General features: G+C 41.4%; 4 protein-coding genes and 1 pseudogene across 4 annotated transcripts in view; 4 read left to right on the top strand and 1 right to left on the bottom strand.

The window, feature by feature from the left end:
- Positions 1 to 18437: 18437 nt before the first annotated feature.
- Positions 18438 to 30711, bottom strand: LOC145401706 (ataxin-3-like; the record flags this gene model as incomplete). Its single annotated transcript, XM_080273887.1, has 8 exons — positions 30688 to 30711; positions 24761 to 24925; positions 23282 to 23418; positions 22447 to 22601; positions 21502 to 21608; positions 19540 to 19560; positions 18838 to 19063; positions 18438 to 18517 (listed from the first exon to the last, which is right to left on the bottom strand). Coding segments are annotated over exons 1-8 (915 nt in total), but the record flags the coding sequence as incomplete, so codon positions are not given.
- A 3302-nt stretch (positions 30712 to 34013) lies between these two features.
- Positions 34014 to 34133, top strand: LOC145401866 (5S ribosomal RNA; annotated as a pseudogene).
- A 277-nt stretch (positions 34134 to 34410) lies between these two features.
- LOC145401705 (uncharacterized) lies at positions 34411 to 44975 on the top strand. The gene is made up of 6 exons (XM_080273886.1): positions 34411 to 34560; positions 37439 to 37645; positions 38991 to 39191; positions 39797 to 39936; positions 42878 to 43118; positions 43506 to 44975. The coding sequence occupies exons 1-6, from the start codon at positions 34411 to 34413 to the stop codon at positions 44973 to 44975; spliced, it is 2409 nt and encodes an 802-aa protein (XP_080130012.1).
- A 10400-nt stretch (positions 44976 to 55375) lies between these two features.
- Positions 55376 to 99622, top strand: LOC145401703 (uncharacterized). The gene is made up of 14 exons (XM_080273885.1): positions 55376 to 55478; positions 61589 to 61942; positions 64179 to 65805; positions 65959 to 68802; positions 68941 to 69971; positions 70182 to 70869; positions 71083 to 71271; positions 75052 to 75303; positions 77391 to 77618; positions 79625 to 79800; positions 84125 to 84311; positions 89271 to 89430; positions 96101 to 96328; positions 99576 to 99622. Exons 2-14 carry the CDS (start codon positions 61638 to 61640, stop codon positions 99620 to 99622), a joined length of 7962 nt encoding a protein of 2653 aa, XP_080130011.1. The 5' UTR covers positions 55376 to 55478; positions 61589 to 61637.
- Positions 99623 to 111366: 11744 nt separating this feature from the next.
- Positions 111367 to 120950, top strand: part of asrij (OCIA domain-containing protein asrij) — a 13225-nt gene continuing 3641 nt past the window's right edge. Inside the window, exons 1-5 of the mRNA XM_080273945.1 lie at positions 111367 to 111488; positions 115841 to 115964; positions 116587 to 116770; positions 118473 to 118621; positions 119978 to 120115. Of these exons, the coding sequence (XP_080130071.1) occupies positions 111420 to 111488; positions 115841 to 115964; positions 116587 to 116770; positions 118473 to 118621; positions 119978 to 120115 (664 nt within the window). The 5' untranslated portion in view covers positions 111367 to 111419. The remainder of the gene's footprint in view (positions 111489 to 115840; positions 115965 to 116586; positions 116771 to 118472; positions 118622 to 119977; positions 120116 to 120950) is intronic.

The following is a 120950-nucleotide window of genomic DNA, read 5'->3' as shown; positions in this document are numbered from 1 at the left end:
AAAATAGAGACTTGGGGGAAATTTGGGGATCCCCCCCCCCCTCCAGCATTAACCCTTAAAGTCCTATGATCATCTATCAATGTGTTTGGGTCTTGGTACTGCAGTCCTATCATCAGTGATTGTACACAAGCTACCAAAAACTGGCGTCAGGTATCCCTGCCTCTTTGATGACGTATATGAAGCCTAGCCAGTGGAAAGTACAATACTGTACTGTACAGTATTTGTTAAGAAGTCAGACAAATACAGGCATACTCCAGTTTAATGATGTAATTGGTCAGGTAAAACCCCATCATTAGGCGGGGTATCTTATATACTGGGGTACTTTTAACATGTGAAGTAATGAGTGTTTACCAGCCTTGGGTTTCCCCCCAAATCAAGTCCAAAACCCACCCAAATGAGCCCCAAAACAAGTTTAAAGCCAATCTAAATGACCTAACAGCTGTAAAAGAAGCTAACCTAAGCCTAGCACCTGTAAATAACTCACTAAAACCAACAAATAAAATCTGAAAATTGTCAAATATAAATCTGGAAAAAAATCAGTCTCAGTAAACTGTACCCCAAAATGACAGTGTTCACCCCACCTATGGCTAAAACACATTAATCTATCTAAAAACAGTTTATAAATCAACCTAAAGACACAATTTTTGTCTAAAATATCATCAAAATCGGTAAAGAAATAAAAACATTGTTAAACTGGGGTTTGGCTGTCTTTAGGTGGGGTGTGGTGGTATTTCTATCCCCATTGTTAAGCTGTGGTATCGCATCTAGGGGTATCATATATCGAGGTATTACTGTAATATACAGAATAATGTATGCTGTATTTCAAAATAATGTTTGTACAGTAATGCCCCCCTACCTCTGGTGTATCAGTCGCCCCTCACCAAGAAATTATGGACATGAGCAAGGCTTCTTTATGTGTGTATTTATTATAATTATGAAGTGTGTATAAAATAGTACAGTGCATATAATCTTTATTAATAACGTACTGCATAACTTAAATCCGTCTTATACTCAGGTCGGTATGGCAAGAGTTGCACAGTTGTATATTATATTGTAAATAAATATACTAGACAAGCTTTCATATTGTTCACAGGAAAATGAATGTTTCCAGTAGTTTAGTTTTGTTATTTGTAGTCACTGTACAGCTGTTGTAATGTGTATAAAAGTCCATACAGCCTGCCATTGCATTATCATGGGGTTAGGAGGCCATCTAGAACCTTAGTGATTTATTTTGCTTCTTGCATAGGAATATTCTGTCATGGATTAATTACAGCATTTTAATCTAGACAAAGATTTATGAATTTACAAACAGGATAGTACCTCTTACCAGTTTATTTCTGCCTATGGTACACTGATATTTGTATTGTATTGTATCATTTACAAAAGCTTGCATGCATGACCAAGGTCAATGCATGCAAATGTGTTGGAGCCTTTATAAATAATATGATTAGAAATAAACTGGTAAGAGGTGCTAGAGAGCCTCCTAGACTATGGAGTATAGTATGTAGAACGTTGGCAAGTGTGGTATTGTATTCTTCTTGGCTGAGTTGGTTATGTTGGGGACTGCCATCCCAAGGGGCTGGAGTTTTATTCTCCCATCCATTTGTGATTCATTTGTCAGGGTTTTATATGTTCCTTGACACAGGAGGTCCCCAATGCACACAAGGATTCCGTTTGTGAAGAGAGAATGGAAATAAAAACAACAGGTAAGGGTGTTATGAAAAAAGAATGCAAACTGAAATAAAAAAAAAACAGCAGATAAGAAGGATGTGAATGGGGTTGGTAGAAGTTAAAGGAAGGGCAGCCTGATAACAGAGGTGAGGGTGACGTGAAGGCAATTTGGTCATGACTAACCTCCTCCAGGATTAAGAAATCTGGCTATAGGTAAAGAAATATACTCAGTAGAACACCATGTGTATGTAAAACCACTGTGCATTACCTGTACTCTTCATAGTTTGGTTGCATTACTGATTTCCATCCCATTGGGTTTAAGTTTAACCCCCCCACCCTTCTCACATCATGAATAACTTGCCACAGTTTAAGCATGTTCTTTACAAGGACTCAATCCCCAAGAGGTGAATGAATGTTTATCAAGCCATGTATTGTAATGCCATAAAGGGAAGTGGGCTAGTCATCTGCACTTAACTCCTTCAGTTTGATGATACATTTATCTTATTCTTTCCTGAACTCCATATGATTTTTTTCAGCTTGGGAAAGATGTGTTATATCGAACAGCTTAATGAAGACTGTAGCTAACTCTTTCAAAAAGTTTCTTGTAACCCTCTAAAAAAAAAACTGCAGGAATAAGACAAAAATTACATCACCTGACTGAAGATGTTAATTGTACTGTAATTATGGCAGCCAAGTGTCAGGCCTGTACACCACGACAGAGGTAATATGGTAGTGACACTGGTAACTTTGAATGTCACATAGGTAACTAAAAGCAAGGGAGTGGGGTGGACCGTGAATCCTCTTACCTTCAATACAATATCCAGTAAGTGTTATATCACACCATCCCCTAATGTATCACATATTCTTATGGCTCCTAATATAGTATACTGTAATATGTTGCATTACTGTATACTGTACTGTACTAACAGTTCTTGTTATAATTAAGGGTTCAGTTTTAAAAACATCAAAAAGTTTTACTTATTGCTGTTAACATGGGTAAACTGGCAATCAAATTCTTGGGTGCTATAGTAGTACTTTTAATTTGCTAAGAAGTTACATCATCCAGTCTAGTAATGTCTGTCAGGAACATAGAAGCCCAGGGATGGGCAATTTATTCCAGACATTTAAAACGAGAGTAACCAGCTGCTGACTCCTGAACTGGAGTATGAGTACATGAACAAGTAGCCCCAACCAGCCCTTGAAAGTAGATAGCATAACAAGGATGTCAAAAAGCACTACCACAAATACTAACAAGGACTGCCTGTACAGCACCTGTTGTGTGTATACTGTAATGGAAGTGTTATTGAATAAAGGAAAAGTATCTTGTATAATCTGTCAAGGTGTGGTTTTTATGTTGCAGGATCAATGTTTTACAGAAACCTCACAGTAAGTTTCAGAGTACACGATAGAGTTAATGATGTTGGGTGGTAAAGACTACAACAGAAGACGGCCAACTGTTCCACTGCATCAGTTTCACACTTAAGGCATCTCATTCTGTGATGCATCATATCAGAGAAACTATCTGTGAGTAGGGAAACATATGAAGCCTCTGTTAGCCTAAAAAATATTAGCATCATAATAACAAAAGTCCCATCCACACGAGCGAGCAGTGCCTGACGGGCAAACACTGCTACCACATCACGTTCCACACAACGCTGTACTTTAAGTTTTGTGTCCTGCGACGGTTCTTGCTGTAATCCATGTTGTCGTACTGCACTCAGTTCTGCCAAGCACCTATTCTGTCCACTGCCCGACTTCGACTGCCCAACCACTGCCTGGTCTGCCGTTAAAGCAGGTGTGCCTCGTAGTGCCCACAGCCCACCGGGAACTGTTCGATCTGGTAACACTGCTAAAGAAGCGAGGGATATACGCTCAGCGGCCAGGGCACTGCTGCTCGTGTGGACGGGGCATAAGATGTAAGAGGTGAAATATTGGGCAAGCTTTTGCCCTTACCTGTATCAGACCACCATGCACCTGTGTGAAAGAAATAAAACACATGAAACATTTATCTTCTTTAATTCATATATAACATAAAGCCAGAAATATTGTACAAACAGAATGGGGGATAAAAATAAAAGTCTGAAATTTGGATGTGGGAAAAACATTGTTTTGATAAAATATGAGTGCTATACTGGGTATTTTCAAAGGCTGTACTCTATCAGCTTAGGACATTCCCAAGCACCTCTGTTTGTTTCTGCTAATGCTACAGTAATGTTTTGTAGGTTAATTGTATAAAGACACAGATAACAGACAAGGAAATACTGTACTGTATTAACCCCAGCTATTCCCTAATAACCTGTTTCTGCATGTGGCTTGCTAAATACAGGTATTCTGTTGTAGGTAAACAATCATACAAGCAGTGTTAAAAATAGATAAAGCAGTGATATTAATTTCTTCAGTGGAGAAACATCTTTGTTTTGCTTGTGGCAGACATTTGCATTCAGTTAAAGACCTTACAAAGATGGGTCAGTGGAGTCCATATCCAATTTCTTCACTACCACACATCCCTCCTAAATTGAATAAAATAGTCTGGAAGTAAAATATATCATCATACAAAGGAATTCACCTTTATTTTATTTTTTTTACCCCTAGCTACCTTCAGATGATTCTGTTCAACTTAGTAGAGACTGAATACTAAGCCCTTCAGTACATGAAATATATCACCTGGAGGTGACAAGAATAACTTGTCATCAGGGTGAATGAGTTATGGTGTAATATGCAAAGTAAATTGCTGAAGAGGAGGAACATCTTGTGAGCTTGGAAGGCTTTCTAACCTCTTTCTTACCAGTTTGTTTTTGCATGTAGTATGTTAGTATTTTCTTGTATACTTAGCCAATTTATGTTAGTACTGAAATAATACTAATAGCAGACAGGATAAAGGTTTGGTATCATATGCAAAAATATTGCTAAGGAAGAGGTGATAGAAAGCCTACCAAGCTGATGAGAATATGGGCTGGGGTTTAGTCTCCTAAAGACAGTCACATAAGTGATCTTTTTGGCAGAGCATCCCAGACAACTTGATCATTGGCAGCTTCCTCTGGAATTGCTAATTCATCTGGGGTAGGGGGGTTTCAAGAATACTCCCCCAGTATCCCTGCTTGTCGTACGAGGCGACTAAAAGGGTTGGCGAAGGGTTAGTGCCCCTCCCCGGAAAACAGCTAACTAAAAAAAACGAACAAGAAGCCTCGGACAAGGACTGACCAAAAGATGACAACCAAGGACCAGACAATGGACATGGTACGAATCGCACCATGGAATGTAAGGGGTGCGAATGATGAGGTGAAAGAGAGAGAGATTGTCCAGGTGCTTGATGGTGCGAAAGTCGATGTATGCAGAATAACTGAAACTAAATGGAGAGGAGAGAGTGTGAGAGAATGGAAGTATGGATGAGGTATATGTGCAGGAATAGGTGAGAATGAGAGGGCAAAGGAAGGAGTATGTATAGTTGTGAGTAAATGATGGAAGAAGAACATAAGAGAGTATGGATCAGTTGGGTCAAGGATTGTGTGGGTAAGATTGAAAGTTGGAATACAAATGTGGGCGATTGTGTGCGTGTATGTGCCAACGCAAGATCGTGCAAACAGAGTGAGAGAAGAGTTCTGGACAAATGTGGAAGTGTGCATGGAAAAGTTTGGAAGGAATTAGAGAGTGTATTTGATCGGTGATATGAATGTTAAAGTAGGGAATGTGAAGGTGGTTGGAATAGTTGGTGAGTGGGGTGTGCCTGCTGAGATAGATGAGAATGGCTGTGCGTTAGTGGACATTTGTGCCGGGAGGGGGTTGGTGATAACCAATACCCTCTTCAGGCACAAAATGATCCACAGCTATACATGGCGAGTGATGAGAAGGGTGGTGGTGAACTGAATGAAAGGAAGGCAGTAATTGATTATGTGTGTATGGATGAAAGGATGCGAAGATGTGTAATGGATGCAAGAGCTTATAGAGGTTGGGGGAGTGGACTTTCTGACCACTACTTGGTGGTGGCCAGAATCAAGATCCAAGTAAGATGGAGAAATAGAAGAAGGGAAGGATGGGAGGAAGTAGTAGTTGCAAGGAGAATGGAAAGGTTACAAGAGGATGAGAAAAAAGCAGAATATAAGAGAGAAGTGGAGGAACGATTGGGTAAATATGAATTGGAGCAGATGGGGGACGTGGAAGGTGTGTGCAGGATATTCACAGAAGAAATATGCGCAGCATGTGATATGGTGTGTGGGGTGAAGAGAAGACGGAGGGGGGGTGCAAGGAACAGTGTGGTGGAATGAAGAGGTGAGACAGGCTGTGGCATAAATGAAGAAAGCATACAATGAATGGATGAGAAATAGGGGCGTGGAAGAAGTTGAGAGGCGGAAGATAGAGTTATATGTAAAGGAAGAGAGAGGTGAAAAGATTAGTAAGAGAAAGTAAGAAGAGAGTGGACGAGGAATTTGGAAGGAATTTGAGTGTAAAATGGAGGGACTGTAAGAAAATGTTTTGGAAGGAGGTGAAGAGAGTAAGACAGGGTGGAAGTGAAGTTAGCAGGGGAGTGAAAGATAAAAATAGTAGATTACTAGTGGAGAAGGGAGAAGAAGTGAGCAGATGGAGAGAACACTTTAAGGAATTGTTGAACACAGAGGATGGAAGTAATGCGAGTATAAGTGGCTGGGAGAAGGAGGGAGGTGAGAAGACAGGATGAAATCAGTAGGATAGAAGTTGTGGAAGCAATGAAGAAAGTCAAATTGGGGAAAGCCTCAGGAATTGATGGAGTGTGTGGTGAAATGCTGAAGCATGAGGGAGAGATAGTAGTAGAGTGGATGTGGAAGATGTGCAGATTGGCCTGGGAGGAAGGTAGAGTCCTGGAGAACTGGAAGTCAGGTATAACTGTTCCCTTGTACAAAGGAAAAGGGGAAAAAGAAGTGTGTGGTAATCATAGGGGCATTTGGTTCTTAGTGTAATAGGAAAACAGGATGATAGGATACTTATTGACAGAGTTAGAGAAATAACAGAAGAATTAGTTGGAGAAGAACAGGGAGGCTTTAGGAAGGGAAGAGGTTGTGTAGATCAGATATTCATTCTTAGATTGTTAGTGGAAAAGTTTCTAGAGAAGGGAAAGAAGTTGTATGCAGCTTTCATGGATTTGGAGAAAACATATGACAGGGTGGATAGACAAGGATTGTGGAAAGTATTAAGTATATATGGAGTAGATGGGAAGTTGTTGAATGCTGTGAAGAGCACGTATGATGGTGCTAAGGCTGCAGTGCGTGTGGATGGTGAACTGAGTGAATTTTTCTCTTTGAAGGTTGGGTTGAAACAGGAATGTGTCATGTCTCCATGGTTGTTCAATCTGTACATGGATCAGGTCATAAAAGAGGTACAAGTAAGGCAGTGGATGTTGGAGTGGCCCTGGTGAGAGAGGGTAGTGTTTGGAGACTCCCTGTACTGTTGTTTGCAGATGATACTGTGTTGTTGAGTGAAGATGAAGGGGAGCTGCAAGGCTTGGTGGATGAGTTTGGGAGAGTGTGTAAGAAACAGAATCTAAAGGTGAATGGAGGGAAGAGTAAAGTGATGGTCTTTGAGGGAGGTAAAGTCAGTCAATGTACAGTGAGGTTGGATGGTGAGGAATCGGAAAATGTGAGTACGTTTCAGTACTTGGGTAGTGTGATGAGTAAGGATGGAAGTTTGGAGGGTGAAGTGCTCGAAAGGGTACATCAAGGAAGAAAGGTTGCTGGTTCCTTGGAAGCAGTGATAAGAAACAGGGAAGTGTGCATGGAAGTGAAAATGTTACTACACGACAGTATTGTGATACCATCTCTAACGTATGGATGTGAAGCTTGGACGTTGTTGGAAGGACACAAGTCAAGAGTGAGAGCAGCGGAAATGAGTTATTTAAGAGGAGCCTGTGGAGTCACATGGAGAGACAGGCTGACAAATGAGGATATAAAAAAGCATTGTGGTGTGGATGTGGATGTGATAGGAAGTGTTATGAGGAACACACTGAGGTGGTTTGGCCATGTGGAGAGAATGGAGGGTGAGAGACTGATGAGGAGAGTGTGTGAGTGAGGTGAAGGAGGGGAGAGGGAGGGGGAGACCGAGGATGATATGGAGGGATGGAGTGGAGAAGTATATGAGAGAGGGGTGTGTGAATTGGCAGCAGGGCAGTGAAATGGCGGGGTACAGGGCAATGTGGAGGCGATCTGTTTGTGGCCACCCCATACAGGATTGAGGCGTCTGGCAATAGATAGATAGACTGCAAAGGTCAGTGTTACATCATTGTCACTGTGTGTTGTTTACATGTTGTCTATATAGCAGGGGTCTGATGGGTCCACCTTGCTCTGGTCTGCTAGGACTACCTGTAGAGTTGTCAGCACACACCACCTCATCCCATGTCTGTCTTGCTCTACCTCTCCACTGATGACATGGTTGCTAGAAAAACCACTCGTGTAATATCACCCTTAGCCCAAAGAACACATCTGCAAGTATAATTTGGAACTTCATTATCAGATTTATACTTAGGAAACCCCATAATAACCCTTCAGTATGATGATCTTTTATTTTGTACTACTACCAGATAATTTGATTCAGCTTCTGGGAGAGCTCTTTATAGTGATGAGATTTGTAAGTACAGTACTGTTTTTATACTGTATTTCATTCTTGATACCACTAGTATTTTCATTGCACTTGCAGGAGATACCTCATAGTGAAGGGGCAAGAAATTATCCCCTTTCATCCCTTATTACCCTGAAACCATATTTATTTTCATGCTGCAACCACCAGATGATTGTACTGTGTTGAGAAACTTCATATTCACTGGGCTTAGCAAGTACAATACTGTATCTAGTAAAGGTTACATCTCTTAGGGCACATGTATTATGAATATGCTCTCATTTTTACTATACTCATGTTTTCATTCACATTAAGTTATTTAGGGTAAGACTGGAAACTACCTTTACTACAATAAGAAATTTTTATTATGTGGTGAATCCAGCAAAGGCTGTGACAAGTGGAAACAGCAAGTCCCAAGTTTACTCAACACTTCACCAAGGCAGACAGTTGTCTTCCTGATGAGGCCAACCTTAGCAAAACACTGAGTAAACTTGGTCCCTGCTCTGCACTTCATGTCTATCTTTCCAAAAAAAATTTTATCATCACTCTATTCTACTTCTCTCAGGAAAGGTGCAACTTTACTAACGGGGCTAATGGAAGCTGGATTATGGTAAGGTGTAGATTAGTAAACTACAGGCCAGATTTTCACAGGATAGGCAGGCATCCTAGCACCTCTTCTTTACCAGTTTCTGTATATGGCAGATTTGTCTTCTTTATGTTATTTTTTAAATCTGTGGTATAATCAAAATAACTTACTGTATATACCTTTAAAAAAATTATCCAAATGTAATATGGAAATAACTTGGGAAAAGGTGCTTGAAACCCTACAGACCCATGAAAATATTGCTAGGGTTAAACTCTTACGGCCATTTTCGTAAAAAAGGGCTTCCTAGCATCAGGCCCCTACACCTTGAAAGAATCATATAGGACTGGCTATTATTGTTAACAAAGTAGTCAGTTAGCCAGCAAATCCCATAATGAAAATAAAACATGCATGGTTTCTCTATCTCTCCTGAGTGCTCTTTGTAACATGACAAGCAGGCTAGCCACATCTATCTATATACTGTAACTATTTCATTGAAAGCTTACAGATACCTTTACCTGCTCAGATTTTTTTTTTTTTACCCCTTCAGTATGGCCAGTCTTTTATTAAATTTTTTCTATCATCTACTTTATTTTGCTACCACCAAGTGCTTTTCTCCAGCACACAGCAGACTCTCACAGAGAATGGGTTATAAATAACCACGGTTAATTCTTTCAATGAGATTTTTTTTCCTGTTGTTCTTACAACTGCAAGATGAGTTTGTTCAAATTCATGAAACTTCTTGTAGTGAAGAACATGGTTATTAGCCCACTGTACCACAACCCCTACCCTAGCCCTAATCTTCTACACTACTTTATTTCCTACTTTGTTTTATTCACATTTACATCCAGCGTACCACTTAAGCAACTACTGCTAGAGCACTATCACAGACAACACACACTGTTAAGGCACCAACCTGTTTGTATAAAGTACTCTTAAGCCTGCGGCCCCTAATATGCACCAACATGAGGGATTATTATCTACAATACTTTACATAGCTTATGTTCACAATACACGTACCCCTCATTTAAAGTAGTTCAAGCAGTATATTTTAGTTAGTGGTTTCATTAATAATCCTTTGAAGGACAGAGCCTCATATGTGCTCAAGCTACCACTGGATAATTTCTTTCATATGAAGGCAGTCCCTCTCTCTAAAGCGTCAGACACTTGAATAACCCTTTAGAGGGCTAAGCCTTACTGACATTTTATTCAAAATAATACAGTATCAAATAGTTTTATTCAGCTGATGGTCGCCCTGCTAACAAACATAAAAAACAGCTTGTGATTTACTACCACTTTTTCACCTGACTTATTTCACTCTGTAGGAGCAGACAATTTAATATTAATAGCTTATGACTGCTTGGGAGCCATTGCATGTCACACTTAAAATTGCTTTACATGAACTTATGTTTTATATGCATGCTCCTTGCCTTTTAATGAGGAGTACTTGTATTTTTAACTCTCTTTCTTGTCCTTGTGACTGCTTGCATAAATCACTTGCTAACCAGTGATCAAGTATATTTAAATTTCATATATCAAACTTACATTAATTTCCAGTTATATCAAACATACTCTAAAATATGTCATATAGGCTACACAATACAAGCATTCAATGAAAATCAAGCTTAAATTCCAAATTACGTATATACAAGGTGTCCCTTGCAATGTGCGAAACATCTGAGATTATGCTTGGGCTGATTTGAGTAACAAGCCAATATAATCCTGGGGCCAGTTCTCCAGCAGTACAGAAGCACAATTACTGATGGCTTTATGGGTGAAAATAGTCTCTCTCACCAATAAGGCCATCACTTATTGCAGCTCTGTAATGACTGACACTTGGATCCATGTTGAGACAGGATATTTTACTCAAAAATTTCTCAGGACAACTAATATGAAACATATTCTTCATCCATTTACATAACTAGAAACAATGAAAACTTGTACATAGAAAAGCAAATTACACAGCAGCAACTCATCAAATACCATACATGACTATTGTGACATTCAGTTGCTTCCAAAAGCTCTGTTCCTTCTCCTAACTGTCAGTAACTCATAATATTGGTTTAAGTAAAGTTGTATGCAGTCATAATGATCTGTCTGGTGTAATTAACTGCCTAACTTTATCTATCTACAATATTAGTTAATGTTATGGGTTACCAAAGGCTGCACGGAAGAACAGAACTCTCAAAGGTACCGTAACTATCTTTTTGAGCTTTCTGTAATTAGCCACCTAATGTACTTAATCCCATCTTCCCCTTTGTGTAACTAGCCAAGCCAGGAACTAAATTGTATCTTTCCTTTTGTGTAACATGCTCCACCAGGAACTAAATCTTATCTTTCCGTTTGTGTAACCAGCCAAATATGAACTAAATCCTATCTTTCCGTTTGTGTAACCAGCCAAATATGAACTAAATCCTATCTTTCCTTCTAGGTAACCAGCCACACTATGAACTAAATCCTATCTTTCCTTTTGTGTAACCAGCCAAATATGAACTAAATCCTATCTTTCCTTTTGTGTAACCAACCAAATATGAACTAAATCCTATCTTTCCTTCTAGGTAACCAGCCACACTATGAACTAAATCCTATCTTTCCTTTTGTGTAACTAGCCAAATATGAACTAAATCCTATCTTTCCTTTTGTGTAACCAACCAAATATGAACTAAATCCTATCTTTCCTTTTGTGTAACCAACCAAATATGAACTAAATCCTATCTTATGTGTAACCAACCAAATATGAACTAAATCCTATCTTTACTTATGTGTAACCAGCCAAATATAAACTAAATCCTGTCTTTCTTTTTATGTAACCAACCAAATATAAACTAAATCCTGTCTTTCCTTTTAGGTAACCAGCTACACTATGAACTAAATCCTATCTTTCCTTCTGTGTACCTAGCCCTGCCAGGAACCTACTCCTAGCTTCCTTTAATGTAACTAGCAACACAGTAAACTTAATCCTGTCTACCTTTTTTATAAGTAGATACAGTACATGATGAACTCAACTCTGTTTTCCTTTCATGAAACTATCCACATGATGAACTAAACCCAACCATCATTTAATGTCTCAGGTTTGAACAAATAAATTTTTACTGTGTAGCCAAACATCACACTACATCAAATGAGGATGGATATAATATTGAGAAATCACAGAAGCAATACTATACTGAAAAGTCAGAGGAGTACTGGCTAAATAAGTGACACAAATTGATGTTTGAATATGCCTCAGCTACCTAAGGGAAATTCAAATACTTTAGTTACAACTTTCAGTCATTATGATATCACAGCGTCATGCATCATTCAAACGGAAGAATTGAGTACTCTACATGCAGGCTTTCTAACCCTCCACAATAAGACATGCAGGTAAAACCTCATTTTCTTAGTTCAGCAAACTATAGTTCTCATCAGGAAACTTTAAAATGTATAATAAAAAAATGATTACAGGCAGTGAAAACTAAAAAGTTGATAAGTCTCAAGCAATGACTGGCTGATGTAATGGTATTGTCACAACTAAGAAGTGATGTCAATGCCCTTAGTGCAAAAATAAAGCATGATAGTATAGTGAAAATTGACACTGCTGGTTGCTTTTAAGCATACAAACTTAAAAAATAATTTTATAATTTTATCTCAACCCCTATCTAAAAACAACAATTTTTATATTTTATTTCAGTCCCTATCTAAAAACATTACATATATCCTGGTTAAACACACACAATGGAAATATTGTTACTGGGAAGACAGAACAGTTACGGCCTAACCTGGACCCTCTTGAGGTATGAAGAAGGACCAAATTGGACCCAAACCATATATCTTCCCAATGATCATCTCCATCTGTAGAGACAATTCTTCCATTTATCTGCACTGTTCCCTAGAATTTAACTGCCAAAATTTTGTAATGTCAATCACCGTCACTTTCTTTGCATTCAAATCACATTTCATATGCTACCTATTTATACAAGAAATAAGGGTATTAGGTGGTTAAAACATGAAAATAAACTTATGTCACAATTTAAGTGGCAAATATTAAACAAATGAATCATAAAAATCTCAATACAGAGTACTTATTGATGTGAAAGGTGTTCAATAAATGATTTGAAATTAACGGTGCAACCACTGCTGAGGTACAATGACATAGATTAGTTTATTTATGCTATCACTAGACAGATTTATTCAGTACAGGAGAGACTTCAAAATAAGAGAGGTTAGATACAGCCATCACTGACCCTCTCACTGATGCTGGAGAGGGGAGCCTTCATGTGGTGGCCTGGTTATACAAATGTCCCATAACTCCCTCTACATCCCCCAAAAGAAGGATGGTGGAGTGTGGGAGGACAATTTCAGCCTGCAGTCCACTGGGTTCATAATCCAATGAACCTGGAACCACAATTACTACTACTGCTACTACTACTACTGACCCATTCATTACAAGAGCTCAATCCCATACTGAATAAAACTGACAGACAGCAGGAGAAGCGAAGTAAAATAGTCATCACTGTACTAAAGATGTTAACTACTCACTCACTATTAGTCATTATAAAGCCAATATCCACTGACACACCAAACCAATACAGAGAATCCTTATGAGTCACAGGTATATTTTAAAATCCCTGCACTTATACTTTCTCCTCACAACTGGTATGGTAAACTAAGGGGAAACCGGCAAATCAGTTAAAACAGGGAGTAATGGAACTTTAAAGGGCAATTTCCTTTACTATAATGTGGACTTCAATAATGATGACCTATTTTTTCTTCATTCTTGCTGTCTCAATGATTTTATATATTCATTCTTGCTGTCTCAATGATTTTATATATTCAACTTAGGGGGGGCTTTTCAAATGGGGGAAAGGTTAAGACATCACCATCATTAACCCCTTCAATAATCATGCAAGATTAAAAAAAAAAAAAAAAAAAATCATAGTGAAATTTGGCAGCAAAAATAAGGACACTTATAAGAAGGACTGCTTGTAAATACCAATCTAATATCCCTCCATTTGTAAAGCTTCAACATGGCGAGTTAATATATACACGCAAACCCTTTACATTAACACCGAGCTAGTAGTACAGTAACCCCTTCACCCTGAGGACATCTTTAATTCTTGCAGCCTACAAATGGTTTTATTCAGCTTAGAAGACACACTTTAAGCTGCAGGAATTATGTATAGTCTTTGCTAACCCCTGTGGTGCTGGAGGGACATCTTTAATGGTAACACTGATATAACTAAGCAACTCCTCTGCCTGGTAATGCAATGTTTCCTCAGCTCCCTCCCTATCCCCTAAGTGGATGGTGGACTGCAGAATGAGGGCAATTTCAACTGGCAATCCACTGGGTTCATGCTCCAGATGAGCCTGGGGTTTAAACTACAGCTACTTCAGTTGGTCTGTTTTTGTTCATTCATTCATAAAGGCTTCAACATGCTTGCATGCACTGGCCTTGGTCACCTAATGGTGGCTATCCATGCTGCTTAATTTCTGGCAGCCTCCCAATTATCTCTTATCCCTGAGATCACACTATGACCTTGTCCTGGGTCTTTTTTTATTTGACAAAAATTAATAACTCCTTTCAGCTTAGTTGATGGCCTAGTGTACTTAGACTGAAGGATAAATCTAACTAGTAACCAAGAAGACTTATTCCTACTTCACAACCATGGCCTCTTTAATTTTATGCAATCAACTTACAGTAGTTTTAAAGTTACATGAGTGGCATGGCTCCATCAGTGACAACCAGCTATATTACCATTAACTCCATCACTATCAGAAGCCCCCTACAAACCTGACAAAAATAATTCAAAAGCTGAGAATAAAAGAAATATGCATGTCCTCAGGCTAATCGGGTTACAGCTAATTCACAGGGGCAGTTTAAAGCTTCAATTTTTATTTGAACACAAAGCACTTCTTCCTTTTAGAGAAATTAATGTATATAACATAACTTCAAACAAACGATATACAGCTTCAGCTCTGTAAAATCTTCATACATAAAATACAAATGCTAAAGTTCTAACAGTATGACAAAGAATATAAGCTCACTCAAAATAAAGTTCAGTATTGCCTTCTAGTATGGGTAACACAACCACTTCAATCTGATGATGTACTCCACTTTATGCTGCCTACCTCCAAGTGTTTTTATGATACTTAGAAGAGTTTTATTCTGACAGGAGGTATCAGAACAGCCTTCACTATCATCTCTACAACTTGAGGACTCTTCCTTAGCTAAATAAAATAATCTGACAAGGAGAATGAATTATAAAGTGCTTCATCAGATTGAAAGGGTAAGTAAAATATTATTGTCCGTATCAGTAACTCAGATTCACTTCATAATTATGCATCAATATAAACTCTCAAGCCATCAGAGATAATAATATGGTAATTTACAGCAACATTACATATAAACTGACCTTCATTACATGATATAAAATTAATACACCCAAACATTATGGTACAGTATTAACAGTTACGGTATATATAAACAAATTTCCTCTTCTTAATGACCAAATTACAGTGATGAAAAGCAATCACTGGGGAAACAACCGGAAACTCGTGCAGCCTGAACACATCTTTTTTCTAGTTTGTCATCTCTTTCAATTTAATTAAAACTAAGGATAGACATTTTGAACTGGAGGGTTTAGATACAGCCTTAATCAGTACAAGAGTCATTTCCTAAGTTGAACAAAGCCTGATGTCAGCAAGAATAAGCCCAAGGACATCTCCCAAAATGAAGAGGTTACTGAACAAATGGGTAAAATGGGAATGTGTTACTGGCACCCTTAAAAGTTCACCCTAGTAGTGAACTTTTGCTCAATACAGTAACAATTTTGACTGAAAATATACCAGAAAAACATTATGTCACACTGTTACACACCGTAACTTTGTGGATATTTTCATCATCTGATACTATAATCTATGCTCCACCAAATATGGGGATTTATGCTAAGACATTTACAGCTCAATGGCAAAATAAGACAATACAGTGCTATGGTTCTACACCCTTTCCACAGCACTTTCTTGTGCCCAGGCATTTATGCATTCAAGACACAAATGGCAAATATGTTTCACGTTACAGTGAACAGGATACAGTTGAAATCCATCTTTAGCCACAAACAGAGGGGAAATTGTATATACTGTGCAATACTGTACTTAAGTTGCTTCAATCTTACTTCATAGAAAAAAAAGGCACCAAAAAAAGCTCAAAACACTCAGCAAGAAAGACCTGGTGATCATTAGTGTTTGATTATTATGAGGTAAAAGACGTAAATTATTTGGAATCGTTAACACTTTCTGTACAATGAAGTCTGATTTTATTCTGCTACTTTCAGATTACTTTATTCAGCTCAAGTAAGGGAACTCATACTGAGGGGTTCATGAAGACTGCATCTAATCCATCCATTTCCAAAAGTTTCCCCATGAACTTAATACAAATGTCTGATGATAAACGATAACAAGAAAAACATTAAAAACGTCATCAATCATTAAGAGGAGGAAACCTCAACTGGGCTGTAAGTAATCTAGATAACAAATCACATCCAAACTAATACACTGACAGGCTTTTCCTTAGTGGTAAAGCATGAAAGAGATCACAGGGAGTGCAGAAGTAAACAATGTAAGGCCAATTGTTATTTCACCCTGGGAACAGGAGAAATGAAAGCACATTAAACCATGTGGTCATTGTGATACCGTAGAGTACTAGTAATCCTTTTTATTAGCTTCTACACACTACACACATCTCAAAATAAATAGATCTTGAATCTGGCAATGTTACCTTGTTTTTGGATTTTATTGGTGGGAACAATCTTGTGGGCTCCTGGCCTTTGGTTCCTTCTTCCTTGCATAAAAAAAGAAAAGACTCTCTTTAAATACTGTAAACACACATAATGGCTGATCACTTTAGAATGGAACAGATATACACAGAAGTCTGCAAATACAGTACCCCACAATATCCAATGGCCCAGGATTATGGTAATCATTAACATGCATGAAGATTTATCTACACTTTTGTGCTTTCACCCTTTGCCTGCCTGAGTTCCTCTTGGCTAAACAAGACTTGTTAGGCTGATTAAAATAATATCCTTAGGTGTCACTATAATGACTAAAGGGTGAATCAAGGTAGTTTAGCCCACTGAAAACTAGGATTCCTCTAAACAAAAAAATCTGGTATTAGCCAAATAAACAGAGCCTACCAATGAATCATTCACAGATGTTAAAGAACTAAACATACAACCTTTATTAAAAGACTTGAAAGAGACAGTCATGCAAGTAAAGAGGAGGAATGACTTTAGCAAGGAAAGTCTGAGTATAAAAGAAAAAAAATACGATAATATGGAAGAGTTGTGGAGGAACACGCACACATACACAAAACTCCTTGAATAAGCCAAGAGAGAGAAAAAAACAATAAACTTAAAATGCCCATAAAGCTGAACCAATGAAGCAGTATAAAGAGAAGAGAATCCTTGAGGCGATGATGAGGAAAATACGAGCAATTTGTGGGACAAGGGTGGAAGAGGGTGAGGTCATGGGGTATTTTTGTTGAGGAAGGCAAGTCTCTTCTCCCGCAGCTCCTCTAGACTCGGCTGTTGTCCCTGCTGTTGTGAAGGTTGACTGGGGCCAGCTGGGGGAGAGAGAGTGAGAAAATAGTGTTACATACCCATCCAGCCATCATCCCACCACATATACTGTACTGTTCTGAATACTTTGTGGCTTTGTGGGTATGTGTCACTCTGGGAAGGACAGGTTCTGAAGGAGATTCATGAGAGATACAGTGTAGTTATAGCTTTGGGCTGTGATAGGCGTGTACGTGTATGGTAACGTGGGCTCATGTCTCTTCGGACTGGGGAGTTGTGGGATAAACACAGGTTGGGCTATATATATTGCTCCTTTTCCACATTGCCAGGTGATCTGTGTGTTGCAGGGAGTGTTCAGTCATCACTATCACTGTGTACCCTGCATCATTTATTCATTTCCTGCTCCCATTGCCACACCCACATCAATAGACTGAGCTATTTCACACAATAAATAAGATACCACAAGGCAAGTTTCTACTGAAGTGCTATTAATGAACCACCTTGTACCTCGAGAAGTTAACAGGGGATGTTGTGGGGATGAAAATTTTTTTTAAAAGGTTATGATGGTTGTGCATGTGGGGAGAGAGAGAGAGAGAGAGAGAGAGAGAGTTGAAGGATGCTGATATAATTACATAGTGGAGCAACCTAGTTGTATCAATGTCACTATGTGACAAAATACCACATCAGCACTAAGATCATAGTAAAGGGGAGATATTACAAAAAAAAAAAAAAAAACTGCCAGCAAAATAACTATCACATGTACTTTGAGTGCAGCTAAGATTAAAGGCTGCCTAAACTTTGCTTTAATAAGATGGATAGATGGGAAGGAAAACTATCTGCAAAAATTACTACTTTGTGCATCTTGGGTAAGCCTGACACTAATGACTGTTTAAAGGACATCATAGTAAACAATACAGATTAAAAAATAAAAAATAAAAAAATAAGGTACCTTGAGCTTCTTGTGCAAGGCTGAGCTTAATGGCAGCCTCAAGGTTCTCCTCCTCTGTAGGTGACGTGGGGGGTTGGTTACACCCTGACCCCACCCAGGCCCCACGCTGCTCTGCCCCACGCTGCTCTGCCCCACTTTGCCCCGCCAGCAGGCTCAGACGCAATGCACGCTCCAAATCAGAGTCTGGGGATAAGCAGTATACTGAGCCTTTGTTTTATGCTATCATTTTTTTTTATTATTATTATTATAAGCAATCATTTTGGACACTGTTTTTGTCATTATAGGCAATCTTTCTTTTTTTCAGTCTTTTTGCATCATACAAAATATTTTTTTGACACTCCCTTTATCATTGTAAGCATTTTTCTTTTTTTACATTCTTTTTTGTCATTAAAAGCATTTTTTTTCATTCTTTTTGTCATTAACTCAATATTAATTAACTGAAAACTGTCTATCATGCATTGAAAACATGGTCCTTGGAATGATGACTGAATTGCTGTACTAACCTTCAGTGGCTGGAGAAGGAGATTTATTCTGTAGTGACATTTGTATTGCCGTTTGCAGGTCGTCATAATCCTCTCCCTCTGCATTAACTGAGGCCTGCAGAGACTTACGTATTGCAGTCTGCAGGTCACCGAAGTCCCCTCCCTCTGCCCCTCTTGCTCCTCCCGATGCCCCAGCACGGGCCAGGCTAGCAGACAGGGCGGCTTTGAGTTCCTGGTCCTCTCTATTCTCTTCAGCCATCTGTTGGACACCAGCGGAATTGTTATGGGTTTGTTTACACCTATTTTTTCACAGGGATGTGACTGTCACTGGATGGATTCTAGCTGATGGATAATATACAGTAGATACTGCAAGTGTGGATATTTATGTCCATAAGGTGGAGTCAGTATTCAAATGCCTGTGGGGTCTAGGGGTCTGGATTCCATGGGACTGAACAGTGAGTAAATAAGTGCGGTCCAATTACTGTAACTGGAAAGATTCTCTCTCTCTCTCCCACCTACCTCGCCCCATCTGGAAGTGAGAAAAGAGATCTGGACGGTAAATAATGATGATGATGATCATGATCATGATGATGCTGATGATGATGCTGATGAGGATAACTGTTCACCTGACTTGAATGATACATTGTCATTTCAGGAAATTCAATAAGTTTGTATTGTGAGATAAAAATCAGTCTCCTTGGTTAGTCAATTCAACCCTCCAACCTGACTACACTCGACCATCAACTGAGCTAAAACTGGTTAGGCATCCTTGTTAGATTAGAACAAATGCATTACAGACTGTTTAGTTTGAGGAGGTCTTTTACATAGGAAGCTCTCATTATGTAACTTTTTCTTCTAGTATTTCTTGTTGTTAAAACCACAGCAAATTATCATCATCAACATCCAGACCTCCTTTCCCACCCTAGGGAAGGGTGAGCAGTAGCAATGTCCAGACAGCCCAAGTTTGCCCAGTTCAATGGGCCGAGCTTCCATTCACTCATCTTTCAAGTCCTCAAAATCCTGGCTCCATCAGATATGCCAAAAATATTTCATCACGTTCTGGAACTTCACATACACCTATCTGATAGAGTCAATACAAACGCTGTCACATTAAAGAGGGGTGCCGAATCCCTGGCCGTGCACTGCTCCACACAGTATTCATCCGTCCAGCTCGGCCTCCTGTCAGTCCCTTAGCCTCACCAACTTCCATACCTCTTCCTCACACACTAATCCTCAATATCCATCTACCTTCTCCTTGGCCTACCTTGCCTCCTCCCTCCTTCAAATTTGCTCAGATATACCTTTTTCACCACTCTATTATCATCCATTCTCTCCACATGACCAAACCATCTCAGTACACTCTCTTCGCTTCAGGTGTCCACAGACTTCTGCACTCCACATCTTTCACGAATCACATTATTCCGTATCCTATCCACTCTCTGTATTCCACATACATTCCTTGGCAGTCCCATCTCCACTGCTCTTACTCTTGACTTTTCATTTTCATGCCACACCATAGTCTCACATCCATATGTTAATGTTGGCACTAACATTCTTTCACATAAGCCTTCCGCAGCTGCAACATTCAAGCCTGTTTCTCATCAAGGCCTTCATAGCACCAGCTACTTTTCTTCCTTCTGTCACTCTACTTTCAACTTCTTTTGCACATTTTCCACTCCTTTCTATCCCTGTACCCAGGTATTTGAACGCTTTCACCAATTCCAGTCTCTCTCCATTCACTGTAACATCGCATTGGCAGTAACCATCTCTCTCAATAACCATCACTTTACTCTTTTCTACATTTACTCTCAAGGCACGACGCTCACAGACATCTACAAAACTCTGCACTAGTCTACTAAGCTCTTATCTGGTATTTGCAAGTAATACTGCATCATCAGCATCCATCACAGTAAATCACAGAAATAATGCCAATTAATGTGGAAGGGAAGTGGGGTGGGAGAGATGTGGATGAAAAAGGGGGGGGAAGGGAAAGAAGATGGGTTAGGGAGATACAGGAGAAAAAGGGAGGAAAGCAGAAAGGTGAGGGAAATGCAGGAGGAAAAGGGAGGGAAGAAGGGTGAGGGGGATGTAATAGAAAATGAGTGGGAGAGTGAAAGGAAAAGGAACGAGTGAAATGTAGAAGATGGGGGAGAGAAGAGGGGTGAGAGGGATGTACAAGAAGAGGAGAGAGAGACTGAGGGAAGATGGGTGAGGGATATTTGGGAGGAAAAGAGGCTTAGGTGGATATAGAAGAAAAGGGGAGATGAGGAAGGAAGATGGATGAAGAATATGTTGGAGAAATGGGGGTGGTGAAGGGAAGAGGGGTGGGGAAGATGAAAGGAAGGAAAGGGAAGGGAAGATGGATGAGGCTGATGTAGGAGAAAAGGGAAGGGGTAGGGGTGAGGAAGATTAGAAGAAAAGAAGGGGGGAGGGGTGGGAATAAGGGGAAAAGGGGGGTAAGAAGGACGAGGGAAATGCAGGAGAAAGGGAGGGAGAGAGGGGAGGGAAGAGGCATGAGGAAGATGGAAAAAAGAGGAAAGGAATGGGAAAGAGGTGAAGGAAGAAAGGAGATGGGATGGAAAAGAGGGGAAGGAAGAAAGGGGAGGGAATGGGAAAGAGGGGAAGAAAGCAAGGAGAGGAGATGGGAAAGAGGGGAAGGATGAAAAGAGAGGGAGATGGGATTACCTCTGAAAGCAGCCTGGGTTTGGTGGCCTGTGTGATGGGGCGGGTGCGGAGAGTGTCATCTGCTTCTGATGGAGGTAGGTTTCCGTCCACCACAAAGATTGAGTAGCCTGGAAAAATATCAGAACTAAAGAAAGACCGAGTAGCCTGGAAAAATATTGGAACCACAAAACATCAAGTAGTCTGGAAAAATAATGGAACTACAGAAATTAAGTAACCTGGAAAAATACTGGAACTACAAAAACACTGAGTAATCTGAAAATATACTGGAACTACAGAAACATCAAGTAGCTTGCAAAAATATTGGAACTAGGAAAGCATCAAGTAACCTGGAGAAATATTGGAATTCTGCAACTACAGGAAGATTGAAGAGCCTAGAAAAATACTGGAACTACAGACAACCATCATGATAAGTTGGATTTTGGTTATAAATTCTAAAAGGTCAAAAATTTCTTCCATAAAACTGGAAGCATACTGAACTGTGGGAACTGCCTAATTAAAGTAAGTAACCTGGTAAAATAATGGATATATGGATGGTTCTCAATACTGGTGATGGTCCTTAGAGATGAGTTTAAAATTCAAAATAGCAACACTTTTCCCACATAAATGGTACTGTAAATGTGAAGAAACTGACACATTAGCACAAGTAACCTGACAGTCTACTGGAACTACATACAGTTATTATTAGTCACAGATCAGTTTAGTCCAAAACAGCACAATTTCTTCCACAGCTACACTTGGTACTGTAAGCTGCAGGAAAATTGACAAACAGGCTTTATAGGCAACAGAGTAACTATAATATGAATGTTACCTGTAACTACTTTGTGTATGGAAAAGTGCAAAAGTAACTATGTGTGGGAAGTGGTGATTATGATGATGATGAAACTGGTGATGACAATGATGATGATAACAACAAACACTAAAATGATCCCTCACATCCCCCCTTACCCTCATGCTGGAGCTGTGTGAGGAAGAGTGAGAGGTAGGTGTTTGAGATAAGCTCAGGGCAGGAAAGGAGACTGTTAAGATTGAACCACTGATTTCCCAACTTCCGCACTGTCAACCAGTGGTCCTTGAAGTTACAGATGTATGCCCGCTGACTCCTAAGGGGGGTAGAAGGAAAGGATAATTACTCTTTCTTCTATTTATCTATCTATAATGCATACAGATGCCTTAATCCCAGAAAGAATGTCCACAAACAAACTACCTCCATGTCGCCCTGACCTCCATCATCAGGGTGCTCTCCCTTCAACTCACATAACCTTCATTCACATAACCCTTCACTCTATCCCTCCACCTCATTCTTGGTTTGCCCTTCTCCCCCATTAACTCATTTTTTCTACTTTGTCTTCATTAAGCCTTTCATTTATCCATATTTCCTCCAAATCACTTCACAGACACATCATTACACCTACTTTGCAATATGATACATGCAGAGTAAAGAGATTCCCATAAACTTACTATGCATTACACCTATACTCAAAAGCAACAAATTCCAACATAGTTACACTACTCCACACTTATATGGCAATGATTATGAGGTAATAAAAACATACACAACATTACACTCTATCTATAAGGCAAAGATTCAAACAAACATAAAATATACTACACTATCACACTTATAAAAGACAAAAGTTGCAGACTAACACACTGTAATGTAGGGTTGTGGTGTGCATCTGTGCCAAGAGGTTAGGTTTTGGCAAAGCATACCAAGAAATAATAAAAATATAAATATCTAAAAGGAATACGGCAAAGATACAAAACCCTGCTAAACACTGACGTGGGGTTGTGGCGTGCTTCTTGGGCAAGGGGGCAAGTTGAGGCATAGGGTACGAGGGTGAGGTCCCACACACGAAGTGCTGATGTCAACACCTGAACGCTGAACATACCACTGTCGTCCATGTTCACTGATGGTTGCTGGATGGGGAGATTATTCAGGCATTAGTCATCATCATCTATCATAATCAACTATCACACTGTCATCATCAGCAATGGCAGCTGCATTATACTGTAATCATCACCATCATTACCATCACGACCCTTTTTCTCACATAAACCCTGCAGCCTTCACGGAGGGCATGGCAGCTCAGTGGTAATGTGCCTGACTCGAGACTGAAGAGTCGTGAGATTGCGCGGTGCCCGGGTAAGCTGCCCTGCCGGGAGAGGTAGTGTTCTCCTGTCACCAAGCTGGCTGTAGCAGCCGTGGCTCAGTGGGTTAGAGAGCTCTGACCAAAGCGTTGGAGGTTTGAGTCCACTCAAAGGTCATTGGTAGACATCAGGAAGGGCATCTGATCATAAAGTGCTACACACTTCAAAACCAAAAGTCCTCTACTCAAGGACAATGCCTTAGCCTTTACCAAGAAAGGGGACACAGCATGTTAAAAAAAAATAAATAAATAAAGCAATCTTTGGCAACCACTTCAATTTGACAAGCCATTCCAAAGTTCAATATGACTGTCTGGAGGTAGTAAAAACACACTATAAACTGTTATCACAATGAAAAACAACTCCTTCAGCGCCAAGACACCTTTTCAACTTCCGGTAAATATTACTCCTGTTACCATCAGACACATTTATCTAGCTCAGAAGAAATCCCAAACAGTTAAAAGGTTAGCAATAATCAACTCTGACCCTCTAGTGCAATAACATCTTATTTTCTTCTTGCTATGGCTAGATGATTTTATTCAGCTTAAAATATTCCACACTATGGGGGGGATAGTGACAGTATCCATTGAAAACTTCTGTGTAATACCATTTTCATTCCTCCTACCAACATATGGCTACTTAGAGTGTTGAGACACCCCCCATAATGGAAGGGTTCAAAACAATCTAAATGAACTCCTTCCCCCTCCCTCCTTATCCCCCAAGAGAGGGATGAGCACACTGACATAAACCTGGGGATGCAACTACTACTACTCTGCTGCAATTTTTTTCTTCCAGCAATGTAGACCCCTGAAAGTGATGGGATTAAAAACAACTGAGATAACACCTTTAGTGTGATGGAGTCTTTTCTCATTCCTTAAACCATCAGATGAGTTTATTCTGCTAATGGGGACCCATCACTACAAAAGAGTTAAAAGCAATTTCCATTAACTCCTAGAGTGTGATGTCATGTTTTGTTCTATTTTTGCCACTTCCAGATTACTTTCTTCAGATTAGTCAAGAACTCTTCATTAAACCCTTGAACACAGTGACATTTTTTTATCCTTGCTACAGCCACATAAGTTTATTCAGTTTGGTGGTGATTTGTGTTCTTTACCTCCATAAAGCGACGAAACTCTTCAGTGTGTACACCCTGCTCTGCCATGTGCCGCTGCTCTGCCTGGTCCATCTGTTGTGCTATATCTGCCAGGTCCACTGCACTGAAGTACTGTCCCTGTAGCAGGTTATTGAGGCAGTGCTGTCCACATAACAGCCCATCTTGCTGACAGGGATAACACAGATATTAAATGTGGTTAAAAAAAAAACAACAACAGTAATTTCTTATTATAAGTTTCCTTTATTTAACATTCTTGTTTGTTATGAAGTCCACAGTACGATGTAAAGGTTTAAGACACCCAGAAGGACTCCTAGCCCTACCTATACAGCTGATCTGATAGGTCTCCTTAACTTATAGTAACAGTTGCATAGAAACTGCTGCAGTATTACAGAACACAAACCCAGTTTCTAACAAGAATTATATTTGCAGGAAGACAGTTCACTTCTTTAAAAACTAAGATTAAATCTTTCACCGTGAAGGCATCTTTTATTTTGTTCTTGCTACCTCAAAACAATTTAATTTTGAGGAAGACAGATGCTTATAGTGAAGAGGTTTGAACAATCTTCAAAAACACTTTCACTAAACACTGTCTAAGCTGAATAGAGTAAAATGCTTGGGTGACATGAGCAAATATTTAAAAAGGTGATGAAATCTGGGACTGGTGGTGGTACTATCAAAGCAGAGGGAGCATGGCCATGCACAGTTTGACACAAGAGTGTGGGAAATAACTCCATCTTGTACAGTGTTTGTGACAAGTGGGTGCATATAAGACATGGTGGTATTAGAAGTGGGTTGTGATATGTGCATTTTGTGTGTGTGGTGTGTAAGGGACTGCTTGCAGAAGGAGATGGACAGGAAGGACTGACTTTGCTGGAGTGTCTCTTGAGTGTGTGCAAAGGAGTTTTGTTATCTGGGGGACCTGATATGTGCTAGAGGTGGAGCTGGAGCTAGCTCAGTGGTAAGGGTGAGGAATGGAGGGAAAAAGTTCATAGAATTGTCTCCTGATAATGACAGGAGTCTCCCCCCATGCTAATGGGTCCTTGAATTCAGCATGTGTTAGGAGTGTAATGCTGTATGGTATGGTAATGAGGCCTGAGCAGAAAAGGAGAGGATATCTGTTGGCTCAAACATGCAGAGATGATAATGATCAGATGGCTGTGGGGGTTAGTACTGCAACTGATGAGCTGAGGGAACAGATGGGACTTGAATGTATAAATGTTGTTATTAGAAGGGAGACTGGTGGTTTGGGCATGTGGAGAGGGGGGAGGATGACAATAGGGTGCCAAGGGTGAGAGGTATGAACATTGAGGATAATGCTGTGAGAGACAGACCAAATAAAACATGACAAGGTCACTGAGTGTGACCTCCAGGATAATGGACTGAATAAAGAGGCTGCTAATGATCAAGTGGGATGGATAGCTGCCATTAGGTGACCAAGGATGACGCATGCAGCATGTCGTGAGCCTTTGGTGCCTTTATAAACAAAAAATGAACATAGTACCATTTATAAGTTTAACCCTTTCAATACACATGGCTAAGTTTCAAATATTACATCCATTTTCCTCTCGTGACATGATTTGTTACAGCAGCAGGACAAACAAGGCTATGCCCAGTCAGTCAGACACACACACACACACACACACACACACAAAAGCAAGGCTGCAAAAACCACAATTATGCCATTCTATCTCTCTCACTCTTTGGTACAGTTAGGGAATTAGGTATCTTTCTAATTTTTAGTTAATATAGTACAGAAAAGGTGCATACTTCAAGGTGCAAATCAGTCTAGATTTAGCTTCTTTTCCTTTGGTTTGAAATAATCTTTGGAAAAAATTGGGGAAAAATTTGGTTCTTTTAATCTACCAGGTAATTACCTGTATATTACTACTCCCAAATCTACTTACCAGAATGTCTTTACATGGGTTGGAACTATTCATCTACATCCAAAGAATATATCTATACAGGTATTTATACCTCGTTGTTTGTTTGTTCGTTTGTCCTTCAATTACGCCCAAATCAAGGGCCAGAGAGCCCCAGACCCAATTATATTCTGAATCAGGGTGACCCAGGAATGGTTTTTGAGGGGTCAAAATTCAGATCTGGGTCATTTGAGGTCACCAGCAGAGTGTTTGCCTCTTTGGCCCAGGCAATGTTGGGTATCCCTGCAGCCAAATTTTTGGCACTGAGACTCACTTGACCTCCAGTTCAGACATAGGCTATGTGAGGCTGACCTCTGAGGTCATTTGAGGTCACTGGTAGTACATACTTAAATGACGACCCAGCAGCCCAATTTTTGGCATGGAGACTCACATGACCTCCAGTTCAGACATGGGCTATGTGAGGTTGGCCTCCAGGGTCATTGGAGGTCACTGGTAATACACACTCAAACGACTGGATCCAGCAGCCCAATTTTTAGCATGGAGACTCACATGACCTTCAGTTTTGACACAGGCTATGTGAAGTTGACCTCAAAGGACATTTGAGGTCACCGGTAATGGTAAACAAGTGCACACAAATACTGTGCGCTAGTCTGTGAAAACTGAAATAGAAAGTTCCTGGACCTCTTATAATCCCTCTTTAAAAGCATTAAGAGGTACATGGTCCTTCTGGAGTAGAAAGAATGAACCAGAACAATTAGGATTAGAGTGTTTGTCTTTTTGACCCAGGCAATGCTGGGTACCCCAGCTAGTACCACATATAACTCTAATGTGAAGGTGACCGTCATCCAATCACTTGATGTAGTGCTGCCTATTTCTTCCTTCCCCTTTCTCATTCTATCTCAGTGTCTGACCTCTCTTCCTGGTTTTTCCTTTTCATTCCTGTTACTTTTTATTACTGTTCTTTCCACTTCTGGTGGCTCTACGCTGAGTGAAAAGCCTAATGGTTTCCTATGACCCAGGAAACCATAACTGTATATGTTGAGTGGTAACCATACAACCAAATTATGAGGTGAAATGAAGCTTAGTATGGTGACCCTGTTAACTGCGTGGAGAGATGTAAATGCAGTGTCCATCCAGGAACTAATCCTCCCCACTATTCCCCGTGATTCAGTATGGTGAGGTGCTGCCAACCATAAGGGAACATTGGTTCACTGTGTGGGATGGCTGGGCAGAGGCGGTTGCTTACCTCAGGTAGATGGGTCTGCCTGGCCAGACAGACGGAGGCTGATCAGCAACAACTACAATAGCTCTAAGACGAACATGTACCGGGTATGTGCCACATACAGAAGTATGGAAAGGAAACTTTTTAAGGATATTACTTCAGTAGGGTACATGAAATGACTATGAAAGAGAAAAATTCAGAGTTGATTACTTATCAAAATCTATAGTAAAAAACCAATGTGATTCAAAAATTCTGAATGAAATTAAAATAATAATATCTGCTACTGTTATAGGACTGGAGGAACTATAATTTAATACTGCATCAGTTATAAGGACAAAATAAAATGGTATAAGTATTAGGCTAATTGTACAGTTTTCCATAATGAATGAACTCAACCATGCAAATTATGACATCTATCTTACTGAATTACTATAACATACACTACATTCCATTCAAACATTTGTGGTGAATGCCCAAGTCATTCAGCTGTAATTCAATTACAGTATCCAAGATCTTACCAGCCTATTCTTGGAACTGTCTTACTGAATAACTTAAAGAAAAATAGGTAATCTTTTAAAGAGACTTTTTTTTTTTTTTTACGTGTCCGACTGGGGAAAGGCTTCAGGGCCTATTTCTCGGGGGCAGTGACCTATCCCAAGGCCCAGTAGTCCTCCTACACCTCCACATGTCACCACTTCGGCACTAACACCCACCATCCATATTGAATACATGCTAGGGCTGTCTCATACAGGATTGGTGTATTGGTATTACAGGGGGTATTTTTACGACATGTCGGCGGGTCATCTGGTAGATCAGGAAAGTCTGCTTTTAGGAAATAAAAATCCTTTAACTGTTCCCTGCCCCAGCCAGGATTCGATCCTGGGTCCTTTAGGACCACAGGCCGCCTCTCTACCGATTTGGCCACCGGTACAGTATTTTGCAGCTTTCTTCAGTCTTTTCCCTTACAAAGTCCTTCATGTTATTATTTTTTTCTTTTAAAGAGACATGAGACACATTACAGTAAGGTACAGTATTTTGCAGCTTTCTTCAGTTTCTCCCTTACAAAGTCCTTCATGTTATTATTCTATCTAAATGCATTTTCAAGTTTCAATGTTTCTTATAACTTCCTTTATAAGCAGTGAACAGCATTTAACAAGAGGTCTTGATTACAGTCACAGCACCACCAAAGACAGATGCCACTGCGTGTGTTAAAGACAAAAAAACACCAAGTTAGAATGCCATTTCAGCACTAATCTACCTTCATCAATACTGACTTATTCAAACCTAGCCCAAATTATCCTGACTTAGCCTAACCTCATTTACTCTAGCCTACCCATACCTAACCTAATTTACCCTAATCTAACCTAAATTAGTAATCCTTAAGAGAATAGGACCACCTCCTAAAAAAAAAAAAAAAAAAAAAAAAGCTTTAAACTGATTCATTGACTTTGCAAAGGTATGCAGAAGTGCATTTTCAAGTACCAGTATGAAGAAGATCCATCAATAAACAAGGAAAATACCAATATGATTAAATAAAGGAAAGGTTAGGTTGGGATAAGCTTGGTTAGGTTAGCATAAAATTGGTTTGGTTAGCATAAAACAGGTTAGGTTAGGTTACAATAAATAAGACTGGGTTGTTACAAAAATTCTGGTTAGGTCTGAATAAAGAGGCACTGATTAGGGTAATTTCGTTCAAAGATGGTGTTCTAAGACCGTCTGTCTTCACACACCACAAGATGACATCCGTTTGTAAACAAACACTATATTTTAAAATGCTTTTCACCACTTTTAAAAGAATGTTTTTAAAAACTGAAACTTGACAACGTGATCAAAAATACTTGAAGAATCCCATGAAGGGCTAAGGTAACTTAGCTATGGAAAAAACAAGAGGAAAATTGCAAAATAAGGTGGTCCTATATTTCCTAATGGAATATCCATAAATTTTTGTAACAAATGAGCCAAATTTATCCAACCCTAACCTTATTTAATCTAATTTTCCTAATCTCATCTAAGCCCTTGGCCACCCCGTTTGGGATACATGGTGTCTGGCAATGAATGAATGAATGAATCATCTAACCAAACTCATCCTAACCTAACCTAACCTGCTCATTTTGGCACTGAAGAAAAAATGTGACACCATCATAATGCCTAGTCCCTTTATGTTATACAGCCAACAGTAATGGTATTTTCCTTGTGTACTGACAGATCCTCTTCTTCTTAGTTGAAAAAGCACTTCTGTACTCCAAGATAAAGTCTCTGAATCATTCCAAAGTTAGATAATTTTTTTCTATAGGTATTCAAGAGATAGTCTCTAAATCTTCTTGAAGCATACCCCCAAAAATTACAAAATTTACAGGCTTCAAAATACAGTCTATACAGCAAAGTTTGATATCTATTGGCCCTAAAACTAATTTGAGATTATACTGGATGATACAAATTCAGTCATTTTACAGATATTCTCATTGCTGTTACTTGACTGGTATTGCCAAAAATATCTTCAGGCTCATCTCTAAATTCTGATGTGCAATATACATTGCCCAGTCACAAAATTAATTCCTAACTCAAATTCCACATAGTGTATGGTCAATTATACAAATACCTGCTTATGGCTTATTGTAAACCACGGTATTTGTCCTACAGTATTGCGTCATAGTCCTAATATCGAAAGATCTAGTATAGTAGCTGTCCATATTATGCACACCTCTCCTTTACACAGAAACACAATATCACCCCTTCCATTTTCATCAGCAGACATTATATACCTTTACAGTTTTGTGTGAGAACTGTACTTCAACAGAAAAAGCCACAATAATTCAGTATTCTACCTTTTCGTGGTATACAAGCTCCATTTGCAGCAGAATAAGACGGGTCAGATCAGGTCGTTTCCTTATCGATACTTTTTCAGTCTGTCAGCGTGTTGTCGTTGAGCTTTTTTCCTTATTGATACATAACTGACATTAGCAGCCCTAGTCTTCGCTAATAAGTCATGGAAAGCTATCTTAATATCAGGATTTTTATAATAGTACAAAAACACTGGGTATTATCACTTTTTTCTTGTCATTCATTTATTAGGAATGGGAGTGTATAATTTTCTTGTGTCCCAAAATGTTTATGATTACAACGTCGGGATTAAGCAAGGTGCATGTTGGATGTTCTGCACTATTAACATTTCGGCTAAATTAAGCCAATGCACAAATCAAGCAAAATTATCTTAGGGCAACATTGCTTTCTCTTACATGAAATATAAAATTCAGCGGTAGGGATCTAACACTTATGTTAAAAACAATGACATCATACTAACTTATTACTAAATTAGCCGATATCATCTACGCCGAATACAATAGACGGTTCGGCCAATCACATGCGGTCTTCTGGCAGACATTTTTAAATCGCACTTTAAAATACGTAACGAGGAGGAGAGGTGAAGAGGCTTGAGGAAGACATTTAAAGATGTTCTAATGAGAAACAGAGAAAGGTAATTAGCATACGTATCGTTTTGTTTTATTTAGTGTCTTATTCTTTGTTCAGTGATACTAAAACTGTCTGCTTTGTTGGCATATACCTAGAATCGTTTTCGACTATTTACTTTTGTACGAGATGTTAAAATTGGATTTTCTAGGTCATTGGACTGGAGTACCATAATTCAGTTTTGTTAACTTAAGAGTACTGTGTGCCGTTACTGACAAAACTGTGGTTATTTCATGCAGTAGTACAGCAGCCTCTGGGAGAGAATCTGCACATTCCCTGAGCCCAGTTCCTGAAGTTCACATTGAATGGGGAGGTCAAGAACAGCGCTCTCTGAACTCTTGGGGATCCAACTCAACTCAGATTTTGAAGAAGAGAAGTTCCAGGTATTTTTAGTCTCACCTGTGCCATAGGAGGTGGAGGAGTGTTTGTAGTAGCTTGACTGGGTATGTTAGATTAGATTAGAGCTCCTGTTTTGCAAGTTAGTAACTTTCTTATTTTTAGCATGTCTGTAGCAGTTGCTTACCCTCTACTTTGAATAAAATCATGGATTCTGTTTCTTCAGGCACACAGTTTTTTATGATAAAATTTTGCATTCAGGTTGCACCAATTCCATCTGACATCTTGCATTTGCATGATCGTATGGAATATAATTTTAGTGTCATATGCAACACATTCAATTGTCTGTTGATTTTAGACTACAAAAAGTGAATAAAACAAGCCAGATATAGCTGTAGCCTACCTGTTGTGAAGTATTTAAGGAAACCATCAGGATGCCCTTGACAGCTTGTTGACTGATGATCTTACTTGATGCATCAGTACATCAGACAAACTCAGATGTATGCAGTTGAAAACCATAAATAACCCAGTCAGAGAAATATAGGGAATGTAATAATCTACCGAAATTTAACAACATTCGTAACCTGAGCTGACCCCAACCTAACCTAAGCTGAACTAAGCTAATCTAACTAAACCAACCTCTAATCTAGCTAACCAGTTTAATTTAATATAAGCTCTCCTAACCTAGGCATGCAAATCAGTCAAGTACTTACTTCAAAACTGTGTCAAAAGTAAAATGTGCATTTATAGATTTAAGTAGCAAGCATAGCTCTAAGAGGTAGCCTCAATAGAGTGAATATGCATGTGTTACTTGGGGTTAAATTCTCTTAAGGATTTATCACAGTAAGATCATGCTACCTCACTTGCAAAAATGGGAGAAATGGAATTCCCCCGAGCTAAGCCCTGTATTGAACTATATAGCCCCGCTAGGGTTACAGGAGGGAGCTACCCCTCCCGGCACGGCAGCCCGGGCGAGGCTCGAACTTGCAATCCCCCGATCACAAGTCCAGCGCGCTACCACTGTGCTACCGCGCCCCCCCCTCACTTGCAAAATCTGCTGCAAAGAAATTAGGTGTGCTAAGTCGACCTCACACCTTCCTTACCCAAGCACAGCTGTTGACATTTTACAGGAATTTCGTTCACCTCAGTGCAGAGTACAACTCTCATGCGTGGGGGACTCCCCACATACAGGTCTTCTCAGCAAGGTGGAGTCAAAGGCTTTTAGCCTCATTAACTCACTTCCCCCCAAAGACGTCCTTTAACTTCTGTCTCTTTGCTGCACTGCTGCATCTTTATCTCTTTCCTATCACAAATTCAATGGTCACTGCTCTTCTGAACTCTCTGCTTGCATCCCCCCCTCCATTAGGGCAGGTGCCTAGCACCTGCCTAGCAACAAACTCTCATCCCTTTTCTGTCCAGCTCTCTAATGCTAGAGTTAACCGTTACTCCCAGTCCTTCATGGTTGCAACAGGTCAGCTCTGGGACTGTCTTCCACTGTCTATATTTCCTACTGCCAATGATCTTCAGTCTTTCAAATGCAGTGTGTCGAGGCATCTCGAAATGAAATGATCCTGAATTTCACTTCCTGTTATTTATTTATTTGGAGAGAATAATCTTGTGGGCTCCTGGCCAGTAGTTCCTTCTTCCATGCATTAAATAAAAAAAAAAGTACACCTTTAATTTCAATGATAATGGTTATTATTGTATTTTTGCTACCAGTGGCTGACTTTATATAACATAGGAGAAGCTACTGTGAAGGGAGTATTTACAAGAACATAGTAACATAATGTACGGTAATAGAATAGCTGCAGTAGGTCATTTGATTGACACTAGGTCTCTCCTGTTGCAGGGTATGACTGGCTTATGGTCTGCATTCTCATCATTTTGGAAGGCTTTCTAGCATCTCTTCCTTACCAGTTTTGTTCTTCATATGGCATATTAATATTCTTGTTTAGGATACTTACACCATACAAACTAGGTCAGTATTAAAAAGCCATACATAATTACGCATGAGAGAATATGAATGTTAGAAGCAAGATAAATCACTTAGGACAAGATGCTAGAAAGTCTCTTCACCCCACAGGAGCACAGACCGCTGAAAATAAGTCAAGAATAACCAAGACTATGCTTCATTAGATACTGTATTGTGTAATCAGTGATAACAAAGAAGGAAACTTCACTAACAGTGCTTACCAGTTATATGTAGCTTAACTAATTTCAGTTTGACAACATTATAAATTTTATCCTTGGTACTGCTGCAAGAGTTTTCTCAGTTTAAGGGAGGAATTTTGAATATGTGAGATCAAATACTGTACTTTATTAACTTGTGAGAAATATTCCATAAGCTGAAAACTCCCCATACCACGTTGAGTACACCGCTTCCCGTCCGATCAGCGAAGTTAAGCAACGTTGGGTCTGGTTAGTACTTGGATGGGTGACCGCCTGGGAACACCAGATGCTGTTGGCATCCCTACGTGTCAAGTGGGGTTGGTGGAGGATTAGTGCCCCTCCCTGTAAAACAATTAACTCCAAGCCATTGGCCACCCCGTCTGGGATACATGGCGTCTGGCAATGAATGAATGAATGAAAAATGAAAACTCCATTGGCCCCACTAGAAGACTAGTGCTATTGGTAATTGACAGTAGGCAAGATGAGATGGCCAGATGCTAATGTGGAAGGATGTTGCCATTTTGTTTTTGGTACTTCCATATGATTTTAAGCCACTGTTTTTTCCAGAGAGCACCATGGGCCCCAAACTAGAGGACTTCAAGGTGCTGTCAACAATAGGCAGCGGGTCACATGGGACAGTTCGCAAGGTGCAGCGACGGCAGGATGGACAGGTACTGGTGTGGAAGGAGCTCAACTATGGGGCCATGACTGAAGCAGAGAAAAAGGTATGTGTTGCTGTACCTTCTGTGTACTAGAATAACACCAATGTTTATTTTTAGTGGCCTTGGGCTCATCTGGACAATGACCCAGTGGACTGCATGCTGAAGTTCCCCATCTCTTGCAGTCCACCATCCTCCTTTTGGGAGATAAGGAGGGAGTTAAGGCAGTAGAGTCACTTAGTTATACCAGTGCAACCATGTGATGCCGTCCGTCTCCAGTATTGTTTGTTTATGAAGAGCACATATTAGTGGCAGATTCAGAGAAAGGGATCTAGAAGTCCAGACTTTTTTTCTTTTTTTCTTTTTTTCTTTTTTCCCAAACAACTGGAAGAGAAAACATGTTGCCTTCTGTATTTTCTTCATTTTTTTCAGAGTCACTGACATTTGGTATAATCTGAACTAATAAGCAGAACTTTTGAAAGAAAACGGCACCTCTTTTCCAGTTCCTTTTTTTATGAATATGGCCATGCTAACTTCATCATCTGTGAATGTATGAATACAATTGGACCCCCACTTTTCTGAATGCTGGATCTGTCCTTACAAACAGATTATGTATGAACTGGGAGACATTAAAAGTTTGATTGGTTATACCGGTATTGTAAACACATCATTCATTCATTCATTGCCAGACGCCATGTATCCCAGACAGGGTGGCCAAGGGCTTAGAGTTAATTGTTTTACAGGGAGGGGCACTAATCCTCCACCAACCCCACTTGAAACACACTTGAGCAAAAGCTTGTTAAAGATGTGAAAGTAAGTGATAGAATAAGCAGCCTGGGTGTGATGCACTAAAGATAAGTAGGGACAGGAATAAAGATGTACAGCTTTATGTCATAAGACAAAGTGTGTGAATGCTGGTGAATTACTAATGCTAAGGATGGAGGTTGGGTGCATGAAAGATGAGGTGTAGTGTGCAATCATAGAAAGATAAAAGTGTACCATATGCAAGGGAGATCATATGGTCCAGCCAAGGGTGATGAGATTGATGTAGGACTGTGGCACTGAAACTGTGCTGAATGGGAGATGTGATCATTGTTTGTTTGGAGGGGGGAGGAGATTGTAGAAGCTAGCTCAGTTGTGAGATGCAGTTGATTGGAAGAAGTTTAGGTAGTTGTTGCCCCAGCTGATAATGAAGAAACTCTTATATATGAAAGGGAAGTTTTATGCTCTTTGTGTGTGGGCATAGTCATATAGTATGATGTTGTATGGTTGTGAAATGTGGTTTTAAAAAAGAGGAAGATGTTTGCAGAATTTAGTGTAATGGGATGAGAATGGTGATTTTTTATTTTATTTTATTTATTTTTTTATGCAAGAAAGAAGGAACCAAAGGCCAGGGGCCTGCAAATTGCTCCCTTCAAGAAAAAGTAAAATCAAGATAACAGAGAGCCAAATTCAAGTTCACTCATTTTGAGAAGCCTGGACACACTGCGTTTGAAAGACTGGAGATCATAGGCAGTAGGAAAAACAGACAGAGGGATACAATTCCAGAGTTGACCTGTTGCATACATGAGGGACTGAGAGTAGTGGTTAACTCCTGCGTTACAGAGTCGGACAGAAAAGGGATGAGAGTTCGTTGCTAGACGGGCGCTACGTGCTCACAGTAGTGGTGGAGGGATTCAAGCAGACAGTTCAGAGGAGCAGTGACCATTGAAATAGTGATAGAAAGAGATAAAGATGCAACAGTGCAGCAAAGAGACAGAGGTTGAAGGGAGCCAGTAAGAGGAGGAGAGTTAATGAGACGAAAAGCCTTTGACTCTATCGTGTTGAGAAGAGCTGTGTGTGGGGAGCCTCCCCACCCATGAGGGTTGTACTCAACACAGGGGCAAGTAAAACCCATGTATAAAGTCAACAACTGTGCAGGAGTAAAAAAGGCATGGAGTCAGCTTATCTCTTGGAAGCAGATTTTACAAGGGAGGTAGTACAGTATGTTCTTTCCAAGATAAATCTCGAGAGAATGAAACCCCAAGTACCGGTGTGTGTGGTGCCACACTGAGGGACAGAACAACATGGGCAGATTTAAGTGGGCATCTGGGCATTGCAACTAAAGGAGTGATGTGTGTGGAACCAGAGATAGATTGAGGTAGTTTGGGCATATGGAGAGAATGTGAGAGCAACTGGGTTAAACTCTGTACGGACCTGAATGTGGAAGTAGCAGCCATTAATGTCAGACCAAGGGGTTGGGGACTTGAATGCCGCTAGAAACCATGCAGCTTTGGCAGCCATCTGCTGGTAGTGGTGGTGGAAGGAGGAAGAAAGAAAGAAACTCAGGCCATTCTTTGTTTGGATTGTCAAATAAAAAAGGCATGGGAGATGATAGTTATACCTTTTGATCTTTGTTGATATAGTACATGTACATGTTGAAGAATCAATAATCCAAAAGCTGATTCTGTATATTGCTCAGTAGGCACCATTCATGTATACATTCCTAGGAAACAGTGTTTACTCTTTGCAGTGTAATACCTTAAATCTTTGTTATTAAATGTTTGTGTAGATTTGCACTTTATTTGCAGGTGTTTGTTCTGTTGATGTCTTTTACCAAGTAACTTATTCAGAGTTAGCGTAAGATATTGAAATAAATGTTATGAATTATCCAAGGTGCTCGTGCATATGCTTGTCAAACATTTTGTAACTGAAGTACCTGAAGAACAGTTGTACAATTATGGATTAAGGGATATTTTGTGTAAAGGATATGTCATATTACTGTACATATATATGATTTTAATCTTCATGTTTGTTGATTGTTCTTGCACTTTTATACTTTATCCTTCTTTGTTCATGACTTCTTCCTCACCCCATCTGAAATGGGAAAAAAGGACAGAGTGAAGATGATGATGATGATGATGTAGAGGTGTGACGAAGATGATAATGCTGTCTGTGTGTGCAGGGTCTGGTACTTGAGGTAAACCTTCTGCGTGAGCTGCGACACCCAAACATCGTCAGGTTCCTTCACCATATTGTGGACCGTCGTGCCACCACCCTTTACATCCTCATGGAGTACTGCCCAGGCGGTGACCTCAAGCGTCTCATATCACGCTGCAGACAGACTTCTACCTTCCTGGAAGAGGGGTTTATATGGAGGGTTCTCAAGCAGGTAGGTGCTATTGTGGACATGTACTCCTTCCCACCTTGATATCTCTAACCTGTAAAAATGGGAGTCACACTAATTCCATGCATGTTTTCAATCTGGGTGCTACAGTGCATTCATATTCTGTCAGTATTCATTCTTTCCTCATCCTTCTGCCTGCAGATGACTTTACACTCCCTCGTCTCCCCTTCTTTCCTTCATTCTTCCCTCTTAATTCTGCTTGTGGGTGACTCTATACTAAGTGACAAGCCAGATGGTTTCCCGTACACCAGGAAACCATTCATTACACTGGGTGGCAATCATATAACCAAATTTTGGCGCCTGATGGTTTAGTGGGTAATTACGGCACTCCAAGCGGATTGAGCCAGTGAAGGTTTATATCCAAGGGATGGTTGGGGTTTATTGCTCACATAATGCCACTCAGGGATGAGTGAGGCTGGTCACTGTCATCTTAAATGTTAGGACCAACTTGCCTAGCCCTGGGCTCCTACACTGTTTATGGGGCAACTTAGGATTGGATGATGGATGGATGGATTAAGTAGTGGTGGCGACCTTCATTCATTCACCTGACATAGTGCTGCCTATTTCATCCTTCACCTTTATCATTCATTTTCTGTGTCTGCCCTCCTCTCATCCTATTTCTACCATCTCTCTTGCCACTCTTCATTACTTTTCTTTCCCATCCAGGTGAATGACAAGCATAATGGTTTCATGTAAGCCAGGAAACTGTATAAAATGCTCGGTGGTAACCATATAACCAACACATATGTGTTCCCTGTGGCAGAGGGTTAATGCCCTTCCCCATAAAAGAACTAGCTCAGACAAATGGCCACCCTTTATGGGATTATACCATCTGGCTATAGGTATGTAGATAGATTAAGTTCTGAGATCTTGTGTGACAGTGCCATAGTTACAAGTTAGTGATAGCAGGGTGGGAAGGAATACCTGGCCACAGTTGTACAGTATAGACAATTACAAACATCCATTCATCTCTCTTACCTCTCTCTCATCACTGCATTCATGCACGGTTGAATGAAATGTAGTGGATAGAGGTGCATATCATCGCCGACAAATGGTACAGTGCAGTGTGGGTGTTGGAGTGATAGGAGATAATTTATAAGGTAGGGGTGACAGCATTGGGAAAGAGAGGGGAGGTGGAAAGACTTTTGTAATTAACAGCATTATCACAAGCAAAAGTTCAGACATTCCCATGATAATGATGATGATGATTTTGATGATAATGATGATTGTCCTATGCTCCTCATGGGACAACGTAGAATTGGATGATGAACGAATGAATGATGTGATTTGATGATACTAAAAATTAGCTATGACTTTTTTTCCTTATCAGATTTGTGAGGCACTGAAGGTATGCCATGACCGGGAAAAGCATGGCGGTCGCCTGGTGTTGCACAGGGACATCAAGCCAGCCAATGTGTTCCTGGATGCCAATGGTACTGTTAAGCTTGGAGACTTTGGCCTGGCTCGCACGCTCAGCTCGGAGACCAGCTTTGCAACCACATTTGTTGGAACACCATATTACATGAGTCCAGTAAGAGACAGAATGAAGTGGTCAGGTTGTTAGAGGAGTGATTGTAGTAGCTACCTTTGTGGGTTGATTTTAAGATAAAGAAATATTTTAGTGCAACGTGGATATGAAGAGAAAAATGGAGTTATTAAAGAGACATTAATTGAAGTGTTGGAATGTATTCTGCAGCTGGAGGAAAAGAAAAAATGGTGATAATGAAGCTGAAAGGGTCCCAGTCATCCTGTAGAGATAAAATAAGATAGTTTTTAAGCCTTTAAGGTTGGGGTACATCCCTCGGTTAAACAGAATTGTCCAGCAGTTGTAGCCAGATTAACATTTTAAAAGTGTCCGATTCCATAACTGATTAACCATCTGAGACCCATGTATGAGGTCCAAGGTATTGATACTTAGAGTGAATGTTTAGATAATGGATAGACAGAAGTGAAGAAATAAGTCAGTAAAAATATGGGCGATGAAAATAATCATGAGAGAAAGAGTAGATCAAGGAATGTTGAGCCTTTATGACCACTTTGAGAAGTAGTATGATTTAATGTGCATAAAGGTCATATAATGCAGTATCAATTAGAGTTGGCAGGGTATATGGTACTATATGTAAGCTGTTCCTTCAGGAGGTGATGCAAGGTCGTGACTACAATGAGATGAGTGACATGTGGTCCCTGGGTTGCCTGGTGTATGAACTGTGTGCCCTCCACCCACCATTCCAGGCCAATACACACAAACAACTAGCTGCCAAGATCAGAGAAGCACGGTGGGTGACTCAGTGCAAATGTGCTAACAGGATTATATTTTTGTTGGCTTAGGCGACTTTCTAGCTTCTCTTCTTTACCAGGTTATTGCTTCATATGGCACATTATTATTCCTTCATATGCTATTTGTGTAGTCTGTGTTGGCATCAATACAGCAGAGATGACACAAAAGAGAATATTGAGGTGTTTGAAAAAAATTAATGGGTAAGACGGCCAAGGGAGCCTCCTAAACTGACGAAAATACAAGCCACAATTTAAGGGTCTCTCCACACCGAAGACTTATTCAGACATATTTTAATGCAAATTTGTTCGATCATGGTTGAGATAAGAATTACAAAAACACCCCCTCTGGATCTTGTTTTGAACTGAGAGGCTTTGTGCATGCATTCATGTGTCTGCCTTGTTCACCTGATGACAACTGTCCACACTGCTCAGTCTCTGACAGCATTTGTCTTCAGTCCCTAACCCTGAAGTAATTTTTAGGACCTCTTCCTAAGACTTATGAGTACCTCTTGTTACTCATATCATTGTATTGTGTATAAAGGCTCTAACATGCCGGCTCTGCATGCATGTGATATCTGGCAGCCTTCATGTTCAGTCTCTTATCTCTAAGGTCACACATTATGACTTCATCCTTTTTTTTTTTTTTTTTTCTCCTCACAACCCTATCCTTGGCATTCACATTTCTCATCTTCTGCACCAAATTGTCATCTTCCATCCTCTCAACATGCCCAAACCATCTCAGTCTACCCCTCCTCATCACAATACCAATACATTCCAATCCCATCCTTCTTCTCAGCTCTTTAATTCCTAGCCCCCCCAGGTATCACATTCAAGGGCACACTGCACATCTGTTTAGTCATTGTCATTTCCATACATTTGAACCTATGAATATCCTCTTCCTTTACTGCCTAGGTTCCATTACCATACAGCAATGCACCCCAAATGCATGCTGCATACAAAGATCCCTTAATACGGAGGGAGAGCCTTCTCATTGCTAGCAGGGCCGGATTAACCCTGCTGTGCCTGGTAGGCAATGCAGATGGTTGGCCTGCAACATATAGATCTCTTTTTTTCTGTTATTTCCAGTGAAATTTTGGCATGACCTATAATGGCCTTTTTTGATGGCCTGATGGGTGATGGCCCTTATTTGGATGGCCAAAGCATATATTTATTTTGCTCTGGAAGTCTAGTAGGTGGGGGCGCTCACCATTCACTCACTCGATGTAGTACTGCTGTCGGGTGTCTTACTTTCCTCTCCTCTAGCCTTCTTTCCTCTCATCCTCTTCTGTCTTTTTCTCCTTCATTCTTTCCTTGTCCTTCTGCTGACAGATGACTTTACACTCTCTCTTCTGTCTTTCTTTCCTTCATTCTTTCCTCTTCCTTCTGCCTGTGGGTGACTCTACACTGAGTGACAAGCCAAGTGGTTTCCTCTACACCAGAAAACCATTTACTGCGCTGGGTGGTAACCATATAACCAAATTTTTGGTGCCTGGTGGTTTAGTGGGTAATTCTTGTGCTCCAGTCAGATTGAGCCGGTGAAGGTTTATATCCAAGGGATGGTTGGGGTTGATTGCTCATGTAATGCCACTCAGGGATGAGTGAGGCTGGTCACTCTCATCTTAAATGTCAGGACCAACTGCCTAGCCCCGGGCTCCTACGCTCCTCATGGGGCAATGTAGGATTGGATGATGGATGAATGGATGAAGTCTGGATGGCCTGTGACAGGCTGTGGCCTGGTAGGCAGTTGCCCATTTTGCCTGTACCTGGTAATCCGGCCCTGATTGTTAGAGGCAATAGCTCCCTGAACTTCCAGACACTCCTTACCCTGGCCACAGAACTAGCTCCAGCCCCATCTTCAGCTCAAAGCATGTTCCACAAATAATGAAACTCCTCCACACACTTAAGAGAACCCAGCAAGATCAATCCTTTCATGCTTGGCAATCTGTACATGCTCTCCCTGACACACCAAACACATGAAATCAGCATTATTTCATAGTCTACCACTGATACCACATCTCGTATGCACCCACTTGTCACAGACACTGCACAAGGTGGAGTTACTTCCCATTCCTTTATGGCAAACTGCACATGGCCACAATCCCTCTGCTTTAACAGTACCATCACCAGCCCTAGATATCACTTTTGTTTTATCATCATTGACTCAGATCTTTGTGTCCCTTTCCTTATGTCTATCTATCTATCTATCTATTGCCAGACGCCTCAATCCCGTTTGGGGTGGCCACAAACAAATCGCCTCCAAGTCGCCCTGTCCCCCGCCATTTCACTGCCCTGCTCCCAACTCACACCCCCCTCTCTCATATACCTCTCCACCCCATCCCTCCATCTCATCCTCGGCCTCCCCCTCCCCCTCCCCCCCTCCACCTCACTCACATACACTTTCTTCGTCAGTCTTTCACCCTCCACCCTCTCCACATGGCCAAACCACCTCAGTGTGTTCCTAAATATTTCCTCTGCCTTTCATTCTCTGCAGTCAGCACCAAGTCCTCAGCATACAGCATCTCCCATAGGAGCCCATTTCTGAAGTCACTTTAGAGAGCTTCAAGCACCATGATAAACTTTCGTACTCCTAGATCTTTCACCCAGTTTTCATCCTTCACTCTCCAACTGTCCAAACCACTTCAGTCTTTACCTACACATTACAGCACCAGTGCATAAGTTCCCAGCCAGTGCCGCTGCTCATTTGCGGTGCTCACATTTGCAGATCTGTCTTTAACATCCACCTGACAATCATTATCTCTGTACACTCAAATTATACTCCTCCTCCTCCTTTACTGTCAGTTTCACTGCCATACAGTATTGCACTCCACATATGTTTTATACAAATTTCTTCAAGAATTAAGGGAAAATTAGATATCCTTCCTGTTATTAGCCTATATTGTAACTACATATACCACACTGACTTTTCCCCCTAACCCACAGATACGACAACATCCCTATCCAGTACAGCTTTGAGCTTAAGAAGATGTTAAGTCTCCTTCTTACTTATGAGGACTTCCTGCGCCCCACCGCCCTCATGGTCCTTCACCACTCGGCTGTTGTGGCCAATACTACCAGGCTGGGATTGGCCGAAGAGGAGGAGGGCAAGGATGCACTTTGTCATTCCCTAGACACTGATGTTTTGCTCAGGAGATCTAGGGAAGCCGAAGGTGATAGGGATAATGTTAGAGAGGGAGACAGGGAGAAGGAAAGAAGTAAGGGAGAAAGTGGGGTAGAGAAGGATTGGGGTGGAGAGAGAAGCTGGGAGGATAGAGGTAAGGAAGGGGTTGAAAGAGAGGAGGTGGGCAGAGAGGAAGGCAGGGAGAAGGAAGAAGGTAGAGGAGGAGTTGAAGGAGAGAAGTATTGGGCTAAGGAGAGAGGCAAGGAGGAGGAAAGGGATAAAATAGAAAGTAAGGGAGAGAAGAACAGAGGTAGAGAAGGATACAGGGAGGAGGAAGATGAGGGAGAAAGTGTAGTTAATGAAATAAGAGTGGATGAGTGTAATGACTTTAGGGAGGAAGGATTTGAGAGAGGTGTTACAGAGGGCCTTGAAAGTTATTTGGATAGGCAGGGAGATGGGGAGAGTGAGGAAGATGAAGAAAGAAGCCCAGAAATTGATAGTGAGGGAGGTGATGAGAGCAAATATGAAATGGATAAGATAAGTAATGAAGAAAAGTACATGTGGGAGGGGGAGGTGTTTACTAATACTGATATTGCCAGAGAAAATTGCTACTCTGTCAAAAGTAAAGAATTTACTCTGGAAAGTAAGACCAAAAATGAAGACCTGACTATCAATGTTTCGCCCATGACAGAAACGTATAGAATTTCAGGGAGAGAGGAAAGCAGAGAAACAAATCTGGAAGGTCAGGAGTGTTACATTCCCAGAGCTGAAACCAAAGCCAAACGAGGAACTGCAAATGAACCTCAAGAGAGTGGAACCAGAGGGCATAAGAGTAACAGTAAAAGGCATATGGATGAGAGTGTGGAGAGAATCTGTAGGGCAGTTCGGGTACGGCAGTTGCGTGAGCGGCTTGAGTGTGCATGTGGTGGGATGTCTAGTAGAGAGTGGCGTGAGAGGCTGCTGTCACTGAGAGAGGCTGAGGTAGCAGTACGAGAGCGGGAAGTGACCATGAAGGAGAGAGAGCGGGAGGTGCGAGAGAGGGAGCACCGTGTGGCAGCCATGGAAAGGGAAGCCAAGCAGCACCTGATCCGAGCACAGATTTACCTGAGACAGTCACGGCCACGCCAGAACGCCGCCACATCCCCCCACCGGCCACCCTCGGACCTGGACACCACAGTTAGTGCAGACCCTGGCGATGAAGAAATCAGAACCACTGCACGACCAGACCCTTTGAAGATAAACAACCCCTTTCTGGAAATGCGAGGGATCCCAGCACCACCTGAGAAGCATGTTTCATTCAGAGATAATCCGGGGAGGTTCAAGAGTAACACACTGGATAACCCCAAGAGCCGATGGAAGAGAGGTAACATATTTAGCTTGGTGGATCGCATGACTGAGGGGAAAAAAGACGGGAATGATAAAGCCGGTGATGAAGTGAAAGACAAGGCCTCTACCAAACCAAGCAGTTCTTCAGCAAGTCAGACAAGTGGTACTGACAATGTGAACGTCCTTAACCCCCAGAGCCAGATGAAACTGATCCCACGAGACATTGCCAACCAGTCAAGACTAAGTAGACGAGCAGGTAGTGTAGAAAATGTGTACTGTAGGCAAGACTCTAGTGAAGACAAAAGGACTCAAGGTGAAGTTAAATGCAAAAATGCACCAGACCTCAAACCTAACATGTGCTCTGAACGAACCAGGCCAAGGAGACGGCAAGGTAGCTTAGAGAATTTACGTCGACGTCGAGACTCAACTGAAGACAAGGAGAATCAGGTACAGGGGCAAAGATCAAAAAATGCCCCTGATATCAAGCCAAGTGCTTGGACTCGACAAGCGGGGCAGAAAAGTGGTAGGCAATTTAAGGGTAAGCAAGGTGGGAAATCAAGTGCAAGGGTTCTACAGTTCTATAATGTTGTGTAAGAGGTTGATGTGTTCAGTTTACAGTAGCAAAGCTATCATTACAAGCAATTATTTTAAATTCATTTTGCCATTAAGTCCACATTAATTACAGAATAATTGTTCACTAAAATTCCAATGCTACTTACGAAGTTGATTTGGCAGTTTCCTCCAGTTTACAGTAAACTATAGATGTATGGAAAAAGTTTTGATATTTTGGAACAACGAGGATGACTGCTGTGCATTTTCTCTCACAGTTTACCCAGTGCTCCTTTTCCAGGGCGGTCTGGAAATTCAGTTGAACATATTAAAAGACATAATTTAGTCAGTTAGTATAGATGCACAGAATTTTAATTATTGTATATCAGAGTTGCAGTCTGGTATAGTTTGTAGTAGCTCAGGTATCATATCTGCTGATAAGAATTATCCAAATGTAGTTTACCAGTGAAGTGAAGCCAAGAAGTTTGAAAGTTTGATGAGTGAGTGCATGTGTTGGCCATTTTACTTAGAACTGACAATGGTTTCTACCTTTATGATTTCTGACTCTTGCTTCTTGATCGTACCTTCCCTTTTGTCAGTGGGAAATAGGGTTTGCATGATAATGATGATGATATTTAGGTTTTAAATAATTTTTGTCCTATTGCACAGTTTTATTCATGTTATGACTTTGTCTTACATGTGGCAGCAGCAGTTTTATCTCCCTTATTTTATAGATTTTTGTTGCCTCCTCAGATTAACAGAAATTTCACAGATTCCCCTGGTCAGGCCTTGTCTCAGGGTTTATCATTACTCATTTGTTCTGTGCTTCATTTCGGGATGACTGCAGTATTGCATGTATATTTTTTAGAGGCAAGCTGATACCATAATATTCTTCTTTCCTCTTTTTGGTTAATTTTCATATAAAGCCATTGGAGTCACAACAGCAACTCAACCAAAAGCCAGTTTTGAGGTTCTTTAACAGAGATGAAACTTTGTGCTTTTTAGTTTTAATGCTTGTAACCAAACATATAACTTGATTGTCTTGGTCTTGGATGATACAACATTTATGTTTCAAAATGTGCAATTTATTATACATCCAATCAGCTGCAACCCAAAACCTGGTGTTTCGTTGATTTGCCTTGCTGGCTGAGGTTTCATATACTCTTCAAGAAATGACAGTGTAAGTCAGAAGAATTTTATCTGTAGTGTACTGTACCTTTATTTTTATTGAGAGGGGTTAGGTTGATGATGATGATGATGGTGATGATGTTGGCATAGAATAAAAACAGAGTTATGATGTGTAATCTTTCAAATGGCTGCACGAATTTGCTGTTATAGCTTCAGCACCGTAACTTTTCTTCAGTAGGGAATGTACCCTATATGTCTGTCTATAGCCAAGTGCCCAGTCTGAATATTTCACCACATTTTATATGAATGATATAAAAGACATCATCATAATGAAGGGAATGATAGATAATGTCAGCATAAGTCAAAGCATCTTCTTAGTCCTTTACCAGTATGTCAGGTACTCTGTGAATGTCTGATGTATTTTTTCCCTTCATCTCTGCTTGTGAGGTGGATAGAGTCAAGATTCCCAAGGTCTGTATGATGTGTGAAGGATTATGTGCCATATATCACTGAGAAGTCTGTTGATAATACTCTTACTTTTGTAGTTTCTTTTTCTTGTTTCATCATACTCAGCTCTGTTGATGGGGGCTTTAGGGTGATGATGATGGATGACATAACTACTGTAGAACCAAACTCCAGTCACTATATTAAGGTATATAATTACAGGTGTATAAATACACTGTCTTTTGTATTTTAGCACAGTAAGCGGTCTTTTTGTCGTACAGAATAGTACCAGTCAAAGCATTAGACTATTAATTTAGTTATGAATGATGTTTGTTTTGTTTAAAAGAGATTTGTGTGAAAAGGATGTATCTGAGTGAATTTGAAGATGGGAGAAAGCATGGTAGATGGAGAGGGTGGGTAGACATGGCAAAGTAGCATGATAAAAAGTAAGGTATGGAGGTTAGCAAGGTTAGAGAACTGACAGGGGATCAAATTGATTGGGAGACCTTCGTACAGAGGAGTGTATGATGGGTTTAGAACTCCTGTTTTTACCCGGTGATATGACAGTCATTGGATTGGCTTTAGTAAATTAACTGATGGGTAATGTGAAGCACATAAGCATGGATAGTTATGTATATGAGGTGGAGTCAGGATTTTGGGTGCTTCAATGGTAAGTGAATGAGAGTATGGCCGATTTAAGTAGGTACCGGGTATGTACCTCATAGCTTTCCTTTTCTCAGGATTATTCTTGACTGGATCGCACCCCATCCTTGGGCTGGCGAAAGAAAAAAAGAGAGAGAGAGAGGTTGGGATGATGATGAAGATGAAGGAACGTGTGATTTTTAAAAGGAGTGAATTCAAGATGCTTGGCAGTTTCTGCAGAGGAGAAGGGTTTACTTCTGAGGGGTGCCTGGGTTTGTTGCTCACACATTGCTGCACAGATGCAAGCAGTTAGTCACTGTCTCCTTAAATGCCTGGGCTTAGTGGGCCATGGCTACCTGCACTCGTAATGGAGCAATGATGTGTTGGATGATGGATGAATGGAATAAATACTCAAAAGATCCATGCAGATGAATGTATCTGTGCAGTTTATAAGGCTACACTAATGAGCCATTCTTAACTTTAATTAAATGCACAAGATACAGAGTTTTACATTACTGTATGTCATGTATAGATATACCTCATTTACTAGTTGATTATTCTGAATGTAGTTCATCTTGGAGTCACATTAGCAGTGCTGGATTGTTGCGTGCTATGCAAGTGCTTATCATTTATTCTGAGACTGTACATACATTTTATCTGTACATGTTTTTAATTTTTAGACATATTGGTATACTTTTACAATAATGCGATGCTAACAATAAAAGACATAAAATTTTTAAGGAGACCTGGGAACACATAATCACAGAATAGTTCATCCCACACACTGGAGTAGGAGAATGCATGTCACTTCTGTAGCACTTTCCATTCCAAAATGCTCAATTTCCATTATTACCTTATTACCTGAGTATTTGCCTGTAGCATTCTGTTATCTTTATATCTAGATTGAGATGCCTAATTCCATCAAGGGTGACCACAGACAAATCATCTCCATGTTACCCTGTCCCCTACCATTTCGCTGTCCTTCCCCCAGCTAATGCCCCCCTCTCTTATACACCGCTCCACTCCATCCCTCCTTCTCATCCTCGGTCTCCCCCTCCCTTTCACGATGAAAAATAATGTACAGTATATTCACTGAACAAGAACTTTTGGTGGTTGAGTGATTAGTGTGTCTGTAGTGTCCTGATATGTTGATGTGGATTTGATACCATCTGGAGTAGATAGTACAGTACTATAATAGGTTTTTACATTTTTCCACATTGTTGTACCTTGTTGAAGATCCCTCATTGATGTATACAAACTAACACTACCCTCCAGCAGAATCTGTTCCCACATGTAGGCCACTGTACTGCTTCCTCTTATTCCTATATCTGTGCATAGCACATTTGGTAATTTCTAAATAGAATGGAGTAGAAGGCTTTTCATCATATCACCTTCCTTTCACTCACTCACTGAAGTCTCTGTGTCTTGCTGTAATGTTGCATCTTTGTCTTCCATCACTATCTCAGTAGTCACTGCTTTTATAAACTGTATGCTTGTATCTTTTCCTTTTGGCGAGCATGTAGGGCAAGTCTTGCTACACAATTTAACCTATATTTTGCCCAAGTTTGTAGTACAAAAGATCTCTGAAATTCTCTGTCCTGTATATACACAACTAGTCACTTCTGGAATTATCTACCTCAGTGTATCTTTTCTCTTATTGTCTGGCATCATTTAATTACAATGTGTGCAGGCATTTTGAAATGAACAGATTTCAACTTTGGCTTCTGTTTGTTACTTTTTCTGTGGAAGGGACAATTTCTGCTGGTTCTCAGCCCATTGTTCTCTCTTATTTGTCACAAAGAAATTACTAAGAATGCATCAAGTAGAACCACGTATTGAAGAAGTAGGTATACTGTAAAAGTTGCAGCTATGGTGTAATACATACCATTACAGTCAGGAACAAATGTCTTCTGTTTCTCAATTTGTTCTGGCTAGTATTCCCAAGCTGAGAGAGAGAGAGACTTGGTATGTTTTTCTGTTCATAGATGTTTGTATGATATGATGTATCAGAGAGTAAAGTGCTTAAATATGGTCTGTGTGTGAAATAGATATAGTTGAATAATAGGCAAACTTTTGTCCCTGATTATGCATACTTTCAGTGAACATTCCCCCTGCAGGAAATGTGAGTGTTATTTCTTCTTCAGTGTGTGGGGTTTACCCTTAATTCTGTGTGTTACAAGACATCATGGACTCTATATTTTTACCAACAATTTGTACGTGAATACTGTAATTTTGCACTGAATAAATACAACAATCTTTTTGTTAATATTGTTGCATTACCCTGATCATGCCAGTGACTATCACTTAGGTCAGTGTTACTGGGACCTTTGTATTGAAGGAAAGAGCATTAGCATGCAGACTGATCAAGCATATTTTCTGGTCATCTACATTATGATTGGTGGGGGTGCTCACCATCCACTCACTTGATCTAATGCTGCTCTTGGGTGCCTGCCCTTTCCTCTCTTCCTTCCTTCTTTCCATACTTCCTCTTCTTTCTTTCCTTCATTCTTTCCTCCTCCTCCTGTCTGTGGGTGACTCTACACTGAGTGACAAGCTAAATGGTTTCTTGTACACCAGGAAACCATTTACTATGCTGGTTGGTATCCATATAACCAGATTATGGCACCTGGTGGTTTAGTGGGTATTTAAGATGCTCCAGCTGGATTGAGCCTGTGTAGGTTCTAATCCAAGAGGTGGTTTGGGTTTATTGCTCACATAATGCCACTCAGAGATGAGTGAGGCTGGTCACTCTCATCTTAAATGATAGGACAAAGTTGCCTAGCCCCGGACTCCTATGCTCCTCATGGGGCATCACTGGATTAGATGATGGATGGATGAATCTACATTACTTAGCTAGGAAATTGTCTCATTTGAAAAAAATGCACACATACACACACACCAATTAGACTGTGAATAGCAACATAGTGAGGTGGAAAGGGTCCTGCAACACAAGTGGCCTTCTAATATCACCTGTTATGTAGACAGGTGGATGAGGAATGATGATGGAATTTGAGTGTAAAATGGAGGGAATGTAAGAAATTGCTCTGGAAAGAGGTAAAGAGAGTTAGACAGGGTGATAAAGAAGTTACTCGGGGAGTGAAAGCTAAAAATAGTAGATTGCTAGTGGAGAAGGGAGAAAAAGTGAGCAGATGGAGAGAACACTTTAAGGAATTGTTGAACATAGAAAATGAAAGTAATGCAAGTGTAAGTGGCTGGGGAATGGCTGGGAGAAGGAGGGAGGTGAGAAGAGAAGAAGAAATTAGTAGGATGGAAATTGTAGAAGCAATGAAGAAAGTCAAAATGGGGAAAGCCCCAGGAATTGATGGAGTGTGAGGTGAAATGCTGAAGCATGAGGGAGAGACAGTAGTAGACTAGATGTGAAAGATGTGCAGCTTGACCTTGGAGGAAGGTAGAGGCCTGGAGGATAGAAAGTCAGGTAAAATTATTCCCCCTTACAAAGGAAAACAAAAGAACAAAGGAAAAGAGGAAGAAGTGTGTGGTAATCATTGGGGCACTTTTCCTGTTAGTGTAATAGGGAAAGTATACTGTAGGATACTTACTGACAGAGTTAGGGAAATAACAGACAAATTAGTTGGTGGTTGTGTAGATCAAATATTCATTCTTAGGTCTTCAATGGAAAAGTTTCTAGAGAATGGAAAGTTGTATGCAGCCTTCATGGATTTGGAAAAAGCATATGACAGGGTGGATAGGCAAGGAATGTGGAAAGTAATAAGAATATATGCAGTAAACAGGAAGTTGTCGAATGCCGTGAAGAGTATGTATGAGGGTGCTAAGGCTGCAGTGTATGTGGACAGTGAACTGAGTTAATTTTTCTATTTGAAGGTTGGATTGAAACAGGGATGTGTCATGTCCCCATGGTTGTTTGATCTGTATGTGGATAAGATTATAAAAGAGATACAAGGTAGGGCAGTGGATGTTGAAGTGGCCCTAATGAGAGAGGGCAGTGTTTGGAAACTCCATGTACTGTTGTTTGCAGATGATACTGTGTTATTAAGTAAAGATGAAGGAGAACTGAAAGTTTTGGTGAATGAGTTTGGAAGAGTGTGTAAGAAATGGAATCTGAAGGTGAATGTAGGGAAAAGTAAAGTCATGGTCTTTTAGAAAAATGAAGTCACTGACTGTACAGTGAGGTTGGATGAGGAGGAAATGGAAAATGTGAGTGTTTAAATATTTGAGTAGTGTGATGAGTATGGATGGAATTTTAGAGAATGAAGTGCCTGAAAGAATACAACAAGGAAAAAAGGTTGGTGGTTTTTTGAAAGCAGTGATAAGAAACAGGGAAGTGAGCATGGAAGTAAAAAAGTCATTGCATGACAGTAATGTGATACCAACCCTAACGTATGGAAGTGAAGCTTGGACCTTGTTAAAGGGACACAAGTCAAGAGTGAGAGCAATGGAAATGAGTTATTTGAGAGGAGCACATGGAGTCTCATGGAGAGATCAACTGACAAGTGAGGAAGTGAAGGAGCATTGGGGTGTGGATGCGGATGTGATAGAAAGAGTTAGGAGAAATACGTTGAGGTGGTTTGACCATATGGGGAGGATGGAGAGCAAGATACTGATGGGGAGAGTGTATGTGAGTGAGGTGGAGGGGGATAGAGGGAGGGGGAGGCTGAGGATGAGATGGAGGGATGGAGTGGAGAGGTGTATGAGAGAGGGGGATGTGAGTTGGGAGCAGGGCAGTGATAAGGTGGGGGACAGGGCAACATGGAAGCGATTTGTTTGTGGGCACCCTAAATGGGATTAAAGTGTCTGACAATAGATAGATAGATAGTGTAGACAACTCTCACACAGGTATAGATACAATGAACTGATTCTACAGAGTGGAGACCTTGCCGCTGCAGAATATTGTTCCTGTGCTTCTCTCTATAGCTCATAAGGGAAGTCTGAGCCTGTCATGGTGTAGCACTTCATGGATAGGAACCTTGTGAAAAACACCTGTGCTGAAAGGATTCAGTGGTGTTCCTGAAGGTCCAGAGGTGTTATGTCCTGAGGGAATGGTGGGAGGTTGTTGGCCTCAGCCAGTCACAGGGCTTGTGCAACTTTGTCCAGTCTTAGCAGGTATGTGGCAGAAGTGGACATCCATGTCAGGATAGCATATTCTAAGTAAGGCCTCACTTGGACATTGCAAAGCTGGTGTATTCCTCACTACCATGCACAGTGTGAAGACTTGCAGGGAGGCTTGATGATTTATGTGCCTGAAGTGATGGATACAGCATAGCTCTCAGTCCACATCCACTTCATTGATTTTAACATGGTCTAGGAGTGCATGGCAGTATGGCCTTTCCAAAGTGCACCCTTCCCACTATTGCTTGTGAGGCAGTGGGGAACCCAGAGACTACCATCACATGGGTCTTCTCCTGGACATAGTTCACCTGCCAGCATGCTCCCACTCCTTGATCAGGAGTAGCTGCTTGTTGATAACAGTAACAACAAATTTAATGTCCTGGCAATGGCAGAAGCAGGGGAATATGCTGTCATCAGCTAAGGAAGAGGCTATCAGCAGGTACCACAATAGGATGTCTACATTAAGGATCCACAAGACTGGGTCCATCACAGATCCCTGTGAAACTGAGGCCTTGATAGAGAGAGGGCTAGAGGCCTGCCTTCTGAAAACACTCTAGGGTGTCCCCTCCTGGAGACTGCTACCCACAAAGCGCAGGAGTTCTCCCTGGATGCCCTTGACAGAGAACTTTTCCAGCAACTCACATACCACACCTGACTGAATGCTCCTGATATGTTCAAACAACAATACGGTTATCCAGGCCACTGTTTAGGGTATCACGCATCTCCTTGGACAGGAGTAATAGGTACCGTACTGGATAAGGTGGATCATGATAACATGAAGCTGAACTATTGGTCTTAGAGAAGATGGCTGTTGTCATGATGGCTACACATGATTTCTGCCATTATTCTCTCAAAAACCTTTCCCATCAACAAGAGAAGGAAATTAGCCTGTAATTCATGAGGTTAGACTAACCTCTCAAAAATCTTTCCCATCAACAAGAGAAGGAAATTAGCCTGTAATTCATGAGGTTAGACTAACCTCTCAAAAATCTTCCCCATCAACAAGAGAAGGAAATTAGCCTGTAGTTCATGAGGTTAGACCTGGAGTTCTTGTTGATGGCACCATTTGAGTTTCTTTCCATACCAAGGGCCAGGTGTTTTCTTCCCAGCAGGCTGTTAACACCTCTGAGAGAGTTCCAGACACCTTGCTGGCACAGTGGTGCAGAAGCTGTGAGCTGATGTCATCAGGATGAAATGGTGTTTTGATGTCTATTGTACTTGTATCAATAGGTGCTTGAACCTCTGTGACACTTCATCATAGACAGAATCTGGTCACATTCTTGCTCCAGCTGCAGTGGAAACCTTCTAGGATCATTACAACCTTCTTAGTGGAGAACAGGTTGGTTAGCAGCTGATCTTTCTGCTGCTGGTGGTCATTATACCATCTGGTTTAGTAAGGGGAGAGATGGCCCCTTGGCAGTTGGAACCCTGTCTTTCCTTTACCAGAGTCCACCAGGTCTGTGCTATCAAACCTTGGTCCACCAGTTTCTGCCAGAGACTGTTCTCCCACTTTTGTATGGGCCATTTGCTGGCTCTTGGGTACAGACAGACCTATGCTGGTTCCTCCAATCTTTTTCAGCAAACCAGTTTCTTTCAAACTTAATATTCCTACCACTACTTATGCCCATATCCATGGGAACTACAACCCAGACTAGTTCCAGAGGTATATACTCATAACTTGTGCAGCAGCCAAAAGTATTAAGCCCCAACTGCTGTTCCTCAGACGCACTGATCAGCTGTAGTGGACTGGGTCATTAGACCAGCCCGGGCATTTTCTATTAGGTCACTCCATATTTTCAAACTATGCAAAACTGTTGGTAAATGAGTATGTTTCAGTGAGTGAGTGAGGAATGAGCGAATGAGTAAGTAGGAAATGAGTGAATGAGTGAGCAAGTTTATAAGTGAAGGAAAATAAGTGATTGAGCAAAGTAGTGTATGGATGAATGAGATGTGAGTGAGTGAGTACATGAATGAGACTGGCAGTAACTGAGTAAGTGTATCAATGAGGAGTGAGTGTGTGAGTGAATGAGCGAGTGACTGAGTGAACGTGTACATGTGAGTGAGTAGTAAGTGGGTTAATGAATGAGTGACTGCAGACTGAATGAGTGAGTGTGGAGTGAATAAGTAGGAAATGAATGAGTGGAGCGTGAGTGACCGCACAAGTGAGGAATGAGTGAGTGGGAAGTGAATGAGAATAGTGCCTTCCACCACCGGACCCAATGAGACAACCAATAATCCAGAAAGGAGCTGGCAGTACTGCTTAAGAAGCATACCAGTAGAAGTCATCAACCATGACAATGTGGCATATCCACCAGAGGCAAAAAATGTGGTCCGATTGCAGCTGAAGGCGGCGGTGGTTCAAACCCCTGCTGAGGCAGGGAACAGTTTAAGGACTTGAAATTCATAAAATCAGACTTTACTGATCTACCGGAAAACCCGCAGACATGTAATAATACCCTTGCTAATACCAATAATACCCTTGCTAATACCAATACACCAGTCCTGTATGAGACACCCTTAGTATGTATTCAATATGGACAGTGGGTGTTAGCGCCGAAGTGGTGACATGTAGAGGTGTACAAAATGTAGGACTACTGGGCCTTGGGAGCAGACTGTGAAGCCTATGCCCAGAGTCGGACACATAAAAAAAAAAAAATCACGGAAGATGCATTTTTTTTTTTTTTTTTTTTTTTTAAATCCGGGCGGTACTTCCACAAGTTGATTTAGTCGTGGCCGCGTGACATTCAGTAAGCCTAGTTATGAGGTAGGAATGAGACCTCAGGACAAATGCGACCACAGAGTCTATGGTCTTCAGGGAAAAGGGTGCGAATGCACTAGTCTAGCCGAGTGGTGACTACTTTTTTTTACATAAACTCTCTAAATACGAGGCTTGTGCGAGGTAGTTGTGCGAGATGTTTGACACACGGTTTAGTGATCCATTAGTTTTGTTTATTGAAGAGGAATTACTTAGTGAAAGACTATATTTGGAACCAGTGTTAGTTTTGAATGCTAAAATATTACATACCTGATTTTCATGACTGTCCAATGAACGACAAACTGTGTACAATAATATTTAGAACTGAGGTACGATGGTGAAGCCTCCTCGTAACCCCGTGTCCCGTGTGTTTACAGTCGGTGTTTTGGCTTCTGCTCGAGTTAGGGGAAGTTGTCATTCTCTCAGGAAATGTAGCTTAAAGGACGTGTTTATCCCAAATTCTGTTCGGTTTTTACCATCGACAGGTAGAGGTGCGTGTTTTGCACTTGCAAATATGCTAATTAATATTATATGAAGCAACGAATGTATGCATGAACATCGTGTTAGCATTCCATGTCTACCGTACTCAATGTAAAATGACATGTAACTTATTAGTATTCAGACCAAAGTGGCTGATTATTTTTTTGTAATATGTTAAGCTCTAATTGAGACCGATAAAGGTCGGCCAGAAAAGAGCATGTTTTTCGTATTTTCTGGTAGTGGGAAGACGGGATGCATGTGTGGGTGGTTCACAGTGGAATCAATCAAATAACCCATAGATGCTGTAGTGTGCAGAAAGTGGTTGATTGTTTGAATATCCATAACCTAGTATGATATTTGTTAAAAAGAAAATTCCAGGCATGTGTTGACTTATTTAAGGTGGTTCGGTACTGCTTCGTCAAAGTTAGGCAGATTTTAGCGTGGCCTAGATTAGTTTCATTATGTACCAGTATACAGTTTAGGTTAGGCATGTGGTAGCTTGTGGGGGTCAGATTCTTGAATAAACTTATGATAATTTTGCTCATGGTATTAAGATATAGTTTTGATGGAAGGACAAGAAACATGGAATGATTCTTCAGTCCTTTTCTTGTTCATGTATATAAAAATATTAGACAGGATAAGAACTTAATAATTTGGGTATTTTGGAATTACCCCCAACTAATGGGGTATGAAGTTAATGTGTTTGTCTTATAGTTTATGCAATTTTAATAAATTTTTCTTCTATATACATCTGTTGCAAAGGCACCTTTTAGTACTAAGTAGATATGGAGTGGGGGTTGTTCAGCTTATAGCTCTGTCTGTTATGAAATTTATGTTGAGACTAAAGTAAATGAGGTTCTCTGTCCATTATCAAATCTATCTCCAGACTAAATTGAATTAGGTTAAGTTAGCTGCAGTGAAAGATGGAGAGATATGCTAGAGATTCCCCATCCCCATCTCCTTTACTTATGTAGCTATGGTACAAAGAAAAGCATGTGTGATTAATGCTTGTATAAGAGAAAGTGCTTAGAATTGCATAGGTTCAGCAATTAGTGTATTAATTTCAGTGTCAGTTAGTTGAGTGTAATTCTGAAAATTTATAATAATGTGTATGTGAATCTGGATCTTGCTTTCCTAGAACTTACCATATCACTGTTCTTTTTATGTTTGATGTAGGTAATTACAAGTATGGATATTTTTTGCCATTGGAATTTGAGTGATAAAATGTTATTTAAGAATGATTGTTTCCTTTTTTTTTTTTTTTTTTTTTTTTTTTTTAATATTGTGGGGGCACTTACCATCCACACACCCAGTGTAGTGCTGCTCTCAAGTGACTGCCCTTTCCTCTCTTCCTTCCTTCTTTCCTTCCTTCCTCTTCTGGCATTCTTTCCTCTTTCTTCTGTCTGTGTGTGACTGTACACTGAGTGTCAAGTCAAATGGTTTCCTGTACACCAGGAAACTATTTAGCCTACTATGCTGGGTGGTAACCATATAACCATATTATGGCATCTGGTGGTTTGGTGGGTAATTAAGGTACTCCAATCAGATTGAGCCTGTGCAGGTTTATATCCAAGGGGTGGTTAGGGTTTATTGCATATGTAATGCCATTCAGGAATGAGTGAGGCTGGTCACTATCATCTTAAATGTCAAGACCAACTTGCCTAGCCCCGGGCTTCTACACTTCTCATAGGGCAACAGAGGATTAGATGATGATAGATGTTGTATGATTTTGATGTCAGCTATTCCTTGCCATTTCATATATTTTTAGCAGATTAGATTTAATCTCTCTGACCTGGTTGTCATAATATGGTTTTAATAATGGCTGTTGTCAGTTTTAATTAACTTAGATATTGTATCCCTGGGCTGTAGGGATTTGAAACAATGTCAGTAATGCTGTGTTTTTGTGAAGGCTTTTTTTTTTTTTTTTTTTTTTTTCCTTTCTTTTTTTTTTTTTTTTAGGCCAGATGAGACCAGTCAAGTTTTCTGGACCTGGCTACTAGATGCTTGCGAGGATTGATCTCATTATCAGTAGTAACCATCCGTAACTGCTCCTGTTGGCTGGAGGATTGAGTAGGCAGAGCCATGAAGGAGTCAGCTGAGTTATGTAAACAGAAAAAATAGGATGATAAAATTAATTTAGCTATAAATATTACCATTATAAGTGTATGCAGTAGCTGTTTCTTTGTCATGTAAAAGAAAAAATGTGACAGTTCACCATTGTATCACCATCAGAAACATGATTACCTTATGGGTTCTTATCCCTATCAGTTTTTTTGGTCGAGCAGATCATGTCTGTATTAGAGTCAACCGCTCTCACGTTGTCCTACATCTTTGCACCACGATATTTTTATTTGATCGCTCTGTGTAAATACACTTCATATGTAGAATGTTGGTTTTGGTGTCATATAAATCCGAATAGTTGTACTCTATCATAGTGTGTTTAAAAAAGAAAAACAAAGAACATAAAAAGTCAAATTGACTATTTGAAGTTTGACAAGAGCCAATAATTTATATATCTTGCTGTAGAAAAATACTCGGTAAACATAACCTGAAAAATGTATATATAAATCGTATTTAAACCATGCAAAACCACAGTAAATTACCTTTACAATGATAAATAGATTATGGTTATTGCTGCATTTTATTGCGTGGTAAAGTGAAAGGAAAAAGATGCACAATTTTTTTTTTATTCTCAGCCTCATATTGGCTTCGTGATGTTTCTCTTTGATCGGTCAGTGTAAATACATTTTTTTATGATAGGATGCTGGTTATGGTGTTATTTTGAAGTTAAATAGTTGTACTTTATCATAGTACCGGGTATGCTTAAATAAGCATCCATCCATCCATCCATCCATCATCCAGACCTACATTGCCCCATGAGGAACATAGGAGCCTGGGGCTAGGCAGTTGGTCCTGACATTTAAGATGAGATTGACCGGTCTCACTCATCCCTGAGTGGCATTACATGAGCCGTCAACCCCAACCATCCCTTGGACATAAACCTTCACTGGCTCACTCTGATTGGAGAGCAATAATTACCCACTAAACCATCAGGTGCCAAAATTTGGTTATATGGTTACCAACCAGCATAATAAATGGTTTCCTGGTGTACAGGAAACCATTTGGCTTGTCACTCAGCATAGAGTCACCCACAGGCAGATGGAAGAGGAAAGAAAGACAGAAGAGGGAGTGTAAAGTTACCCGTAGGCAGGACAAGGAAGGAGAGAAAGACAGAAGAGGATGGAAGGAAGGTAGGATGAAGGAGAGGAAAGGGCAGACACCTGACAGCAACACTACATTGAGTGAGTGGATGGTGAGTGCCCCCACCTACCACACAAAACAAAGAAAATAAAAAGTCAAAATGACAAGCTGAAGTTAAGTGAAAACCAAAAATTTTATGCCTGGCTGTAAAAAAGTACTCGGCAATGAAAAACTAACAAAGATATATGGTACCGTATAAATCTGGTTTGAACCATGCAAAACTACAATAAATTATCTTAACAATGATATATAGTTTATGACTACAGTATTTATACGAGTATATGCATGTTACCGTGTGGTAAAGTGAAAGATAAAAGATGCACAATTTTGTATTCGCATAGAGATCATTTTCTTTTATCAGTCTGAGTAAATATACTTTTCATGACAGAATACAGATTTTGGTGTCATTTTAAAGCTGGATAGTTGTACTTTATTGTAGCATGTTCATATCAGGAAAACAAAGAAAAAAAGTCAAAATGATGAGTTGAATTTGGGCAAAAACCAAAAATTTTGTACCGTGCCATAGAATAATATTTGCCAAGAATAAAGTAATGAACAAACAAAACCATGAGCCATACCAGCTGCACAGTACCAGTCACGCATAGAGCAAGCATTCCGTGATGTCACGATCGAGTCTCTTTGTTTTGAAGTGTAAATGCGATTTATGGTGAATATTTTCGTAAAGTATCTAATGAGGAGAGTGTATGCGAGTGAGGTGGAGGGGAGGGAAGAGGGAGGGGGAGGCCAAGGATGAGATAAAGGGATGGAGTGGAGAGGTACACTATATGAGAGAGGGGGATGTGAGCTGGGAGCAAGGCAGTGAAGTGGCATTGGACTGGGCGACATGGAGGCTTTTTGTTTGTTGCCACCCCATATGGGATTGAGGCATCTGACAATAGATCGATCTTAAAATGACACATAAATTTGTCATTGGAATCTCTGAGGTTGGATTTGAAATGGCACAAAAATGGGTCATCGGACTCTCATAGGGTTATGATACCATGAAGTGAAGGAAATGTGCAGCATACCTTTTCAGTAAAAATAGAACTGTAGCAACTGAAGGCAAATGTTGCAGTACTTGTCCTTAAGTAATTATTACTGAGGCTTAGTTGTAAGTGCCATCATTCTGTTTGTCTATTGCCAGATGCCTTAATTCCGTAAGGGGTGGCCACAAAGAAATCGCCTCCATGTCGCCCAGTCCCCCTCCATTTCATTGCCCTGCTCCCAGCTCACATCCCCTTCTCTCACATACCTCTTCACTCCATCCCTACATCTCATCCTTGGCCTCCCCCTCCCTCTTCCCCCCTCCGCCTCACTCACATACACTCTCCTCATCAGTCTCTCACTCTCCATCCTCTCCACATGGCCAAACCACCTCAGTGTGTTTCTTCTAACGCTTCCTGTCACATCCACACCACACTCTCCTTCACATCCTCATTTGTCAGTCTGTCTCTTCATGTGACACCACATGCTCCTCTCAAATAATTCATTTCCACTGCTCTCACTCTTGACTTCTGTCCCTCCAACAAGGTCTGTGCTTCATTTCCGTATGTTAGAGTCGGTAGCAATCACAATACTGTCATGTGGTAACTTTTTCACTTCCATGCTTACTTCCCTGTTTCTTATCACTGCTTTCAAGGAACCAGCAACTTTTCTTCCTTGTTATAGCTACCCTTTCAAGCACTTCACCCTTTAAACTTCCATCCTTACTCATCACACTACCCCAGTACTTAAACACTCACATTTTCCATCTTTATTGAATATTTCTTGAGTGACGAAGGTGGTCAGGAACCTAACCCCCCCTGTTTCTTAATCTTATGGAAATTTTCAGTTTGTTATTCAACCACTTTTTATGCAATGCATCCTTGTTGAATAGTGGGGGATAAGTGTATTGGATATTCTCAGGTGTGTTTTGATGTCAAAATACAGTACTGTACTGCAGCTGAAAGGCCTAAGACCACTGCCACAATTAGGTGGGGGACTGTACATATCGTTTCGGTATGGGTAGGATATTTGGTAGGTACGATATTGCTCCGTATCTGGATACACCAATGGCTCTGTTACATCCGATAATCGAGTGATTACTCTATATACTGTACTGTACTAATAATACGGCACATGGGCATGATGCAGGTAAATGAATAATACAGTATTCATGAATTTTGATAGTTGCAATTCTTACGGTAAGTCTATTTATAGTGCTTGCATAATAACAAATAAACCGGTATACATGGTTGTAAAATAAACTGAATAAAGTATTGAAAAGATATGATTGATACCATTTCAGAACTAAAATGCCTGGAGTCAGAGTCGTGAGAATTTTACCGACTCCAACTCCAACCACAAACACACTACTCCACGACTCCAACTCCGATTCCACAACCCTGGATGTAACTTTTATTTAATTATTGCTATCACAAACAGTTTTATGGTACTCAGCTTTGGAAACACACTGAATTGAAGTGGTTGGATCCTTCATTAACCCCTTTTGTTCTAGATACTCTTTAAACTGATGATGATGATGGTGATTGATTGTTTGGTAATGGTTGTGAAGGTGATAATGATTTTGATGTTGATGTTTGATAATGGTGGTGCAGAAACAGTGTTAATAGTCTTGATGTTGATATTGATGATGGTGATGACAAAGGATGATAATATTGGTGATGGCAGTGACTGATAATAATGAATGAAGATATTGATCTAGATGGCATTAATGGACTTGATGATGGTGATGGTGACGACACTGGTAATATTGTTGACAAAATTGACTGACAGTAATAAATGATGATGGTGATGACACTGGTAATACTGTTGACAGAATTGGCTATAATAAATGATGATGGTGATGATATTGTTGCAGGTGACCAGGATAGCACTAGTGTCTACCAGGCCCTGGATACACCCCCACCATGGACATCCCCTTGCCAGAAGAGATCCCACTACCAGGGGGAACGAAATCAGGTCCACAGTGTCCCCCTCCTCCAGTTGGTCCAGGAATGGGCCTTCTAGGGGAACCCCTACGTCCCCCTCCCTCAGTCTTGCAGCCCCCGCAGATCCGGCTGCCTCCCGGTCCCCCGCCCAACCTGTCTGTTCCACCCCCTATGTTCAATATTCCGCCACCCATGCTGACTACCCCACCCCCTCGGATGCCTAATGCGGGGCCTGGTGTTGGACGGATTCCTGCACCAAACTTCCCTCCCCCAACTGCTGAAAGGTGTGGCTCTTGTTTGTAATTTCATGTTTTTTTTATTTCTTTAGTTACTGTATTTTTGTAACCCTTGGGATACCCTAACCTAATGTAGTATGTTGAATCAGTTTCTAATCTGTGGTCAGTGAGTCCACCTACATCCTCCAACCGCTGGAAGGTATGGCTCATATTAGTCATTTTATCATCTTATCTTAAGGTGGCCTAAATATTGTGTGGAATCTGGATGTATTGCTTTTACCCATATTACTTCAGTTTTTTTTTTTTTGTAAGATTTTAATAAACTTAGGAGAAGCTTTTTAAACTTGAAACATTAAATACAGCCCTAATTAGCCCCCTCCGTATGAAAAAGTCATCCCCAGCTTAAATAAAATTGTCTAGAGATAGCAAAAATAAAGAAATATGTCATTGGACTGAAGGGATTAAAATGTTGTCAGTTATTCATTCAATTGGCCAGAGGTGGTTCTTGTGTGTGTTTTGAGAGTATTTAGCTTATAAGGGGCCTTTACATTGATGTGCCTTGTTTGCATTGAAAAGCTATCACATTTATGTATCCAGTGTGAATTTAAGGATTTTGAACATTTTTCTCACACTGTTGCACATCATATTACACGTCTGAGATTTCTTGTTTCCCAACAGAGTTCAGAAGCTGTTAGGAAGTAATTAGCGGTTTTTATCTGTTGGTTTACTTCCCAGACTACAGAAAACATTAGCTTGGTGTCACTTGATTTGATTTGTCTAGGAGTGGTTGGTGAGGGAAGGTAAGTTCAGGGTTTTGTTTACGATTCATGTCTGTCCAGAGTGGTAAATATGATGGTTCGTCCTTGTTGGTGAAATAGACATTCTGTTTCATATTGGTCACAATTTTCTCAAATGTATTTAATTTTGAAACTGGATGTGGTAGGTGGGGGCACTCACTATCCACTCAGTCGATTAAGTGCTGCTCTCGGTTGTCTGCCCTTTCCTCTCCTCCATCCTTCTCTCGTTCCATCCACTTGTGTCTTTCTTTCCTTCATTGTGGGTGGCTTTACAGTCCCTCTTCTGTCTTTCTTTCCATCATTCTTTCCTCTTCCTTCTGCTTGTGGGTGACTCTACACTGAGTGACAAGCCAAATGGTTTCCTGTACACCGGGAAACCATTTACAGTCCTGGGTGGTAACCATATAACCATATTTTGGTGCCTGGTGGTTTAGTGGGTAATTATGGCATTCCATTCAGATTGAGCCAGTGAAGGTTTATATCCAAGAGGTGGTTGGGGTTTATTGCTCACATAAATCCACTCAGGGAGGAGTGAGGCTGGTCACTCTCATCTTAAATGTCAGGACCAACTTGCCTAGCCCCAGGCTTCTACGTTGTTCATTGGGCAACGTAGGATTGGATGATAAATGGAAAAAAATGGTTTGCTTCATGATGTGTTTTGAAGTAGCTACACTAATGAAGCTTGTGCCAAGTCATCAGCTTATGATGGGACTGAAAGATGTGGTGGGTAGGTCAGAGAAATAGATCTGAATGATGGATACCGTATACCGGTAGGAGGACAGATGGATTTTTTTATTTTTTTATTTTTCTAATCCTAAGATTTTTGTTTTGAGTATACTACATGTGCTTGTCTGTTGAAAAGAATATGGCAAGCCCCCCTCTCCTATTTTTTATCATGTTTAGGGATTCTTTCAGCAGAATGAGTTGTTTAAAATTAGTAGAGAAAAGTAACAAAATTTTTGTATGAATATCACAGCAAGAGGGTTCATGAATGAGGTAGAACTAATTATTAAAACTGTGAGTACGGAGTTGTGGGCAAGTCATGAATTTTTTTTTACCATAATTTCTGATGCATATAGTGATGATAGAATATGTGCAATCCCAGTGCATCATTGCAGACAATACACTGTTATGTGATGTGTGGGTTGGTCACATCTAACAGTTACGGATGTTCAGTATCATAACTACGTAGTCTTTTAGAAATTTGGGTCTTGCTCACAGCGCCATATTCTCTGCTGTAGAATCATAGTCCTAAGATGGCTTTGGAGGTTTCCTAACACCTTTCCTTAGTTAATTATTCTGCAAATTGTGCCACAGTATCTTGTTTGTTACTGATGCAGGCCATGTTGATATTAAAACAGCAGCATAGGCTACATGAGAATGTGATGATGCAGTATACAAAATAAACTGCTAAGAAGAGGTGATGTGAATCTCTTTTGCTCCTGACCATAAGATCTCAATTTTCATAGGATTCCACTTTCCCTCAGGTACTCTCCAAGCCGTGTGACAACTGACGATGATGACAAGGATGGCTCAGGCGTTGGTGTTGGACCCCTGCGTCTCCCGGCACCTCCTCCCCTGCCTCCTTCTCTTGCTCAGAAACCCGTGATTCCTGTATCAACATCCACCACTACTACTACCACAACCTCAGCACCCACCACTGCCACTGAGTCTACCCCCACAACTACAACCACACCTACACCAACTACATCCACATCTACACCAACGGTAGATCCCACACCACCCAAGCCCCTACCCAAGCTTCTAGGGAAACAGGAAGCAAAAAAGAGACTACAAGCATTCTCAGGGAAAGGACTCACTAAAGTGCCTGCCTTCTCTCTGGCCAAGACCAATAAACCTGCCGCAAAGTCTGCCTTGGGAGGGGAGGATGAGGATGGAGTGACGGGAAAGGATGGTAAGAAACCCCCCGGTGCTGCCAAGAAGAAAAAGAAGGAGGAAAAGGTGTCGTTTATTGAACAGATCAGAGATGAGGAGTCGAGACTGAAGGAGGCCCTGGGACTGAAAAATATCTTCCTGAACCCTTATGGGGAAGGCCTGTCTCATATTGCTAAACTTCTTGACAATCCTGAGGAGTTGCGTAAGTTTGAAAACAAAGGAAAGTCCATGAAAGTTAGACTGGTGGAATATGAAGCCAGGCAGAAGGAAAAGGAAAAGTCAAGTGAAAGGAGGAAGGACAGGGACAGGAGTTCAGAAAAGGAAAAGGATAGAAGCAAGGACAAAGACAAGGAGAAGGATAAAGAGAAAGATGATAAGGAGGAAAAAAAGGATGAATCAGGAGAGAAAAAGGAGAAGGGAGAAGGAAAGTCATCAAAGGAAGAACCCAGGAAGCTCCCTAAACATATGCCCAGAACATGGCGAGAATTCAAACGTGAGAAGTTTGATTTTGAGATCCTGAGGCTGGTGAGGAGGCAGCAGTTAAGACGGAGGAGAAGCAGAAGCAGCAGCAGGGACCGGAGGAGAAGAAGCAGGAGTGGCAGCAGAGAGAGGCGGAGGAGGAGCAGGAGTGGCAGCAGGGAGCGGCGGAAGCAGGAGAAGGAGGAACCAAAGACAATGTTCTCCGTGAGGGCCAAGGGGCTGGGAGGTGAGGAGAGAGAGTACCCGGCCAAACTGGTGCACTTCACCAACGCCCGCCCATCTGTCTCGTATGCCATCAATCCAAACCGTTATCGTGCCCATTATTACTCACGTTACGAGCTGAAGATCCGTTCACCTGAAGAGTGGAGCCAGTTGGAGGCATTCTGGGCCATGAAGAGGTCACTTGAAGCTCCACGTAGCTCAAAACCCTCCCCTGAGTCACGCCCTTGGTACCCCGACCCTTGGGAACTGAAGGAGGAGACTGTGGAGGTGAAGACTAGCACGGAACAGCGGGAGGCCACCATCCCCACTCCAAAATCACGCTGGGACTCTGACAATGAAGAAGGTGTTGATGTGAAACATTTGACAGCCCCTGTAACTCAAGACAAGGTGTCCAGACCCACCAAGGAGGTCTGCAAACAAGAAAATGCAGAAAAGGAAGAAGAGAAAGAAACAGATGAAAAAAGCAGGATGGAAGTGGAGGATGAGGAGGAGGAGGGGGAGAAGGAGGAGGAGGAAGAAGAGGAGGAGGAGTTAAAAGGGGAAGAGGAGGAGGGGGAGTTACAAGGGGAGGGGGAGAAAAAGGAAACGAAAAGGAAGAGGAAAGATAAAGATAAGAAGAAAGAGGAAGTGGAAGAAGAGAAGAAGGAGGAGGAAGAGGAGGAGGAGAAGATGGAAGAAGGAAGAGAGGAGCTTGATTTAGAATTATCAGAACCAAAACCTGAAGGAACACCCAGTAGGGAAGATGACAAGCCTTACCCAGATGGACTAACTGAGGAGTATGAAGCCTTTATGCAGATGCTAGATGGAGGAAACCTTTCTAATCAAGAGGAAAAGGAGGAGGGGGAGGAGGAGGAGGAGGAGGAGGAGGAGGAGGAGGAGGAAGGATTTGTGGAGGAAAAGGAAAGTGATGTAAGCAGAATGATGGAGGAAGAGAAAGAAGTAGTTGAGGAAAGACCACTTGGGGAATTGAAATGGTTTGACTATGATGATGAAAGTCAGTGGAAAGACAAGAGGAGATACGAGAAGGAGGAAGAAGAAAGTTATCCAGAGGGTGATGAAAGGCAGTTTGAAATGGATGAGGAAGAGGAGGAGGAGGAGGAGGAGGAGGAGGAAGAGGAGGAGGAAAGGCACGAGAAGAGAGAAGAGATATACGTAGAGGAAGAGGAGGGGCGTACTGGCATAAAGAGAGAGAGGGAGGAAGTATCTCCAGATGAACGCCGTGTAAGGAGGGAGGGGAGATATACGAAGGTGGATGAGAAAGAGGATAGGTACACGAAGAGAGAAGAGAGAACCTTAAAGGAAGATGATCACCGGTACACCAGGCAGGAAAAATACATGAAGAAAGAGGAGAGGTGCTTGAAGGAGGAAGTGAGGTATGGGAGGAGAGAAGAGAGGAACAGGAGGGGGGAGGAAGATGAGGAGAGTTTCTTGCCAGCTGAAGTTGTAGTGAAAACGGAGCCGGAAGACGAAGATGAGGAGGAGGCGAGGAAGGCCAAAGAAAAACTGGAGAAGAAGAGGAAGAAGGAACTGAAAAAGGCCAAGAGAAAACAGAAGAAGGCAGAAAAGAAAGCTAAGAAGAAGGCCAAGAAGGAAATGAAGAAAAGGGAAAAGGAGAGGAAAAAGAGCCAAGATAGCACAGAGGAGAGGGATTCATCAGAGGAAGGTGAGAGTGAGGTTTCTTCAAGCCCGTCCAAGATTAAGGAGGAAAAAGAAGAAAGGTATAATGTGGAGAGAAGAGTTAGGCCAGGAGAGAGAGGAGGGAACTGGGAGAGAAGGAGGGACGAGTGGAGGGAAATGGAATATCGCAGGGAGAGACACTTGGAAGAGGGAAGATCTAGAAGGCCGTATTCACATTCTGAGTGGAAGGAGAGAGGCTATGACACCTGGAGGGAAAAGGAAAAGGAGAGGAGAGAGACTGATGAAACGGATGAATGGAAAGATCGGGAGAGACAAAAGAGGAGAGAACGTGAGGAATGGAGAGATGTGGCCCAAGAAAGAAGAGGAAGAGAGGCAACGAGGAAAGATGAAAGGGAGCATGACCGTAGGGCTGCGGAGGAGTGGAGAGATTTGGTGAGGGAGAAGGAAGAGAGAAGAGAGGTGAAAGAGGAGGAAGAGAGCAGCAGTGATGAGCAGAAGGTGGAAGAAATTGAATCTGAGGAAGACAGCAATGTACCTGTACGAGAAATTGTGGAGTCTGAAGAGGAGGTGAGTCAGGAGGGTCAATATGAAGAGGATCAAGGGAGGGAATTTGTGCGAGATTCTGAGGCCAGTGGTGATGAAAGCCCCTCCTACACCCCTCCAAGGCTTCCCTCCTCCCAGGAAGATGAGGAAGAGGAAAGTAAGGAAGGAATGGAGGCTGTCCAGGAGGAGAGTGACTATGAGGTGGAGCCTCCTTCACCAGAGTCCTCCCCAGAGCTGATATTTGAGGAGCATCTGGAGTCTTCTGAGAGTGAGGAGGAGGATTTAGGTGAGGAGGGTAAGGGGTGGCGGAAGAGAAAGAGGTGGGAGAGAGACGGAGAGGGTAGAAACTCGTCCTCCCTCAGCCCCCCCACCACCAGTGACACCTCTGGCTTTTATGACCTCAGTCCCACCTCCAGCCCCGATGATCGGAGGCACACACGGAGACGCACATCCAGCCCTGGTGTGGGGGGAAGATCAGGACACAAATTCAACTTAGAGGACATTCCCTACCCCCCACAGGATGCTGGACGAGAGCGCTACAGCCCCTCCAATATGTCCATGTCCCCCAGCCCTCCCCCAGCCTCGCCCAGACTGGAGGCCATTCCAGTCCCCCCTGACCCCAGAAGAATCCCCATGCCCCCATCTGGTATACCACTGCCCTCTGTTCCCCCACCCCACTCACGCACACCCACTGCTCCACTTGCTGTCCCTCCATCCTCACGAGATAAGGAGGGCACCCACAAACCTCAATTTTCCGGTGCTCCAGCACCTCTTCAGCCTCCATTCTCATCTATGTCTTTGCCTCCTCCCTCTGTTTCCATGTCTGTCCCTCCCCCATCTCTTGTTACCCTGAAGGTCCCAGTGTCACTACCTCAGCTGTCTTCTTCCGGTGCCTCCACCTCCTTGTCTGACAGTTGTGAGGTGGGGACGGTGCAGGAAGAGGATAGGGCAGAATCAGAAGTGGAGGATGACAAAGATGAGGCGCTTCCAGAGACTGTTGTGCCTCCAGTGACGCTGTTGTCCCCCACATCCATCCCTGTCCCCACCTCCAGGCTGAGAACTGATGACACCATAGCACAGGATCATCCTGGTATTGAGGATAAACCTAGGACGATCAGGACAGAAAAGACCAAGTGGATCACCGAGGACCGAGATGAGAGAGGAGGTGATAGCGGTGCAGTGAGTGAAGTGAGGTCAACCCCCATCACCTTCAGGCTTGGTGGTGGCCGAACAGGGGGAGTGCTTAAAGGCCGGTTGCCAGGGTTCATGCATGAAGAGGATGAAGATGAGGCCAGGGGGCCTCCCACACCTATACATGACACTGACACACTGGCAGCAGAGTCACCATCACCACCCACATCCCTGCCATCACCACCCACACACCAGCAGCAGGAAGTGGAGGGGAAGGTAGAGGGAGAGGAGGAGGAACAGGAGGGAGAGAGGGAGAGGAAACAGGTTGAAAATGAGCAGCAGCAGAAGCAGCAGCAGCAGCAGCAAGAAGAAGAGACTGGAGGAGTACAGAGCCCCTCTACTGCATCTGCTGGCCTGGAAAAGGAGCAAGCAAGACGAGGTGCATCACCCCGCCGATCCCGCAGCTCCCGCAGAAGTAGGTCCCCCCAACACCGTAGGTCACCACGGCGTAGCACCCCACCCAGAATTCAGTCTCCTGACAGAGCCAGGTCTCCACGTAGCAGAAGAATGTCAGTCAAAGGGCGATCCCCAGGACGTGGTAAATCGCCACCCAGGGGTCGGTCCCCTAAGAGGAGCAGGTCCCCGCGGCGATTCAGAGACTCGCGGTCCCGGTCCCGGTCCCGGTCACCACGACGCCCAGGACTTCGCCGTTCTCCAGAGAGGAGGAGGAGAATGTCCCCAGATCACAGGAGATTTAGAGTCAGTCCCGACCGTGGCCGGCGCAGAGAGCCTGCCAGCCCACACAGATCATTCCGAGCAGCCAGGTCTCCAGTGCGTGGTCATGGAGGGGGTAGGATGGGGAGAGAGAAAAGATCCCCTGGCCGGAGGTATCACAGCCCCAGTCCCCCTCCACCACGGGAGGATCGCTATCATGAACGGCCCCATAGCCCTACCCCAGCCTCTGGTCGGTCCCACTCCCATCAAGGCCCCAGGACCCCAGAAAGGTCAGGAGAGGACAGTCATACCCAGTTCACACCCCCTCATCAAGCCTACTCAAGCCATGATGGTCCTGACCAGGCCAGCTCGCCACCACCACCACGGGGGTATGGCAGCCCCGATGGCCGTGGAGCCAGGAAGGAATACCGACGAAGCCGTAGCCCTGATTCACACAGCCCTAGCAGACGGGTGGGGAGACATCACAGCCCACGCCCCAGGAGCCCCCCAAGCCCTGACCAGCATCACCGTCGCAGCCCCACCTGGCGCAGCCCACCATATGGCAGCCCTGACCACCATTCACCTCGCCGTAGATGGTCCCCACCTCGTTCCCACCTCAGGTCTCCCACTCGCACTAGTAGGTCACCTCCTCCCCGGTCTCCATCCAGTAGGTCGCCAGTACCCCGATCTCCTGTAAGAAGATCTCCTGGACCACGGTCCCCATTGAGGAGGTCTCCTGGACCTAGGTCCCCATTGAGGAGGTCCCCTCTCAGACGATCTCCTGGACCACGATCGCCACAGAGGAGGTCTCCTGGTCGCAGATCTCCCAGCTCCAGGTCCCCTGTTCGAAGGTCCCTAAGTCCTAGGTCCCCTGTTCGGAGGTCCTCAAGTTCCAGGTCACCCGTTCGGAGGTCTCCAAGCTCTAGGTCCCCTGTTCGTAGGTCTCCTATACGTAGGTCTCCAGGTCGTAGATCACCAGGTCGTAGGTCCCCTGTTCGTAGATCTCCCGGTCGTAGGTCCCCTGTTCGTAGATCTCCTGGTCGTAGATCTCCCATAAGAAGATCACCTGTTAGGAGGTCTCCCTTGAGGAGGTCCCCTTTAAGAAGGTCGCCCATTAGGAGGTCACCGGGGCAGCGATCCCCTCTGAGGCGGTCCCCAGGCTTGAGATCACCTCGCAGATCCCCTTCACCTGGGGCTGAGGACTACGACAGGTATGAACGCAGATGGGGCGAGCGTGACTGGGAAGGCGGGACAGAGTCTGATCGGTGGGCAGGGCGAGGCTACAAGGTTGGGTCAGACAAGTACGGTGGTGCTGGTCGTCCTGAAGCAGCAATCAAGATAGATGCAGACTCCACGATCAGTGACTCAGAGCTATTAGGGAGGCGGGAACAGACCGGTCGCAGCACCCGAGACTCCTCTGCGTCATCATCACCTCAGGACTCGCCACGCCGCCTCACTCTGGATGAACGTCTGATGCAGGAGCATGGCCTGGAGGTGGATCCTCCAGCACCCACACATACAGCATACCCGTGGCCATACCACCACCCACTCCAGGTCAGTCACACCCACTTGTGCAGTAAGGTCTCTTTATATATACAGTATATATATATTTTTTAAAATGCTCTCATGCTAGTAAACCCTTGGTAAATTACGGAAAAATCCTCTTATAAATGTTACCTTGCTAGTAAACCCTTGTTGAATTGAATAAAATGCCCCCCCCCCCTTTTTTTTTCTTTTTTGTATCCAAATATCTTCCCATATTTACAGGTTCATCAGCTGCACTACTCATACGATGGCAGTGAGGGTGGTGGAGTGGGGCAGGATGGTGCTGGTGGGGGTAGTGACGGGTCCAGGGTCATCCAGGTGGGCAACATGCTACAGGTATTGCCTCAGGACCCATCAGCAGCACCACCATCTCGCAACCCCATGATTGTGCAGACTGGCAATGTTATTCAGGCGAGTGGAATGTGTAGTTGGTTTGTTTTTACTTGACAGAGCTCCCTGTCCCCTTGTAGCTCAGTTGATGGACATATGTTGTCAGATTGGAAGGTTAATTTGACTATGGTCCGTCTGTTTTATGAAGAGCGTTTGGGCGTTGTCCCTCTTGGGGAGTCCCCGTCCCACAGTGTTGCCATACTTTGTACTGGGCAACTTAATCGGATTAGAGAACAGACGCAGATGACAACTCTCCCTCCCAGCACACCACTCTCTCTCTCTCTCTCTCTCTCTCTCTCTCTCTCTCTCTGCATATAGAAATTGAATTTTTTGTAGATTTCTTTCTATAAAAAGTCTATATGGTTTTATGAATTATTAAAATTTGAGGAAAAGCCTCCTGACTGACTGTCTCTCTCTCTCTAACATTATTTTTTATTATGACTGTGATTTTCTCCTTAAATTATGGTGTTTTATTTGTGGTTTATAATTTCGATTTATTTTCCACACCACCTTTGAGGTTAAGGAAAAGCCTCCTGACTGTCTTGTTGCGCTCCTATTCAATTTCCATCACATTCCCTCCCTCCCTCCCTCCCTCCGTCTTGCCTTTTCTCCCTTATCTTCGGCCTCTCCAAGCTCCCTCCCTTGCTGTCTCCCTATCCCCCTTATCTTCATTCCCTTTCCCTCCTTTCTCTCTCTCTGTTACTGTCTGTCTGTCAACATTATGTTTTTCTTATGAATGTGATACTTTCCTTAAAGTATGATGTTTTATTTGTTCTTTATAATTTCGACTTTTTCCACACCACCTTTGAGGTAAAAGTCAAGGCATGTTTTTTTTTTTTTTTTTTTTTAGAGGTTTTCCCCAGGAGGCCTAATCAACAGCTTTTGAGGGAACAATTATAGGTCCTCTGTTTGCCTTCTCTTCTTAAAAATACTTATTTACTTTGTAAGTAAGTTCTTTTTCTCCACTGTGGAGCACATGAAAGCGAGTAGCAGGAGTATGAGCATCCATCTCAGGTGGCGGCCAGAGTGGAAATGACCTGGATTAACATGGTCATTCTACCCTTACAAGCATGGCAACATTGCTTTCCAATGTTGCCAAGTGCTGTGGTATTTATTAAAAGTCATTGTTATTATTAGAAAAAAAGAAACATTTATAACATTATATAGCCTTATAAGAGAATTTAATATATATATATATATATATATATATATATATATATACTGTAAATAAATTTCATTTAGAAGTAGTAAATAGCTGACATGAGACAGAGAGGTGTACACGTTTGGCAGAGAGGCGGCCGAGGAAAATCCTAAGAGGGACAACGCCTAAACGCACTTCATAAAATAGACAGACCCTAGTATCCAATGACTGTCATACCTGCCTCGTAACTAAAGCTCATTGAATTTCATGCAACCACAGCTTAGTATTTTTGTTGTTAGAGTAGCCCTGTTCTGTCAGATGAAAGCAGATGAACTATGATAATTGCCATACAGCAAATTTAAATTGATGAGTGTAGCTAATAAGTATATTTGTTCCCGTATTTTATTAACTTCCAAGTTACAACCTTTTGTGTGTACTGTATATATATATATATATATATATATATATATATATATATATATATATATATATATATATATATTAGTGATCCCTAAAATTACTGTGTACTGTACAGTACTTGAGAAAGTGAAAAGGTATTTATTATCAGGTTACATAAAGCCATGGGTACAACAATGGTATTTCAGTTTCTACCCACGGTCATGGTGTTCACCAGTGATTTGTAAAACAAGGAGGCCCATAAATTGCATTTTCCTTTCTCATGTGTTACAGGGATGGCTCAATTTGTTGGTGTGAAGAACTCAGATATGTAAGGTTCTATCTATCTAATGTCAGACGCTTTAATCCCGTAAGGGGTGGCCACAAACAAATTGCCTCCATGTCACCCTGTTCCCCGCCATTTCACTGTCCTGCTCCCAGCTCACACCCCTCTCTCTCTCTCTCTCACATACCTCTCCATTCCATCCTTCCATCTCATCCTTGCTTCCCCCTCCCTCTCCCCCTCTCCACCTCACTCACATACATTCTCCTTATCAGGCTCTCACTCTCCATCTCCAGTCTCTGGACGTGAGGAAACAGACTCTTAAAAAAGTGAAAAGGTTTATGAGAAGTAGAAAATTATACAGGGTATAGACACTGGTTATGCTGGTGGAGCAGTTGCTATAATGAAGAAGAATAGGAATATGTAATTTATGAACCTTCCTACATTTTAATTCAAGTATTAGTGATTTTTGACTTGTTAACAAGTGAATTACAAACCAGTTCTCGGTTCCAGTTGAATTAGTAAGTTGGGGAGCACGTTTAGCTTCAGATTGTATAAACGTATGCCTAAAATTCAAGATACAAGCATTCCTATACAGTACAGTGTTTTGATTGACTGGATGTATAGCCTCTTTCAGTAGATGCACTCTTGATACCTCTTCTTTTCTGCCTTCCCACTCATATGTCAAGAGCCAGCCCATCCTTTTTAATCCCTTCAGTACAGTAGGTGTGGATGTTTTTGCCTGTGGGGTGGTGGCACTTTTATGGGGGCTTAATTGTGGAGTCAGTGAGGGTTATTTAATACAGCAGACATTTAATTAGTTCAGTTTATCTTATCAAGTTCTTTTGCTCTCTGAATCCTATCTTACCCCATCATCAGATGGAAAAAGGGGTGTGGGTGTTGGTGATATTGACAATAAATTACAAAGGAGTACAAAGGAAAGCAACCAGCAACAGACCTTATGGTCCTTTCGAGGCTGTTTGTTATAGAGTAGACCATGACTACGAGATATAACTCTACATGCTGAAGGTTAAGGATAGTAAAGCAAGAAGGCTCCCCCCGCCTCCAAACCCTCCAATTAAAACTGGCAAGAAAAAGTGAGAAAAACCACCATGCAGCATGGAAAAACTGTCATGGAAATTTCATAGGAAAGACTGAAAAGGAAAAGTTACATTCTATAATACTCTCTCTATAAGCTACCAGTATGAATAACCTGAAAGAGAAAGTAGTAAAATAAAATATATGATCAAATAAATAAACAATGCATGACACCATGTACGGGTACGTTGAGTTAACGGGGCGTCTGTGGACACAGTGTTGAAATTGCACAGTGCACAGTGTGGATGTTCAGGGGTGGTGTGGCAGCCTTGCCTGGTGCTATTAAGGTAGGCAGCAGTCAATCAGGCCCCGGCTCTGTTCGTTCCACTGAGACTAGGAGCATTCCCATGCGGGACAAGCACACAAGTCACCTCCTGAAGCAGTGACCCCTGGTACATAAAAAAATCCCAGTGGTGGTCACTTGACTAACAGGGACCCTCAGTGATCCACAGCCCATCACAGGTCAAAAGTATGATTAGTGAGCATTAACTCCGGGCTATCTGTGCATATCCTAGTCTGTGCATATACGATATTTGCATTCAAATAAATTGATCTGGGCTCTAAAAAAATAAAATAAAATAAAATACAAAATTATACACAAGTGTTTTATTCAGGAGTAAACATATTAAGCTGGGGGTTAGACAACAAATACTTATTCATCAAACTGCTCTTATATTATTTTGTCAGACGTAAGAAAAACCTGTGTTTGTGGAGAGGTTAGTTAAGGCTATAATCAAACCCCTCCTGAGTGAAGCCTTTTCTTAGCCAAATATTATTGTCTAGATATGGCAATGATAAAACAAAAATGACATTAACAGAGTGAGGGGATTAATTGTAGAAAATGGGATGATGATGATGATGATGATGGATTTTATTACTGCAGGTGGTACCAGCTGAGGTGGTTGGTGGGATGATGCAGGTGATGGGTGTGCCCCCTCCCTCCACCTCACCCCCACCAGCCACAGCCCCTTCATCTATCCCACCCCAGACTTCCTCCGCTGAGGCCCCGTCCGCACCCCGCCCCATCGCAGTACCCCAGGCTATCCCTGCTGCAACCCCAGTGGCCAGCACTGAACCCCTACTGTCACACACGCAGGGGCTCCCAGTTGCTAGGCTATTGTCACTCTTGCAGCAGGTAATTTATTTATCATAGACTATAGTGCTTTATTTTGTGCAGTGAACCTTCACTTTTTTTTTATTTTGTAAATAGTGTAAATCATTAATATTGAAATACAGTAGTTAATTCACTCACATTTATCATAGCCAATTGTGATTTTTATTTTTTATTTTTTTTTTTTTTAGTGTATGTTATTTGTATCATACACATTTAATATCAGTATGGTTTACATCATTAACATACAAGGGGATATGGATGTGTATATTCAGAATAAATTGCAAATGAAGAGGTGTCAGGAATTGACCAGGACCTTTTACAGTGCAACCCTTAACCCTTTTACTGTGGCTGTTGCACTTGGGTATTTTGTACAGGCAGGCAGACACCAGAAGGCTTTGTTCAACTTAGAGAAATCCAGTGAGACAAAGGCTATAGAAAACTTTTATTAAGTAACTGGTTCTCTTTTTTTTGTACGTCTAGTAGTTTATTTGGGTCAACACCAGATGATTTTGTTGAGAGATTTTGTAGCTTTCTAAAGGTAAATGTGAGGAGGCTGGTGAGGCAAAGGATTTAAAGTGTGGGAGAAGTTGGTAGGCCAATATAAATAAGACCTTTATATTTTCGTACACGGATGAGTTGAGCTTGCCAGATATTCTTCATGACTGAGTTAGATATTTTTGAGAACCTGGCCATTATGGTGATACATTTGGAAAAGGACAGTTTGGCACTAAGAGAACCATAATCTTCGTTTCTTTACACTTGATACCCTATAATTTACATGAAAAAAATATTGTCAAATATGGCTAAAACACAACCAGAAATATAAGTGACATACACTGTTAATAGTTAAGCAAGTTTCTTCTAACAGTAGCACAAGCTTAAGTTGATAGTTAAAGAAATAAACTGAATTGATGTCTGTATATCTGGAGTTGTTCTTTAGTAAAGCCTCTTTATTCCACTACCATACCTAAAACAACCCCTAGAGGTGTTGGTTAGTTTCATATTTTTAATATGTGCTGTGTTAATTTAGCTTTGGGTTCCTACACTTTGCAAGGGTTTATAAGGGATTGGATGGTGTTGACTTGTTTTGATGTAGGCTACAGCAGCCATTAGATGGATGTACACTGTGTTATAAGCCAAATGCATTCCATATTGCAGGAAACCATTTACAGTTTTGCGTGGTACCCATTTAACCAACAACTGAGTGTCTGGTTGTCTGACAGGTTAAGGTACGCAACTGGATTTTTTTGTTTCAGTGCAGTGAAGAAAGAACTAAAGGCATAAACATACATACGTACATCATCTAATCCAGTGTTGCCCCATGAGGAGTGTAGGAGTCCAGGGCTAGGCAGGTTGGTCCTGAGAGTGACCAGCCTCACTCATCCCTGAGTGGCATTACATGAGCAATAAACCCCAACCATCACTTGGATATAAACCTGCACTAGCTCAATCTGATTGGAGCGCCTTAATTGCCCGCCAAACCAGCAGGCACCATAATTTGGCTGTATGGTTACCACCCAGCATAGTACTGTAAATGGATTTCTGGTGTACAGGAAACCATTTGGCTTGTCACTCAGTGTAAAGCCCACAAGAATTGTTCCTGAGAGAGAGAGAGAGAGAGAGAAATTAAAAATACAGACCATTGGGGTTTAGCTGTAGGAGTGTTTGGAGTTTATTGCTCACATAATACCACTTTGAGGCAAGTGACTGATCCCTCAGTGTAAATATCTACTGAACAACCTAAACCCAGACCCCGATGCTGCTGATGGGGCAACACAATGATGATTGATATGATGATGGATTTTCTTTTAATTTCTTTCAGTCTGTACACATTTCTCACACCCCAAGTAAATCTCAGATGGATGGATGGATTTCTTATTCATTTCTTTCAATCTTTATACTATATCTGCATTCCGAGAAACTCTTAGATAAATGAATGGATTTTCTTTCCTTTCAATCTTTATTTTATCTCCACTCCACAGGGAAGTACCCAGTGAATGGATGGGTTTTCTTTTCTTCATTGTTTATATTATCTTCACTCCCTCAGGAACTCACAGGTGAATGGATGGGATGTCTTTCAACCTCTGCATTCTTTTCACCTCCCTCAGCAAATCCCGACCATGGGTGAGACACTGATTGACCCCGAAGTGGCGGCAGCAGCAAAACAAAAGCAGAAGCAGGAGCGTCGTGAATGGAAAGAGAGGCGGCGGAAGGAGAGGGAAGCACGGAGGGAGGCACGCCAGCGAGAGAGGGAGCGGAAGTTGAAGGAGGAGGAAGAGAGGAGGGAGGAGGAGGAAACCCAGTCATCTGACACTGAGGATGAAGTTCTGATTAGGGTAAGATAAAATTTTCCTTTATTACTCTCATATTTTTGATAGCTTGGAGTCAGGATTCTGAAGGAATGTGGCACATTTTATATCAGTATACAAGTGTTGTGCAAAAGTAATACATAAGTGAATATTAATGTACCAGACACAGAAATAAACTAGTAAGGAAGAAGTGATGGGAATCTCTTAAGCGTACCAAAATAACACAAGGAGAATGCTTGAAAGTGATGCAGTTTGTGGTGTTCCAAGAGGAGGACATCAAAATGAAATAAAAGTAACATCAGTGTGGTGATTGCATTGACGTGGTCCAAGACTGATGGATTATTGGTCATGTTAAAAAAGAAAAGAAAAAAGGGCAATATCAGGCTGGCCCATAATACTAATCCTAAAAAAGCACAATATCAGGCAGGCCCATAATACTAATCCTAATACTAAGCATACTGCAGTCCCATAATACTAATATTAATACTGAGCATACTACAGTCCCATAATACTAATATTAATACTAAGCATACTATGGCCCCATAATACTAATATACCATCTCACTCGATGTAGTGCTGTTGTCGGGTGTCTGCCCTTTCCTCTCCTCCATCCTTCTTTCGTTCCATCCTCTTCTGTTTTTCTTTCCTTCAGTCTTTCCACGTCCTGCCTACAGGTGACTTTACACTCCCTCTTTCGTCTTTCCTTCCTTCATTCTTTCCTCTTCCTTCTGCCTGTGGGTAACTCTACCCTGAGTGACAAGCCAAATGGTTTCCTGTACACTAGGAAACCATTTACTATGCTGGATGGTAACCATATAACCAAATTTTGGCACCTGGTGGTTTAGTGGGTAATTATTATGCTCCTGTCGGATTGAGCCGGTGAAGGTTTATATCCAAGGGGTGGTTGGGGTTTATTGCTCATGTAATGCCACGCAGGGATGAGTGAGGCTGGTCACTCTCATCTTAAATGTCAGGACCAACTTCCTAGCCCCGGGCTCCTACGCTCCTCATGGGGCAGTGTAGGATTGGATGATGGATGGATGGATGAATACTAAGCATACTACAGCCCCATAATACTAACCAGTGGTAGATGGGGACACTCACCATCCACTCACTCAGTGTAGTGCTGCTTTGGGTGTCTACCCTTTCCTCTCTTCCTTTCTTCCACTTCCATCTTTCTTTCCTTCAGTCATTCCTCTTCCTTCTGCCTACAGGTGGCTTTACACTCCCTCTTCTGTCTTTCTTTCCTTCATTCATTCCTCTTCCTTCTGCCTACAGGTGACTTTACACTCCCTCTTCTGTCTTTCTTTCCTTCAGTCATTCCTCTTCCTTCTGCCTATGGGTAACTTTACACTCTCTCTTCTGTCTTTCTTTCCTTCATTCATTCCTCTTCCTTCTGCCTACAGGTGACTTTACACTCCCTCTTCTGTCTTTCTTTCCTTCATTCATTCCTTTTCCTTCTGCCTACAGGTGACTTTACACTCCCTCTTCTGTCTTTCTTCCCTTCATTCATGCCTCTTCCTTCTGCCTACAGGCAACATTACACTCCCTCTTCTGTCTTTCTTTCCTTCATTCTTTCCTCATTCTTCTGGCTGTGGGTAACTGTACACTGAGTGACAGTCCAAATGGTTTCCTGTACATCAGGAAACCATTTACTGTGCTGGGTGGTAACCATATAACCAACCAATGGCACCTAGTGGTTTAGTGGGTAATTAGGACGCTCCATTCGGATTGAGCCTGTGTAGGTTTATATCCAAGGGGTTGTTAGGGTTTATTGCTCACGTAATGCCACTCAGGGATGAGTGAGGCTGGTCACTCTCATCTTAAATGTCAGGACCAACTTTCCTAGTCCTGGGTTTCTACACTCCTTATGAGGCAACAAGACTAAATGATGTATGCATTGATGTATATTTTTTCATGCTCTCAGGAGCCTACCTCACCTTGTCCTTAGGTGGGAAGAGAGGTCAAGATGATGATGATGATATAATTTGATGCTGATAATTAAAATTGATATTGTCCTTACACCATATCAGGAGGCCATATCAGAGACCCCAGTGATTGGGTCTCCAGTGCCAGACTATGAGATGGCGGGAGCAGACGACGATGATGAGGAGGAGGAAGAGGAGGCCATGCTGAGGAAAAAGAAGAGACTCCAGCCGGTTCTTCTCCCACCCGCCGACAAGGGCATCCTCTTGAGTCCCAGCTACAGGTGTGCTATTGTCCATTGGTTGTTCTTTGTGCTATGGTTGAGTTGGAGGAAGGGCTGCCTGATGGACAAGATGACATGGAGGGAATTTATTTTTGGCAACTCTTTCCGGGAAATGGCTGTTTTTGGGCACTCCTCTTAACATACATGACCTGAATCAACCAGTATTTATTTGAATTGACGCGATGGACCTGAATAATGTGAAATTCCTAAAGTAACAGAAATAATGCAGGACTGGCTGCCACGAACTAGACTGGATCTAAGCTGACCTGGATGTAACTTAGACTGAATGAGTCTAACTGAATGTGAAGGCCCTGAGTATATGTAAGTTTACCTGAATGGTCCTGGGCAACCTTAAGCTCACCTGACCAGATAAAAACCTGAATGGATCTTAAAGACCTAAATGGACATAAATGAATCTAAATTAGATCTAAATGATCCAAAAATTTACCTTAGTTTATGTGACTAGACAAAAATGGATGTGATGGGCCTGATTGAATATGAAATGACACTGTTGGACCTAAATGTATATGTATATAATTTTCCACCTTTTCTCTCACCTCAGTAGGGCCCCCCCCCTATTTGTGCATAAGCACATACATAACTGTTGCATTGGTAGCATTTGTTGTTGTTGTTTAGTAACCCTGATCTCTGGCTGAGCAGACCCATCAACCACAAGCAAGCATCCATCCTTGCAGGACTGTCCTGTGCAGTGAATCAACATTCTGTTGAAGCAGACAGTGCCTTGCCACAGCAAGAAGCATGGAAGAGTTTGGAGCTCCAACTGGTTTCACCTTTACTCCATTCTGTCCACTTTGACCTGGCATAAATTTGCCATTTCTTTATCTTAAATACTAAGCTGTAACTAGAATATGATGTTGGTCATGATAACTGCTAGGAAAAGAATGTAGGACCATAGTATTGTCTTATTGTGCCACTGAACTGTGGAAAACTGTTGGATGATGAAACCCCCTGTCAAGTTAAGGTGGATGATCTTTGGTGTACTGTTAAGTGCATTCAGACTGGAGTACAATACTTCCTAATTTTCACTACTGCCATTTGCTTTTGTTTTTCATGTTTATCAAGATTACTGTTAATCTCTTCATTTATCTGTCTTGATTGTCTTTCTGTAAGTCTTTTCACTTGTTTTTCTATTTGTTTATAGGGTAGTTTAGTTCATATAGAAAACAAATACACTCAATCCTCGAGTACCGCGGGCAATAGGGACTGGACAAGGACCGTGGTACCCAAATCCGCGTCACTCAGACAATATGTTTATGTGTATAATGGTACAATGTGTTCTGGCGACTTTTCATAACTCACTTTTACCCCTTTTTACAACCTAACCCCACGTAAATTAACCCTTACTTGCACCCACCATCAGGTAAAGCAGTGAGACGTAACTATTGTTATTTAAAAAATCAGTGGTATTAAAAATAGCATTAACAAAAACAGAAGTTGGGATACGTAGCTCCATGGTATTTTCCTCCCTCCCCTCAACCCCAATGTTGTTGTCAAAGTTTCGCCATCTCTTGTATCATGTGGCCTTCAGGAGAGACCTTAAGCCACGTGGTTAGATGAAAATTCATTGGTTTGACGGCTTTAGGGGACGAAACAGAACAAAAATGTGTGCTAACCAGAAAAAATTACATTCATCCTTGTGTTCTCATGAGTTAGTGTTCCGTTTCACATTCTTCAATTGATATCGCTCTTCCCTACATTTTTCAGACAGACTAAGCATATGGCTAAACTGCTCAGTCAGTCCGAAATGTGTTGGGAAAAGCGATATCGAATGAAGAATGTGAAACGGAATGCTAACTCACAAGAACACATGGATGAAAGAGTATTTTTTTTTTTTTCAAACATTTTCGTTCCATTTCGTCCTCTAAAACTGCCAGACCCATAAATTTTAGTCTAACCATACGGCCTAACGTCTCTCCCGAAGGCCACTTGATAACGAGAAGGCGAAACTTTGACAACATTATCGGTGGGGGGTGGGGAATGAATGCCGGGAAGCTACGTATCAACATAAGGGTACCTAGCCCGACTTTTTTGTTAATGCTATTTCTAATATCATTGGTGATCTTAATTACAATGATTATATCACTGTTTTACCTGATGGTGCATATAAGTGGGGGTAATTTACGTGGGGTAAAGTGGTAAGGAGGAGTAAAAATGACAATTTCTCTGACGCTCCACATAACGCCCTATATAGGGCTAAGCTTCTCAGTCAGCTTCAGGACAAATATAAACTTTCAGTGCTACAAGGTTCGCATCACTTCCTTTGCACGATCTTTATCTTCTCCTGGTCCTTCCAAATCGTTATGATGGTGCTTTCATGTACTCCACACTTTTTTGCCATTTCGGTAAACGTACGCTATACTTAAAGCAGTAGAAGGACCTTATCAATTCAATTCATATTCCTCCAGTTTGTTTTCGGTGTTTTTCTGACTATTTTAAGGGTGATAAATTACAGCTTCCTGCAGAAAAACTTCCCACATTTTATCATCACGTTCCTTAAGCCGTACCTATGATTGTCTTGACGTACTCAAAGGTGGTTTTCGTCTCCCAATTTCCCAACTGGATGCTAGGTTAGATTAGGTTAAATTATTAGGTATAGTTAGGCTAGGTTTGGTCAATTGTAGTTAAACATTTAGGACAGGCCCTTTCGCTGTAACCCTGACGGGTCAAACGAGTTGACATAGTGTAACACAGCTAAAAACAACGGGGAAACAGATTTAGCATGAAACGATTATTTACCTCCCATAAGTAATCCGAAAAATACAAGACTATAAGTTAGAAGATCGAAGAATGTGGAACTGAACGCTAACTTGTGAGAGAACATGGATGGAAGTAATTTTTTTTTCTGATTAGCAAACATATTCATTCAGTCTTGTCCCCTAAAACTGCAAAACTCATATGACTGTGAGGTAAAGTCAGTGAGATGCGAGAAAGGATTTTATAGCCGTATGCTCAGTCGGTCCGAAACGTGTTGGGAAGCACGAATTCGAACGAAAATGTGGAACTGAACACTAACTTACGAGAACCCATGGATGAAAGTTTTTTTTTTTTTTTTAATTAGAAAACATTTTCATTCCATTTCATCCCCTAAAACTGTGAAACCTAGTATGAGTGTGGGGTAGAATTAGGCGAGGCGCGAGAAAGGACTGATAACCGTATGCTCAGTTAGTTGGAAATGTGTTGGGAAGCACTAAATCGAATGAAGAATGTAGAACTGAATGTTAATTTACAAGAACACATGGATAAAAGAGTAGCTTTTTGTGTATCAAACATTTTCATTCCATTTCCTCCCTTAAAACTGCAAAACCCATTATGAGTGGGTAAGAACTAGGTGAGGCATGAGAAAGGACTGATAACCATATGCCCAGTTGGTCGAAATGTGTTGGGAAGCATGAAATCGAACGAAGAATGTGGAACTGAACCCTAACTCACGAGAACACATGGATTTTTTTTTTTTTTTCCTGATTACCATACATTTTCGTTCCATTTCGTCCCCTGAAATTGCGAAACCCATAAATTTTGTCTAACCATTTGGCCTTGAGTGTGCCCATGAAGCATATTTCCATTCTGTATGTGTATTCATCTCACCACCGGGAACCTTCAGCCAGGAACGATGCTCGCCCAGTTGTTTCAAAACTAACCATAGGTTTTTCTCAAAAATACGCTCAATGTGTTTCCCAGGCAAAATTTTTTCAACCTAACACCTAACCTATCCCACTAGGGCTGCTTGGCTTAGGTGGCTGGGTGTGGTATTGAGATCAATACCCATACAGAATGGAACTATGCGCCCAAGAAAAGTACCCAGAGTTTAGAGGGTGACATCATCGCGCGCGACTTTCAAATTTAGTCGCCAGGCCAGCTGACTTCCCGCTCGAGCTCGAGTTTTTCCGCGTGTTGACATGACTTGTCTCATTATGCTGACCGCGTTAGAACAAAAACGTGTTACTCAACCACGTGTTACTCAAGGATTGAGTGTACATGCATACAGTCTTCATTAAATAGTATGTTGTTAAAGAGATCTCTTAAGCTGACCAAAGATATAAACACACTGGAGGGATTAACCCCTTGAATCTGATGATGTCTTGTAAAATTTAAGCTTGCTGCTAGTACATAGTTTTATTTAAGGTAGGAAAGACCTCACATATTGAAGGATTTTATCAGGGCTGCCTTTAGAACCTCCAGTTTGAAAAGTCTGTCCTAAGCTGAATACAAATGCAAATATCAGTACACAGCAAGAATGAAATTTAAAACACATCTCCAATCCCCAGTGGATATACCGTAACCCCTGTCGTGATTCTGCTGCCAGGTATCGAGAGGACTACCGACCTAAAGCCGTAAAATTTGCTGATGGAATACTGCCGGGGGAGGGGACGTCGCCATCTGGTGGGGAGGAGATACACTCACCGCCACCCCCCACCAGTGCCACATCAATAAAGAAGAAGGAGAAGAAGCTAAGGAAGAAACGTAAAGTAAAAGTCAAGATCATCAAACTGGTGAGTGTTGGGGTTGGTTATTTGTGTTGTCTTGCTGTAAGTTCTTATTATTAGCCACTTTTTTGTCCCCTTCAGTGTGATTATTTTTATTTATTTATTTTTATTGTGGCTGTCTCCAAACAATTTCCTTAGCACAGGGGAGAATTTCTGAACTGGAGGAATTCAATTCAGTCTTCATTAACCTGCTTTGTTCTCGAGGTCTTTCCTAAGTTGAATGAAATCATATGGAAATGCCAAGTATAAAATTTAAATTATATCATTAGATTGAAGGGGATTAATGGCTTTCCACAGACTCCTGTAAAACACTTTAAGCAAAAGAAACCTGGGAGCATTTGGTTGAAGTAGCCAGTTTCCTGCAGTCCACTGGCTTTGTGTCCAAGTGGGCCTGGGATCATAACAACAACAACAGTAATAATAATAATAATCGTATGAGCCCAGAGCCACAGCAACAGCGCCAAGTTCACACCCTTTTTGTCACTGTTTCTGTTCTTTTCACATGTCCATACCACCACAGTGTGGTTCTTATCATCTGGTCCACATCACCACACTTTGTACATTCTACATTCCTCTACATACGAGGTGCTATCAAAAATTCTCGAGACTTCCTGTTACGAAGGAACGGTGTACAGCTTGGGTTGGGCCGATTAATTGGCAGGTAGTCGGGAATTGGCTTTCTAGTCCACTTTGCCAACTAATCAGTAATCGGCCTTTTGACAGATTAATCAGGGCCGCTTAGTTGAAGAAGCTTACTTCTGTCTTTTATGATGGTTTCTTATATTGATATTCATTTATAATACTGTTTACCACAACTGTCAAAATACAAAGTTTGCATCAGTCACCTTGTCAACCTGCATTGAGGCATTGCACAGTACATGCTAGACACCACCGTTTGATATACTGTAGCTGCAACCCATCTCTGTATGTATGGAGCATTTGAGGAGAACACGTTTTTGGTGGACTTCAGAAAACATTTTTTATCATTAAATTTATTATGAGTTTAGTGTTTCTGATGTATGAACATTCATCACGCTAACTGTGTCCCAAAGAGGAATAGATGCAGTGTTAGTGACTTGGTGTCATATACATTGTTGGTGTGTCATGTTTTGTTGGAAGTGTATGATCAGGCAAACTCGTATATTTTTGTGCAATAAAAAAAATACAATAAAAACATATGTGTTTTATATTGGAAGTAAAAATTAAGGGTGGTATTTAAAGCAAACACACAGTATATTATGATCCCAGACTAAGAAATTAATGAAGGGCCCGAGAGATCAATACATTTTCTGTACAGTACACTGCCATTTCTAGTAGCATCTAGGATCACCACAAGAACAAGAAAACTGGCAACTTCTAACAAATTACAACCAGGATGCATAGAATGAGATGATGCAACAAAGCAAAACTAGACTTTAGAAGAGTGGCAGATGACAAAACTATTTGCTTTCCATACAGGAGATGGCAATTGGGCTGTAAACAAAGTCAAAAATAACATTAGGGTGATGTTTTTAACTTTTTAGTACCACTAATTTCATGAAGTTTAATTACTTTTAAAATTTCATCGCCGATTATTGACTGCCGATTACAGTCGCTGCTTTTTATACGATGGGGTTAAGTCAGGTCATACCTTAACGTATAGCTGTTTTATCGTAAATCAGGAGATTGAAACACATTATAAAAAGGGGGTTACGTCAGCTCAGCATCCCAGTCACCTGCCCAAGACTGAAACGAAAATGACAACCCACCTTAATCACTTCCTGTGTCAACCAAGTCATCTCCATGACCAAAACAAACACTATCACACCAATACAGGCGGCATTACTCACGTACAGTAAATTGTTGCAACAACACAACAATCACACTTGCGTAACGTTGGCCTGGTGCTACAAAATGTATAGGCCTACTGTGGCACGATGCTTGGCTGAGAGGTGACGATAGCAGGGGGGCACATGTGAACGAGTGGAAAAGACAGGGCTTTGAAGGGATGGCGGGACCGCAACTGAACCAAAACAATGCTCCGCATGCTGGGGCCACCATCTTGCCTGAGACAAGTGACCATCGCTTTGCGTGTGCCTGGTGCTTTGTATGAAATTTTCTGAAGGCAATATCATTATAGCAGGAAATTCATCGGAAATCGGATTTTGGGGTGGAACTTTTCTGTTATCGTTGTAGCGAATTATCTTATGCCGAATCAACGTAAAACAAGTAGTGACTGTAATTAGTAATTGGTAATCGGCAAAATTGCTTATTGGCCCAACCCTATGCAAAGCACAATCATGTGCATGCAGCAGGGGCGAGCAGTAACCTTCATAAGTCAACATGCCTTGTTCATATGTGATCTCCCTGTGAACCTCAAACTTGAGCAGAGAGCAAACATCGAATTCTGTGTCAGACTCGGGAAATTAGCAGCGCAGTCTTCAGCAGGCCTGCAGCAATGAAGCAGTGAGCTGGGTGAGGTGTTTTGTGTGATACTCGCACCTCAAGAGGGGCAGAACATCACTGAAAGATGATGAGAGATTAGGGCAACTATCCTCAAGCAGAATCCCTGAAAATGTCAAAAAAATTCAACGGATTGTGCATGAGGATCTTTGGATCACCGTCAAGGAAGTTGCTGGCATTGTCACCATGGTGATTGAACGATCTTCATGCACAATTTGTTGAATTTTTTTGGCATTATTGGGGATTCTGCTTGTGGAGGGTCACCCTGACCTCTCATCATCCTCCAGTGGCATTCTGCTCCTCTTGAAGCACAAGTGCCACTCAAAACACCTTGCCCGGCTCATTGCTTCATTGCCGTAGGCCTGCTGGAGTGTTTCAAGGGTCTGTGTTGCCGATTTCATGAGTTTAACACAGAATTTGATGTTTGCCCCCTGCCCAAGTTTGAGGTCCATAGTGAGATCGCAAATGAACATGTGCATGTGGTTACAAAAACACGTGTAACACAGATGCCGATGTTAACAGCATGATGCTACCCGGCATACTGGCTCACCCCTGCTGTGCGTGCATGACTATGCCATGCTCCGTTCATTCACAACAGGAACAGCCTCAGATCTTTTTGATCGCACCTCGTATTGTGTGAACTGACCTAACCTGACCTTATCTAATAATAATCTAACCTAACCTAAGCTCATGCAACTGTACCCTGCTTTACCTTACCTTACTGCACATAACCTTGAATATACTGGCATATGTGTTGTACATACTTAAATATGAATACCTGCTTCCTCTTAAGGAATCACTATATTGAGTTTGGCCATGGTACAGTTGATGTTTTCTTTGGACTGGAAGTTAAACCAAGTGCCAGAACTGGATTGTTACTTTTCAACAGCTGCTGGAAGATGTTTGGAAAAAATAAATCTAGGATGCATGCTGTAATAAGATTTGTAACAATGAGGGAATCTTTGCTTGGACTTTAACCATATTGTGATAGGATGTTTCTGATGGTACTACCAGTGGTACTTTTTTAGGACTGGTAGTCCGCTACTGCTACTGGCGGTACTTTTGGGGGTCAGTATTGCTAGTGGTTTCACCGGTAGTTTTTGAGCCATATTCTTAGTGGTAGTTTTTGGTGGAGAAATGAAAAATTGGAAGATAATCACATGACTACAGTGGCATGCTGGCCTTACAGATCTTTCTGTCATATTTCAGCAGAATTGTATAGGCTTTTGTTACATGCACTGTAATGATGGCAGTTAGTTAAATATTTACTATCATAAAATTCTTACTACATTCCTTTGTCATGTATCATCATCATCACCCTCAACATCCGGACTTCCTTTCCCACCCGAGGGCAGGGTGAGGAGTAGCAGCGTCCAGACAGCCTAAGTTTGCCCAGTTCAATGGGCCATGCTTCCACTCACTCATCATTCAAGCCCACAGTATCCTGGCTCCAGCAGATTACCTTGGTAGATTAAAAGGCTTTAATTTAGAATGTTTATGTTGGTGCAGAACTTCCTGGAGGAGAGGCCACAGAAAGTCATTGAGAGCAACTTGTTCCCATGCAAAGTGTTGATGGACTTTTTCATCAGGCACAATATGTTGATCCCCATCAGTGCCACAGTAGAACATCTGTTTCTATGGGAAAGGACGCTCTTAAGCCCAAACAGGCAGGATTAACTGAGTCACTTTGAGATGCTGGTGTTCATTAAGGGAAATGGTAAGAATTGAAATCTGAGAGTGACAAGTTCTTTTATGTGACTCTGATTTGACAGGCTGCATTTAATTTCCGTCTTTAATACTCTGTAATTTTAATAAAAATGAAATTTAATATAGTTTTTATTTAAATTAGATATAATACTTGTAAAAAACAAAGATTTCCTACTTTTAAGAGTTTTATATATAAAAAAAGCACCACTACTGCTACCAATGGTGCCTTTTAAAAAGATACTGGTTCTGCATTTGCCAGTCTTTCTGAGCCAACAATGCTACATCTGCTGCTGGTACTTCAAAAGTACTGATTGCTCACCATTGGTAGCTAGTTACCAAACTTGTAGCCATACTGCACTCTGAGTGTAGCACCTCCTAGCCATCTGTCTGCTACCCAATAACCTAATCAGCCTAACCTAACCATACTTGATACCAGTCTAATCTAATCTAACCAAATCATACCTTACCTTACCTTACCTTACATAACCTAACCCAGCCATACTTAGCCTATGTAGATGATGTAACTAATGTACCATAACCTAACCTAATTTGCCCACTCAGTACAACAGTGAGAATAGTGGCAGCATTGATCAAACATAACCATACATATTGTAATCATCATCATCATCCAGACCTCCTTTCCCACCCTAGGGCAGGGTGAGGAGTAGCAACGTCCAGGCAGCCCAAATTGCCCAGTCCAGTGGGTTACGCTTCCATTCACTCACCATTCAAGCCCCCGGAATCCTAGCTCTATCCTGTTGTAAACTATGTAATGCAATCTAATGCAGTATAACCTGACATAATTTACTCCTACAGTACAATGGTGAGAATGACAACGGCGTAGGAGGGTCACCGCCACCACCACCACCAACCTCCCCACCTCCACTAGCGGCCCTCAAGCTGTACCCTGGCTACACCCACTACTCCTTCACAGCACCTGGCACTGCAGTCATATACACCCAGCAGCCTCACTATGGTAATATCTCATTTTAGAATACATTTAAAGACCGCTGACTCTGCTATATTCTTTTACTTTAACCAGGCCCAGATTTTAAAAATGTTTGTGGCTTATCACGTAGGAAGAAAAAGACAATACTTTGGCTATGCACACTTTCAATAGCATTTTCTTTTTTTTTTTGACTGGCATCATACTTTAGCGTTAATCTGTTTTTACAACCCAGCATCCAAGTTAGAGAGATGGCAATTTTATAACAAGTAGGTCTTTTCACTTGATGGCAGCTGTCCACATTTTGCAGTCTTCAGTTATTTTCCTACTTGACTCAGTGTCCTATTCCAGAGGTCTCCACACAGGACCTGACAAAGATTCCAATCCCCCATAAGCACAGTTGGTGGCCAAGTGTAATCAGATTGGAGAGTTGATTTGACTGTTGGATATTTATTATAACTTGACCAAGATACCTAACTTTTTTTCTGCTTATTCAATGACCAAGTGTACTGTGGACAGGTTGAAGCCCATTTAACTGTAATCTGCTCACTTTAGCTTGGCTTGAAATTGTCATCTGTCTGACTTGAATGCTGAGCTATAACAAGAGATTAGTACTGAAATATGATGCGAGTTGTTAAGACTTATTATGGACAGGCTGTAGTGCTTAGTATTGTCTTTTTCTGTCACTGAGCTGTGGGGAATAAGTTGCAGCACAGTAAGTATCTTTTGCTAAGTAAAGATGGAGGATCTATTGATGTTTTTTTAGAGTAGGGGGAAGTGACATATTAGTAACCCATGTAGTGCAAGAGGATTACCACAATAGTCCGAGGGGCTTTTTTCCGTGCTGAAAACAGTGACCCAATGCTTTACACACTCTTCACTTTCATGATAATACAATTATACAGTGACATCAGTCTACATGCTTCTCGCCGTTACATGGTAATATTCACCATACGTACAGAGCTTCACTTTCGTTTGACTCTGTGTGCAAATCTACCTATGTATGCCAGACAACTCAATCCTATAAGGGGTGGCCACGGACAAATCTCCTCCATGTCCCCCTGTCCCCTGCCATTTCATTGCCCTTTCCCCAGCTCACACCCCTCTCTCTCATATACCTTGCCACTCCATCCCTCCATCTCATCCTCAGCCTCCCCTTCCCTCTGCCCCTCTCCACCTCACTCACATACACCCTTCTCGTTACTCTCTCACCCTCTATCCTCTCCACATGGCCAAACCACCTCAGTGTATTTCTCCTAATGCATTCTATCACATCCACATCACAATGCTCCTTCACTTCCTCATTTGACAGTCTTCTCTCCATGTAACTTCACATTCTCCTCTCAAATAACTCATTTCCACTGCTCCCACTCTTGACATGTGTCCTTCCAGCAAGGTCCAAGTTTCACTTACATACGTTAGAGTTGGTATCAAAATACCATCATTCAGCGACTTTTTTACTTCCAGATTAGAATGCAGAAATAGGTTTTTGGTGTTGGAAACGTTGGAAGAGGGGGAGAGAAGTGTAGATGAGATGTGGGAGGATGTGAACAAAGTTTTGCATGAGACTGCTGAATGTATGATTGGAAGGAGACATAGATTCAGGAGAAAGAAATGGATATCAGAGGAAACGTGGGATATGATAAAAAAGAGAGGTGAGGCTAAATTGAGGAGTGAGATGCACTGCGTTGATGAACGAGAGATTGAATTAGCAAGAGCTGCGTACTGGAGTTTGAATTCAGAAGTAAGAAGGTTAGCTAGGAGAGATAAAAGAAGATGTGTGGATGAAAAGGTTGCAGAGACTGAAATCCTAATAAACAAAAATGATGGACAGAGTCAAAGAATAGCATATGAATCGATTAGAGAACTGAGTGGTAATGCAGGTAAACGCAAGGAAATACCAATTAGAGACAGGGAAGGAAATTTATTGACCAAAGATGGAGATATTAAAAATAGATGGAAAGAGCATTTTGAGACAGTTCTTAATAGACCAATACCACCAGAAGAGGATATACCGTCTGCTCAGGAAGATTTAAATATAGAAACAGGAGAGTTGAGGCTTGCAGAAGTGGAGAAAGCAGTAAAACAGTTAAAGAATAATAAGGCACCAGGGGAGGATGGTTTATTTCCGGAAATGTTTAAAGTGGAGGGGGATAGATTAATAATGATCTTGACCAAGCTATTCAATAAGATATGGGTGACGGGGTTACTACCATCAGTTTGGAAGAATGGTGTAATTGTTAAAGTTCAAGAAGGGAGACCTGAGTGAATGTGGTAATTGGAGGGGAATCTCTTTGTCACCGATAGCTTTGAAAGTTTTCAGTAGAGTGTTGTTAAATAGGTTGGAGCCGGTGGTTGAGGGTATTCTGAGGGATGAACAGGCTGGTTTTAGAAGGGACGTGGTTGCAATGATCAGATCTTTATAGTTAGGCATTTGATGCAGCAAGTTAATGAAATGAGAGTACCGTTAAGTCTTTGTTTTGTTGATTTTGAAAAGGCTTTTGATAGTGTTTCGAGAGAGTCTATGGGGAAGATCATGAGACATTATGGAATACCAGAGGAGTTTGTGAGGGTCATTATGAACATGCATGAGGACACATTTTGTAAAGTGATGGTTGATGGTTGTCTGAGTGATTCGTTTGAAGTCAAGTCCGGAGTAATTCAAGGTGGTGTTCTATCGCCTTTACTATTTATATTGGTCATTGATTACATTATGAAACGTGTTGGAACAGAAACCGGTGCAGGTATACTTTGGGGAGAGAACAGGAAACTTTTGGATTTAGATTATGCAGATGATATAGTTTTGATTTGTGATGGGCCAGAAGAGATGCAGAGAGTGTTGGACTGTTTGGTGAGTGAAGGTCGCAAGGTGGGTTTGGTTATTAATTGTGGAAAAACTGAAATAATCAATATGAATATGGAAAATGCGTAGGAATGTGTAATTGGAGGTATGGTTGTAAAGCAAGTTGATAGGTTTAAATATTTAGGTACTTATTTAGCCAAGGATGGTTCTTTGAACCTTGAATTCGAGGAAAGGTTAAAGAAGGCTAATCAGGCAATGGGAATGCTTAAAAATATTTGGAATAATAACAATTTCTCTTTGCATACAAAAATCAAACTTTATAAGGTAATGGTTAGGAGTATCTTAATTTATGGACACGAGTCTTGGTACAGCACAGTGACTATGGAAAATAAATTCTTGGTGTTTGAAAATAAAGCACTTAGAAGAATATTAGGAGTTAAGTGGTGGGAAAGGGTACCAAATAGTAGAATTAGAGAAATAACGGGAGTGCAGCCGGTCGATGAATATGTTAGGTTCTCACGATGGAAGTGGCTAGGACATGTGTACAGGAGACAGGGAATAGTACGAGGTACACCAGGGTGGGTGGCACCTGGTAGGAGAGGTAGAGGAAGGCCAAAAGAGACGTGGGTGAGGACAATGAGACGGGAAGCTGGAGATGAGTGTTGGGGAGATCTTGAGGAGTTAGCACAAGATAGGATGTGGTGGTGTGAGTTCATCGAGGCCCTATGCATCCCCGAGGGTGCCACAGGAAATGATTGATTGATTGATTGCTTACTTCTTTATTTTGTATCACTGCTTTCAGAGAACCAGCAGCCTTTCTTCCTTGTTGAACCCTTTCAAGCACTTCATGCTCCAGACTTCCATCCTTGCTCATCACACTACCCAAGTACCGAAATGCACTCACATTTTCCATTTCCTCCTCATCCAACCTCACTGTACGTTCAGTGACTTCATTTCTCTCAAGGACCATAACTTTATTCATCCTTACATTCACCTTTTGATTCTGTTTTTTACACACACTCTCAAACTCATTCACTAAGCTTTGCAATTTCCCTTCGTCTTCGCATAACAATATAGTATTGTCTGCAAACAACAGTATAGGAAGTTTCCAAACACTGCTCTCTCATTAAGGCTGCTCCAACATCCACTGCCCTACCATATACTGTATCTCTTTAACCCTTAAGACGCGGGCTTATTTTGCTTTGACTTGCGGCTCCCGCGGGCATATTCGCGCTCCGACAGACTCTCTAAAAATACAGTATTTGCCAAAAATCGGTTATTAGTCCTAGAATATTTAAATCACGTATACTTATGGCACATACCTTCAGTTTTCTCCTTGGGTGTTTGTTGAGCCTTCGTCGAGTACTGTAGGACTTGTGGAGACCTCTGAAGTTGGGTAACGAAGTCTCCACTTTACACTTCCCAACAACTCTTAATATGATTACCACAGCCTGATATTATCACTAGAAACACTATTCTATGATTCTCAAATAGTTTGGAATCCATACTCCAAAAAAAAAAACACTGTGAAAGCAATGAAAATTACGAGGGCGTATGACCATCCCACTTCTGATCGTTCGCCACTAGTGTTGTCTGTTATTCATAAAAACACTCACAGTTTATATTTCTGTTACTATATAACACTTATATATATCTACATTCTTTATCCATAAGTTTCCTTCAGTAATAGTAGTTTATTGTCACTGTAGGGATTCAATTTCTTTCAGTAAAATATGTAGCATTCACTTTCTCGTCCTGTATACTAGCATTGAGAGTGAATGTCACTTTCACCTTCACTCTCATAACTCATAGTATTCATACATGCTAGAGTGAAACTTTCACTTTCATTACTCCTAGTATATATACTCGTATTCTTATAATACTGTACTACTCATTTACATTTCTATTTACGTTCTCTATTTTATTTACATTATTTACATTTCTGTTTTATTTACACTGTTGTGCACTGTCACTTGAAGTAACTTATAAAACTATTTTCCATTGTTCACTTATATTTACATTCAGTCCTTTCACTTGCTGTTTACACATTATTTACACATTATTTACAATTCCACTTGCACTGTTTTACTCAATAAAAAGATCGTAGTCACTCTCTATCAATTGTCATCCCTTTACCTCTTTCCACACGAGGTTTAGTAGGGGGTAAAGGTCACAGGGCCCTTTGCATGGGGCTAAAAAGTAGCGGAAGTTATCAGGAGCTAATCAGATGTACCTTCACTTTCAAAGACGACAGTGAACTGATAGTAGTGGCCTCCTGCCGCCTGGCTAGGGTGAGTGCAATACTACCAACTTCAGCCCTGTGAGACCTGCTAATATACTGTATAGCAATGAAATGATTGGCAGGAAACCAAGACAATACATAATAAATTAGGTAGTATGTAAATATCACTTAGGCTTCTCCCTTCCCTCCTTATATGTATATTTATTACGAAAATAGATTATACGGCATATTTCAAGGGGAAATAAACAGCGAAAATTAGCGAACGAGTGCATGTGAAGTGTTGTCAGGTGATAATTAGCCAGTTCAAGGTGTATGGCACTATCACTTACCTTATTACTTTTTTGTATATATTATTTGGTATAAGAATAGGGCATAGGGCTTATTTCAATGGATGAAATCAGTGGAAAATTCCAGGGAAGATTTACTTAATGTAGAATACAGTGTGGTGGCCCGCAATAATTAGGTAGTTCCAGGTAAATGTAAATATCACTTAGGCTTCTCCCTTCCTTTCTTATATATATATATTTTTATTACGAAAATAGATTATATGGCATATTTCAAGGGGAAATAAACAGCGAAAATTAGCAGACGAGTGCATATGAGGTGTTGTCAGGTGATAATTAGCCAATTCTAGGTGTATGGCACTCTCACTTACCTTATTTCTTTCTTGTATATATTATTTGGTATAAGAATAGGGCATAGGGCTTATTTCAATGGATGAAATCAGTGAAAAATTCCAGGGAAGATTTACTTAGCGTAGCACGGCCAGGCAGGCGAGAGGATAGGGTAATGGAGGGGAGGTAGGGAGGGGAGTCAAGAACGGGGAGAAATGGCTAAATTGTCAACAATGGATGGGAGTACAGATGAGATTAGGAGTGCTGACTAGTGTTGGACATTGGCAGTACTGATAGATGATACAAGCCACCACTTGAAAGCCCGGGCGAATTCGAAATAACACAGAGTCACAAAAGTGTCGCCCCGCGGTATGATCCCTTGCTACCAAGTGTCACGAAAGTGACGCCCCGTGGTTAAGGGGTTAATATCCCCATCCATATAAAGATTGAACAACCAATGTGACATACACATCCCTGTTTTAATCCAACATTCATCATCATCATCATCATCATCACCATCATGAGATAGAAAAATTCACTCAGTTCAACCATCCACTCACACTGCAGCCTTAGCCTCCTCGTACATACTCTTCATGGCACTCAACAACTTCATATTTACTCCATATATTCTTAATATTTTCCACATTTCTTGTCTATCCACTTTGTCATATGCTTTCTCCAAATCCATGAAGGCCAGAAACTTTTCCACTAAAGACCTAAGGATGAGTATCTGATCTACACAACCATTTCCCTTCCCAAAACCTCCCTGTTCTCCTACCAATTCCTCCTTTGTTTCCCTAACATTCTCAATAAGTATCCTACCATATACAGTATGTACTTTTCCTATTACACTAAGAAGACAAATGCTCCTATGATTAACACACACTTCCTTTCCCCTTTTCCTTTGTACAGGGGAATAATTATACCTGTCTTCCAATCCTCTGTTACTTTACCTTCCTCCCAGGCCATAATGATGATGATGGTGGTGATGATGATGATTTTATTAGATCTACATTGCCTGAGTCTTTTCTCCTTTTGCAGCGTATAGTGCAGGGGCCACTCAGGGTGCAGTTGCTGTTCCTGCCAGTCTGGTCGTTGGGGCGGGAGGTGGTGGTGGAGCCGGGGCAGTGGGTGGGGCAGGGGCAGCGGGGGTGTTGCGTTACCCTGGCTATGTTTATACTACTGTCTACTCCCCTGGACCTGCACAGTACGTTTTATCTACTCCGCCCCGCCCCACCCCAGTTGTTGACACCACCCCACAGAAACTGGGTAAGAAGTAATGCAGGGTGAACTGTGTGGTGGCAGAAAAAATGTGGAGTCACATAAGTGAACTCTAATCCTACCCTTTCTTACTATCCTACCCTGTCCAAGCTTGCCCTGCCCTTCCTTGCTCTACCCTGCCCAACCTTGCCCCATCTTGCCCAGCCCTTCCGTACTCTACCCCAAAATACTCTGCATTGCTTTGCCCTACCCTGCCCTGGCCCATCATAGTCAGTGCTTTAGATGCAATAAGAGCTGAAAAAGTTGTTTGTATACTGTATCAAAATAAATGATTACATTATTGTACTTGAAAATGAACTTCAACTTACCTTTTCATGGTGCAGACAATTCCAGTGCTTGTAGCAGAAAATGGTAATGATAACAGTCACTAACATATTACTCCTTGCAAGGTGTAGGGACCTGTGGCTACTCTACCATAATCCACGAAGCACGTATACGGAAAATTATTGAACTTCCTAAGAGCGGTCAGACAATTTTTACTTCCCTGGCATTATTTAGTGTCATATATTAATGTTTATTTCTGTAATGTTTAAGGACGTGTAGTGTGTAGTACACCGGAGTCACTTAGCCCCTTCAGTATGAGTAAAATTTCCTTGAGAAGTCAAATCAGTTGCCCACTAGGAGTATAGAGAATGTCATGTAAGTGAATGATTTAATAGAGATTGTTTGTAGCCCCTTAACATGCTTGAACTCTCCTAAACTGAATATAGAGGTCTAGCAGTAGCAAGACTGAAGTGTAAAAGATGACATTGTGCTGAAGGGGTTAATGTTAGTGCCTTATCTTCACCTCACAGACCTGTGCTTTACATGTTAACTTATATTCTACAGCAGTGAAATAATTTAGCTCCATTATCCCTCTGTACAGTCCTAAGTATATAGAGAATGGAGTACCACGGCCTTTACTTAAGCAGTTACAATATATTTCATTTAAGAGCTGTGGAAATAGCACTTTTATCTCTCTGGTTTTTATGATAATCCCAGTGTACAGTTCAAAGTGTATAGAAAATGGAATATCAGTTTCTGTACCAACATTACTCTTCTGAGTACTGTACATAAGGGATCCCATTTGAATATTAGGATCCCATTTGAATATCAAGAAATATTGGAATCCCATTTAAATATTGGGATCCTGTTTAAATAATGGGATCCCATTAAATATCAGCATCATTTAAGTGTTGGATCCCCTTTAAATATCAGGATCCCATTTAAATATTGGGATCCCATAAAATATCAGGCTTATATAAATATTGGGTTCCATTCAAATACTGGGATCCCATTGAATATCAGGCTCATTTAAATACTAGGTCCTGTTCAAATTTTGGATCCCATTTTAATATTGGGATCCCATTTAAGTGTCAGTGACCCATTTAAATATCAGTGCCCCATTTAATTTTTGGGATACCATTTAAGCAGATCTAGGACCCTACACTCCTAACGTGGTTGCATAGTTTTGGATGATGGATGACTGGATAAATAACGTGACATGAAGACAGAGCCGTATTCTTGGTCATTTAAGGAAGCTCACAAACACCTCTTCATTTATTGTTTATAGTATTTCTGAATCTGCCCTGTTGCAATATTCTTGTGTGTTAGTCATGCAGTGTGTGTCGATATTAAGAAGATATGAGGCCATTATAGGGAAAACCAGGTAAGCACCAAAAAAGGAAAACAGAAAAAAACTCTTTTAAAGTTTGTGTACTTTAAATATGACTTAACTTTTCATCCAGTGAAGATATTCTGCTCTTGTTTTTTTTTCCATGTAGCCTAATTCATCTACTTTTCCGTAATGATACTCAGACGCTGATAATTAGTGGTATTTTAAATGAAAAAATTCAATAACATCTTCTTTCTCCTCTTGTTAGACAACAATCGATGACAAAGTAGCAGTACTTTTACCCATAATATGTGTTATTGTAGGTCAGCTGTAAGATATTGAGACTGAAAATATGTCAGTAGGTAAGTAAGGACATGTGCCTTTATGGTGGTGTCATAAAAAAAAGCTTGGTGGTATTCGTCAAGCCACGCGATTGGCGCGTCTTGCAGCCACCTCCTGCTGTGTGGCGCTCACCTGGTTTTCCCTCTCACTCTTAGCCTCACATACATGTGGCTTACAATAAGTGCGTGTTTTGACATGAATACTATGGTAAAATCGCCTTAACTCAAGTAGGAAATCCGGACATGATGTTGGTTTCCAAGGATGCAGTACTTGGGAGAAGAAAATACTAAGCCAAAATGGACCTAATGGTAATGTCATGGAGTGGTTGGCTATCAATAGCAGTACGGTCATTCACAGCCCTTTAAAAATCGTAATTTTCAACCATCTTAGGGACATCTTTTTCACTTAAACCCTTGTTGTAGTGGTAGAAGAGGATTTGGGGAAAAAACTGGTATATGTAACTCCGTTTCTGGCCGGGGTGGCGCTTACCTGGTTTTCCCTCCAAGCGCCTCATATAAGAAGCAGAAGTTTGAATGTTAATGGGTAGTTGGAAAATCATTAAAGAAGAGGTGCTGGGGAGCCTCCTTGCCTGATGAGGATATGAGCTTTACATGCGTTGGATAACACAAGACAATTAAGAGATCCATGTTTATCACAGGCTCAGAGTTTAATCTCATGGGAAGATAGGTTGAGTAAATTGTAGTAATGTATAAATGAAGGTAGAAATAAAATGAGTGATGGAATTGCTTTAATGGATGAAAACTCAGATGATAATATTTTATAATGCAAGATAAAAGTGAATGAGAAAGTGCTTGGAGAAAAAAGAACCTTGAAAAGTGGAATAAATTGTAATATAAATAGAGGCCAAAAAAGAATGGTAGATATATGGTAATAAGAGAAAAAAATATGTAGTTGCAAAGTGGTAATGAGTGACAAAGAAACTAACTTAGAAAAAAAAAATTATACTGTAAAATGATACATAAAAAATGATACTTTTATGTTTTAAATGCAGTACAACACATCCCAATAATCTGATAGGGGTACATTGTGGAAAGATCAGCTAATGATTTATTGGGTACTGGTAAGATTATAGCTCAAGTTCAGTGGGGTGATGTTTGAGGTCAAGGGGCAACCCCTCCCCCCAGAAAAAAATGGTTCCTAAGCCTCCCCTAATGCATTATCTGACTACTTTCCTTCACTGTATCACCCATGGGTGTGATAGAAAGAGTAATAAGAGGTGGAGTAGAAGTAAGACAGTAAAGTCCCAAAACAAGTACAACTACATTTACTTGGTGCCAGGTCCTGGCAGAGCCTTTATCAAGGGTCCCCCTGAGGCTGGGGTATAGGTGGTGTCCCTGGGCATTCACTCATCACTCCGTCTCCTCCCTCACTGGGTCCCCAGCCATCATGATCCTCTTAGCACTGATGGAGGACATTTGTTGCCCGGTAGCTAACTTGTCAGCAGATCTCTTGATGATAGCAGAGATGTTTGATTGCAGTATCCAGTGCATGTCAGCAGTGCTACTAGCGTCCTGGCTGCCTTGATGCTGCCTCATGATATCCAGCCTCACTTCAAGGGTAACGCCTTTCTTTGAGCAATTCACCTTCCATTTTCCACAGGCAGCACTGTGAGTACCGTGCTTTCCACTAGGGGTAGCACCTTGACCAGACATTATCATAGACTTTCATTTATTTCACACACACACACACACACACACACACACACACACACACACACACACACACACACACACACACACACACACACACACACACACACACACACACACAGTGACAAAACTCACTTTAAAGCACACACAGCAATGCCTTTCAATCACTAGCACTGCACACAAATGACTGCAGGGGGTCTCTGATATTATGCAGGCAAGTGGAGAATGATGCAGTGTGATGAACATGAGATGTGATCACTGTCACAGGACACACTAGAGAGAGAAAGCAAGGTATGGGTGGAGCAGTCCAGCTTTTAAAAGGAGTGGTGGGAGCTCTGGGGCTTAAAGTGTTGGAACGAGTTTCTGCACATGTACACAGTGGCAGCCATCTTGGCTCTGACAGGTGATGGTTGGTTTGCATGTGTGTCGACATGCATGACGGTCTTCTTGACCACCACCTTCATTGTTATATTGGGAGTGATGCATCGAATACATGGAGATGGTCCTTACATATTTCACATTGTTATACTCTAGTGATATATTGACTACTGGGACATCGGATAATGGCGGTGTGATGTACAGTATAATGTCTTTTTTCTCTTTGTGAAACATGAGGATGAATTTGGTTTATTATTGGACATGAAGAAAAATCACTGTGCCAGGGTATTAAGCATGATTTACCTTTGCATTGACAAAGTCATCCATTATTCTGTTTCTTTACTCTTATTTGATTGCTTTTCCGCCAGTGAGTTAATGTGTGTCAAAACTCGGGACACACAAGAAGTATCAGGACACAGTTAACCCATTGAATATGGTGGTATGTTTTCTCATTCTATTCGTGCAGATGATTTTATTCAGCTTTTAGAGACCTTCTGTAGTGAAAAAATAAGTGAAGGCTGTATCTATCCCCTCTGATTTGAAAAGTCTCTCCAAAACACAATAAAACTCTGAGGGTAGCTGGAATACAACAAAAAATACATCATTGGATTCAGTGGGTTAATATGCTTATTTTTTCCCACTATGCAGACAGTGAAGAGGTATTACCGTAGTTGCATAAACCCGTAGGACTGTTGGGATTTCTGTTACCTATTTTCTGGTTTAATATCAGCATATGGCTCCTTAAAACTGTCTTGGACACTTTATGGAAATAAGTTCAGTATTCAAGCAGTGTGAATAATGTACAAGTAACTTGGAAAGTGTAATTGGCATGCTAAAACTCTGTCTATCCTTCTGTCTATCTATTTGCCTAAAGCCAGATGTCATAATCCTGTAAGAGGTGGCCATTTGTCTGTGAGTTTTATGGGGACGAGCATTAACCCTCCCCCAACCCACTCGTAGACACATGGGGAACTTGTATTGGTTGGTTATATGGTTACCACGTGGCATTGTAAATGGTTTCTTGGCCTACAGGAAACAATTAGGCATGTCACTCAATGTGAAGCCTCCTGAAAAGGAAAGAAGAGTAATAAAAAGTGATGGGAAAGACAGGAGAAATAGGAAGAGAGGAGAGCAGGCACAGGAAAAGAATGATAAAGGTGAAGGAAGAAGTAGACTGGACTACAACAAGGAAGTGGATGTTGGTTGCCACCATCTACCACAAAACACTGCTGACCATTTTTTATACAAACTTTTTTGACATTGAAAAGGTTAAAATTATGTACGAGAAAATTAGCAAGGTACTGAATAAGTAAAAAAAACAATAATAATAAAAAGCAATAAAAGAAATGCTTAAAAGCCTCCTTAGGTCACCTATTGGTTTTGAGAAGGATGTTTACAGTAGACCTTAGACCCTTGAGGCCATGGATGTCATTTTTACTTTCTTCATCCTGCTACTGGATGATTTTATTCAGCTTAGGAGAAAACTGTGGCAGTGAACCTGTTATTATAGACATTATCTAACTCCTACAGTTCAAAAAATTCTCCAGAGCTGAGTAAAATAATTTGTAGATAACAAGAAAAAACACCAGGAAATCATGTACTACACTGGGTGGTAACCATATAACCAGATTATGGTGCCTGGGTTTAGTGGGCAATTAAGGTGCTCCAGTTGGATTGAGCTTGTGTAGGTTTATATCCAAGGGATGGTTGGGGTTTATTGCTCACGTAATGCCACTCAGGGATGAGTGAGGCTGGTCACTCTTATCTTAAATGTCAGGACCACCTTGCCTAGCCCCGGGCTTCTATGCTTCTCGTGGGGCAACACTGGATTAGATGATAGATGGATGTAACAAAAAAAAAATGTCAGTGTTGAAATGACTAAGGAATAAAAGTTTGTAGATGACAAGAAAAAACAATCATATGGTTAAAGAGTAAAATATGATTTGTAGGTGACAAAAAAAAAAAAAAAAAAAAAGTATGGTTAATGAAGGAAATACTTCAGCACAAACTATCTGCCAGTCTGTGCAACATTACCACCCATATACCTTCAGTTCTCAAGTGTTTGTCATCATGGCACGATAAAACTCCTGAGGACTTTGTATCTTAGAGTATATTTTTTTAATGGTCATATGCTCATATTGTTATCATTCTTTACTTATGGCCTCAGGTTTGTAATGGATTTTTCTTGCTCCTAGGCCAACTGCCATCCAGTGTGTACAGTTGTGTTTAGCTTTGACTGACAGTTAAGTTTATATTCTTCTGTATAGTAAAAGTACTTGTGTTTATGATTTACATAATTGTCTCTGTGAATAATTCCAGGTTTTTTGTACACCAGCAGTTATTTTTATGTCATGTATTCCATTAATGTAGTGTTGCCCTTGGGTGTCTGCCCATTCCTCTTTTCCTTCCTTCATTTTCTGCCTTTATTTTCTTCATTCTTTCCTCTTCCTTCTACTTACTGGTGGATTTACACTCCTGCTTCCGTCTTTCTTTCCTTCATTCTTTCCTCATCCTTCTGCCTGTGGGTGACTACACTGAGTGACAAGCTAGATGGTTTCCCTTACACCAGAAAATTGTTTAATGCTTTGGATGTTAACCATATAACCAAATTATGGCGCCTGGTGGTTTAGTGGGTAATTAAGGCGCTCCAGTCAGATTGAACCTGTACGAGTTTATATATAAGGGTTGGTTGGGGTTTATTGCTCACGTAATGCCATTCAGGAATGAGTGAGGCTGGTCACTCTCATCTTAAATGTCAGGACCAACTTGCCTAGCCCCGGGCTGCTACACTCCTTATGGGACAACAGTGGATTAGATGATGAATGAATGAATGTAAATGAAGTAAAGTATAAATAGATAAGATGTTTAAGTATTAATTAGTTTATGTCCCATCCTTAAGTGGGAGGGAGGGAAAAAAAAAAAAAAAAATGATCGATAAAAGACATATGGGTGTCGAATCTTCACAAGTCACAGAAGATGGCTGCATCATGTGGTGAAGAAAATGTTACAAACTAGCTAACTACCTGCATATTAAAACTGTCACCCTGTTCTTAGGTGGTAAAGAAGATCAGCACAATGATGTAAAGTATTAGAACTGTCACATCTTATATAGCAGTATACTGTATTTGGATATTGATTGCAAGGGAGATAGGGGCACAGGAAGTAAATGTGTCAACAAGTGGGTGGACAGAGGGTTAGTGCCCCTAACCGTAAAACAACTAATGCAAAGACAACGACCACTCCTTACAAGATTATGGTGTCTGGCTCTAGGTAGATGGAGAAATCTTTGTGGTGGGTTTGTATACTGTATGAAGCTGAATAATTCAGTAACTGCCAAGCTATGTATGATAATTTTTTGAGGCTGTGACACCTCCTTCTATATCAGTGACACATTAAGACAGTGTTGAGGAATTGTTATTGTTAAATTTGAGTGGAAGGAAATTTATATCATGTAAATTATATCAGCTCCCAGGTTCCCATGGCCCAGCTGAATTAAATAATCTGATGTTAGCTGGAACAAGATACTGGAGTTGTCGAACTATGAGAAAGTTAATGGTGTCAGTACTCCCCATTTCCTGCTTTGCTCTCTCAGCTGAATCAAATCATCGGATGTTAGCTGGAACAAAAGTACTGGAGTGGTCTTGCATATGAGATAGAATTTAGAGTTTTTCTGACTATGAGAGGGTTAATGTAACTTTCCATCCTTTTCCATACATAGCCAGTATAATTTTTAGTTAAGGATGCTTTGAGAAATTATTATAGAGCTGCCAGTATAATGCTAGCAATTTCTTACATTTATCTTTGCCAACACAAGTCATGATTAGCTTTTGGTCTGCTGTCAGGGATATTTTTGTATTCAGTAACTCTGTGAATCTGGGTGACATCATTTTGAATGTATTCTTGCTGCCACTAGATGATTTATTTTTTTCAACTTCGGAGAGGACTTCCATATTGAAGAGGTTTATTAAGGATACATCTGACTCCTTCATTTCAAAAAGTCTAACTCGAGCTGAATATAATTGTCAGGAAATGGAAAGAATATAATGATGATGTCCCTGGGTAGAATGGGTTGAAGTCATAAAGTTCACTTTATTGCAGTTGTATATTATTCATTGTACAGCATCATAAAATTTAGCGTGGCTCTTTTGTGTTGGGTAGAATAGGCTGGGGTGCGGGTACTTAGCTTATTATTTCCTTACTGTACCCCTTTTACTCTAACTTGGCCCAAGAAATGACATCTTCATCTTGAAAATGAGTGTTTACAAGAGATTATTACTAGAATACAATGCCAGTTACAAACAAATGCTATGGGAAGAATGTAGACCCACAGCATTGTCTTAGTCTGCCATTGAGCTGCGTGAGATAAGCTACAAAAGGATGAATATCTGGGCCAAGTTAAGGTAAAAGGACTATAGCTTACTCGTTCTTCACTCACCTTACAAAGTATTCAGGAAGGTGTTATCCGTGTATGTGAAGTGGTTGTGGTTGTAAATATTGGTAACAAATTGTATGTTTTTATACACCGACACTAGTATGTAACTGCCATAAAGTATACATGTAAAGAAAAAGATAATTTACCCCCTTGTAAATATCCAATATATGTAGTTTTGTTTTTTATTTGCATTCATGTAGGCTTACTCAGTTTCAAATGATAATCTTATTGAAGTTCCCATTACCCTTTATTCGTATTTTTAATTTATCCGTGCTCCCTCCAGATGGTTGTTTAGCTTTGGAGAGATCATTTGTAGTGACAGGTTTAGAAAGTCTCCATTAGCCCCTTCACAACCTGCTGTCTCTCCCTAAGCTGAATAAAATTATCTAAAGGTAGTGAGAGTAATAGATACATTATCGGATTGAATGGGTTAATTTGAATAATGTGCCAGGATGGACTCCTACACATCAGCTGCTTTGGGCATGGTAGTTTGTTTGACTGTAAAATCATCAAATCTGCATTGCTGTATAGGAGTAATGACCACTTTACCTTTCTTATTATGGTGAGATCTGATTGAATTAATGCCATCGCTAGACAGTTTTATTAAGTGAAAGTAAACCTCTCCTGTAGAAGGGGCTAATGAAAGCTTTATCCAGCTTATCCATTGTGAAAAGTCTCCTAAACTGAATGAAGCAGTCTGAAAATAGCAGGAAATTTAATACAGAGGACATCACCCCATTCAAGGAGGCAATGCAAAGAACTGCATGCCATTTGCCAGTCAGTCTTCTAACATCGGAAACTTCACAAACGGCGTCCCCCAAGGATCTGTTTTGTCCCCTACACTCTTTAACCTATACATGCATGACCTACCCACACCCCACACACCACAGATACACATAGCTTCCTATGTAAATGATATAACACTTACATGTATGTACCAAAATGCAAACACAGCTGCACACATCATTCAACCTTACCTCAACACACTACATGTATGGTTCACTACAAACAGGCTCAAAATAGCCCCAGCTAAATCTACAGTGACCCTTTTCACAAACTGGACAGCAGAACACAGTCACATCCCACACCTCACCATAAACAACACTCCCCTACCACACACACACACACCCAATATCCTTGGTGTAACATACAATACATCAATGTCATTTAAACAACACATCACAAGCGTTAAAAATAAAATAATACCAAGACTCAATGCTTTGAGGTCACTTGCCCATACAACATTCAGACACAACAAAGAAACCACCACCACAGTATAAAAACAATACATACGTTCAGTGATGAATTATGCAAGCCCTGCCTGGGCTTCTAACCTCACCAAAACACACTACAACACTCTGCAGACCATACAGAACAAGGCCCTAAAAATAATCACAGGCTTCACAGCTACTACACCCACAGACCACCTACATCAAGAAACCAAAGTCCTCAAAGTCAAGGATCACCTAGACATGAGAGGCACCCAGTTTCTTGCTTCATCCTCCACAAACTCACAACATCCACTATATTACATGGCAGCACATCTACCCACACCAAGGAACATCAAAACAACACCCAGCACTCGATACCATATGCAAATACTGTCATCTCTCCCCCCTCGCCCACCAGCTTCCAGAAGCATATCCACACTCGGATAACACGCCGCTCCATTCAGTGATTTAAAGACAACACACAGCTGCATGTACGGCCTTCTGAATCCTATCTCCCTTGTGAGGACAGGGTCCACCTGGCCAGGCTGAGATGTGGGCATCATCCAGCCCTCTTAAGCTACTGGAAGAGGCTGGATGACTCCGTCACTGATGCCTGTCCAGGATGCAACACAGCACCCCATACTATTAAGCACATTATGAAAGACTGCATTGCACACAATCACCTATGTCAACTACACAACAAACACTCTTTGAGAACTCTGTGGGAAAGCCCGGTCTTGGCCATGGCCTTCCTAAGGGACTTGGGGCTGTTTGGCCAGACTGCCCATGGAACAACTACTGCTACTACTGCATGCCATATTGTGTATTGAAAAAAAATTAACCCTTTCCACTGAAGGATATCATATCGTTTTATTGTTGCTAGCACCTGATGATAGCATTAGGCTTTGGGGAGACTGGTCATAGTGAAAGAGTTTATTGGAGGAGATGTATTTCAGATTTTACTCTTGCTACCTTCAGATGATTGTATTCACCTTGGGGGGGAAAAATCAGGTTGTGTAGTGGTAAATGGGGACCTTCTAATCCTGCCATTACAGATGCTTTTTCCATAGTAAAGAAAATTGTTTACAGGCAGCAAGGATAAACCAGAAATTACATTATAGGATTCAAGGTGTCAAATCTGTCTGGAGGTAGGAAGAATAAAAAAAAAAAAAAAAAATCATAATAAAGGGTGTCAAACTGATGTGCTGAATATGAAATGTGACTATATTTTGGGTCATTTGTATATCCTGATGTTATCTGTAATGCTCATGTCAAGTGGGAAATGTAAGCCTTTCACCCAAGAGCATTATATTATTCTTGCTGCTGCCGGACAATTTCATGACTTTGGAGAACCCTCTGCTGTTGAAATGAAGTATGAAGACTCCATCTACCATAATATGAGTGAAATCATCAGGAGAGAGCGAGAGCATAAAAATAACTGGCATTTCTCCTGGCTGAAGATGATAACCACTCAGATCTGATTATGCACTGTATTTTATTATGCCATCTCCTGATGACTTTATTCACTCAAGAACAGACTTCTTGAACTGGATAAGATAGATGCAAGACTTCATAAAGACCTTCACTAACAAAGGTCCTTCATGAGTTGAATGATATTATTGGGAGTTGGCAAGAAAAAAAATGTTTCTAGGCTTGAAGGGATTGATAATGAGAAGCTTATTTTGTTGCTGAATTAGACATTTTCATGGGCATTTGTTTGGTGTTTTTGTACTTTATGAAGGTACAGGAGTTATTTCAATTAACCCCAAACTAATGTGCATTTTTTTCTTAAATTTGAATGTACAGTATTTTTTTTTTGTTTTTTGTCCAATAACTTTTTTTTGTAGTACAAAGTTTGTAAAGGATTGTGCTATGCCAGACACTGTATTGAAGTGACACATACAGAATAAACATAGCACAGTTGTATTTTTCTTTTGTCTGATGAAGAAAAAAAGTCAGGAATTGGAGCAGTGAAGATGAGATTTGTAAGAAATGTGTGTTAAACGCAGAGAATTATCTAAAATATAAAGTACTGTAATGGGAATTGTGAAAGGTGTGTACAGTGAAGCTGAAGAGAGCATGCTCAGATGGTATTGTTTATGTAGAGAAATGATATAAATAGGGTGGTGAAAGGGGTATATATGAGTGAGTTAGATGGTGGGAGGAGGTATGCTAGGCCAAGAAACAGGTGGATGGACATGGTAAATGAGTGTATGAAAAAGAGGTATGGAGGGTGATGATGCCAGGGAACCAAAAACAGATTAATGTAACTGGAAGAATTTTTTATGTAGCAGTGCACGATGAGTATGGCATCCCTTTTTTATCTGATAGTCGTTAGATTGACATATGAGTAAGTAATCTATATTCAGTAGGTAGGATTAAGTGCATATGCATGGATGGTTATGCCAGTGAGAGGTTGTCAGGATTTCTGGGGTTTAAATGGTGAGTCAATGAATGTGTGACCCATTCATTCTGTTTATGTTTTGTCTCACTTTCTCATGTTTTTCCATGCTTCTTGAACCTTACCTCACCTCATCTGTGAATGGGGAAAAGTAAACAGGATGATGATGATGATGATGATAAATATGCTTTCATTTTGGCTCCAGGCTCATCTGAATATGATCTGTTGAGTGAAGTTGCCCTACCCTTGCAGTCCACCATCCATTTTTGAGGGATAAAGAGGGGGTGAGACTTCTATATAACCGGGCATGGTTGCACTGGTGTCATCCCATGAATGCATCCCTCTTCAGCATCAGGACCTTGTGATCTGCAAAAAACCATGCCTTGAGGACGCAGTAATAAACACAAGGTGAACCTTATTACTTGCTGGTTTCTGTTAAAAAATATATATATATATATATATATATATATATATATATATATAGCACTTCTATCTAAGAGTAAAAAATAGCCCTAGGATAATATTATACTGTATGTATACATATACTTTGGGTGGGGCTGTCCATCATCCACTCACTCGATTGTAATGCTTCTCCCTCCCCCCCCTTTCTCTCTCTCCTTCTTGGTGACAACATTGATCAGTGACATACCAAATGGTCTCCTGCAACCCGGAAAACCATTTACTGTACAGTACTATGTTGAGTGGCAATCATATAATCGTGATGCTTGGTGGTTTAGTGAGTTAAGGCACTCCAACCGGATGGTGCCTGTAAGAGATTCCATATTAGGGGATGGTTGGGGTTAGGCCACTCAGGGAAGAGTGGGTCTAATCACCCCTGCCAGTCCTCTCCTGGACCCTGAGTCAAAGTGCCCGATAGGATAAAACAATATAATAATAATAAAAATAATGTTATGCAGCGTGTTGTGGGTCCAAACTTCTTGCACTCAGAACACGACACGAACTTGGGTTCTTTTGTTCAGGACTGGGCGAGAGCATGCAACAAAGGAACAGGGCTCAAACACAGGCTAACTAGTCTTACACATATATCACCATACAAAGAGAAAACACAATGCATACACAATACATATGGCATAGTACAATTACTTATTGTCACATAAAGGTTTATAGCAGACTAGATCTCAGACAGGTGCAGGTGGGGGCCAGGTGTGTGAGGTGGGATGTCTGGGGTGCACTTTCGGGAGGGGGGCTTGCCTTGAGCTGCGTAGTAGGGCATTCAGTGTAGGCTGTAGGGCGGTGTTGTGGGCGGCCCCCTTTTGATGGGGTCCTTAGGTGTATGGCGGCCCTTGGGACTGGGTCCAAACAGGGCTAATAGGCATGCAGCTCGGCGCCTGCCCTTGGAAGTGGTGGGAGTCTTGCCGGGGGCGTCCAGGCTGGTCCTGGCCTGGGGTCATTGGGTGCCCCTCAAGGGTTGGGGGCTGCGGTCTTGTTGGGATGGGGCGGTCGTCAGGGGCTGCCTGCGGCCGCATGCCTGGGGAGTTCGGCAGCGGCTGGGGGCGTCGAAGGGACAGCTGCAGGGACAGGATACCCAGGCTCATGACGGGGACACTCCAGACGTCCTCCACCAGGAACTCTGTCGGGGAGCAATCTCCACCCCTAGTGGTGCAGTGCGAGAGCGAAGGGCGTCCTGCTTGGCCTGTAGAGGGGTGGGCCGAGCCAGGGACTCTGTCCTTGGTGGAAGCCTCCAGGGTAGTGGAGGAGGGAAGACTGGTGGTTGTTCCCTCAGCTTGGCAAGTCCAGTGGATGTCGCCGAAACTCCACTCCAGGGCAGTGGAAGAAGGAGGTCGGGTGGACGCTCCCTCTGTCTAGGAATTCCGGTGGACGTTACCAAGGCTCCACTCCGGGGTAGTGGAGGAAGGAAGTCCGGTGGATGTCCCTTCCACCTGGCAAATCCGGTGGACGTTACCAAGGCTCCACTCGTCCCGGGGGTGGCAGGTAGAGGAAGTCCGGTGGATGTTACCGAGGACCTGCTGCTGGGGGAAAGATGCAGCCAAGGGGAATCTGGTGGAAGTCCCCTCTTTGGCAGGTCCGGTGGACGCTACCACAGCTCTGCTCCCTTCCCTGGGATGGCAGGTGGTGGAAGTCCCATGGACGTTCCTCTAACGGTAAGTCTGGTGGATGTTACCATGCCACCACTTCTGATGGTGGGTGGCAGAAGAGGGAGATCTGGTGGACGCTCCCTCTACAGCAAGTCCGGTGGATGTTACTGTGCCGCTGTGCCCCTTGGGGTCCATAGGTGCAGGAAGATTGGTGGTCGTTCTGCTACTGGCAAGTCCGGTGGATGTTACCAAGGGCCTACTTGGGACTGTGCTGTGAAAAGTCCCACCCCGGTTCTGGCGAGTGTCGTCGTGGCTGGAGTGTAATGAAGTGGGATGATGAACTCCCCTCTGGTTCCACTGGGTGGAAGAGGGGCATATGGTAGCGGGGGACGTGTGCCTGTGTGGCTCGGGGCTCTTGCCCGCCTCCCCGTGGCCTCCTCGTGGGGTGGGTATTTCAAATAAAAATAGTAATAATGGACTATGTGGTTTGGCCATGTGGAGAGGATTAGAGCAAGAGACTGACAAGGAGTATGTACGTGAGTGAGGTGGAGGGGGAGAAAGGGCGGGGGAGACCAAGGATGAGATGGAGGGATGGAGCGGAGAGTATATGAGAGAGGATGTGTGTGAGCTGCAAGCAGGGCAGTGAGATGGCGGGGGACAGGGCGACATGGAGGCGATTTGTGTGTGGCCACCCCATATGGAATTAAGGCGTCTGGCAATAGACAGATAGATAGATAGATACATTATACTATATGATTATCTTCGACCGGGTACGGGTTCGGATTAGAGCAAAAATAAATACAGCTAAGATAGGGACTTTTGGAACATTTTACAGTACTTTATTGTATCTTATAGCAATAAATACGAGGGTTTGAAAATTTGTACAACTGATACCTGAAATTTGTCCCGGGACCGAGATTATCCACACATTACGACCAATGTTTACGTGACGGGTTGTTGCAGATTAAATAAGTGTTATTTAATAAGACACAGCATGTCATCCCAAACGCCACAGGCAAGCTATAGCTACCAACATCAGCAGAACCCACAAGAGCATCAGTTCGTAAGTGGAATGACGTTATGGCCAAGTCTTATATAAATTTGGCAAAAGTGTGGATTTAGATTTTACCTTGTTGAATGGTTAATGCTTAGCCTTACATGTCGTTTGGAGTGTACTATACTATACACTGCTTACAATAAAACGAAGCTAGGCTGCGTTTTTAAATGATATTAGGTAATTTAGATGATGTGATCATGAAAACAGCAGTGAGTTGAATAATCCCCCACTCCTTCTTGACACCACTCATAACCTACCTCCAGCATGAAGTTTCACCACTTACTATCACCTGCTGCCGATGGCCTTTCAGAAATTACTCTGTCCATCCAAGGAGACTTCCTGCAACGTTGTATCTTTTAGAGTTTTTTCAGTAAATGCTGATGTGGGATTGTATCAAAAGCCTTCATAAAATTGCAGTATGCAACATTATGGCCCCTCCTTCATCCAGTACTTCAGTCCACTTGTCTATCACTTTGATGTTGGACTGTTGATCTGCCTGATATAAATCTAAGGTATAACTTTAGAAGTAACCAACGTTACCAATTTTCATTATATTACGTCCCTGAACTATTCTAACTAAGACTTACCTTTTAAGCCTAGTTTGAGTTGGGGGAGCAAATTTTTGTAGGGGTAGTCATATAGTGGCTTAGGTTAGGCTATTGCTCAGTAGCGGATGAATGTCGCGCCATATTGGCTGGTGCAGGCGTGTGCACTCGGTCTATGTCAGGCTCGAGGTTAGGCATAGGTTAGGTTAGGTAAGGTTAGTTTGGGTTAGTTTAATGCAAAATAGTGTGTTTTTAATTAATTTTGATCTTGATTTTGGGGGATAAACCCTCTTTTGGAAATCTTACTCAGAATTCCAAAAGGGGGATTTTCCCCCCAAAATGAAGGTCAAAACTAATTAAAACACAGTATTTTACATTGGAAAACATAAAAATAATAATAAAAGAAAACGTTGGTTACTTCTAAAAATTTACCAAATCTAAATTTCTTATTGGATTGCTGAATTGCATATGATCTTTCTGTCTACCAGTATCTGTCTATAGTGTGACACCCTAATCCCGCAAAGGGTGGCCGCAGACAGAACGCCTCCAAGTCACTCTGTCACCCACCATTTGCCTACTCTCCCCCCAACTCACTCTGTCACCCACCATTTGCCTACTCTCCCCCTAACTCACTCCCCCTTGCCTCATATACCTCTTAACTCCATCCTTCCACCTCATCTTCGGTCTTCCCCTCCTTCTCCCTCCCTCCACCTCACCCACATCCACCCTCCTAGTCAGCCTCTGATTCTCCATTCTTTCCACATGTCCATACCACCTCAGTGTATTTCTCCTAATCTTCTCAACCACATCCACATTCACCCCACAACGTTCCTTTACTTCATCATTCGTCAACCTGTCCCTCCACGTCACTCCACATGCTCCTCTCGTGTAACTCATTTCCACTGCTCTCACTCTTGACTTGTTCCCCTCTAGCAAGGTCCATGCCTCGCTTCCATACGTGAGGGTAGGGATCACAATACTATCATGCAGTGACTTCTTAACTTCCATACTCACCTCCCTATTTCAAATCACTGCTTTCAGTGTACCAACAACCTTCCTCTCCTGTTGTACCCTTTTACACACTTCATCCCCAAAAGTTCCATCCTTTCTCATCACACTACCCAAGTACTTGAATGCACTCACATTCTCCATATCCTTACCATCCAACCTCATTGTGCATTCTGTGACTTCATTCCCCTCAAACACCATAACTTTACTCTTATTTACATTAACTTTCAGTTTCCTCTTCCTACACACTCTTCCAAATTCATTCACCAAACCTTGCAACTCCCATTCATCTTCACTCAACAATACTGTATCATCAGCAAACAGCAACACCGGAATCTTCCACATCTCACCCTCATTCATTAGAGCCACCCCCCACATCCACTGCCCTACCTTGCACCTCCTTTACAACTCCATCCATGTATATATTAAAATGCCATGGAAACATCACATATCCCTGTTTCAGTACCACATTTAGATCAAAGAACTCACTCAGCTCACCATCCACTCGCACCATAGCCCTAGCTCCTTCGTACATACTCTTCACAGCACTCAGCAATTTCCCCTCCACTCCATATATTCTTAATACCTTCCACATACCCTGCCTATCTGTTCTGTCATAAGCTTTCTCCAAGTCCATGAAGGCAGCATACACTTTCTTTCCCTTCTCTAGATACTTCTCCACTAAACATCTTAGAACCAAGAATGCCAGGATCTTGCACACTATACTTGTTAGACTGACTATATACAGTAATTGCCTGGGTTACTTTCCTATATATAGTTGATGTCATATTTTCTGTCTTCTTATCTTGAGGAATTTGGTGGGAAAGGAGGTCCGGATGATGATGATGATGGTGATGGATCCTATATATTCTCTGGTATGTCCGTAATAACTCTAGGATGTAATCCATCAGGCCCAGGTGATTTATTCTGCTTTAGTTTATCAATCTCTTCCCTGTTTCCTCCCTTGTTATTTCCACAGTTCCAGTCTTGGTATTTAATGCGTATTTATGGTACCTTTGGAATGTTGTCAACATCTTCTCTTGTAAATACACTGCAAAAGTGTATGGCCAAAACATGCGCCATTTCCTTGCAATTGGTGCTTTTTCCTGCCGCGTTATTTACCTACCATTGCTCCAATTGGACGCATTAGTATATCCTGTGTCAAAGCAGTGGGAAACATAATGATTTAACTGTACCAAACCAAACTTGATTCAGTCTAACCTAACATGTTTGGCAGTCAGCTTTCAAATGTAAAAATGCGCATTAGGAATGTAAAATATGACTAGCTACTGGTAGATATTATGAGGAATATTTATGCATTCTAAATCCTCAGTTATAGCTTTCAGAGGAAATTTATGAAAATTCCAGTAGCTGTGACAGTCCAGGAAAAATAGAATGCAACCTGTGAAAGACTCACTTTAATAAAAAATTTGGAAAGGCCATGCCCATTTGGTAAAGAATTAATGAGAATTTTACTGAACAGATTTATGCATTTTACTATGCATTTTACTCTTGGTTCTTTTGTGGAGTATATATCAAGATTTTTCTTATTTTAAAACTGATTACAGTATACCATAGTATTATAACACATGAGTAACACATTCCAGTTATGTACAGTATTTCATAGTTGTAAAGTAAATGTTTTTGCTGCATATCTTTCTTTGGTGTCTTGTTGTCTGGTTCTCTCACACTGGAAATACAGTATATCCTTGCACACTTCAGGATTGCATGCTCCACACGCGATTTACTAGGTAGCTACATGGCTACCACACCACCTCTTGTTCTCCTGTAGTCTAGTGTGGGTCATCCTAACTTTTTTAACCTTTCTTCATTGCTTAGATTTTTCAGTGTTGGCATTAGTTTAACTTCTTATCATTGTAAATTTTCAGTTGGTTTTATGTTCTTAGTACTGTAATGTAAGTAAAGACTCCAAACCAGATTAGTGTACTCTAGGTCAGATCTGACAAGGGCATCATATACTGTAAAACCAAGTACAGTATATTGTTTGCTTTATGCTTTATTTATCTTGACTTGTAAGTGTTCTGGAAAGGTAATTTTATTGTTTATCACTCCCCATGATTGTCATTCTAAGAGTTTCCCCCTGGCAGTTTTCATGCATGCTGTACCTGTATCCAGTACTGTATTATTAATGTTGGATTCTCCAGTTTGCTTTTATTTGTAATTGTTATGATGAAATCCAAGTAGCCACTGTTCTGACCACCCACTAATGTCATCATATAGCTGTACATTGTCATCTTGATGCTTATTTCTTCTGTACGTTTTAGTGACATCCTTTTTGCCATGTTCCTTCTGCCCCCAGGCTATTATGCTCAATTTATGAGATGCCTTTTGTAATGAAGGAGTTTAGTAAGGCTATATTAACACCCTCCAGTTTGAAAAGTCTGTCTTAAGCTAAAAGATGGTGTCAAGATATGGCAAGAATAAATTTAAAAAGAAATCCCCAGGCCGAATGGTTTAAGTGAGATTGGCCTTTAATTCAGTTTGCCACTTGCTTTACTTCACTTCATTTGTACAGAGTGGCCTGCATAGAACACTCCCTTTGCACTATGCCAGGTGACTTCTTGTGTGTCATAGGAATGTCTCAGTCAGCATCGTCAGCATCTGCCCTGTATCATTTATTCATTTCCTGCTCCCACTGCCACATCTATGCCTACACCCGCAGACTGAACCATCTCCATAATGTATAAGGTATCTCCAGGTGAGTTTGCAGTGGAGTGCTATATATGGGCTAACCTGTATGCATCTATAGCACACACCATATTAACCCACATCTTTATTTAACAGCGCCCAGCATTCAACCAGGAGGAGTTGCGGGTCTTGCGAGAGTGTAACCGAGAGTCCTTTTACTTTCGATGTGTCCCATTTGCTGCTGCCCTCTCCACAGCAGCTTTTGTGGCCATGCGGAAGGGTTAGTACTCGTCTTACTGTGTATAAGCTTGCTATTCTCCTCCCCAGGGATATGGAAAGCCAGTAAGTAGTGGGTACATGCCCAGAAGATGTCAGAATTTGCAGTGGATATTATAGCAAAAATCAGTGTACAAACAGGTACTATATGTCTAGAATTTAGTGTATACCGTATTAACTTGTCATATACTGTCTCTCCTCAGAGATAAATGATTTTAGTGAGAACTGATATGAAATTTATAATGAGAACTGCACAACATATAAACTTGTTACCTCCCTAAGCATGTGCAACTGCTTATGGGACTAATACCTGTAGTTTATTGACTTCCAATGAAGAGTTGATGCACTTAATAGCGAGGTGTAATACTTGACTAAAATTAAGGAGAACTTGCCCAACACTTCCATAGGAGTATGCAGCTTATAACAAAGGCAGATACATGACCCATAATTAGAATTTCCTGTATGTCAGCCTGCCACTTACTTCTCCAGGGATAAAGCTTGGATACACATTGAGACATGAGTACAATGTTTGGTTACTCTGTTGGTGTTATATATTTTAAAAGTAGATTCCTCGTGTATGAGTAGGATTTGTACAACAGTATATAAACTTGCCACATGTCCCCCAGGGATATGGAAAACCAGTGAGAAGTTTGGGTACGCACCAAAAATGTTCACGGGTGCTGTGGTTGGGTATTTCACCGGCAAGCTGTCGTACCAGAATGCGTGTGCGGAGAAACTGATGCAGCTACCAGATAGTCCAATTGGTGAGGCCCTGCGTAAGAGGAAAGGACGGCTTGGCTTCCAGGAGACGTGAGTTTTTTTTTTCCATATTATCATTATTGTCATTATCACCATCACCATCATGATTGTCATAAATCATCATCATCATTCCACAAAGAAGTGATTGATTGTTTTGCTCTTCATCATCCTTATTGCCTTGATCATTATCATTGTCATCATAATTCTCAGTGATAAATGAGGTGTATAAAATGCAGAAATATAAAATGGGAACTACGGTATTAAAGTAAGGAAGGTATGAACAAAATATTCAGTGAGATTGGCCATACATCCATTTGCCTCATCATTCTACTCTTTGGAAATCATGGTTCCATCTTACAGGCTATATCATTCACTTGTAGCTTCATTTTTGTGTTACTTTCATGATAATTGAAGAATAAAGTCAGTGTGTTGACCGCTAGATTGAAAGAGAGGAAGACAGAAAAAAAAAGATAAAAGGGTAAGTGCTGGTACTGTATATGAAAAGAGATGCAGTTGTTATCATGTGTGTTTCTTTACATACCGCTAACACCATTGTCATCATCGTCATCATCATCATCATCCAGCATTCACTAAATCAGTAGGTCTTGGGAGGTTTCCGTGTGGTGAGTATGTTGTCTTGTACCGTATTAGTCACAGTAAAATAGAAGTCATCAGCCGAGGATTATAGCTTTAAGGAATGCATGCACAGGGAGTTTAATAAATCTTTGTGTCTGTGTGTGTGCATCATTACAGTGTAAGTCAGGGATGTGTTGAATGATACCACAAATTTTCCGTGTAGCTGGTATTGAAAAATGGGCGAGTTTCATTCAAATTATCTTCAAGTTATGTCAAGTTATCTTCAAACTAACTAGTATTATTTTTCTAATTCACTGTGGAATGAAAAGCAAAAAGAACAGTTAAAAAGGCAACTTATAGTGGGATGTACTGAATGTGTAAAGTTTTCATCTGTATCAGATTTTTTGTAATTTTGTTAGCCAGTGTTATGTAGCTCAGTGGCAGAATATGACAATACAACTGCACATCCTTGCCATTGCACTTTATCATGAAAAGTCGCATATTCTCTTGTTATCTCTTGTTATATCTGGGTATCCAGGATGGGGAAACTCCAGTTTTAGATCAAGATATAATTTGAGAGAGATAGAACGGGAGAGGGCCTGATGGTGGTGGTTGGGGTAACATGGAGACAGTTTGTTTGTGGCCACACCCTCCAGGATTAAGGTGTCTAGCTGTAGATAGATACATAAATAACAAGGACTTACTCTATGTGTTATTATTATTATTTTAATAGTTTGTCTTTCATCTGTATAGTTGTTGTGGACTACTGACTGCATTTGCCTCCCACACAGTTCACCATACTCCTTTTAGGAGATAGGGAGAGAGTTGAGGGATGTTTGTATGATGGGGCAGGTCAGTTATGTCAGTGTCACCACCTGAAGGCATGTCTCCAGCACCATCTTTATAGTTGCACCACTGAAATAAAAGCATGCTATAATTTAATTGTTTTCATCTTACAGAACTGAGATACTTATACAACTTAAATACTAAGTTATGGTTGCATGGAATCTGATAGATCTTGGGTGTGAGATAGGAATGCATCTTTGCGGTTACCAGTCAAATCAGCCCTCCAGTCTGACCACACTTGGTTGTGAACTGAACTGAAAGGGTTTAGGGATCTATCAGGTTAGAATAAATGCAGTATAATTATTTTCCCACCCACTTTCTCATCCCCCAGGCTGGGTATGGAGCCAGGATTCTCTGTATCAGACCCCTCCCCAAGTACTAGCCCTGCCCCCACCGACCTCACACTGTATGAGGACCACCGCACTGACTTGAGGGACCACAACGAGGGATTGGTTGACTATGAACGTGGTGTCACACAATGTAAGTCATCACTGTGTTGTTATGCTGCTTGCTTTATCTTATATCATGAGTTTATTCAAGTTGATGAACTGTGGTAGCTCTTCCTTTTCCCTTTTTTCTTTTTTGTGGAAGAGGAGGGGACAGTTAGGGTGTTATGTCAGAAAGAAAGCTTGATTTATAAATTGCATTTAGATTGTGGAATTGAACTCTGGCCATATGGAATCTCAGTCTGCCATGCAACCATTTAGCCAAGAGCCAAGATGAATGTACTATTTCATCAGCAGGCAATGTGGGCTTTTATACAGTTGCAAGGCATGGCATGAATTAGGGTTTGGATGGTGGTGATGAACTTGCAGGTAGTCATCATTATAAAGAAACAGTATTGGTACTAAATATCACAACTTTTCCACACAGTTGGCACTGTAAATAGGATGAACCTGGAAATTTAGCCTTGTAGGTACTGTACTGTAGTTATGGACATTTATCAAATAACATTCTGCAATTTTTAGGGGATGAGATGGCAAGAAAGAATGTAAAAAAATAGGCACCTTGCTTCAGAACTTATCTTTCATCGCTTTGTCTCATGCCACTTTCTTCCTCACTTGTTTTCCATTTAATGACCCCCACTGTCTTGGCCCTTCTGCCTCACCTGCCGTGCCCATCCATCCCACTCTCATAGACTCCTTTACCCACTAGTGGATATACGTGTCTTACCCCCTTTTTGCCTCACTTGTCCCTCCCTGTCCAGACCCTGTTTTGTTCATTCACATTCAGTATCTGCTAATGACACACCCTTGAAGTTTTCCCCTGTTGCCTCATTTCTCCTGCCATGCCCTGTCTTCTCCCACTGTCATGTACCCATTTACCTCCTAATAACTTTACCCATCCTGTCCCTTTTGCCTTACCTCCCTTGCCCAGGCCTTCGTCATCTCTCTCTCACACGTATTCATTTACCCACTAATGGTTGTCCATTTCTTTCCTCTTTTTTCCCTATTTTTCCCACCTTGCCCTGCCTCACCTCTCAGTCACAGACTCATACTTTAATAACTGCCTTTCTTGCCCGTTTGCCTGACCTCCTCTCCTGTCCTGCCTTCCCCAGGTGTCCTTCCTAATTTCCTTTACCCTCTTATTACGTTGCAAGCTTGAATGGGGAGTGAACGGAAGTGTGGCCCATTCAGTTGGGTAGTCTTTGGTTAGTTTCTCATTGTATTAAGTTTTCTCTGACTCTCTGGACCTCACCTCACCTCATCCTAGGGTGGGAAAAGAAGTCTGGATGATGATGAGGATGAGAATGAGGATGATTGATAATGATGATGATTGATGAGGATGATGCTTGACTTGTCTCCTTTTACCTCCCCTACCCCACCCCGCCTGCAGCATTGAGTCAGTATACGGAAAATGAGGAAGGGACCAGCGGGGCACCCCAGACCTACACCACCTACCATGAACTGCGGCGCCAAAACAGACATGAGTACCTGAACAAAATGGCCGACCGATATCGCAGGGACAAGCCTGGTGAGTCCTTGTGGTGCTTTTGTTGTACTTCATGCATTAGTGCAAAATACTGTAGGGTTAGGTGGATGGTGATGATGATGATGATGATGATGATACCAAGTAGTCTATCAAGTGGTTTTGCTGTATCCTTTTTATTGAAGGGAAATAGGGTGATGGTGATGATGATGGTGATGATGATGATGATGATGATGATGATGATGATGATGATGGTGCCAGGTAAGTCCCTCTGTTTAATTTAATGTCTTCCCTTTATTAAAATGTGAAACAGTGCTAGGGTGGTGATGATGGTTGGAGCTTATAACCCTTTGCATCAAGGTTCATATTCTTGTCAGCTAAGGAAGCTCCCTGGCACCTCTTCCTTAATTATTTATTTTCCAAACTACCCAATCATATCCTCTTTCTTGGTTCTTATATCTTTTTAGTATCGACATAGATTGCATGAATATCACACAAGAATATAGTAATGGAGCTGAATCACTAAGACCACTAAGAATGAGGTGTTACAGTCGCGGTGCACAGCTCTGAGGTTGTCAGTATCGTATCCTGGCAACCTACCAGTTAACTATCTATCTATCTATCTATAGCCCGACGCCCTAATCCCGCAAAGGGTGGCCACAGACAAAACGCCTCCAAGTCACTCTGTCACCCACCATTTGACTCCCCTCCCCCCAACTCACCCCCCCCTCCCTCATATACCTCTCAACTCCATCCCTCCACCTCATCCTCGGTCTACCCCTCCCTCTCCCTCCCTCCACCTCACCCACATACACCCTCTTAGTCAGTCTTTCACTCTCCATCCTCTCCACATGTCCAAACCACCTCAGAGTATTTCTCC

This window comes from Coenobita brevimanus, chromosome 56 (genome assembly GCF_032717465.1).
Source record: "Coenobita brevimanus isolate Jiangsu-jjx chromosome 56, ASM3271746v2, whole genome shotgun sequence".
Lineage (NCBI taxonomy): Eukaryota > Metazoa > Arthropoda > Malacostraca > Decapoda > Coenobitidae > Coenobita > Coenobita brevimanus.
The sequence above is the reverse complement of the archived record's forward strand: the minus strand, read 5'-3'. Positions and strand labels throughout refer to the sequence as shown.

Bases quoted from the DNA above. Each gene is read 5' to 3' on its own strand.
- LOC145401703 (XM_080273885.1), top strand. From the start codon at position 61,638: ATGGACATCCCCTTGCCAGAAGAGATCCCACTACCAGGGGGAACGAAA. The intron at 75,304-77,390 runs GTAATTTATTTA...CACCTCCCTCAG, and splicing joins TATTGTCACTCTTGCAGCAG to CAAATCCCGACCATGGGTGA. The intron at 89,431-96,100 runs GTAATATCTCAT...CTCCTTTTGCAG, and splicing joins CACCCAGCAGCCTCACTATG to CGTATAGTGCAGGGGCCACT.
- LOC145401705 (XM_080273886.1), top strand. From the start codon at position 34,411: ATGGGCCCCAAACTAGAGGACTTCAAGGTGCTGTCAACAATAGGCAGC. The intron at 39,937-42,877 runs GTGGGTGACTCA...CCTAACCCACAG, and splicing joins GCCAAGATCAGAGAAGCACG to ATACGACAACATCCCTATCC. The intron at 43,119-43,505 runs GTTAGAGAGGGA...TTGGATAGGCAG, and splicing joins CCGAAGGTGATAGGGATAAT to GGAGATGGGGAGAGTGAGGA.